Source organism: Eschscholzia californica, unplaced genomic scaffold (genome assembly GCF_041429995.1).
Source record: "Eschscholzia californica isolate CP2 unplaced genomic scaffold, dmEscCali1.0.p SCAF_5, whole genome shotgun sequence".
NCBI classification, from domain to species: domain Eukaryota; kingdom Viridiplantae; phylum Streptophyta; class Magnoliopsida; order Ranunculales; family Papaveraceae; genus Eschscholzia; species Eschscholzia californica.
In genome coordinates, this window is record NW_028238472.1 from 14,903,934 (window position 1) to 15,048,112 (window position 144,179).

The following is a 144,179-nucleotide window of genomic DNA, read 5'->3' on the forward strand; positions in this document are numbered from 1 at the left end:
TCGTGTTTGTGAATTTGGAGGTCGTATATGATGTAGCACAACAGATTATAAGAAATGATTAAGATTGACGACTAATAAAACTAGAATAACTAAGATCAAAGATGCAAACAAGACGATTTTCGTATTGATAATAACTGAATGAATGAAAATCAAACATAGTAGACTCGCGTTGTAGGGTTTTTAGACAAACCTAAAATAGACTTGAACTTGGAAAGAAATAAAGTCCAAAATTACTTTCTTGTTTGCTAAGCTACCTAATCTGATAACCCATGGAAATAAAGAAATAACTTCTAAAATAGATAAAATATGTGACCTAAAATAGACTCCTTTTTATAGGGTTACAGGACAAACCTAAAATAAACTCGAACTTGAAAAGAAATAAACCTAAATACTAATTTCTTGTTTGCTAAACAACCTAATCTGATAAAAATGAAAATAAAGAAATAAATACTCTAAAATAGATAAAATACATAATCTATAGAGCTAGCCGAGTGGGCTTCTCTCTCGTGTCGTTAAGTCCACTTAGTAGCTATTTTGGGCTACATTAGTATATATATTACAAAATCACTAAGTAATTCGATAACTTATGGTGGTTTTGAAAAAGTGTATATCTATATATATGTACGACATACAAATTCCTAGACTCGACCCTGATGCTCTCTATATATATATCTATATAACAAAGCACAAAGGTTGTGACTAAGACAAGCTAACTAAGACAAAAAAAAAAGTTGCCAACTGGATTGGAAGATGACACTTTGTATTTAATCCTCAAACTTCACCATAAGTGTTCCCATTTAAACCATGTCTATTCCTCCAACAACCAATTCATTTAGTAAAATAATTTGCGTTAGTAATAAATTCTCAATTAACTCCTTTATTATCACATATAAGTCAGAATCAATGAATTATTTAATTCTTTTCTAATGGGAGCCCTAATGTCGAATTGACTACTCACAAGTACCCAAACCATTCACAATCCACACTCAGATGACTGTTCATAATCCCTTTTACTTACTTTCCTTCATTCACATATCATTGAGAACTAATCAAGTATTTAATTTTCTTTTAATACTAGCCCTTATGTTAAATTGACAACTCATGGTACCCGAAACCATTCACAATCCCCACTCCATGGTTGTTCATCCTCCCTCTTAGTTACTCTCCCTCATTCACTGTACCATTCAAATTCCACCATGGATGATTGTTCATCATCCATTTCAGTTATTCTTTAATTATCAAACTTCTTTCTCCATAAACCTTTATGTCTACCACCAAGATTTTTCATTCACCCTCCTTTCAATATAATGCTCATCAATGGATTGGTTTTGAACTTTAGACTGCTCTACTTCTCTATAAAACCCTTATTCATTATCCACTAAAGCACACCAACTTAGTTCATTTTATTGTGTTCCAGTCATCCAAAATTAACCTCGAAAAATTTTGCTCCTCCACCTTTAGCCAGTTTTATGATTCTTAATACATGTAACATGTTTGTTATAAATGTGTATTATGGTTGATAGGTGTAAAAATAGACTCAAAGACACAGTGCTATATAATATGTTCATTTAAGGTGAACTCTTCTATTATATATGCCTCATAATGCATATAAACATTCAATCTCACTGTAGTCCGACACAGAAAAGTTTGAGTGAATGTCATTTTTTGGGTCATAGGTATTCAAGATTTCGCTGATTATGTAAACTAAACATTACAATCTTTTCATAATTCGAATGCACAACAATTTAGTTACTAGATTCTTCTATGTAATTCAATTAGATTAGTTTGCGTATATTAATCAATTTTACTTAAATCTTCGACTATTTTTGAATCTGATATTTCTTTTCTGATTACTCTCCATTCTGCGAACTCTTTTGTTGTCTTTTAGAGTGGATGTATTTCACTTGGTGAATTCATTGTATTATTCTTTCTTTTTATGGATATTATGTTATTTGAGTCTAAAATTGTTGTTACAAGAATAATGTTTGTAATTGGTCATCTGTAATTGAATCGAAGCTTACCAATTCTTCATCCAAAAGTTCTGAAGGTTGAATGGTTTTGACAACTTCAAGAGACAAGCCATCAACTAGCTTCTATGTAGTGAGTATCCTAAAATTTGTAGTTTATTCTTACAATTCTAAATTTTATAATGTGTAGTTTGAAAACAACAGAGGGTATTTTGAAGGACAGAGTTGATGTTAATAACTTAATGGAATACAAGAAAAAAAACTTATGACTCAAAAGTCAAAAACTAGCTCTGGCATTATGGCTACTAGTGCACCAATAAGGTCAAAGGAAAACTTAAGGACTTGTGATGATTTCCATACTAATATGAAGTTTGCTTGGCAGAAATATTAATCGATTTCAGATGGTTTGTGTTCTTGGTCGTGGAGGAAATTTACGCGAGGCTGAAGGTCTTGTGCTATCAATTCCTATTTCTCCGGACGGAGGTGTATGGGGGTGTATGGGGATCTCTACTTGGTTCTTATAAAATCCATAACGATGTTGAAATGGGTGAACGGGCAGCCAGAAGGGTTGTAGAATTAGAACCTGAAAATGATGGGTATTATATTGTGATGTCTAATATGTATAGTTCAAATGGAATGTAGAGGAAGTCAGAGATGATCAGAGAAGCCATGAGAGAGAAAGGAGTGAGAAAGAGCTGGTTGGAGTTCTCTTTAACTTAGAACAACCAAGTTTATGTATTGTTATATTGGAAATACTTTAAAAACTTTTTTTGTTAATAACTTTCATTAAATAAAACTTAAAAGAGTACACTATTACAATACAAATTAATTAAAAAGGAAGGAACAACAGTCCAGGACTTCGACTTTTTCTGCTTTCTCGCCCATTTTGCCAGTTTGTCGGCTTTATCGTTCAGAAGTCTATTTGTGTAGCTGAATTGCACATTGTCCATTCTACTCTTTGCTTCTCTGATCTTCTTTATATGAATGTTGGAGAACCAATGAATGGCCTTTCTTCGATCTTTGAGATGATTGATGAGGTTAATATTGTCGCTCTCTATTATGATCTTACTGAAATTATTCTTTTCAGCCCAGATGAGACCCTGTAAAATGGCTATAGCTTCTCCTTCTTCACTATTCTTTACTCTATCCAGGGTCACGGAAGCTCCTATAAACTTTGAATCCGCGTTATGAACTATAATACCAATACCAGCGTTTTCCACCACAGAGGTGAAAGATGCATCAACGTTGATCTTGATGTAGGGGGCAGATGGCGGTTTCCATTTAGTAGCTTTGGGAAGGTTTATTTTGATCTTATCTCTCGATTTTTCAGGGAAACTTTTGATATTGTTTATGACAGTTTTTGGGTCCGAAATCGTATTTTGGAAGCAGTTATCACATCTCATTTTCCATATATTCCAAAGAATCGTAGCAAAATGATTACTAGTAGCAGTAGAGCTGCTCTGGGTCGAGTTTTGCCAAGTGAAGATCCAATCTATGATTGATCTGATATTTTCCGAGATGACATTAAAGTAGAACCAGATGTTCTTTGCCATGGGGCAGTGTAAAAGAGCGTGCTCCATAGTTTCAGGTACTTCACATTTAGGGCACAGCAGGTCGTTTCCAATATACTTTCCAATCCTATTTTTAACCGGTAAAGCTTTGGTGCAAATTTTCCATATGAAGAGTTGGATACGAGGAATAGAGGGGGATCTCCCAAATGAAATTCCAATTATGATTGTTGGTGGGGTTGTCGGAATTATGGTTTCTAAGATGGTAATACATAGACTTGATAGTGAAGTTTCCAGAATTTGTTAATTTCCATTTGCGTTGATCTTTCCCGTTGCTATCTATGGGAATAGCTTTAATCATGTTTCTAGTATTTTCATCGAAGTTTTCTCTTAAAATCTGCTCATTCCAAGTATCATTCGTAATGAGTTGGGAAACCTAAATAAGGTTAGAGTTTTGACTATTTTGAGGCGGGGAGATAAACGTTGGAATCCAATTGTCCGTCCAGATATTGATGTCATTCCCCGAATGCGTTTCCCAGCATGATAGTTCATTCACTTGATCATTATATTTGTTAATATTTTTCCATATCCAAGAGTTGTGAGATTTACTTCGCCCTGGGCTGTCAGATTTCGGATAATATTTAGCTTTTAGCAGTTGCACCCAAGCTGAATTAGGTTCCGTGCGTAATCGCCATGCCAGCTTACTAAGAAAAGCTTTATTATCTAACTCCGGGAGATGTAACCCCAGACCTCCATCTTTTTTAGGCAAGCAGATAGAGTTCCAAGCTTTAGTGCAAATTCCTTTAGACTTACCCCACCAGAAAGACTTTTGAATAGTCATAATGCGTTTACTTACACTCTTTGGGAGTGCAAAGCATTGCATCTGGTATCGAGGTACGGCTGCCGCGACTGCAGAGATCACCACAGTACGGCCTGCCTGAGAAAGAAAAGAGTGATTCCATTTATTTAGCTTTTTATTGATCTGTTCAATCAAATCATTAAAGACTTTTGTTTTGGTAGCCCCAATAAAAAGCTGAGCACCTAAGTATTTCTCCGAAGCCGACGCATATTTGACTTTCAGAGCCTTGGTAATCATCCTTTTGAATTTGGGGTGATAGTTCTTGGAGAAGAAAATATTAGATTTACTATAATTGATCATTTGCCCCGACGATTCACAAAAAATTCGTAGAAGATTCTTTAGATTGGCTATGTTATCTAAGGAGTTTCTGCCGAAAATGATACAGTCGTCCGCGAATAAGAGATGAGTCAGAACTAACTCAGGATTACTAGTCGGGAAGCCCAGGAAAGATGAGTTACCTGTGTTTGTGGAGATGAGCCTGCTAAGACCTTCCATAGCCAAAGTGAAAAGAAAAGGGGAAAGAGGGTCTCCTTGTCTAATACCTCTGGAAGGATAGAATTTGAGACCTGGTCTGCCATTAATAAGAACCGCCATGGAAGAAGTTGAGATGCAAGAGTTGATCATATTTATCCAATGTTCCGCATAGCCCAATTTCCTCATGATATCTACTAGGAAATTCCATTCGATCCGATCGAACGCTTTGGACATATCCAATTTGAGGCCGAAGTAACCCTTGCTTCCTTTCATCTTTTTAAAAGAGTGTATGATTTCCTGCGCCATGATGATGTTGTCTGATATTTGCCTACCTGGAACAAAAGCAGATTGAAAAGGCGAAATAATATCGGGTAAGGTTTCTTTGAATCTATCGGCCAGGATTTTGGTGATGATCTTATAGGTAGTGTTAAGGAGACTGATAGGTCGATAGTCTGCCGGAGTCTGAGGAGCAGTGGTTTTGGGTATAAGACAAATATTTGTGTGATTGGTGTCTTCGGGAAGATGAGCAGTACTAAAGAAATTGGTGACCATTATGCAAATATCCTGGTTAATCGTATCCCAATTGGACTGATAAAAGAATGGTGGGTAACCATCAGGCCCCGGAGCAGCGTCTTTCTTTAAGCATTTAATGGCTTCATCAATTTCCGTTCTATCCGGGATTCTCGTTAACTCACGATTCTGAGAGTCCGAGATAGAGGTATGGAAAAGGTCACTAATCTGATGATTCATACTAGTATTGTCAGTTGTACTAATATTTAGAAGGTGAGAAGAGACGGTGTTTTGAATATCATTAATATTATCCTGCCAATTTCCCATGTTATCTTTAATAGCCAGGATACGATTGCTTCGGTTTCTATGAATCGCTTGAGAGTGAAAATATTTAGTGTTTTTGTCACCTAGCGTAACGAAATTGTTTCGTGATTTTTCCTTCCACATACTTTCTTGCAGATTGTAAAGCTCCTCAAGCCTTTTACTAAGGCCGAGATATTCGTCATGACAGTTACAACGCTGCATCGAGGCCACAATGTGGTTAATGTTGTTTTCAATATTTCCAAAAATTTTCTTATTCCACTGAGAGAGATGTTTGCTCAAGTGAGTAAGATTAGCTTGAATATCAGTCTGAGGGAAAATTTTAGAATTCCATCTGTCAGAAATGAATTCCTGACAATCCGGGTGGGACATCCACGTACGGATGAACTTGAACGGTTTTGGTTGCTTATTATTTGGCTCGAAACTCGAGAGCAGGATCGGGAGATGGTCCGAACCAATACCTTCTAGATGGGTGATGCCCGAATTGTTGAATTTTTGGAGCCAAGGTTGGTTGACCAGAGCTCTGTCTAACCGTTCCTGAATCAGATTATGACCAAACTGTTTATTAGTCCAAGTGTAAGGGTTTCCCTGGAAGCCCATATCCGTCATTTCCAGTTTTGAAATAATATCGTTTACTTTAGGAGTGTAAGAGTTGGAGTTGGAATTACCCCCGCTCTTATCCTGAGGGTCCAGAATGATGTTAAGGTCCCCGATAATCATCCACGGCATATCTGAACCCGGGTTGATATTGATAAGTTGTTTCCAAGGTTTCATCTTGTTTTTTTTATATGGGCTACCGTAGAAGCCAGTAATAAACGATCGACTATTATTATGGTTATCTTTCATCTCCAAGTGAATCATATTTTGGTCCGAGAAAAGAATAGAGACCTGGAGGTTATGTTTCCAGAACATCGCCAGGCCTCCAGCCTTATTTTCTGGATCTATGAAATGGCTAGCATATTCTTTACCTATCCGAATATGTTTCATGATGTTAAAGGATTTGTTCTTGGTTTCCATAAGGAAAATGAAATCCGGATTTTTACGAGCGATAATATTGAGGAGGTGTTTTTTCGTTAAAAACGACGAGATTCCCCTAACATTCCAGCTTAAAAGAGTTGGGCTGATGTCTGGAGGGGCCCGGTTTCCCATAATATAACGGCGCTCACTTCCCCTTCTCTGGGCCGAGCCTGACACTATCTTCTCAGAGTGAACCAGCAGCCCTAGGTAAGCGAAAACAAACCAAAAACCCAAACAACAAAACGCAAGAAAAAACAGAACCAGAATCTAAAAATAACAAAGAAGAAGAAAACAAGAGAAAGAACAACGTATAAGCTTAAACAGTCCTTCAACATATACTAATTAATAACAGTCCCTGGCACTACAAAGATAACTAAAAACATAGGACTAGAAAAGAGAAACTATGCCTGGCAAGCCCTAAAAGGAGTAAGACCCTGGACTGAGCACTAGCAGCCCCCAAAATACAAAACACAGAAATAAACCACCCAAGAGCAAGAAAATATAAACACAGGCACACAAAATAAAGACTAACAACCAGGGACAAAGACACTAAACAACTAATCAACTAAACTAGGCTGTTCATCGATCCCCCCATCCCTAGCATCCGAAACATCATCAGGAGAAACCAATAAGGAATCTGCAAAGAGATGTCTTCTCTTCTCTTCCTGGCTATCCACTGGTTCAGGCGGAGGGAAGTACCAATTGGGAAGGTGTGAGTGTGCAAGATCATAATCAACCAAAGCTTAAAACCTGTTACCTCCTCTACTGCTCCCTTCACCAAAAACACCTATACCTCTGTCTCTGACTTTCTTGGACCCTGCTCTGTGAACCTCCCCTTCCTCTATCTTAACTTCCATCAGATGGTCAGTCCCCTTCCTCTTACTGCTTTTAGAGTTTAGTTCCAAGGAAGGAACTTTTCCTTTGTTCTGAGAATTTGGGGGCACTATTGAAAGAGCCCAATTCTGAACAGTGGGGATAGGAGAGGGGGAGATGTCCATCTTAGCATTGGAAGCTCTAACATTCGGCTTGATACATGGGACAGGGGAGTGCTCAATGATACGACAACGATGGCAAATGGCTTTGGGAAAACGTAAATAGCTGAAATTGACCGGCTTACCTCCATCTGTAAAGATTGAGTTCAAAGTTGCTAAAAGAGGAGTCCTCACGTCGTACATGAACTGGATACGGATCACTGTGTTGGTCACCATACTAAAATTCTTTGGTTGGACTTGCATTATATAACCCATGCAAGAAAAGATGATATCGAGATCTTGGCGATTCTGAATAGCTGATGGGAGATTTGCAAAGCTACACCACATAGGCTCACACATAAGTTCAGGAGCTTCTTTTCCCAAAGGGAAATCTACTTCTTGCATTACCACTAACAGCCCCCTGATAATCCAAGGTCTTCCTTGGTCAATTTCGTTCATGACTACTGAACTTCTTGGTTTGATAATAAAGTGATTAGGACCATAGGTAGATTTGGAAATCTCACACTCTCTGAAGAACCTTGATTGAGCCGAGAGATTTCTCCTGATGAAACCTATTCCATAGTCATAAGAACAACACAAACGCGCTACAAACCCAGCCTCAATCTCTTGTAAATCTTTGTTAACCGATGGCTTCTGATAAGCTATGGTTAAATTTCCATATTCTGTAATATTCATCTGGAGAGCCATCTTTTCCGAGAGTTCGTCGATTCTGAGTTTAGAGAAAGTATTCGACATTAACAGATGAGGAGGAAGATGAAAGGGGTGTAGTTCGGTTGAAGACTCAAATAGGAGAAGTAAGACAACCAGAATGAAACTCTCTCTCAAGGTATAAGAGCAATAAAAGCTCTTTGCATGCATGATCTAGGAGAAAGTAAACATTAAACACCAGAAGCCAAGCCCTGTGATACGTCAAAGAATCCTTGGGAAGGAGCGAAAAGTCTCTATACGGTTACCACTTGTAAACCAAGAACCAACTGACCAATCCCCCTCAACCAAACGTTAGAGAAGACGAAGAGTCCGGCGCATGCGTGATGGGGGTAATGAACAGCCTAGTTTAGACTAATTACTCTTGACACATGTAAGTAATGCACAAATATAAGTATTAAAGTCACTTACCTCAGTATCCGAGGAGAATCCTTCGTGATTATACCTTTGGATTTTCGCCAGTTCCCTAGGGCTTTGGAAGGTGATCCTTCTTTATGCTTCTAATTCCCCTTGATGTTCTTTACTCAGCTTTTTATGGTTTTTGATGTTAGGTGATGATCCGATGCCTTGTTGTTTGCGAAAGATTCAATCTGAACGGTTACTATGGAGGATCTATAAGGGTCTCGACTTGCATGTGGGTAAAAAGATGTTTAAGGGAGGCAGTATGCACTTATTAATGGAGTTTTTAGGGTTTTTCAGAGGGGAAAGGAGAGGGAAGAAAAAACGCCTGGCGACGTCAGGTGGGAGCTTGATGGGCCTAGAAAGTTTCCTAAATAGGTCACCACCCGCAAGTATACGGGCGTCAAGTTATAGTTCCGGTAAGACCGGTTCGTTCCTCAGAGACTAGTTAAACCTATTCTAAAATTAGGAAGTAATAAGATTGTAAAATGATTTGGTTTTGGTTTTTAAAATAAAATAAATAAAATATTAAAATAAAATTACGGGAATGAAAATGAACTCAAATGGGGAGAGGAGTCTAGGGATTAGGATTCCACCACATAAAATCACTTTTAGAAACAAATACTTAAAATGGTTGATTCTCTTTTTTATAACTCAGAATTTCGGATAATGAACTATCCTAATTCCGGGAGATGTTTTCGTTAAAACCGAATAAAACATAACAATGTAATCATTTTATTTTAAGTAAATAAATTTCTAAACTACTATTTATCAATTAATAAGTATGAACCGTCAAATGATTTAACATAAGCACGATGCATCAAATCGAAAAGTATAAATAGTGAAAAGAAAATCTATTTATCAAACTAAAACGAATTAAGCATGAAGCATTAATCAAGAGTTAAAAATTATATCTCTAAAAGATCAAAAATGGGTTTCATCGTAAAACCCTAGATTAAGAGTCTTAGCTAATCATGATCAAAGATTAAAATCAATATGAAGAATAAGAGAAAATGGAAGGAAAACAGAACTTTTCTCACTGATTTTCCCACGGTAGCCAAACGCTCCTCTGGAGAAAATTATTTTCCAGCGTCAATGGAAAATTATTTTCCAGCAGCAACTACGAACCAAACACGGTCTTCTTCTCCAACTAAATTCTCCTCTTTCTACTGTTTCTCTTTTCTTTTTTTTTCTTTTCAATCTCTCTCTTTCTCAACAATTAGATCAATGAAGATAATAAAATCAGTCCTAATGGATAAAAAAAAGGAGAAGAAGATTGAAACTATTTTTCTTTTCTCTCTCTGTAATTTCTTCTTTCTCTCTCTACAATCTCTCTGTAATCTCTCTCTCTCTCACAAAGAAGGACAATACAAAAATCAGAAAAAGAAAATGATGGATAACTCTCTGTGATTGATAACTTTATCTCTCTGTAATTTCTATTGTTGCTGTGAGATGATTTTTTCTTTCAAAGCAAAGCTTCCTTCTCTCTCTAATGTTTCTATTTAGTTGAGCTTGGAGAAGATGATCCCCCAAACCGAGATGATGTATTGCTCTCTGTTTCTCCTCCTTTATAGCCGAGTTCTATCTTCCTCCATCAAAATATTCAGCCCTCTCTCGTTATTCCTATCTTTAGAGAAATATCCTTCACTTTCATAGCTTTTCTTTCCATCTCTATCAATAAAACTTGCCTTCTCTTCCTCTTTCTAATTTCCTTCATTCCTTTCATCTCACTGTTGCTTTCTCACTAAAGCATTAGAGAAGAGAAAGTTTCCTTCTCTCTCTAGATTTTATTTCTAAAATAACCTGAGAAGAGAAAGAAGATCTCTCACTTTCCTTCTCTAAAAAGATCTCTTTATCTCTCTACTGTGTATGATGAGAGGATAGAGACGAGAGGATGGGACTTCCCATTAATTTTGGGAATCACCCAATCGGTTTAAAGCTGGCAATAAAGAGGACTTCGATATGGTGCTTCGCGGATTATGAGATGCAATAAGACCACTGACCAACACAGTTGATCTACACGGTTCCTCTTTTGGTCCGTTAGATCCACGCGGGAGTACTTAAGCAAAGATGTGTTGATGTACCTGATCTCAACCAGAAAGTAACCAGATTCCATCCCGTTGTGGTCACCACAAGTATCCCGAAATAATTCACCAGTCGTTCTGAAGTGCGCCACGTGTTATAGGAGATCTAAGTTGACCTTTAGTCAACATATTTTTGTATCCCACTTCGACCCCTTCTAGATTTTACATCCGGACTCCGATTTCACTTCCGCTTTCGCCATTGGGATCGTCTTGGAGTCTAGTTTCATCCGAGCAACAACATTGATCAATTCATCAAATATCCAAATGACCAAAGTGCCCCGATGTTTGTCTTTCTCTCGATTTTATCTATTTTTCGCGCTCAACTGCTTAGAAGACACCTGGACAAGAGAAACAAACAATTCATGAGAGTGACGGCTCGAAATGAACTAACTAGCCCAAGTTAAGAGATCCAGATGGGACATTTTCATGTCTCATCAGAGCTTCTCTCTCCTCAGGAAATACTTTAAAAACTTAATTATTGTGTTGACTCCATCTTAGATTGTGTAGTATTGGTTCTTGATCTGAAGTCAATGATTAAAGATTTGTTTCATTACTCCATAGAGTTTAATTTCTAATCGAAAGAAAGATATATATATAGACGACATAGAATTCTTTTTCTCTGTCTTTTTATTTTTATTTTTTCTCTCTTTTCAAGTTGTTTCCCTCTTTTCTCCCCACCTCCCATACATTCCAATTCATTTCAATGTCAAAATGGTGTCATTTTGTTTTGGACGATATTTTGTAACTCGTTAACATTTTTGTTGAAAACAATGTTAATATTGAAAGACTTTTATAGTAAACTAGCTAAACAAAATATAACAAAACAAACAAATTGTCTGATAACTAGAAGGGATGCAACATGAGGAGCTAAGAGCATCTTCGATAAAATAATGCTCCGCTAAATACATAGAAGGCGTCATCACAAACTAAGAGCATCTGTGGTAAATTTTACAGCATAAAGTATTAAATTTTTTTCATAAGCAATAGGATTTTGAACTTTGGTATCTCCAGTATAAAGACATATATGTTACCACTTAATTATAGTGAGCAAATATGCACTTAAAGGTGCTAATCGTTTTGCTCATGAACTTCTACCTCAGATTTCACATTATAATTGTAGCCACAGGTGATGTTTACTGAAATTTTGTATTTTCGAGGGTTGTAAAAGTGAATAATTTGAATTAAGGGTTTTTTTTCGATGTTTGTGTTGTTATTAGGTATACAAGGATTCAATGCTTGATCCATTTAGTAGCTAAAGATTCTTGAGCTTCATTTACAAGTAAACCTTCCATTTTTCTAGCTTGCCTTGTGTGATTCCAACAATGTGAAAATGACGAAAGAGTGGCTGCACGGAGCTTCTAAGTACATCAAGATTACGATTTTTCTCAAACGTATGATAATCACACTATAAATTTGAAATTGGAATTTCACCGTAACGGAGGCAAGGGCTATGTCTAGTATGTACATATATAAATGTGTATATATATTACATATGTATATATACACACTTTTTCAAAACTACCAGAAGTTATCAAATTTCTTTTTTTGAAAAAAATAACAAATAATCAAAATTGAAATTTCCCATATTATGCAGATTTTGTATCATTGGGTCTACCTTTAATCTGGTCATAAAAATCGTAAAATATTTTATCTAAAACATTGAAAACTTAGAACTAAAAGTATGAACTTTGTTAATTTAAAGTTACTTTTTATAAGACAAATAATTGAGTTTAAGGTGTTGTTTGGCAACACTAAAATAAGTTATTTTTTTGCTTATTTAAGTAAAGAAGCAAAAACGTTAGTTTGGTAACGTGAAAAATTTCCGACTTCACTTAAGTTAAAATTTGACTTTCTTTTGAAGTTTAGATTTTAGCTTTTACTTTAAAGTAAAGTAACTTTTGTTAAACACATGCATAAATATTACTTTATCAAATATTTTTATTTGTTTATCTCTGCTCCACCACCACCCCGACTAAACTTCCACCACACCGTTGTACCACCACTAGCATATCTAAACCACCACCACTGTAGCTCAACCACCGCCATCACCACCATACATCGACCACCACCGTACCTTCACCACCACTATACATCCATCACCACCACACCTCTACCACCACCACCATACCTCCACCACCACTATTACCCCATACCTCGGTCTTACATCCTCCACCAACACCATACTTCCACACCACCATCATACCTCCACCAACACCACCCTCATACATCCACCACCATCCACATACCTTCACCACCACAACCACTGCCGCCACCACACCTCTGGCACCGAACTCCACCACTACCACATCACAACCACCACCGCGCTTCCACCACCATACCTCCAAGGCTCCACCACCACCACCACAACTACCACCAATATTGTCGCCACCTCTTCCAAAAGAGTAATCATGAAAATTCTAAATAAAATCAATTAAAATCAAGTATCTTTATGAGAAAAATAAAAATAAAATAGAAAAGTAAATTACATTGCCAAACTAACTTTTTTACTTATAAGTAACATTATTGTCAAATATGCGTTTGATAATTTTTTACTTTTTTGAAACAAAATAACTTCTACTAAAAGTAAAAATATTTATGCTTTTGGTTGTCAAACGACACCTAACTTTGTAGAGGAGAGGCCAAAACCCCATTGTTTGGATTTTTGTTTTCATACTAGTCAAAATTGTGTCTCAAGATTAAGGTAAACCTAATGTTCTTAGGCCATGTTTGGCGCGCAGGAATGGCGTGGGAATGGAATTTGATTCCCGGAAATCACATTTCAGATCATTCCTGTTTGACTTGCGGGAATGGTGTGGGTCTGAGAATGTGATTCCCTATAAAATGGGTAATAGCAAACCCAGGGGGAGGTGGGTTTGTGATTCTCATTCCCCCGGAATCACATATATTAACATTTATTGACAAATATATCCTTAACAAAATATTGAATTACCAATTTTATTTTTTGTAGGATCTGGTATTAATAAGTACTATTTATGTTTATGAACAAAATTTAATATTAGATAAATTTCTGTTTAGGTTTACGAACAAAATTTTATTTTAGATAAATTTTTATTAAGACATTTATTTATTATCCTTAAATTCAAACCCTTTGATGTATCGTGTTATTATTTCATATCTACGAATTTGAAAAAATAATACTTATTTTAATATATAACAAAGATGATGTGTATATTTTATGCAAAAAAAAATTGATATGTATTTGAAAAAAAAATATTTACATTCCTATTTCTATACGAACCAAACACCCAATTAGGAATATGTCAGGAATCAAATTCTCCTTTCTGGTCAAACTAAACATCAAACTACGGGAATGTGATTCCCAGGGATCACGTTACGGGAATGTGATTCCCGAGAATCACATTCTATTCCCGCGCGTCAAACATGGCCTTAGGGTTTGAAGTACTTCCAGTTCTTCTGGAAGTCGTTGGAAATGACCTTCAACTACACCAATTAGAATCTGGTTCATAAGAGAAAGATCAGCCACAAAATGATGTTCAAACCTAGATTGGCATGAAGTTTTGTTTGTTACATGAGAAAGTTATATGGGAAAATCGCTTCTCGAAAGAAAAAGATCAACTACAAAATGATGTCCATACCAAGATTGACATTAAGGTCCGTTTGTTATGTGGGAAGGTTATGTGGGAAAATCGCTTTTCACAGGAAAATCGCTTTTCGTAAGAAAATCGATTTCCGTTGTTTGGTAAAGTCAAAAAGGTGAGAACATCATTTTCGGTTGGGAGAAAAAGTTAGAAAATAAGTTTAAATTTTGTCAATAAATAGATGCAAAAATGGATTTCCATCCCTCAAATAAACGCGATCTCTCTCCTCCCTCATGTAGTTATCTTTCTCTACCTCATTTATTTTCCCTCTCTAACAGTCAACTTTTCTCAATTTCAGTCCCCCCTTTCTCTCAAACTCTAACCTCATTTAATAGACGATTCAAGTAATAATGATCTTGGGTTATGAAGTTGAAAAAACGTTGATTCAGTTAATCCCTAAATTGTTCCTTCAACTTGCTCAATCAATTTATGGTTTCCCTTCTTTAGCCAAGAGACAAAGAGAGAATACAAGATTTCTTCAGCTCGATTTGGGAATTTAAGGTTTCCTAAGAGTAACTCCAATGTAGGGGCTCAGGCTCCTAATTTTGAGAGCCCCTAATTTTTTTCAACTCCAATGTCAGACTCCCAACAGGGCTCCCAAATTCAAATTATGTATATGTGTGAGATTTGTGTTTCAATTTCCAACCATGAAATTATTGGCTCTAAAAATAAAAATTTCAAATTTTACCAAAACTTTTTTCAAATTTTACGAATTTTTTGGGGGGAGTTTGGAATTCGATTTTTTTTTTGTTTTTTGTTCATCTATAAATACAACCACTCATCCATTAAGTTTTTTACATCTTCTTTCTATATTCTCTACATCTTCTCTTTATTTTATTTTCATCTTCTCTTTACATCCTGTGCATGTATTATATTATGAATTCATGTATTATAATGCACAACATGATAATTGAAAATGAAGGACCTAAGGCAACTACCAGTTTGATGGAAGTGTTCCAGAACTAGTGTTTCTTGAGGGAGATATTGTCGAAGAAATGTTTGCTTGTCTTGGCCGAGTTAGAGACATAGAAGTTCATACACAATTAAAGGCAGATCGTATAAAGCATTTGTGGAATACCGAAGATCGCAACGACTGCCGGATCTTTTACTGTTAATTTACTTGTTTTCTGTATTTCATTTATATGCATTTGAGTTTAAATATGTATTTAGTTTTTCAATCAATGAAATATCTATTAATTTTTTTTTTAAACATATTTGACTTAAATAAAAAAATATAAAAAAAAAAGAAAGTAACATGAGATGTTGGGGACTCTCCAACTAGCCGTTGGGAACTCCAAACAGTTGGAAAGTGAGTTGAGAGCCCGGGAGGGTGGGGCTCCCCGATTGAAGTTGAATGGGTTGCGGCTCCCAAATTTGAATTTGGGAGCCTCATCACATTTAACTTGCTCTAAGGGCTACCATCGATCGATTCAGGGCTGAAAGATGGGTGAAAGAAATTAGTTTGAGTAGGGAGAGAGAACACCAAATATCAAAACCCAATCACGAGGAAACTACCCTGAATAAAACACTAAAGATCTAATTACGATAAGTCACTCCATACATATCCGTACGGAGTTCAACTTTAAGGAAAATCATGACTACATCTTTGGAAAAAAGTTTCATTATTATCATCACTTAAACCACCAAACTGATTATTACTACCACTTGTTGTACTTGATAAACTCTCACCTCCCCTTGATGCTTCGTGATCTTCTTCTTGTATAATCATCCCCTCCTGATGATCAGGCCAACCCAGGGCCGGCCCTAGTATATCGGGGGTCCCAAGTGAAACTAAAAATTGGGGGCCCCATACAATGAATATTAGAAAAAAAATTAAGTAAAATTTAAACAATGCAAATGGTAGGAATACCCTTGACCTTTCATTTAAGATCTAAACCCTTTACCACCAAGTTACAACTTAAATTGTGTTTGAAATTGATTTAAAATATAATTAGTTTTTCGAAAATTACATACGAAATATGAAACATGAGGCTCTTGATTATTTGGGACCCAAAGCGACCGCTTTGGTGGCTTTGGTCACGGGCCGCTCCTGGTCCAACCAGAACTTTGAAACCCCAGTCTATATCCTCCTAATGAGAATACTACTTGATTATCATTATTGTCCTCTTCACTTGGAAATCTTGATTAATTCATTGAAACTTTTTCATTAAACGAGGAAGAGGAGACCTAGTCTAGATAATTATTATTGTCCTCTTTACTTGTAAATCTTGATTTTTTCTTTGAAACTTTTTTTATTAGATGATGAGAAAGAGCCTTGGTCTTTCCAAAGGCACCTGAGAGTCAGGGTCGGCCCAAACAATTTTGGAGCCAAAACTATGTTAGGAATAGGTGGTTTTTTAAGTATAAGCAAAAAAGTAAATATAAAATACTTATTTCCCAAATAGCTCCTAACTTTGTGACCAGCTTCCTGCCTAGCTCCTAACTTTATCAAAAATTCTCAGATGACCCTTTTTTTCAGTTACCGTTAGAACACCGTTAACCAGTCATTATTCTCTCTCCTACATCTCATCACCTATCTCTGCCACCTCATCTTCTCGTCACCTCATCGTCTTCTCCAGCAAGGGTCGCCGGCCGACCAATTTTTCGACCGACGACCTTCAAACATTAAAAAAAATAATAATATTTCTCTCTCCCCTCTCTAATTTTTTTTTTTTAAATTTGGCTCTATTCTCTCTCTAAATACTCCGGCAAGGGGAAACCCTTCGCCGGAGTAGGTCGAAGTGACCTTGAACATCTGAATAACTCTGTTCAAGTTCTCGACATACCTTGAACAGAGTTGTTCAAGGTCTCGAACATATCTTGAACAGAGCTGTTCAAAGTCACCAACTGACCTTGAACAGCTCTGTTCAAGGTCAGTTCGACCTACTCTGAAACCCTTCGCCGGAGTATTGAGAGAGAGAGAGAGAGTGAGAGACAGGAGAGAGCCAAATAAAAAAAATTCAGAGAGTGAGAGAGGAGAGAGAATTTTTTTTTAATGTTTGAAGGTCGTCAGTCGGAAAATTGATCGTACGACGACCTTCGCCGGAGAAGACGATGAGGTGGCGAGAAGATGAGGTGGCAGAGAGAGGTGATGAGATGTAGGAGAGAAAATTGATGACTGGTTAACAGTATTCTAACGGTAACTGAAAAAAGGAGTCATCTGAATTTTTCATAAAGTTAAGGGCTAGGCAGGAAGCTGGTCACAAAGTTATGGGTTATTTGAAAAATAACCCAATACTTTAATGTTGGTAGAGGTTGGATTTGAACTTTTGACCATCCTAATACAAACCAAGATCTTCCCTAAGGTATAATGGGGCCCAAAGCAAGCCGATTTGGTTACTTTAGGCTCGCCCGCCGCCCCAGCTAAGAGTTCATTGCCTCTCTCACTCTCTCTCTCTCTCTCATAGGTTTTTCAGAGGCAGCTGGGTCTTGCGAGAGGTCCAACAATATGTTGCTTTTTCAAAACACCCCTAGAAGCCCAATAAGTATATTTTATTTTAAAGGCACCTCGCAATTTCCAAAAGTTTTAACCAGCACTCAAATCTGTATTTCTAATGTAAAAATGATCGTTTTCTTCCCATCAGAAAATGATGATTTTCAAACGTATCAAAGGGACCCTAAGAGAAAATATTACATGTAATCCCTAATTATCCAGATATCCAAGTATCCACTGACAATTCATTTTTCCTTTTATTGAAAATAATTACTGTTAATCATTTTCATTAACACTTATGAAATCTTAAATGGACAATGAACCTCTTACCCGACTACCTGAGTGGACAAAGATTGGACAAACCTTTCGTGAAGTTTGATCTCTGGATTAATCTTTCTGGGCAATCACCGACTTTCCTTTCATCTCCATAAGTTTTAGAGAAGCCTTAGCGTTGTAAATGGTTCTTATAGTAGACATGTTTCCTTTGCTTTTCTCCTTAAGTGCATTTAGCATTTGTCGAGGTCGAGCACCACTTTTGATCAGATCGATAATTAGTTGTTTCTCTTCGTCATTCAACCTAGCTACATGGGAATGACCAGCTAAAGATTTTGGTAATGCGTGATTATGTTCGCCACAATGAACTTGAACCTTCCATTTATCTCCTGGCATCCAAATTCCTTTCAGCATAAATGGGCATCCACATTTTCGCGTCCCTGTTTCTCTTTTTCTCGCATGAGGTTGTTCCGACTTTTTCTTATGGTCTCTATAATAACCACTTCTCTCACATCCTAATAACAATCTTGCACTTCTTCCACGAGTTGGTTTTCTTGATTTGGAAATCACTATCACAAACATATTATTCCTTCCTACCTCTTGACACCACTCGATAAGAGCTTCACGTGAATTGAACACCTATATTTAAATAAGAATTTCAAACTGAGATATTCATGTGTCCGTAGTACCAAAAAAGAACTTCTAAGAAATGTGTATGCATGAGATTTACCTGATCAGTGATGAAACAATCAGTCAAGTCTATTTTAACAGGTTCCGTCATGTGATCGGTGGTGCCCACATTTTCTCGTTGAACGATTCCTTTTTCTTTAATATCGTCCTGTTTAAGTATAAAAACAAGATAAGAGAATCACTACACCAATGAGTATTCAATCAAATGTGCAAGGAAAATAACATCGACTTAACCCAAAGGATCACGAGTATCATTGAGAGAAAAGACTCGGGCTTGGTTTGGTATTCTTGTGAGATATTTTTACTGAAGTATCAGTAACTCTGCCGTTTTCTACAATCAGCTTTGAAACAAAGCAACTTTCAAAAGCTCTTCAGTTGTTTCCTGAAATCTGCTTCCTTAACGCAGTTGCTTAATGGAGAAACACCGAAGTCCTCTAGCAAACAAATTTGACATGAAATATTGTTCTTTCTAAACGTGACTTTATAAAATTGTTTCTGCAACATCTGAAGTTTACTATATAAATTTGATATATATATATATATATGTAATATATATAAACCCATTACCTTATTAATAGGGAAGTCCAATTCACTGGACATGGTCTGGTCATCAGACACTCCGTATTCTAGATCACCAGCTATTTGAGGAGAATCCCTTCCTGAAGAAGCATAACCATCAGTACTCTGAAACGTTTCATCATATGGCTGTGGAGGTTTTGCTTCCGTGAGATTTCCTTCAGAAAACTGAGCCGCATTTTCAAGTGTCACAACATAATCTAAAATGATAACAAAATCAAACTGTTAGAATCATTCGAGATGGTGAATTATATTAACCAAAGTAAAAATGCAACAGGTATATCCAACATTTTCAATACCATTTAAGCCTTGAGGCTGTCAAAAAAACAAGCAGGAACAGATACGAAATAGAGAAAAGAACAATCAAAATGCAAATCACCAAGAAGATATCGCTATATCTTCACTGTGCTAGGTCACAAATAGTACCGATGCAAGCTTCGATGCAAAAATCTCCTCTTTAAACATTATGCATATCTAAGAAGTCTCAAAGATTTTAGCTTAAAAAGTTAGAAATCAACATATTATCAGCAATGCTTCCAGATTGGGCAAAATATTTTATTGATGAAATCAGTACTTCGGATTACTGGAACTGGGATCAAGTAAACACATTCTCACATTAACCCTAATATAAATTTTCATCAATGCATGTAAATTTATGTATAATGTATTCGATAAACCTTAATATAAATTTGTCTATTGAGCCAGATAAACAACAACGTTGCAGGCTAAAATAATGTCTATTTGACCTAGATAAACAAGTATAGAGATAGAGATAGAGATAGAGAGAGAGAGAGAGAGAGAGAGAGAGAGAGAAGTACTTGAATCATTGGGAACATCGTCCAGATGGAGTCTTTTCTCATCAGAGATAGGGCTATGAACCTCAATCGAGAGGGAGTTCCAGTCCACGGGTTCTCCTGTAACTGTTTCTATTTCATCATTCTGACGCTCCGAAGCTCCATGATCAGTTTGAACAGGGATTGTATTTTCTGATTGAGAAACAGATTCTAATTGAAGATCAAAAGCTTCTGATGGAATATCATCAAGACAGGATCTTTTTTCATCAGGTATAGTCCTTTGACCCTCAACCGAGAGGGCATTCCAGTCCACGGGTTCTCTTAGAACTGCTTCTTCTTCCTTTTCATCATCATGAAGCTCCAAACTTTCCAGCTTCCTCTTGCGATCAGATTGAACAGGGTTCGCATCTTCGGGTAGAACAACAGTTTCTTCTAACACTGCACTTTGAGCCTGAAAAATAAAACATGTATCCATTATAGCATTGATCATTGAAAACAGTATTAATAGATTCTTACAGACATTAAGGTAATCTAAACTTTGATTTCAAATTTCAATGTAAAGATACTCGAACATTATTAGTCATGAAGCACGGATTTTGCATGTACTTAACTATAAGACACCTTCTTTGAGCTACAACGCAAGGACTGAGATATTCTAAGAAAAACTAACACTATGCATACCCCAAATCCAACTCCCCATGTTACCAAATAATTTCTTCATGAAACCCGTAATTGCAAGTAAACAAATCAAAATATTTCTTGAGCTGAAGCCCAATGGGTGTCTCGCAAACTCACACAGCTTCCAGAATTGTACAACTCAGTTCAAACTTATGGAGATACTCGTATGTTATAGACTCCGGGGTTCATTTAGGAATATGCCTTTCCCAAGAACACAGATAAACCCTGTCATTTGTGCGCCAAAGCTGTCAAAAATTCTACATGCACCTTCAATAGCAATCCTAGATCTTACGAGATATGCTCCAACATAGCGTGTCATATTAGATCACAACACAAGAACATACTCAAAACAGATCTTACTTTAGAAAACATCTTTAGCAGTACACTCCTATGCAAGTTCTGGAACATGCAGGATATTTTTGAATTTTTTAATGATATCTGATATGTTTTGACATATCAAGTAAAGGAAGGGACTTGTTCGGGATAGATAATCTAAAACAGTTCATAAGTGAACCCACCATTTGACACCCATCTCTCACTGATCATGCGTTGAACGTGTGGCACTAGCATAATTACTGGAGATCTATGCATAAGGAGTTGTAATTCAAGACTTGAAGCATTTTACCAACTACTAACATTTTGCAATCGTGACGTCTGATACCTCTCCCCGGAGGATGAGGGTGGAGAACGGTTGCCTAGTTCTACACCATGGAACCAATGTTGACCTCATAAAGGCAAAAGCCCAATCTGCATTATGAAAGCCAACCAATTCTAAATTGGCACCTTAATCCAAAAAAAACCATGACAACTGATATCTTAAACTGGAGGTTTGATCTCTCGCGTTATATGAATCACCTTCAAATGGATCATATAACATGCCAAGTCCTCATTAAGTGTAATTCAAGAAAATAAGCTCTAATTCCCATTGACAATCTAAGCAATCTTGCCACTTCATAAGATATGCAAGATCAAGCAACAGTCAATTTGATGTCTCACAAACCGTACTTTCTCACATAGTCACATGGAAGCAAGTTTTCTTTTTCATGTGTTAGGCCATTAATAAAATTAAGACTGATGAAATCCGAACACTGTAACTATTCCAAGGAAGGTGAAATGGTACAAACACTCTAAACAGGACAAGACTAGAACTTTCAAACTGAGCACATCAGCATCCCACATCCCACCAAAATATACAATGATACAAGCATATGAATGAGGATGTTTGGAAGGTAAAAAAAATGAAGATGCTGATAAAGGTCAACAAGCATCTATAAGAACAATATGGTGCCAAATGAGCCAATTTCATGATCCAGACCGATGGCAGAGCGTCCTGATAAACGTAACATAATTTCAATCATGCCACTCTATGTTCGCAATAAATTCATAACGACAATTAACATCTGAACATGCTTAGTGGTTATAGCAAACTTAAGAGATATAAAGCCTATGCAGCATAATTTTTTTATCTGACTTGGAATCATAATTTTTCATGCATTCTTAACCTGATCGTCTCCCTCGGCCTGCTCCTTCTGATTCTCCACTGGCGTTTCGTCTAACTTTTCCTCTGTTGTCCCCTCTAACACCTCCTCTGGTTTCTCATTCAACTTTTCCGCTTGATGACCATTCTCTACAGATTCAGTAACAAAACGTTTCAGTAATTTAATCTTCACCATGGGCATATTTGCTAGTAACATGAACTATTGCTGAACATTAAAAACTTAGCTGATTACCAAAAGCAATTCATAAAATCAAGGGTTTCACTAAACATCCACACACATACTATATCAATGATCCCTATCATGCAGAATCAAATTCAAACCCTATAAACCACGACCTAGTACCAGCAAATAGAGAAGAGAATAGGGTACCAGTAACATCAGGGTCTTCATCGAGACGGGGTCTTTTGGCATCCGGAAGAGTGCTACCAACATCTTTGATCAATTTCTCGGCCGATGAATATGGATCCGCTTCTTCTTCCTTTTCATCATCACGAAGCTCCAAACTTTCAAGTTTCCTCTTGCGATCAGATTGAACAGGGTTCACATCTTCTGGTTGAGGAAAAGTTTGAAGCTTGGAATCTTCGAGCTTGCTCTTATCGGGATTTGATTGAACAGGGCTTACAGGATTTGCTGCTACAGATGGTGATAATTCCTTTTCTTCAGCCATTGAAGCCCTAACCCTAGAATTGGTTTTTCCGTCAAGTGTGTGTATGATTTAGAGAAGGTGCTTTTAAAACGAAAGGCCCCTAAGAATTGTCGGACGACTCGTACACCTCCTCTTATAACGTGTTACTAAAAGCCTCCACATCAACAAAGAGAAATTATGTTTTGGGTTATTTCCAATTTGACCCCCTACTTTGTAACCAGCTTCTCGTCAAACACCTAATTTATGTTAAATACCTAAATGGCCTCTCTTTTGTATATTTTGTACGTCGACAAGAAATTCAATATTTCACTTTCCTAATCTATTTTCACTTGACCTCCTAGTTTGTAACCAATCGTCGACTGGTGAAATTTTAGTAGTTTTAACCTGAATCCTTAAATCTCTTTCACCATCAAATCCCCCTTCAGTATCAAAAAGTTTTGGAGGTTCAGCTTCAATGAAATGAGGATGGGCGGAAGTGGAATGTCAGAAGGATTCCATTCAGTTTGTATTTATTTTTTGATTCCATTAAGCATTCCCTGCGTATCTGGAATATAAGCTGTAATTAAGAAGATAAAATCAAAAACATTGAATTGAAAGCATTCTAGTATGTCTAAAATACGATAACTGAGAGCATTCCAGTATATCTAAAATGTAGAATCAAGAGCTGTCTAGTGTATTTGGATTCTAGACTCAAAATTATTTGATCGAATTTAGAATTTGGAGTCTAGAGCATCCGATTGCGCCGAGAAGAAAAAACGAAGTCTTGAGTTGTCTCAAAACCAAGTCAGAAGTTTATCTGGAAACCAAGTCAGAAGCCATGAGTTGTCAAGAAATCAAGTCAGGAGTCTAGAAGGTCAAGTCAAAGCATTCATATTGCTTACGAAGGTTGGCTCGCTTTCAAAACGGTGAAGTACCATCGCGACCCTGAAAGGAAGTTGTTTTGATTCCTGGGAGCCATACCTAATTGATGGTATTGCTACAGGGGTGTAAAATGTCTTTAAGAAAGATGATTTATTATCGCCTCGACGTAATCCACTTTATGTCTATCTAGGCTTTTTCTAAATGAACTTTTACTGTTAGGCAGTAACGGTGTTAACCTCTATAATATTTGGAGAATGGGATATATATAGGTCTATGTGCAACCAAAAAAACTGTGATGAAATAGATATAGTGTAAACTCGAAATATAATCGGACTATTTTGTTTCAACTACAAATAGAAATTCGGTTTTAATGATAAAAACATAGTGTCTCCTCGAATAGAACCACAAAAACAATAGGACGAAGGGAGTAGTAAACCGGTATATATTAACAAAATTTTTTACTCTACTTTGATTAACATATTCAGTAGTAGTAGTGTGTTATAGTGAGAAAAGAGAAAGAGAGAGATAAGGCAACATAAAAGAGAGGAAGAGAGGGAAGAGATGAGGAGAAGAAGAGGAGAAGAGAGAAGAAAGATAAATGAAGGTAGTGGTGATGAAAGGAGAGGAAGAAAAAGAGGACAAAATGGTGGTGGTGGTAGCCGGAGTTGCCGGTCGAAGATGAGGAGAAAGAAGAAAATGTTCTATTTTCCTTTAAAAAATTTGTACCTCAGGAAATTTGACGAACTTCATACTTTCTCTCCCAAATCTTTTTCTTATTTTCCTAAAACGCCGAGTATACGCTCACATCTAAGTATTTTTGTTAAAGTCGAAGGAGATGTGAGTACACTCACATCTAAGTATTTTTGTTAAGGTCTATATGGTAGTTGTTCGCTTCCCATTAAATTTCAATAGCAAATGAACTTCGATAAATGTTGTTTTTTTATGAAGAACATAAACAATAACAAGAAAATCCAATCTTAGCACTACTAATGAATCATTTTGGTATAACTTTCATAAATTGCTTCTCACAAAAATGACTAATGATTGACAAACTATACAGAGAGATTCAACAAAAGAAGCAGAGCAAGAACTACAAAATTGTATACTAATTGAACTGGAACAAAACTTGTGCACTGAACTATCCTTCATCCTTCTAATTCCATCAATCAACAAAAATATTCCAAGTGGTGAAGAAGATGCTCAGATGATCATATAACAAAACCCTCAACTTCAACTTCCTAAATGCCCTGTAAATGAGAAAATTTGAATCAAATCAAAACCTAAATTCAGAATTGCAAAATTTAATAAACACAAGAATGTTGAATTACAAGTTCAGATATTCAAATAAAACTACTAACCCATGAAATCAAAATCAGCAAGAACATCAGATATCCAAATGATGATTATTAAAGATCTTGAACTTCCTAAAAACTGAATTCCTTATAGATTTAGGAAGAACAAGAAGTAATTAAAATACCCAAGTTAAGAATTACTCAACTGATAATGGAATCTTGCATTGTTCAAATTCATGTAGTAATTCACCATCACTAAACCCAACAAAAAATTGAGCAAGCCCTTCGAGATAAAGAGCTGCCTGATAGATATCGGTGGCACCGATAATCTCTGTTAAAACACTTCTTCTTAATCTATTAGCATCAAGAAAAACACCAACAAGTTCTTCAATCTCAACCATTAAATCTTTTTCTACTGTCTTCAAAATCTCTTGTTTACTTTCACAATTAATCCAATTCAAACCACATTTATCAAGAAATTTTGAATGTGATTTCCTATAACGAGTAACAAGGGTAGGAACCATTGATCTTAACCCACATTCAATCTGTTCAATTTTGTTCATCAAATTCTTTGATGGGTATTTCCAAACAAGAGGGAAATTTGATGATTTTTCAATATGGGTATTATCAATTTCTTCATCTGAACTATTATTATTGAGAAATGATCTAAGGAGATTAGTGAAGAGATTAGGGTGAAAATCACCAACCCAAAGAAAGGGTTTTTCAAGGGGATTACGCCAAATTGGGAAAAGAAGTTGTGAAACATCTTCAGAAGCTGCAAGATCTAGGGTTAGGTAATAGTTTTGAAAATGGTGTTGAATCATTTGGACATGGGTAGAAAGTTGGTTTGAAGAAGAAACCAAAATTGAACGACGTAGTAATGGGAGTAAATTGGTTTTTAGGGTTTCAATCCATTCTAAGTAGAAATCTTTGAAAAGTCGAGTGCTTTTCTTGCGACCAAATCGAGCTGTTAAGTAAAAGGAATTAACCATTAGAGATGATTAAAATTTGAATCTATCTTGAAGAATGTAGAGAGAGAAAGTAATGAGAGAGAGAGAGAGATGTACCTGCAGCTTTGATCATCTTGAAGGGAGAAAATGTTCTTGTTCTTGATCAGGATTTCTAGAGAGAGAGAGAGAGCTCTGTGAAGAGTTTGGATAGTTATAGAAGAAAGATGCTTTTGATATTGCTGTTGAAGGAGTTCTACCGAGGATCAATCTAGGGTTTTTGTCAAGCAAGCATGGAAGTTTTAAGATAAAATTGAATTTCTGTTACTTTTATAAGGGCTGCCATCCGGACTGGCTGGTCTGAATGGTCTCCTACATTGGTGTGATAGTCCCACATTACTCCCAGAAATTGTCCCCATGGTGGGTTATACCTGCACGCTCAAGCTTAATAACCATTGCGGTTTTTTGGTATGCTAGTGGAGCCTCCCTCAAGAACAAAATCTCGTACTTGTTGGTTTCGGACTGAGGTGTCTAAAGCGATGATGATATCGATGTTCTTTTTGGGATACTAGATCTGGTCTGTCACGAAGAAGAAGAAGATCGCTAGTGTCTTAACATCAACGAAGCCTTGATAATGTGAGATAATGAACGTGAGATAAGAAGTCCAATTTGCTAGAAGTTTATCGTTTTATTGCAATATTTTCAGATCAAATGGCGACCCTCACCCAATGGATATGCTCGTGGAAACACTTAGACAACGATAACGCGTCTATTAATCTCATCTTGTTGGCCATGATTGTTTGGTATATGTAGAAAGCCTCGTCTTCGGATCTATCTGCAACATAACCAGCTAAATTCGAAGGACAATATGAAGACAATTAACTCTTTTAATTTTACACATGAAGCGCAAGACGACTAAATCTCTCAAGATTAGCTACAATAATACTTGAAAGCGGGAAAGACGGACCCCCACGTCCGCTCCGCTATAAGATTAATGTCGAGGCATCTTTCTCTTTCTCTTAACAGAAGATAGGAAATGGACTGGTTATGCTTGATCACAATTCAAAATTCATCAAAGCCAAGACATTAGTTGCAAAAGCATGTTCAGTGAAGAAAGCGAAACGAAAGCAATGCAAATGAGAATGCGATGGCGGAAACAATCAAGTTGTCATGGGAAGTCCACAACAAAAGAAAGCTACAGGACACTAGCATTTTCGGGCTAAAGAAAGAAAAAATAACTCAACTTCCCTCCTTTAATTCCATCCCTTTTTCTTATGTATCAAGGACTTGTAATATCAAAATGTTGTGAGAATAAAATGTTATCTTGGCGCAGAGTTGCCCAAAACTGAGCAATATATAAGCAAGAAATAACACGAGAAACTAGCACGAATGTAAAGTCAAAGTATCCGCGACTACACCTGAAGAAATGGTGGTGGCAGTTGGAGTTAGTGAGAGGGGGTGGTGATAGTGGTAGTGATCTTGATCTCAGCCATTGATTTGAACGTCGTAGAGCTATTTAAAGTTCTACCAGAAGTTTATAGAATTTCAAAGTTCTAATGAGAATGTTCTTGAACTCTAAATATCTAGAGCTTTAAAGTTTCATAAGTTGGAATTTCTAAACATAGAAGCTTGTAAAAAAATTTCCGAAGTTCTGACAACTTTGAAGTTAAAATTCTTAACCAATAACAGACCCACTTGTGAAACTCAAATCAGATGGGACCGTTTCAAACTGATTCAACCCAAAAAAAAATGAAAAAAAACACCGTCCCATCTTTTTCATTTGAATTCCCATCATACCTGCAGTTCTTGATCAGTTCACAATCTTACTAATCAAGCCAGAAATCTAGTATGAAAATGGAGAAGAAAACAAAAGAATTAAATTATTTGCAGAGTCTAAGAGACTTGTCACTGTTTCACAAAATCCATAATAAAAGGTAGATGGAAATCCGATCATAATCAAACTAGGTCGACTATCTCCTGAAACATAAATGGAAATCGACAATTTGGGTTTGCAAATCCTCCGTTTTCTTTCCTTTCTTTTCATCCCCATCGAATAATTGTCGAACCCCACGTAAGACCAGCACCAAAACCAGCAGCGGCGATAATGTTTCCTGGTTTTACCTTCCCACTTCTAACAGCTTCGTCTAATGCCAATGGAATCGATGCAGCACTTGTATTTCCGTAATTTGCCAGATTCGAAATAACCCTTTCTGGTGGGATTTGTAAACGCGTTGAAACTGCGTCAATTATCCTTTGGTTTGCCTGCATCAACCAATTACTATTATTAACGTCTTTCGCGGGAAATACTTCAACAGAATGGGGGCAGTTCATAGCTGCCACTACTTGGAGACTCTGTGTGTTGTTGGGGTTGTGGTTGGGGGTGTGCAGGATCGGGAGAAAGGCTCGATCCTGATCAGCACCAATCCAAGAGGAATACCTAGATTGAGTTTCAACCAAATTTTCACCCACATATGTATATATATACCACATAAAGTAAGTATATGTTTATATATGGGTTATAAATTCTGCTCTAACAACTCAAACTGAACTCCAGATATTCAAAGTTTCAAATGTAACAACTCAGTGGTTTGGAGTGGAAACGGTGGAATCGACCAACGGTAACCCCATAGACCACCTAAGGGTAAACCCATGTACCAAGTCAAATTCCCGAATTACTCAGGTGCTAGGCCGATCTAACCTGCTCAGGTTCCTCTGGTTCTCGACCATGGGCGTAGTCCCAGTACCTAGCTAAGTGGGCTAACTTGACTATGAGATAAACTACATAATAAATTTGTGCTAAGAATGACGTATCAGATTGTTTTTCTTTTTATATTACACACTATACCTGGTGAAGAAGTAACCAGTCAATGTTGGAACTTGTGAGACCAGATTTTTCCAGGGCAGATTCGATGGTCTGTGGCACAGACTTAACAGCAAAACGGAAAACCTCTTTGCCATTCATTTGGATGCACGAATAAGCAGAACGTTTAGGGGGGAAATCTACCGCTGAACCATTAGAGCCCAACTCATCTGTTTTATCTTCTCTCATTGTCGCATTCAAGTGCCTGCACGAGTATGCATGTCAGTGCTTGATCTCACTGTCTATTGCAGAAATTAGATACGACATAGTCATAGAGGTAGTTATCATACTTTTGCCCATCACCGTCACTGTGGAAGTCAAATCCAAACAACCCGTCTTCGCTGCCATCACAAGCCTGCACGAATTATGGCATCAAAAGATAAATCAAGTTTTGATGCAGTCTTAGGTAGCGAAGCCCGAGCCTCGTGCCAGTCTAGTGACTCAGAAGTCAGTCAACCCGACGAGTGTGCATTATATATATATATATATATATATACAGCTTCTTGTCAATATTAGATATGTTGGTTCCAGAAAATGAAAGAAAAATTAGTAACGATAAAAAGAAGAGACCCTCGAAATCGAACATAAGAACTAAGAGGCAGCAGAAGGCAAGAAACTAATAATCTCGAAACAAGATATACAAAAGGCTAAAGAAGAAAACGGGACCAAGAATGATGCACCTGTACTAATACAGCACCAGCAGCATCACCAAAGAGAATACAACTTCCTCTATCAGTCCAATCCACGTATCGGGAAAGAGCATCAGCACCAATTACTAGAACATTTTTAAACCCGCCTCCTGTAATTTGGACAGCCAAAGGTTTAATCACATAAACTGCGAGTTAAATGAAATTATAAACTAATTTGCTGCCATATTTTCTGATGTTTAGTACCTCTTATATGACAAGCAGCTGAGAGTAAACCAAGGACGAACCCACTACATGCAGCTGTAATATCATATGACAATGGGTTCCTCTTGCACCCCAATGCTTTTTGGATCTGACATTATGAGATTCGTCGAATTGGAGTTACTATAATCAGTATCAGTGTAGAACTCAATATACGAAACTACTTTTACGTTTATAAACATAAGTTAAAAGTCAAAGTGAGTGTATTTATGATTCTAGGGTCTGATAAGATTTAATTGTTTCCTCTCATTCAGCTGATTAAGGCAGTCAGCCACATTATGTGGTAAGTGGTACGGTAGGCGCATACCTTTTTGTAAGCTATCCTAGACTGGGTCACTCTGAGAACCCTAGAGGCCTAGACATAAAATGCCATCCCCATATGCATATACATCAAGTATTTTAACTAGTTAATCAGAAGATTACCTAGAATAGAGAATCAGGGAGTACTGGTATGAACATTTATTCGAACGTTACACACAAGTGTATGATGGTCAAACAAGTACTACAAATTAACTAATTTTACAATACTTACAAAATTAAGTTGTTCCGAACTTCCGATATTGATTTAAACAAGTACATCAGACATACTTCAGTTAGCTAACAGATAGCAGAACATCTCAGCTTCTTCTTGATAAAGGAATATGATAGCCATTTGGATGAAGGAACTAAGTATATTTTCCATGGTTGTTTTGTCTCAAGTACTTTCCATCTATTTTTGGAAAGTTTTTGTATAGGGACATCACTTTCTCCTGTGATCATTTTGATCGCTCGTGTCTCTAACTAGAAGTAACACTAATAGAATAACTAGAAAAACAAAACATAAATCTACGTCCAACTAATGCAACCACATGACGAAATGGAACTATCATCCTATTAATGCTCCAAAAGCTTACTTCAAGTGGAATGTTTCCCGTTTTATGACGTGTAGTACTACATAATCTACATATAGTAAATTTTCAAAAAGATCACAAAGTATTTATCTGAGTCATACCTGAGGAGCACTACCGAAAAGATCCTCTGGTGTAGATGTACACATAAGGATGAGATCTACGTCATCAGGTTCAACTTGCGCCATCTGAAGAGCTCTCCTTGCTGCTTCTTCAGCCAATCCTGTCAAACTATCTTTCCCTAATAAAACATAAGAAGAACAAAGACAACAAGAATCCTAATATGATTAGTCATCTATAGGATACAAGTATATGTTGGTAATATTTTTCTATGCTATGTTCCCTATTTAACGGGACAAGGAAATTAACGTTATCGAAGAAAAACTCGATTAGAAGATGACCAGTGAGCAGTGAACCATGGCAAATATTTTTTAGTAACCTTTTCTTTGCCATTTTTTTTTTGAATTTTTTTTTTTTTTGCCATATCATATACTTCAATACTCATGCTGGGTACTCGTTGTCACTTCAACGAATACAATGTGATTTTTCTTATGTACAAATTGCTTGTACTTGGACATAATCACGTTACAGTAAAAAGGATATCACTTTAGGTTAGTGTTCTATATGTATAACGTTATAATGGTCAATTAAAAAGTAATAAAATTGTATTAAAACATAGGGTCTGATCTAATGATTCTAACCTAATCAACAATGCAATAATACACAGATACAGACACACGACTGTACGTGTTTTGCCTTTTCCACTCACGTTATCTGATACCTCGTATCGGTGCTGATAACTGTATGGCTATCCATCTTACATAGCTAGAGAATAGAGATGCAACCTTAATATTTTTAAGGATCATCTTTTGGACAATGAAATGAATATGACCTAGGATGTATATTGATCAAAATCCATAAGATATAAACATCCTCCTGACAACATTGAGGGGAGATGGGAGAAATAAGCATGGGGAATGAACTTACCTGAAAGAACTCGTCGATTACGAATCCCAGTACGGACAGATATCCATTCATCATTAGTGTCAACAATACTTGATAGGTCATCGTTTGAAATCATAAGACTTGGCACTGCAGACCCACACCCAACCAGCTTGCAACCTTGAGCAACATATCTGCAGAAACCTCTTGTCAAACAAAAGAACAGGAAATGAACTTCAGGTCCCAGGACCTTCATGTATCTGACTCAGATAAGGAAAATATTGTCCGACAATAAAATTGAGGTAGAAATTTAAAGGCAGCAAGGTTGATAAATAACTATAATTCGTGGAAGTTGGAAACAATTCCAACTTTTCATTTCAAAACGTTCAAATTTCGAAAATAATTTGAAAGATAACTTGGAACACATAAATGATGATTTTGCAAATTTGAAGAAAAATTCTTTAAATGAGTAGGTCGTGAAATAGAAAGGAAGCCTGTTATTTTCTTATTCATGGAGTTACCAGAATGTTGAGAAAATGCACAACCACATTAGCTGTAAACTAGTAGGCTGAATGAACTGAAGTGTGCTGAGGAATTAGCCGAAAATGTATGAGTTTAAGTGCATAAATGTAGTTATCCGAATCCTGTATTTATTCTTCAGCAACAAAGTACGTCGCAGGAAAGGATAACGATTTTGTTAGTGTCTTTAGTTAACATTTGCACATTCTTCAAGTACCGCGTGTGCTTTTCCAATCCCAAACCTTAACATGTGGTCAAATTATACTAATTTATCAGTCCAAGATCTGCAAATTATTGGAACACTTTCTTCAAGTTTGAAAGTTGCATGGGAGTTATACAGAGCTCTGTCCGTCTAGAACCTACTTGAACGAAGAGCATGGGTGAAAACCGACTAGGTCAAATTCGACACAAGTTCTTTATTAATATAAACTATACTGTTTGAAAGTACTGAATTAGGTCAAAATGGCAGATTGAGCAGATACGAGTAAAACGTTAAGCCACAGTCAGCCAGCAAAAGAGTAACTGTCACACTCGGTTGAATACACGTTTAATTATCAAATATGCTAGTCATGCCTAGGTCTCCCAGACCAGAATGGATTACAAAAACCCAAACAGAGAACAGACAATAAGATTGAATGCAAAGCTTGGATTTGCTTTAGATTAAAATGTTGGGTATAGGACTCCTTGATATCATTACCATAGTTCAAGTTACATTCTAACATTTCAAGGGCCTTACATTGCCCTAATTAAGAGTGTTCTTCGTGCTCAATGTCCTCCTCAACTCTTTCTATCAATTAGCATATACGAGAAACACTCCATTGCTAAATGACCTGAAGTTCTTAATTGCTATTGAGATTGAGGATAAGGTAAAAACCGAAGCTTTCTTTTAGAAAACGGAAGCACGATAACAGTCTAAGTTCGTCCTAAGAATCAAACTAACACCTTGATCCGGAAACAGTTCTAATGCATCCCATAGATCATCATGGGCATACTGAAAATTCAATTACTCATACAAGTAAACTTTTTCATATATGTACTTTAGACTTAAATCACTGCATGTTCATCTATTGCACATACAAATCATACCAACCAACTACTTTGAGTTCAAAATATTTTCTTAGAATCAGATTACTAATTTGAATCAAATTTGGGTCATAATGAGTCTTGAGAATTTGAAATGGGGAAGAAACCATACATTTGAACTGAATCAAACTTGAAATTAGCAAATCAGTAAATCTGAAATCGATCTAAGATAAAAAGAAAAGAATACCAAGAACAAATCTAACCCATGAAAGAAAATGAAAAATACAGATTAACAATCAAACAGAATATCAATTTGAGAACCAAAATAAGTTGATAAAATGAGGAATTAAGAAAGGGTAGAAGAAAAACTGACCTGGGTATAGGAGATTCAGAAGGGGAATGTTTTTCAACACCTTGAACAGCGCTACAACGAAATATATTGTTAGAAATTCTCTTAAAGGAGTAAAACCCAGATCGAGAAAGGCTTAAAGGAGATAGATTTGTTTGTTTAAGAGTGGGAAATGAAGGAGAAATAAACCCAGATGCAGTTGTCATTTCTAATACATGCAGAGTGAGAAGAAGAAGAAGAAGAAGAAATATGAAGTTGAAGGATTTCTAGCTGGAAGAGAGAAATAGAATGTGAAGATGGAGAGAACCCATAAATTTAGAGAGAGAAAGAGAGATGGGGAAGAGAGAGAGAGGAGAAATGAGGAGTTACAGAAGGAGGGAGAGTAGTGAATGTGTTCGGAGAGCCCGAAGCGAGACGGAAGATCCAAAGTTCCTAACCTGACCAAGCATACACAGAAGGGACAGGGAGAAAGAGTGCCCCGAGTGCCCCGAGTGCCCAAAATCTCTTGCTAAAACTATTCTCTAAACTCTCAATCAATTCTATTGGGTTGTTCCAACCTGAGTCACCGTTGATTGCCGACCATTGTGGACGAGCAGCGAGCCACAACCAAATCAATTAATTTTCGTTTGGTTTGGTTAAATATAAGTCAATGTTGATTGTCGAACCAATCAAAGTGTCAACCAACTTCATCAATGTGATTTGATTAAGCTCGGTTAAACAATCCAACCAAACTGAACATGAAAAAAAAGCTAAAAAAAAGATTATTTTGTTATACCAAATTAGAAAGTGGCAGAGAAATGACAGAAACTATAATATAAATATAGTTGTTACACTCTTCATTAAATACTCACTCAAGGCTCACAATAAGGATGGAAATTACACGTTAAAAGTATGAGGGGAAAAAGATACCATCCAAAAGTATATCAATACTAATGGAGAGTATGGGTATATATAGTGGACGTAAGAGAGGATGTAAGTGAGCTTTAGTCGGTCCGTCTTTCCTAAACCCACAATCGAAAACCGCCTCTTTGATGCTTCGGGCCAAAGCCATGAATCACATTGGACCTCTTATTCTCAATTTCTAATGGGTGGTTTTTAAGGGGCGATAGTAACCCTTTAGGCACCCATAGCATATAGATTTTGGGCAGCCACAACTTATAACTTATATATACTTTTGGCAGCCACATCCAAAAATATGCAAATGAGATATGTTTGATTGTTGGCCTTAGACATATCGCAAAGATGAGCCTTGGTTATTTAATAAAGAGCGTGACCTAATCAAGGTTGCAACACGGAAGAATGTAGGTCGTCCCTATGCAGTAACAGGTAATTTATAACATATGTTTCGCAATCAGTTGGATATGCTTAATGGGTAATTCAGCTAGACCATTATAAGTATGAACATGAGCTACGAGATGTTCAACAATTATTCCAACAGAGACAAGATGAATCAACAGTACTTGATATAAACTACCATGTTTCATCCAAACGAGTCGGCTTAATTGAAGGAAAGTGGGTTCGTAAACGAATTAACTGAGCCAGTAACTTCGCAAATGCTTGATTCCGAGTCGGAAGCAGATTAACATGAGACCATCTAGTTGATGAATCAATTAATACTATAAAATATTTAAGTTTTCCATACTACTGGTGTAACAGGCACATATATCACCTTGAATCCTTTTCACAATTTGGGAGATTCGGTATGAACTTTTATCAGGGATGGACGAGTAATCAACTATCCCAATGAGCGAGCAATGCAAGTAAATTTTTTGTCATATCAGAAGCTTCTGATTCCGGAGAGGATGTCCATGAGAGTTTTTTTTTTTATTATTCCACTCACCATGGTAGATCTTGGGTGTCTTAGTCGTTCATGACAAATCTTAAAAGTATGTAGATCGTGCAACTTCTGGTTGACAACGACATACTATTCAACTGTTTTAATTTGTGTAAAATGTAAGCCAAAATAAAGAGTTTCTAGTCTTTCTAGAACACACAATTTCGGCGTGATATCTATTTTGACGTATGCCCTTAAAACTTAACAGGTTCTTCAGGGATCTAGTTGAATATAGAGCATCGTCATTAATTAGTTTTGTCCCACGGGACAATATTATAGTAGCTCTTTCGAAGTCTTTTATAAGACTTAATGAGTCGGCGATAGTATTCGTATTTGCCTCAAATAGTTTTAAGGTCAAGAAATATTTTGTATTTCGAAGTATCAAATTTGCGATCCCATTATCTGATACACAAATTTCTCTCATCATGTTTAGATATGTTTTTCCTAGAACCCATACATTTTCATAAAAATAAAGATTATAATGTAAGATTCATACCAGAATATTTATATTGATAATATAAACAAAACTATCACAAACATACAAGCTAAGGTCTAATACCTTACAAACAAAAGTTATTTTATGTATTATAGTATAACAGTTAGAAAAGTTAATACACTAGTCAGTAATATTAAACATATCATCTGATTGATTGACTCCTTCAGGGAAATAATCTCCAATACAAAATGGTAGATCAAGCTCCATGAGATTAATCCCTAGTGCACCTTTAAATTTTAGAGAAGCTTGACATAGGTCAACCAAGTGTTTTGTCGTGCCACAGGCACAAGATCAGTGACCTTCCATAGCATAAAGATACACATGCGCCTTTATGAGCTTTGGGAGAGACAATTTTCTCCCTTTTCCCACTTCTGGTGGTGAGGGTTTTGCCAGTTATTTCTTTCTCATTTGTTCGTGCGGGATGCATGTTGGTGATTTCTCCAGGACCACGTATTTCTTTGTATTTTTGTTTCCTTTCATGATCATTTGACAATATTGCATGTGCTTCAGGCACAAGTGCGGACCCTGTGGGTTGAGATTCATGGTTGTGTAACAACAACTGGTTGTTTTGTTCATTGAGCAGAAGACAGATTTAGTAACTGACAGAATTTAGAGAAAAGACGTCCCGGTAATGTGACTGTAGGACTATATCTGAGGCATGAAACACACTCAATGTTTTAACAATCATTTATTCATCACTAATTATATCTCCTACTTTTAGTCATGAAACAATTTTACAAAGACTATAATTATATGATAGAGCTAAAATCTTGTAGTCGGAGATTTATAAAATCATTATGAACTTTCAGAAGGATGACTATCTTCAGGTGATGATATCTATCTTTTAGGATATTCTATAAGGCCAACGACTCTTCCACATACAAATATTCTGATTTTAGGTCATCATGTATGTGATGTCACAAAAAAATTAAAGCATGAGTCTGCAATCCTGCATTATATCCTTCAACAATGGTATTCAGAAGATTTTCATATTTCAATTAGAATCAATCTTGCTTCGACATCCCGCACCATGTAATTTTTCCCCGTTATGTCTAGAGTTGTAAATTCAAGTTTAGCGAGGTTAGACATCTTGAAATAGAAAAAAAATATACCTTTCACCGGACAGAGTGACGACTTAGTTTAGTTGATTTTTCGTCGATATTTACGTCGACAAACGACACGGTTACGACCTAATTTGTTCAACATTGATAAACGGATAAAATAACTTCTTTAGCTGGCTAGAGATTCATGATGTTAACGTGTAACAATAAAATATGAAGTGATATGAGATTAGATAAAAACTATAATATTACTATTGCTGATGTCAAAAAACGTCAGTCCCGTTAAATAGGAAGAACCGGGCCTGAAAATGAGCCCGAACCAAAAGGAGAATGGGTTGGCCATGTTATGGCTGACCATACGAAGTGGGCGGGCCCAACCCACTAAAGGGGCTGCCTGGCCGACCACAATAAGGAGTCCAGACGGGACAAATATCCCATCTGGAGTCCTGCTCAGAAAAAGTTTTTGAGTCTTATCTTTTCTGTGGTCCTTATTGAACAGAAAATTGGTGGAATTTTTTCTAAAGAAAATCAATCTCTACAACATCAAGTGGAGATGGAGATTTTAGAGAGAAGACTCCCAACTATCTATATAGTCAAAGAAGAAAGAAGTTCTTCTTCTCAAACTTCAATAAGGTCTTAGCTGACATTAAATAAGGGAGATCAAGTAAACTTGCTCGGGTGTCTCAAGTAGAGGAGCTACAATTTAAGCTCTCATTTTCGGGGTAAAGGCATCGAATTTAGTTCGAGGAAAATCGATTAAGGTAATCTACTATATTATTCTAGTTCATCTTTAATTCTTGCATGTGATCCTTGTAACTAGTATTTGACAGATTAGATGTCTGAGATTCCGCTTAGAATACTAGGTGGCACCAAAACCCACCACCTATTATTCTCAATTTCTAATAGGTGGTTTTAAGGGGCAATATTAACCCTTTAGGCACCAATTTCATATACACTTAGGGCATCCACAACTTATAACTCATATAGGCTTTGGGTAGCCACAACGTATAACATATTTTAATTTGTTTTGACAACTTTATTTTGATAGTTCAATTCTAATCTTAATTAACCTGACTTAAGATAAAGAAAAATATTAGAATGTAGAGCATAAACACATTCTAGTCTTGAATTATTTAAAGTATTTTTCTTATCTTTCATGGTCATTTCTCGATTGGCCCCCTAAAATGTCACCAGCTTTCCGCATGGCCCCTTAAGTTTGCATAAACACCGAGATGGTCCTCTTTTGCGTTTTGTTACATTGACTAAAAAGTCAAATTTTGAAATTTCTAATTCTACCCTTTTGTCTTTTTTTTAGGGTTATTTCCCTAATGGCCCCCTACTTTGTGACCAGCTTCCCGCCTGGCCCCCTACTTTACAAGAAATACCCATATGGCCCCCTTCCGTTATAACACCGTCACTCTCTCTCTTCCCTTTCTTTTCTCTCTCCTCCAGCATGTTTTCTCTCTCTGCCACCTCGTTAACACCAGCCAACTCATCATCTTCTCCGGGAAGGTCGCCGGCCGACCAATTTTCCGGCCGGCGACCTTCAAACCTAAAAAAAAAAAATTTATTTTTTATTTTATCTCTCCTCTCTCTCTCTCTAAAAAAAAAAAAAAAAAAATTTTTTTTTTTGAAAATCTCTCACCTCTCTCTCTCTCTAAACTCCGGCGAAGGAAAACTTCGCCGGAGTTAGGTCTGTTCATCACGAACAGACCAGATCTGGTCTGTTCGTGATGAACAAACCTGGGTCTGTTCATCACGGACAGACCCAGATCTGGGTCTGTTCATCACGAACAGACCCTGATCTGGTCTGTTCGTGATGAACAGACCTAACTCCGGCGAAGTTTTCCTTCGCCGGAGTTTAGAGAGAGAGAGGTGAGAGATTTTCAAAAAAAAAAAAAATTTTTTTTTTTTTTTAGAGAGAGAGAGGAGAGATGAAATAAAAAATATATTTTTTTTTTTTTAGGTTTGAAGGTCGCCGGCCGGAAAATTGGTCGGCCGGCGACCTTCCCGGAGAAGATGATGAGTTGGCTGGTGTTAACGAGGTGGCAGAGAGAAAAAACATGCTGGAGGAGAGAGAAAAGAAATGGAAGAGAGAGAGTGACGGTGTTATAACGGAAGGGGGCCATATGGGTATTTCTTGTAAAGTAGGGGGCCAGGCGGGAAGCTGGTCACAAAGTAGGGGGCCATTAGGGAAATAACCCTTTTTTTTATTTTGCTTTACTCCCTTGTATTTATCTCTTTTAACTTTTTTATCTTCATCTTCTTTTATTTCTCTTTTTATTAGAACGCTTTCATTAATAGAGGTCCTCAAAAGTTATTTTTTCAAATTTAAATTTAGAACACTCATTCTCCTCCTCTTCTCTTAATTTCTTCTCCTAAAATTTTTTCTTCTCCAAATTTTTTCTTTTATGTTCTTGATGAACAAACAAGAACAAACCCAAATCTTGGTCTGCTCATGAAGAATATGGATCTGTTCCATAATATATCTTTTGGACTACTTTGTAAGGAAGTTATTCAATCTCCTTCGTCCAAGATCTAAGATAATGTATCAGGATAAGAAACTATACAAGAAGAAGATCTATCAATAAGAAAAGAAAATATTGTTTGACCACTTAATAAAAGCCCGGAGTTTCAGTAAAATCAAATGCAATGTTTTTGGTTGAACATGATCTTCCACATTATAATATGCCCTTTTGAATTTCGTTTAGATGGATTTGGTTGAACACGATCTATCTTTCTCTCTAGGTTTTTTTAGATTCTCATTAGCGTTTTAAATAATTGATTTGGAGTAACTGATGTGATATTTTGTTGATCTAAGTAGTTGTATCCTAATTAGCTCAATATTCTTTGATTTCTCTTACTGAGTCTCATATCCGATTATACATTTTTAGATTGTGGGAACATTAATTTTTTTTTATGTTATACACTGTCGTCCTTGGTTTATTAGCTCGATTGACTTAATCGACACCTAAATAATCCGATTCAAACAAAATAATGGTTCTGGATCTACTAAAGATCATGCATTTCTATATGGTGAAGTATAAAAAAGAAATTAGAAAAGAGAGAGAAAATTAAGAGAATGAGTGTTTTTAAATTTGAATTTCTAATTTTCTTTTTTTTTAGATCTCCATTAAAGGATGTCCTCTTATGGAGGAGAAAGAGAAGAAGAAGATAAAATGCTAAAAGAGAGAAGTTTAAAAGAAAAAGACAAAAAAGTAGAATTGGAAAATTCAAATTTGACTTTTTACTAATGCATCAAAAATACGACAGAGACAATCTCAACATTTATGAAAACTTAAGGGGCCACTTAGGAAACTGGTCACACTATAGGGGGCTAATCAGGGAAAAACCCAAGAATAATCTCTATAATATTATATTTAAGGGTCCACGGATTTTGCCCAAAATAATATTCAAAAAGGGATCAGGGTCCAATCTTCCCAGAAAGTAGGATTTTAGTCCTTTTCTCTTTTGGAAGAAACATTGTTGATACATAATGTGTTAGTATGACACATATAAAAAAAATGAAATAAAGTATAAACTTTAACAGTAAATAAAAGTTATTTATGAAACAAAACAATAATATATGAACAGAAAAACACTGTAACTTTGACATCTAGACATACTTTAATTATACTACATGTGTTTTGTTGTAGAAATATACGTAATTGATACTAAATAACGTATATATTACGAAACAGATAGTAAGTTTGAAATCAATCGAAAAAATTTGATAAAAAAAAGAAAGAGAATTTTGGAGATTGATTTTCAAAAGTGGGTTTTTCTTATATAAAAGGTTATAATGAGTATTATGATTAAATAGAAATGATAGAGATCTGTTTTTTCTATAGAGATGGGTCAATTTGGACTAAATATTCATTATAATTAGTCTTTTTGAGTTGAAGGACCAAATATTAGTGGGTTAATAAGGTTCTCCTCCACCATAGATGAAATATGAGGTGCAGGTCCAAATTTCAGCTTTTGTGGTATCCCAAGTAAAAAGGTGTTTTGGAAGTTGTGTTTTTTTTTTTTCTCTTTTTACCCTTTCCAAATCTCTCTCTCTAATTAACGCATTTTCTTTCTCTTTCACATTTCTCATTCTCAGTTTCTCTCTCAACTTAATGGGAGATTTACTTTCTCTCTCTAAAATATCTCCACTTAAAACCTATTGCTCATCATCTTCTAACCTGATTCAACTTAGAGTTACAAATTGTTGGCAAAAGTATATAATTGTAAAACACTAAATAAATTTCTAATCCAAATCATGAAGTAAAACAAAACCTCATCTTTTTTTTTCTCTTAATGTTTTTTCCATCGATTTACTCAGTTTTAAAAGAGTTCAGACCTTAGTTTCTTCTTTCTTGATTGAAGACTGATTAATCAATTTCAAGATCAATTGATAACACCAGAAACTTGTACGAAACTAAACTCAACTTCAAAGTTGAACCACATCTTCTTCTTCTTCTCTTCAAAGCCTTAGATTTACTTTCTCTCTCTAAAATAACTTAATATGAAAAAGAAATAAAACTTTAAAGATAGCGAAAATAGGAAAAATCTGGAGAGAAATTCCAAACTGGAAAAGAATTTTCGGTACAGAAAAAGAATAAAAATAGGAAATATGGAGAGAGAAAATTCCCAGGCTAGTACATAAAATAATTCCAGGTACACAAGAAAATTCCCAGTACATAACTAAATGACCAGTACATAAAACAATTCCCGGTACACAAGAAAATTCTCAGTACAAAAAGTATCTAGTACATAACCAAATGACTGGTACATAAAACATTTCTCGGTACACAAGAAAATTCCCAGTACAAAAGTGTCTTGTACATAACCAAATGCCTAGTACATAGAACAGTTCCCGGTACACAAGAAAATTTCCAGTACAGAAGTGTCTACTACATAACCAAATGGTCAGTACATAAAACAATTCTCAGTATACAAAAAAATACCCAGTACAAAAGTGTCTAGTACATAACCAAATGGCTAGTACATAAAATAATTCCCGGTACACAAGATAATTTCCAGTACAAAAGTGTCCAGTAAATAAAAAACAGTACAAAGAAAAATGTCTTACGGATTTTTACAAAAATATTTTTACGGATTTTTACGGATTTTTTGTACACATTGAAATTTATTGTGTACAAAAATATTTAGTATACATTGATAAGTTCCCTGTATCATTTTTCACTACTCATCTTTTGTGTTGGAATATTGAAATGTAGGATGCATAGAATGTCACACCTAACATCTTAAATTTACTTCGAAAATTTTACTAGTGTCTAGTACATAACCAAATGGTCGGTGCATAAAACAATTCCCGGTACACAAGAAAATTCGCAATGCAAAAATTGTCTAGTACATAACCAAATGACTGGTACATAAAACAATTCCCAGCACACAAAAAAATTTCTAGTACAAAAGTGTCTAGTACATAACCAAATGACCAGTACATAAAATAATTCTTGGTACACAAGAAAATTCCCAGTAAGAAAGTGTCTAGTACATAACCAAATGGCTAGTACATAAAATAATTCCCGGTACAGAAGATAATTCCCAGTACAAAAGTGACCACTAAATAAAAAAAATGTACAGTACAAAGAAAAATGTCCTATAGATTTTCCTTGAAAATAATTTACTTTTTGAAAGGAATGTCCTATAATTGTCTATCATATAAGGAGAGAATGTTTGAGAGAAGGAAAGAAGTTCAAATTGGAAAGAGAAAATATGTTTAAAAAGAAGAAAAAATATAGAGATAATCAAATCAATGGGAAACCACCAAAAAATACATGGAAACAAATCAATGAAAAACTACCAAAAATGAGGAAAATTTCTCTTTGTACAGTTTGTTATCAAAACATAATTGCTACCAAAACCCGAAAAAAAAAATTAGAAGGAATATCTATTACATTTTTCAGTAAAATAGTTTACGTTTCGAGCCGTCTGTTTTGGGATTTGTTTTGTTTGCCTCTGTAATTTTTGATATTGTTGATCTTAGTTCTTCAATGGTAGCATTTGGAGAGAAGAAAAAGCATAAAACTAACTTGAGAGAAGAAAAATAATAATAGAGAGATAAATAGTTAAATTTAGATATATATAAAGTAGTTATAGAGAGAGAGAATTTTCTTGAGATAATTAATGGGAGAGAGAAACTCAATTAAAATCTGGGAAGAGATAAAGATGAAAAAGACACGTGTCACGCTAGAAATGGAAGAACGTGAGTTTGCACGGGTTTTGTGGGATGGTATCTTTTGTAATTTTTCAAAGAACGAAGCCCAAAACAGTAATTCCGCCCCTCCTTTTAACCTGTTGGACCTGCCCCTAATTGAGTTTTCTGACATGGACTGTCCTCACATTTTCCTCTTCTTTTTGGGCGTTTGGCCCAATCCCTCTTATAATTATTATTTTGGCTTAAAATCCTATATTAATATTAGGGTGGACTAATGTGTGTTTAGGTGTAGATTTTTGGACTACGAACCCAAAAATTATATATTTAATTCTAACTTGGCCCCCAATTTGTGACGAAACTGAAAAATTTGGCCATTGATATGTTCAATGTTTTAAAATCGCCTAAAATACTCAATTTTTATCTCTCATTTTTTTTTCTTAATTTATGAGTTGACCCATTTCTTTAAAATTTATTCCATCATGTTTTTTCTTATTCCTTATTGACGGAAACTGGTCGCCTGCGGATGGTTAATCGGCCACCTACGACGATGTTCATAAAAAAAGTGTTTTTAAAATAAGTTTGTCTCTTATTCTTTTCTACCATTACCATCACCATCACCATTTATCTCTTTCTCTCTATGTCCCTAAGAAGCAAGAGACCCTAATGTACTTTCTTCTTGAAACCCCATATTAGCGCTTCGCAAAGAAACCCTAACAGGGCTTGAGGAAGAAATACCATTAAGATTTCATAGAGAGAAAAGTAGAAAGAGATAGGGAAGTAGACAGAGAAAAAAAGGAAAAAAAGAAATGGTGGTGATTGTATTGGTGAGACAAAAACATAAAGAGATTTAAAAAATTGATGACGATCGTGGACAGGTGGCTGGTCGACCCTCTGATGGTGATCACTTTCAGTTAAGAAGGAAGACGAAAAGGATATGATAAAATTAGTTTTGAAAGAAATAGGGAAAGACATACAAAAAAAATGTAACTATTAATGTTGACTAACAAAAATCTGGTTTTGGTAGTCATTTTGGAATACTGGACAAATTTACGGTTGGTGATCGCAAAATGGGGGCCCAAATTTGAAACCTTATATAACATACACTAGTTTTTTCGGCTTAAGCGATTTAATTTCATAAATTTTTTAAGCAATTGATTTTGCTCACCGTCCAAGCCTCTTATATAGTTGAGAGTTTCCGAGGAATTTGAAGTCGCTTTCGATCACGAGTATGATAGATATATATATTGCGCAGTCCTTATCGTCCATCTTCATCAACCATCTCCCAGGGTTCCATCTTTCTTTCGTCTCAGAATGAAGTCAAACAAAACCAGTTTGGGTTGATTGATTTCCCAACCGATCCGAACAACGTTTCATATAACCAAAAAATTAGTCAATTCGATTTGCTTGGGGTTGGTTTAGTCATTTAGACCGCGTTTTGCTCATCCTTATTTTATCTTCTTTGAGGTGTTTACATAGCTTAAAAACTTTGTATTGTTGTACTTGATGTGTAAATACCAAATTAATATTTGAAAATCTGTTTAAAAAGTAAATAAAAAAATTTGAGAGCTAAGAAGAAAACTCTAAATCTCTCTCACATTTTTTATAGTCGGAAACCTATCGACGACATCGAAAAAATAAATTCTTTTTTTTTCCTTTCTCCTTTGTATCTCTATGCCTTTCACCCTCATCCTCTCTCTCTCATTCCCTGTCCTCCGTTCCCCCTCATCTCGATGTAGAAATAAAACCAACCGTTTCTTTATAGGAAACCTAGACAAAGGAACTCTTTGTCTTGTTTCCAGAGAGAACGACAAAAGGAAAAAGAATAAGAGAAGAGGATAGAGAGAGTGGGTTGTTGTAAAAGGTGATTCAAGATGATGGTCCTCGTTGGAACTTTAGGTTTTGGGACTTCTTGTTATATCTATATAATAGCTGAGGAGGGTATTTTTTTAGAGTATACCTTCCTCTTCAATGGCTAAGATTACACCTCCCAAACTTATCTCCAAAAGTTGAGATTACATCTCCCAAACTTATCCGCGATGGTAGAAATTATGCCTCTCAAACTTATCTGCGAAAGTTTGCTAATGTAGAGTTTGCATCATGACAAGTGGCTTATTGAAGTGTGATCATAATTTCCCAAACGATAAATGGAAGATGTTGCTATCTATATTAAATCGTCTGAATCGTTCTCTGACTATTTGCCTAACTTGTCGCCCTACTCTTTGTTGACGGGTGCATTGTCCGACTTGTTTGACTCGTCATCCGACAAGTCAAGTCAATTAGATTACAACGACTGTCCCTCAACATTGGCTTTGGAGCGTAACTCCACGCGTTTAGACATGATAGAGATTTTCTCTTAGCGGTTGTACCACATCACCAAAGGGGGATAGTTGAGTCGGTGAATCCACTTCTACATCAAACACCACACCACTCACCAACTAAGCTAGCAATTTGTATGGTTTAAACTAGATTTCTGTCCATTATAACTATAAACATCTCTAAGAAATACATAGTGGGCCCTTTGTGTTTGGGGGCCCAGTGCGGGCGCCCTGCCCACACTCCCCCAAACACGGCCCTGAGTAGAGATACAACTTAAAGAAGAAGATGAAGTAGAGCGAGTTGATGGAGTAGAGAGACTACTTGAGGAAGATGATGAAGCAAGTTCTAGAGGAGAATTTGAGATAATTATAGAATTTTAAATATTTTGGAAGAAATAAATGTAGAAGACGAGAGAGGGAAAATGAAAGATGGAAGAAGAAAGAGACAAAAGACTAAATTTATGTTTTCAAATTGACATAGTTTTTACCTGTTGCTTCCAAGAATTTGTTAAAACTCACAAATCCATAGTACGACCTTAATTTTGATATTTTTAAGTGCCATTTTTGTGTAATTAATATTTGTCTTTAAGTTATGATTCCATGTATGAAAAGTATAGGGTTTTAAATGTTGGACCATTGAAATGAAAGATGAAGATTGAAGTACAAAGAGCAACATAAATCATAATTGATCTCATAAAAAGAAACATAAATCATGATTGCAGTAGTTTTTTTTGTTGTTGAAAATAATTGCAATAGTTGTCTAGTCATTTTTTAGAAGATTCTGTATCAAATCTTTCATAACAAGGAGTATAGAGTATAGAGTATAGAGTATAGAGTATAGAGTATAGAGTATAGAGTATAGAGTAATGAAAAGTGCTTAATTTGATTTTCATCTCAAAATTGATTATTCATATGATGTGTTAAGCAGACTTTATCTTTTGGGCCCACTCATCCATTACTACCCTATGTTTGTTGACCAACATTGGGAAATCTGTTGGACTGGCCACTGTTTTGTTTTGACCATTATGTATTCTTTCTAGTCTTTCTTGTGGATTTCCTACCATCTCCTAGCCTTTATGTTTTTTTGAGATACTTTTCCTGTTTTTGGTGCAGAAGTTAAATAAAGGGTTTCACTAGACCTATAGAAGTCACATAGCAGATAAAGAAGTAGTTTAAGAAGTCAGGAAGTAGATAATGAAAATAAGTTGAGTTGTACAATCGTCTAATTTCAAATTAATCTCTTTTGTAGTTTTTAGGTTCTTTTTCCTGTTTTTGGTGCATAAGTTAAACTAAGGGTATCTCTAGAGTTATAGAAGTCACACAGTAGATAATAAAATATTTTTTTTTTGGTGAAACAGATAATAAAATAGATTGAGAAGTCACAGAGTAAGTTGACTTTGGTTAAAGTATGTTGAGTTGTACAATAGTCTAAGAAGGGTAGTCAATGATGATTTTGGTTGATATTTCAAAGCCGCGAATGTCTACGACATTCAATCACAGACATTTTAAAGTCCGCAAATGTCTACAATATTCAATCGCGGACATTTTAAAATTCGCAATTGTAAGTGGCATTCAAACATGGACATTTCAAAGTCCGCGAATGTCAGTGCCATTCACAAATCCATAAACTTTGGTAGACTTCAGCTTTCATTGACATTTTGGTGGATTCTAGTGTAGAAGAAGAGTCAAATTTGTCAACAAAAAAATGTGAGACTTTCATTGACATTTTGGTGGCTTCTACTTTAGTATTATTATTATTATTACTTGAAATGATATATTTTACTGATATTTCAAAAGTATTTTGATATTTCAAATATATCAAATGCACGTTCTAACCTGTCTTTTTTATGCTGGCGGAATCCAGTTGACCCAAAATGCATCATCACTAGGCCCGAGGGGTCATGGCCCCCCTCGATCTAGCCGTAGCGATCACATTATAACAATAATTCGTCAGAATCACACTATTATTCTAAATAATACGTACATCGTAGTAATACAGTGTTAAAGACTTTCTGATTGTGTCGTGTGATTATGATCTAAATGACTTTGGTTTGATCTATTGAGACAGCATAAATTGTAATTTATAATCTTAGTATTATGACTTCTTTAGAGGTGCTTCAAATACCATCTACTTTCTCTATTTAAATGAAGAGCATTACTTACTTTTGTTAAATATAGGTAGTATAAAACTTAGAATTTAAAAACTTAAACATTATCGTGAAGTTTTAGTTTTCTTTTTGAGTTTGAGAAATAGACGAACCATTCACATGGATTAGACAATAAAAGCAAATTGTGACTTATTTAGCAAATATTGAGTCTCAAGACCTCTATTTAGAAGACGTTCATAGCAGACGAAAGTAAAATGAGGTTAACTAAAATCATAGTTTTAAACGATAAAACTACTCTTATTTCAAATTACATATACAAAGACAATTTCTTATAAGCGAGGTATAAATAAAAACTGTAAATAAATTGTCAAATAAAACTATTTAGTTCGTATTACAATGGTCCCCCTTGGAGTTTAGTCCTGGTTCTGTCCCTGATCATCACGGTAACGGGAATATGTGTTATTACATTGTTATATAATAACATATTGTTGATTGAAAATTTATCTAAAACTCTTTGATAAACTCTGTAATTTTATTAATTCTCTTTTTCAATCATTTCATTACAAAGAAGATGATCTCAATTTATATCATCTAGAGTGAGAAAGACATAATTTGTTACAGAGAGAAAGAGATTAACTGACTTTCTTAATAGTTAGTTAAGTTGTTAACCATAACAACTTTCTCTAACGACTACTTTAACTATAACTAACCTTCTCTAACTTCTTATTTAATCAAACTAACTATTGAGTTAACTCTCTTATTGAATCAGCTGAGTCGTGGCAGCTCAGTCAGACCTCTAATTCTCTTATATAACCTCTAATTCTCTTATATAACCTCTAATTCTCTTATATCCCCCCTCAAGCTATGCTTCTTCAAAGTGCATCAGCTTGTTCTTAAGAGTGGTGAAGCTTGGGAAAGGCAAACCTTTGGTGAAAATACCAGCCAACTGAAGATGAGTAGGGATATATTTGATCTGAAGTGAACCATTAGCAACTAGATCTCTGATGAAATGATAATCCACTTCTATATGCTTGGTGCGAGCATGAAATATAGGATTAGAGGCAATATGCTTTGCTCCTTGATTATCACAGTAGATGAGAAAAGGTTTAGATAATGGCATATGAAGTTCATCCAAGAGATAGCTAATCCATAAGATTTCAGTAGTAGCAACACTTAGAGACTTGTACTCAGCCTCTGTGGAAGACCTGGCCACAGTTGGCTGCTTCTTTGAAGACCAGGATAAGAGGGTAGAACCAAGAAAAATACAGAAGCCAGTTGTTGATCTTCTAGTATCAGGGCATCCTGCCCAATCTGAATCAGAATAGGATTGAAGAGTAGTCAAGTTCCCTGGATTAATGGTGATCCCAGAGCCAAGAGACCCTTTCAAATACCTCAAAATCTTTTTGACAATAATGTAGTGAGATGATCTTGGTTCCTGCATGAATTGAGCAGTGTAGTTAACTGCATATGAGATATTTGGTCTTGTGAGAGAGAGATATTGTAAAGCTCCCACTATGCTCCTATAGGAAGATGGATCAGATAAAATATCACCATCTAGCTTTGAAACTCTTGACCCACTAGCAACAGGTGTTTTGTTGATTTTACAATCCAACATTGAAGCCTTCTCAAGTATTTGAAGAGTGTACTTCTGAGTGAGTAGAATAGATCCAATACCATTTCTTCTTATCACCTCAATCCCCAAGAAATAATGTAATTGACCAAGGTCTTTCATAGCAAATTCTAAACTTAAGGTCTTGATGAGAGATTCAATCAAAATTGAAGATGACCCAGTAAGTATAATGTCATCCACATAGAGTAAGAGTACCAATACCTCATTTTGCTGAAGAAAAGAACATAGAATGATCTGTAGTACTCTTAGCAAATCCATACTTGAGAAGAAAATTTGCAAATCTAGTAAACCAGGCTCTAGGTGCCTGCTTTAACCCATATAATGATTTGTGTAACAGGCACACATGATTCCTATTAACTTTATCAACAAATCCTTGTGGCTGAACCATATAAACCCTTTCATCTAAAACCCCATGTAAGAAAACATTTGATACATCAAGTTGTTTGATAATCCAAGACTTTGTAACAGCTATAGTTAGAATGAGTCTCACTGTTGTAGATTTGACCACATGGCTGAAAGTTTCATTGAAGTCAACCCCATCTTGTTGGTGATAGCCCTTAGCAACCAAACGAGCTTTGTATCTTTCTAAAGACCCATCAACCCTCTGTTTCACTTTGTAAACCCATTTACATCCTAGAACATTCATAGATGAGTCTCTAGGAACTAAAGATCAAGTATCATTCTTTTGTAAATCTAAGAATTCATCTTTCATAACATTACACCCATTCCACAGATTTAGATGCTTCTTTGAATGAAGTTGGTTCATGAAATTTTTGAAGAACAACCACAAAAGCAGATGAAAGAGGATGATAAATGGAATAATGAGCAACATAATCAGGAATGGACTTTGGTTTTTGAATACCACTATTTGACCTTGTGGTCATAGGGTGAAGTGATTGAGATGAAGATGTTGAAGTTTCAATATTAAGAGGAGACACAACTATCTGAGTAGGTTGTACAAACCCATTTCTAGAAGTGGAAATAGTTGGTAGTTGTAAAGACTGTGTTTGATTTTGGTTGTGAGTAGTGAACATAGGAATAGAAAGTGTAATTTCCTTGGATAGTGGAACAGAGACTGATGTAGACTTATCAAGACAATGGTCTTTAAAATAGAAGGATGATTCATCAAATATCACATGTCTAGAGATGTGCATCCTATCTGAGTTAATATCATAGCATTTGTAACCCTTATGTATAGAGCTATAACCCAAGAAGATGCACTGTGCTGATTTAGGACTGAGTTTATCTTTTCTAGAATGAGCTAGATAAGGATAACATGTGGAACCAAAAACCTTCATGAATTTATTGTCTGGTGCTTTATGAAAAAGACATTCATAAGGAGATATGTTTTCTAGTATAGGGGTGGGTAACCTATTAATGATGTATGCTGAAGTAGAAAATGCATCAAACCAGAAAAGTTTAGGTAAACAAGAGTGAATAAGTAAAGTATTACCCATTTCAGTGACATGTCTGTTCTTCCTCTCTGCTTTACCATTCTGTTGGGGAGTGTATGGACAAGAACACCTGAATAAAATCCCATTATCATCTAGAAATCTCTTGAATTCACCCTTTGCCAACTCAGAAGCACCATTACTTTGAAACTTCTTAATTTTAGAAGAGAAAAGATTCTCATTTGAAGCTTTAAAATGTTTAAAGCAATTCAGACTTTCTGATCTAACTGTTAATGGATATATCCATGAAATCCTACTATAATCATCAATGAAGAGTATATAATATCTTATGCCAGAGGAGGTTGGAATTGGTGCTGGACCCCATATATTACAGTGAATCAATTCAAGAGGAAGTGATGATTTTGAAGATGAAGAAGTAAAAAGAAGACATTTACTTTTACCTAGTTGACATGAATGGTAGACATTCTCAAATTGTTGAGAATTAAATTTGATCTTGTCTTCATGTTTCAATTGGAGCAATATAGCTTTTGATGGATGACCCAACCTTGAATGCCACAGATGAGGTTCCAAGCATTGAATAGCACTATGAGCCTCCAGAGGAGTACTGTGTTTTGTAAAATTTATAGGATATAGATCATTAACCATAGGACCCTCAACTAGAATTGAACCAGACAGAAGGTCTTTGATATTATATCCTCATGGAAGGAACTCCACTGAACAAAAATTCTCATTTGTAAACTTGGAGACAGAAAACAAATTCTTCTTTATATTGGGCACATGAAGAACATTCTCTAGTTTAAAAGGATGAGAAGAAATAGATAGAGTAGTATTACCAGTTTCCATTATAGGCAAATACTTTCCATCTCCAACCATGACTCTTTCTTTGCCTTTATAGCCTTTTGGTTCACATAGGATAGACTTATTGTTTACATATGATAGACTTATTGTTTGTCATATGGCTGGAAGCCCCAGTGTCAGCCAACCAAGGAGTTGATACTGCCAAATGACACTCTTGAATTGAATCATCTTCATCAAATGTAGAAGAACCAGATAAGATAGCCATATTACATTCAGCAATGACTATGTCCTCATCATTATCATCTGAAAAACTTTCTTCAAATTTTTTTGTATCATTATCATCTTCCTCTTCCTCAATATGAAGACCAGCAAATTAGGTTGATAGGGTTTGTTTGCTTTGGGTTGAGCATATCCAAAGAAACAATTTGCAGCCATATGACCCCATCTTTTACAGATTCCACAAGGAACTATAGTAAAATTGAAATTTTCAGCTTTTGGACCTAACTTAGGACCTTCTGTGATGTTCTTACCTTTATTAGAGTTGGAATAGCTCAATTTGACCTGATCTTGATGAAGATCATGTGTGGTCTTACTATGATTTGAATGATTTTGATAGGATTTACCCTGAGGTTTCTGCCTATGATCATTCTTCTGTCTATATTGTGATTGTCGAACAAAAAAGGCATTTTCATGTTCCTCTTGTGATTCATTGAGTAACCATTGCTCATGGTGTAGTAATTTTGACCTAAGTTCAGGAAATGTAATTCGTCCTTCTCTAATGTTCATAGAAATAACAAATTGTCTATAATCTTTCCCTTAACCTAGAAGAGTAATTCTACAAAGTTCTTTGTCTGTTACCTTATCATTGACTGCAATTAGAGCATCAGCAAGAGATTTGATCTTCCTGATATACTCACCAATAATTGAAGAATTACTCTTCTAGGTTTAAGGGAAAGATTATAGACAATTTGTTATTTCTATGAACATTAGAGAAGGACGAATTACATTTCCTGAACTTAGGTCAAAATTACTACACCATGAGCAATGGTTACTCAATGAATCACAAGAGGAACATGAAAATGCCTTTTTTGTTCGACAATCACAATATAGACAGAAGAATGATCATAGGCAGAAACCTCAGGGTAAATCCTATCAAAATCATTCAAATCATAGTAAGACCACACATGATCTTCATCAAGATCAGGTCAAATTGAGCTATTCCAACTCTAATAAAGGTAAGAACATCACAGAAGGTCCTAAGTTAGGTCCAAAAGCTGAAAATTTCAATTTTACTATAGTTCCTTGTGGAATCTGTAAAAGATGGGGTCATATGGCTGCAAATTGTTTCTTTAGATATGCTCAACCCAAAGCAAACAAACCCTATCAACCTAATTTGCTGGTCTTCATATTGAGGAAGAGGAAGATGATAATGATACAAAAGACTTTGAAGAAAGTTTTTCAGATGATAATGATGAGGACATAGTCATTGCTGAATGTAATATGTCTGTTACCTTATCATTGACTGCAATTAGAGCATCAGCAAGAGATTTGATCTTCCTGATATACTCACCAATAATTGAATTTCCTTTCTTTATAGATTGAATCTGTGAACGAAGTAAATCTTTCTTAGCTTCGAACTCTTCTGTGTATATGAGATCAAGATAAGACCAGATTTCATTGGTTGATTTTAAACCAAGAACATCTGATTTGATCTCAGGTGAAAAAGTTGCTTTTAAGCAAGATTGGACAAAACTATCTTGCTTCTTCCATTTCTTATACTCGGGATTCAGAATTTCTCTATCATCTTCAACAATCTTCATAGCTGGTATTTCAATGGAGCCATCAACATAATCTATTAGATCAGCACCATATAAGATCGATTCAACTTGATCCTTCCAAATTAGATAATTCGATCCATCAAGTTTATCAGATACGAAATTAGCTATATTGGAGATCGAGTGATGGTGATTTGAAGAAGAAGAAGCATCAGAATTGGTTGTGGGATTCATTTGGTTAGAAATCTGATACCATGAAAACTTATCTAAAACTCTTTGATAAACTCTGTAATTTTATTAATTCTCTTTTTCAATCATTTCATTACAAAGAAGATGATCTCAATTTATATCATATAGAGTGAGAAAGAAATAGTTTGTTACAGAGAGAGAGAGAGAGAGATTAACTGACTTTCTTAATAGTTAGTTAAGTTGTTAATCATAACAACTTTCTCTAACTACTACTTTAACTATGACTAACCTTCTCTAACTTCTTATTTAATCAAACTACTATTGAGTTAGCTGAGTCTTGGCAGCTCAGTCAGACCTCTAATTCTCTTATATAACCTCTAATTCTCTTATATCGAACTGAACAATGATATTATAGTCCATGTAAAAAATGATATTATAGTAATATTTTTGTATGATAATATATATATATATATATATACTAGGGTTATAGCAGGGCACAGAGTTTTCTATAAGCATGTTACCCGAATTATGGAGTCGACTTGTAGACACATACTTTGGTTATTTAGAAATCTTCAAATAGAAAAAAATAAAAATGATAACTCTAATCATAGTGGAGATTTTATTAGGTTGTTTGAAGAGAGAAGAGAAAGATAGACAGAGGATCTTATGTATTTAAAGAGAGAGAAGATAGACGAGAGAGATGATAGTGTGAAATTTTATGTGAAGTGGGAAGTAATTTTCACTTTTACACTTGTAAATTCTAAAGACTCTTTGAAAAAGAAGGGTCATGATTCAAAAATAAGAAATGAACGTCCGAGATTTATAGATGCAAGTTATGACATGGCTAAAAAGCTATGTCATTTGTTTTTTTTTTTTTTTTTTTGTTAAAGAGTGCTATTTCATTAAGTAATAAGAGTGTCATTACAATACAGTTTCGAAATAAAATAAGGAATTCTACTCCAAGTTTCTGATTTGTGTTTTTTCCGTGCCCTCTTAGCTAGCTTGTCCGCTGCGGCATTAGAAGACCTGCAAGAGAAAGTGAAAGAGACTCTATCCAGCTTGCTTTTAATTTCATGGATTTTTTGGATGTGGATGCAGGATTGCCATTGAATTCCATTTTTACTGTTTTTGATGTTCTGGATGATATTAAGATTATCACTTTCTATGTTTATAAGGTTATAGTTATGTTCGACCGCCCAGAGCAGGCCTTTTAGAATTGCTATAGCCTCACCTTCTTCGCTGTTTCTACTTCTCACAATGGAGGTGTGAGCTTCTATAAATTTAGCGTCCGAGTCATGAATAATCAGACTCGTACCCGTTATTTCGTGAATATTCATGTAAGATGCATCAACATTCATTTTCAATCATCCACGTTTAGGTGGTGTCCATTTAGATTCCTCTGGTTTGTTCTTATTCAACTTAATGTTATCATTTCTAGGGAAATTTTGTATCATTTTGATTATATGTGTAAGATCATTAATTTCATGTTGAAAACAGTGGTCACATCTGATTTTCCATATGATCCAAAGGATCGTAGCTAAAAGGTTCTGGATCTCATGATCGTTCAGCGGGGTAGTGTTCTCCCAAGAAAAGATCCAATCCGCCACATTCGAAATATTCTCAGAGATAATATTGAAGTAGAACCAAATATTTTTAGCTAAAGGACAGTGAAGGAGAGCGTGCTCAATAGATTCGATTTCCGCGCAGTTGGGACAGTTCGTGTTGCCATCAATGAATTTGCCTATTCTTTTCCTAACTGGGAGGGTTTGCGTGCAAATCTTCCATATAAAGGTTTGGATTCTCGGAATAGTGGGAAGCTTCCAGATGAATTTCCAATTTGGGTTATGAAGAGGGGGGAATTCATGCTGGTTGAAAGGTATTTATACATAGAGTTGACTGTAAACCTTCCTGATTTGTTGAGAGTCCATTTTCTTTGATCTTCTCCTTCTGAGTCGATAGGAATCGCTTTGATTAAATTTTGAGCCTGGGGGTCGAAGATTCTGGAGAGAACCTCCTCATTCCATTCGTTATTCTGGATAAGTTGAGCAACTTTCGTAATATTAGTTTCATTTTGAAGATTCAGGGGGTATTAATATCTGGAATCCAGTTGTCTTTCCATATATTGATTTTATTACCATTGTGAACTTCCCACGTAAGAAAGTCCTCTATAAGATCCATGTGTTTCCTGATGGTGTTCCAGGTCCAGGAGTAATTGGGTTTGACTGGGCCTGGGCTCTCTTTGTGAGGAAAATACTTGGCTTTTAAGAACCTGACCCACAGAGCATTAGGCTCAGCTTTAACCCGCCAGGCTAGTTTACAAAGCATAGCTTTGTTGTCCAGCTCTGGCAGATGAATACCCAGCCCTCCCAGAGCCTTGGGGAGGCAGATGGACGACCATGCCTTCGTGCAAATGCCGCGAGACTTACCCCACCAGAATGACTTTTGCAAAGTCATAATGCGTTTACTTACACCTTTAGGTATGGCGAAGCATTGCATTTGGTATCGGGGTACGGCCGCCACTATCGTTGCAGCAACGATAGTGCGCCCAGCTTGAGATAGGAAGGAGTGATTCCAACTCTCAAGTTTCTTCTGTATCTGTTGAAGAATATCTTTAAACGCATTGGTTTTATTAGCACCAATGAAAAGCTGAGCCCCGAGATATTTTTCCGACGTGGAGGCATTCCTGACTTTTAACAAGCGCATGATGAGGCGCTTGAATTTGGGATGCGAGTTCTTTGAGTAGAAGATGTTAGACTTCGTGTAATTAATCATCTGACCTGTGGACTCACAGAAGATCCTAAGAATGTTCTTAAGTATGTGAATGTTATCGATGGAGTTCCGTCCAAATATGATGCAGTCATCCGCAAATAGGAGATGTGCGATGGATAGGTCTGAGTGGTTAGAAGGGAATCCTATGAAGGTATCAGAGTCCCTGTCTGCTATTAACATTCTGCTTAAGCCTTCCATAACCAAAGTGAAGAGAAAAGGCGAGAGAGGATCTCCTTGTCTAATTCCTCGGGATGGATGGAATAAAGGTCCCGGACGACCATTAATTAGGACAGCCATAGAAGAAGTAGATAGACAGCTGTCTATCATCTTGATCCAATGCTCTGAGTATCCTAAGTTCCTCATGATGCCCGTGATAAAATTCCATTCTATCCTGTCAAAAGCCTTAGACATATCCAGCTTCAACCCAAAGTATCCTGTTGCCCCTTTCATCTTTTTCATGGAGTGGATGATCTCCTGTCCTATGATTATGTTGTCCGAGATCTGTCTGCAAAAAGAGATCTTTTGTTATCAAAATTGTTTGATCCCATCTTAACAGAAATAAATCAAACTAAATGTTTGAGAAAGTAAATCTCTAAAAGCAAACTATAGAATAAAAACACATTAAAATTTAATGAAAACTTCTAGGTTTCAACTATTTTACGATTTCAAAAACAATTTCTACCAAATCAATATCACCTATTCGAACATAAAGCAAATAAGAAACATGTGTACTTCGAAAAATAAGTATGGATTAATTGAGGATTTTTCTTCGACCTCAAACAACATGAAGTTATTGAAATGCACAACAAAATCGCTAACATTAGAAGAAATTTAGTTTAAGCTAACTTAGAGTCACCATAGATTCTATAAAAACAAAAGTAATTGGACCAACGTGAATATCAAGCATAGGGGACAAATTAGACAAAAATGAAAAAATTGAATAAGTTCAATATGAAAAATGAAACAAAAATGAAGGAAACCCGGACTCATCAACAGTAAATTAAAGTGAAATAACTTTGGATAAACAGATTACTAAGCTCAGTAAATCTGTTGTTATTATACTTATTAGATATTTTTTTTGACATAAACTAACCAAACCACCTCAACAAAAAAAAAAAAATATTTGTGAATGCAAATCTTGAAAAATATTTGTACACTACAATTCTATAACTACAACGAACCTAGATCATACAAAACCAATTTCGTTATCAAATTCACGGAGAAACAAATATGACAACAATGAAACGAACCACTTTATCATAAGATCACTCAAACTAACCACATTATTAAACTCAAAATTATTAAAATAAATTTACAATTCAAATCTATTACATTGAAGAGAGGTGAAAGCTTGTCCCCTTAAGGATACATAACCATCCGAACATCAAGATTGAACATTTGTTTCTCCCTGCACAACAACATTAAGAGGTTATTAAGCAAATAAAATGACAATTCTATAGTCGATTAGGTTGATTTCTAGAGAGATAAAATGAATCTAATCGAGCATCATTCACAATAATTTCAATCCCCACTTGATGAATAAAAGATCATTAAAACGAAAAAGATAATTGAAATCATAACGATGCCTTACCGCTTTCATACACTTTCGAGAAGATCAAAACACTTATTTTTCTTTAATCAAAAGCACATACTCTCAAAACCAAAACCAAAATCAAAACCACAAACCATAATAAGAACAATTTCATTGCCATTGACCTACAGAAAAGAGAAATACAAAATGAAACGAAACAAATATTTTTATAACAATAAATGAAAATCCATTTAAACCAAGCGTATAGATACCATTTGCTTTGTAACTGTTGCAAGAATTTGATTTATTGTATCGTAGAAATGGGGTATTAATTTTATAATGACAAAAATTACGCAGAATAAATTTTAATTTGAGGGATTTTCTTTTAATCATAGACATGTTAGACCCAAAGGTCTTTGAAATCAAGCATATAGAATCCATTTGCTTTGTAATTGTTGCATGAATTCGATTTATTCTAACATAGAGATGCGTTATTAATTCTGCAAAAATTAACTAGAATAAATTCAATTTGTGAGGTGCAATGAAATTAAAATTGTAATCATGTAGAATAAGTCCAATGCCTATGTTTTCATTTATATAAGTGAATGAAGCGTATGTGTTCATTTGAAACAGGGAAATAACGGAGGGATCCGTTCCCTATTAACAAGTGGCTTATTGATGTCAGGTTTAGGGTTATAGTCATTAAAATTGGAGAATGCTCTGTTTTAGTTGATCACTTGGGATGGTAGGGTAATCGTTATCATATCTAACTTTCCAATTGTGTCATAGAATAGTCGCATATTTTGCCTCTTAGGTCGAATTGTCACGTTTAATGTTTTCTTTACATGATTATATATATATATAACGATGTGATATTTGTGCTTTTAATATTTAAGTATAATCATTTATTCTGGGAAGTGTAATAATGCATGTTCAATGGATACGGTGATGTTGAAATATGGACATGTAAGTATGTTTCCCTTGTATTTCCTTATACATTGACGAATCGGAAGGGCACCCGTACAACATTTCCAAAGAAACAGTTGAAGTGGGGTGGTCTTTAGTTTCCAAATAGCATCCCATTTTATTGTCTCCATTCGTTGAGGATAGTGTGTTGTCATGAGGTGATTATACATGGAAGAGACAGTAACAGACCGAATTCATAAGTGACCATCTAATGGTGTCTTTCTCATTACCCTGTAGTTGAATTGCTCTAATCAGAGTACATGTGTGAGTGTCGAAAGTTTATGAAGGATTGGAGAGTCTCATTCGTTATTGTGAATAAGTTGGGAAACAATAGGGAAATTAAAAAGTTTTTGTATCAAGAAGTGGAGGCGCGGTATCGAGGCAGGGTATCGAGAATCAAATGGCCATTTTAAATGTTAATATTGGATTTTTTATATACTTCCCACAGAATGAGTGGGGAAATGATATCTATTTGTTTGCTAATACTCTTCCATTTTCAAGAGTGAGCTTGACTAGCATGACTAGAAATGGTTGATCTACGCAAATATTTGCCTTTACGGAGGCTATCCCACATGGCATCTGGTTCTGTTTTGAGATGTGGATTCTTATGCCCAAAACTTTTTTGTTTTTGGATTTACATATATGTAGGACCACGATTTGATACACATGTAATTTAGTCTAATCTTATAATGTGTAGTAAAGATTTGTGAGGTACAAATGTTGCTGAAATTTGAATAAAAAGATTTTGTGAAGGTGGAGAGAGAAAGATGTGATATTTGGGGTGTTTGTGGTTGGGAACTCTTAAATATGAGTAGGTGAAAGTATAAGTTCTCATTTATGACATATCTGGTCAATAATGTTCTTTTATATGTTCTTTGATTGCCATTCAATGTATATATGAATGGGTGTGAAATGGGGTCACATCCTTGTTCCAGGTAGGTAAGTTTATTCTCATACCCGTGTCCTATATCTTCTCGATATTGTGATGATCTCGTACCAAAATATGTTGAGAAATGTTATATATAGGGGTGTACACGAGCCGAGCTCTTAACGAGCTGCTCGAGCTCGAGCTCGGCTCGACTATTGCTCGTGCTCGACTCGAATATTAACGAGCACGAGCTTAACACGAGCCCAAAATCATGCTCGTTTATGTATCACGAGCTACTCGTGAACAACTCATTTAACATACTCTTATAATATTGTATGTAGTACATAATTACGTATTAGTATTGAAACTTGTACATGAAATATCAACCATTAAAAAATTATCGGAACATGAATCATTATTCATTATTCATTATTATTGTATGTGATAAATGATCATTGAAGTATTTTGATAATTTAGGAAGTTTTAATTTGAAGTATTTTGATAAACGAGTTTAAAAGAATGCGAGCTCGAGCTCGAACTTATACGAACCGAGCTTGAACAAGTAGACAATTACTCGAACGAGCTCGAGCTCGAACTCAAGCTCGAACTCGAGCTCGACAGTCAAATACACGAACCGAACTTGAACAATTTACTACTCGGCTCGGCTCGACTCGAGTACACCCCTAGTTATATACACTTACCATTTCTACTAGTCACACTCGCATCTCCTCTGACTTCAACAGTCAACACAAATTACCTTAGATATGAGTGTATGTAAGAAAAATGGTGAGTGCATTTAAAATTTCCGAACAGTGTTCATCTTTCGGTCTTAACTGCCCTTAATTTTTAAGGGGCTCCCAAGCCTAGTTAGTAAGTATTCACTCTAATTAAGAACGTCCTTAGTATAAACCCTAGGCCCATTTCCTGATCCACATGTTGCAGGGTATATAACCGCTAGGGCCTAGGGGCACCGTGTTGTCAGCAAAAGATGGATAGAGAGAATGAAAGAGAGGAAAATACGAGAAAAGTTAGAGTGAAAGGAGAAAGAAGACGACCCAGGAATAGTTGAAGAAGTTTCCTATTGATTTGTAGTCTTATTATTCTTCCACTTTCATGTCTCAGTGATATGTAATTTCTTACTTGTCTCATTTTTTATAGGGTTCCTTCGATTTCTTCTCTCATTTTATAGATAGTTCGCTCGATCTTTAGGTGATTGATACCTGGCTGATGAAACAAGAAATACACATATAGGCATATAGCTACTCTCCTCATGACTCAATCACATTCCACGAAATGGGCACCCATGATTTAGAAAGGTCGACCCATTAGGCACCTCAAGAATACTATGACGAAGAGACGGGAAGTGGTAAACTCACTTCATCAAATGGGTTTACGGTATCAAATTTCTCAAATCGGTCAAATGATTCTAAAGGGCCAGCATCTAAGCAGCTTCATACGAACCGAGCTCGCCCAAGCCCATAGTGTTTACGATTTCCTAGATAGGATCATTTAGAAGACCAAAATCAAGACACTCAAGAAGAACAAAGAATAAAGATGAACAACGTTATAAACACATTAATCTCGGCATATATATAGAAAGAATCGAACTTCAAATCCATGATAAAGTAGACTAAAACAATAGAGGAAAATAATCAAAGAAAAAAAGGTTTAAGAGCATAACACATAATATTTGAGCGATTATTAATCATATTAAGTTACAAGCATACCTCAGGAAAGTACGGCCATTCTATTAATCTTGGTTGAGCATTTGCAGTATCTCGGCCACACCTACTTCAATTTCCTTTTGAAAACTGCCTTCTGGTAGATTAAACCTTCTCCTCCTCTTCATTGATCCTGACATTCCGGGATGTTGAGGGTCAACCACATCTAGCATCGACTCTAATTCATTCACCATTGACCTCTTTGCTGCTCGGACCATAATGTCAGTTCCCTATTATAACAAAAGGCAGCAACATATGGTAAGCACAAAAAGTTTCTTTTCGGGTTGTCGTCTGAATACCAGAGAACATGCATCAGAGGACAAGTTTAACCTTTCTAATATATTCAGTACAACCTGAAAAAGGATTCCTAGCAATAATTGATACCGAGAATTTTAATAAAAGTGGGTTCATTTATATAAGTTGTCTGAGTAGACGGTTAAACTGGATTTACAAGTACCATAAATAGGAATTTTCTGAACCTATTACGCCAGGAACCATTAGTAGGCTAGCCAGGGTTTACTAAACGGGTTTATAGCCTAGTAATGAGTCTAATACCACATGTTGACATTTAAATTTACTAATATTGATTTTATTTGGTAGCTAATCGAATAATATTGCAGCTTCTACAGCATCTCTTGTTCTTATGAAGAAACGTTAAAACGAAGCTTCTAATAAAGCAATTATACCCCTAATTAGAAATTGATTTCGAGTTCAAAAAATTGCTTCTGAGCCCCCGACCTGATCCCCCGAGTCACATTGAAGTTGAACAACTTAGCATCGACTGAGCAGAGTATGTCTAAAACATCACAGCACAACCCACATCAAGATTTAGTATTAAACTCATTATTGACCCTTCTATACATATCCCATTTCGTGTGACTTGTGACTTGCTAGCTTGTGATTGCAAATTCAAGAGTGGATTTGTAATAATTGCTTAAACTTCCTATAACTTTGAAATGTCTTTGGTGCTCACACATTTCTTATTGTACATGATCTACCCTAATTTATGCAACTAGAGTTTTCTTGGAAATCTAGACCAAGAAAAATCTTAGAATCAAGTCAGAAGTACCTGAAATTTCTGCAATTTTTGGTTCTGTATAGTGCCCATTACAAACAACCACAGCATCAAACACCTCATCCACATTCTTGCACAATGAAAAATAATCATCAGCTCCACCAGATTTTCTTCTTCTAGATGATGATTTGACTACCCATTTTTCATTACCATTATCCCCAATCAATCCAACATGAACAACCTCAGTCTCAAATCGAATCAACTCATAAAGATTGAATTGATCTGCAAAATCTTCCAAATAATTCAAAACCTCCCCATGACTTGGATACCTTCGAGGGTCCCTCTGGGTATCGTTATTGACAGCAACAAAAGGAAAATCACGAACACCCATGATTTCTCTGGGAAGATTAGTTCGAAGAGATTCGTATAGACTAGTATGAACTATGGTTCGAGATGGGTTGAGCCCTAATGGATCGGACTCGATATTTGGATCGTAAACCCATAAGCCACCCACTCTGTTACTGCGTTCGAAGACTACTACATCATGACCTTCTCTCCGCAATTCCCGAGATGCGATCAGACCGGCGGCACCAGCACCGATTACAGCTACCCTTCTTGAGGTAAGGTCTGAAGAGGGAAGTTTCAGGGAATCCATGGAGAAAACTTGCAGGAGATATGCAGCCCCATGGCGATTACAAGGAAAAGTAGAGAGAGGGACAGAAACCAAAAAAAAAAAAAAAAAAGTTATTACTTCTTACACGATTGGGAGAATGCAAGAGCATCTCCGACACTTACACCATCTCCAATGCAAAACTCAAAAACATCTCTATTTGTCCTGTGTGTCAAATTCAATTGAGATTCTCACTCCTATGTGACGAAAATAGAACTCTTCAACTTTTCATGTCTCCAATGCAAATCTCAATCTTAGAGCATCTCCAATGGGACACTCAATCTCTAACACTTAGAGTGCCACATAGATTTTTTGGAGTTTTTGATAAAAAATCATCTCCAATGGAACACTTTATTAGACACTCTAATATGAGGTGGACACATTTATTATAGAGTGTCTAGAGAGAGAAACTCTAAAATGAGAGTGTCTACTTGAGACTCTCTAAGTGTTACTTTTAAATTTCAACCAATAGAAAATCTTGCTTTTCAACTACTTTTTATCTATTGAATTGAAAAAGGACATGTGTATTAAGTGTAGACACTTTAGAGATCTCCATTGGAGACCAACAAAAATTAGAGTGTCTCTATATTGACATTTAGGAAAGAGAATCTCTATTGGCCCTTGACAACTAGGACTTTTAGAGTGTTTGTTAGAGTGTCCCATTGGAGATGCTCTTAGAAACTCGGAGTGCCACGTAAGACTTTTAAAATTTTTAGAGTATCTCCCATGCAAGACTCAATCTTAAAATCTTAAGCGCCACCTAGGACTTTAGAGTTTTTGTTTGAGAAAAAACCTCTCCAACACAAAACTCAATTGAGATCTTAAGATGATGTGGAGCATTAAGTTTTAAGAGGTCTCAACTAGAAACTCTATTTTTGAAATCTCTTTTGAGTCTTAAGTGTCATAGTCATCAAAATTAATTTTTAGACCAATAGAAAGTCTTTTTTCTCAACCACTTTTTCCTATTAAATGAATGTGTGACATGTGTATCTATTAGAGTTTTTTAGAGTGTTGCATTGGAGAATGACTTGAATTAGAGACACTCAAGTTAGCCACATGGGAAAGAGAATTGATGTAGATTGTTGCGGAAGCGTAAAAGTAATGAAATCCACCATTGTTAATAAACTAAACTAACGAAATAAAACTGATAAAATAACGATAAACAATAAAGTTGATTAATAACTTGAATAATAATAAACTTGTTTGATAATATTCTCTGATCTGAATAACAAGGACAGACCTGACTTCCTTTTATAGGAACTTAGAAACTTCTAGATAGACTCAAATTAGGATTCCTAAATATCAAAGATACTCAAACAAAGAAACTTCTAAACCTAGACTTAGTAGGAAATACTAAAACATGGAAACTCCTAAACTCTAACCCTAATGGGCTCGGCCATGAGGCCCTCTAACTAGTTCGGCCGTGAGGCCCATCTTGATGGTCTCCATCATACTCCCCGACCGAGAACGAACTTGCCCTCAAGTGAGACTCAATAATGCAATCCTTAATTCCCACTTCGAGCGAACAGTGCATTGGGGTTGAAGGACACCCACTTGGACGAAGTCACAAGCTTCAATCTCATAGTGCAAAGAATATTGCAAAAATAAATGTAGGACAAAAACTTCCAACAAATTGCAACATCTCCCGTCATCTTTTAATTTGATGAAGAAGACTACAAACACCACATAATACTTTATGGAAAAATTAATCTTGAATTTCTTCATCCACTTTATAACTTTCTCTGTTTCTTCTCTCTTAATAACAACTTGAGTTATCTTTCCACGTTCATCTTCGTGAATTTTATAAACTAAAACTCCATCAATATTTGTCAATGTAGGAAGTTCTCTAGCCACATACACCTGAATCAAAGACATATCGACCACATTGAACGCACAATGCACAAGCCCACATGCAAAGTACACTTCTATGAGAGTAGTGATCGTAAAGATATTCGGTCCGGACCCCACCTATGGATAAAATCATGACGTTGTGTCCCTAAGATACCAAAAAAAATTACTGACTTGGGGTGAAACCCAAAATTCAATATTTCCCTGAACAACTTAAAAGCTTTATGACTTTGGTGGTTTCGAGCAAAACCAGTAATCATCGGGTTCCAAGTAAACATAGTTGGTTCAAATCCATGAAACTTCTTTTGCTCAAGAGTTTGTAATGAATGTTGGAGATCATCTCTATATGGCTACCCACAAATCCTACATATCGAAGTAGCAACATCCCTCACAGACAACTCAACGAACACCTTCCAATCGGATTCTCTCATGTTTGGTTCCGCAACAAATTTAAATCCTTCATTAAAGTCAGATGCACCTAAACAAGAATATGGATTGATCGAATCCAAACCAGAATGAACTGACTTATTCAGGCTAAAAGAAGTTAACCCAGGTTGTTCTTCTTCTTCTTCTCCGTGGTCATCATTATCTTCCTCCATGAGACCAAGAGCATCAACATTAAGGTCCAGAATATCTTCTCGTCCAAGTGAAGCTACTCCATCATTATTACCACTATATATACCTCGTACATCCGTACCGATGTAATAGTTGAATAATCTAACACCACCATCGAGTGGATCATGTTCATCACGCATGAAAGTGTACACACCAATAATACATGAACATTGAGTGCATCCTAAGTCTGCCCATTCCACATCTTTTGAAAGTTTGGAGGTCCTACCCATGAAGCCCTTTCTAATATAAACACTGAGGACCGAGTTTTTGTTTCCAGGGAGTTTGATTTCATGATTCTTTGAATATGTAATGGTGTGATCATGTGAGAAACCCTCATGCTCATGGTGATAATTTGCCAAAAATACATGCCCATTGGCTATATATCGAGCGACACTAGAAGTTGAAAGACCCTTTACCTCGCTATGCGAAGAAGTATCAATAAGAACTTTTCTTTTTGTGATTTCAGCTTCAAAGTTTGCATTGACAGCATCCTCCTTTCGGGGAATGCATCTCAATATATCATAACCATCAGATGTTGTATTAGGTTTAGTATAAGTTTCTGAATCAACTACACTAAATGCATGGATATGGTTCTGATTTCTATCATTGGAGTCCAGAAACACGTATGCGGGAATGTCAACCGAGGATCCTGGAGGTCTTTTTGTTAACTTAATTGAGCAACTTTTGCAATAATAATTAACTCCTTTCTTGGAGAAAGTTAACAAGCTCTTTATATCAGAATCAATTGAGGGAGACTGAATTGTTTTCAAACACTCAATGCCCCCACACTCATCACTTTTCACCTCTTCTACACCAATGGTTCTTTTTGGTTTATGAACAGGTATGATTTCTTGTTTAGGAACTACGGTTTCCTCCGCCATTGTAATTAATTTAGTTAGTGTCTCCACCGGACAAACAAAACCATGATGAGTATTTTTATCCTTCTCCAGTAGGGTTAAGGGACGATGAACAATACTTGAATAATTAGGGGTTGTATGATTCTTTGAAGTTGAAAGCCATGAAGAAATCAATGGAGGAGAAAGTATTTTATGATTCGACACAACTAATTCGTCTCCTGGGAGTATATATGGATGAAGGAAATCGCCTGGTCTCGTGTTTTTCAATTCTTCTTTATTTGTCTTAACAAACTTTTCTTTCTCCGTCGTTGAAAAACTAGTATTCACTGTATCAGGAACCCCTCCTTCAACAATATTAATCACAGTTGTCGACGGAATTTTGGATAAAATTTTGTTCGATTCGATTCGAGATTCTTCATAAAATAAGTATTCATTCGAGGGAAGAAAAACATACCTGAAAATACTTTTCAATTGATCCCAATCGTCTATGAACTTTCTTCCTTGATCAACGAGTCTCCATTGCATCTCGTTGAATTTTGCATAGACTCTCTCAGTCATGTGTTGTTCTACGACAAAAACTTTATCTTCAACATGTATATCTTGATTTACGAACCAATCCTCCATCTGTTGAATCCAAAAATCTATATGATATTGACAATCAAACATAGGGATTTTGGAAACGACATTAACGTTTTGATCTTTACGATCAACATAGAGTTGTTGTGCATCCCTAAAAGGATCCCAACCTAAACGCGGAAGATTTTTCCAACATTCAAGATGAGAAGTATCTAAAAAAAATTTATCTGTTCCCAGATTCTTGAAGCTCTGAATACCAGCTGATGTAGATTGTTGCGGAAGCGTAAAAGTAATGGAATCCACCATTGTTAATAAACTAAACTAACGAAATAAAAATGATAAAATAACGATAAACAATAAAGTTGATTAATAACTTGAATAATAATAAACTTGTTTGATAATATTCTCTGATCTGAATAACAAGGACAGACCTGACTTCCTTTTATAGGAACTTGGAAACTTCTAGATAGACTCAAATTAGGATTCCTAAATATCAAAGATAATCAAACAAAGAAACTTCTAAACCTAGACTTAGTAGGAAATACTAAAACATGGAAACTCCTAAACTCTAACCCTAATGGGCTCGGCCATGAGGCCCTCTAACTAGTTCGGCCGTGAGGCCCATCTTGATGGTCTCCATCAAGAATCTCAATTGAGACTCGACACATAAGTCAATTAGAGTTTTTTTTGAGTTTTGCATTGGAGATGCTCTTATCTCAAAGTTCATCTCCAATGCAAAATTCAATTCAAATCTCCAAGATGACGTGTCGAGGGTGGAATGGAGATATCTCAAGAGGACACTCTAGAAATGGAGCGTCCTCTTGAGATATCTCTAAATGCCAACTCAACAGTTTCATATATTTTAATGAAAATAAATGTCACATAAGCAATTTTTGGAGTTTTAAAGTGTTGCATCGGAGAAGTCCTTCAAATAGAGGATCTCAATTTTGACAAATAGGAAAGAGAAAAATTAGAGATTGACATTTGAATCTCGACACATGCGATATTTAGAGTTTCTTTTGAGTTTTGCATTGGAGATGCTCCTAATCTTAGAAACTCTAAGTATAACATATGATTTTCAGAGTTTTTTCTTAAAAACTCTCTCCAATGCAACACTCTATTTTGATCTCTAGGATGACGTGTCGAGGGACGTGGAATAGAGATATCTCAAGATGACACTCTAGAAACAGAGGTACCGTGGGCAGTTGTCCTAGAGATCAACGCCGAAAGCGCGTGATCAGAGGATCAAGTCTATGACGTCATAAAATCACGCATGAAAGTAGAAATTTATCTCCTGGGACACGAAATCGAAACGTGTCACGCGAGAGACGATACGTGGGTACATCTCTCAGAAACCACCACCTAGCTTGCTCTAGCTAAACAACCCTGACCATCAGAACTGCACCAGCACAGTTACGAGAAACAAGGCTTCGAAAATGGCTCAGCTAAAATCAGCCCCGGAACACGGAGCTTGCAACATAAAAAAGAACGATCGAGCTTCACGAAACAGCTCTAGTCCAGGTATACCCATTGTCTTCAAGGTTATTTAAGATATTTAACGCCCAAACTCGAGAGTGACTTCTACTTCTTAGTTTTTCTACTTTCGACTAAGGAGTGGCGGGACTCATGATGATGCATAAATTGTCCAGACGTTGACTAAGGTCAAGAAGTCAATAATAAACCAAAAGTCCAACGGGTCAACCCAGCTTAAGGCAGCAGGACCGCTGAACCCACAAAGCTCCGCCACTTACACCCTAGACTGGGAGGTCGACCAGGATCAGTTAAGAGGTATTAGCCCTGTTTTGTCTACAGTACGATCAGATCAACCCTGAAATCTCTAAAGAAATGAGGGGTGCCCACAAAGCTAGGCTGACACCTCACACCCTAAACTGGGGAGGCAGAAGCACGCCACAAGCTTACCGACTCAATCTCGGAATCTCCCTAAAAGATCCCAGTCAGTTAAAGATCTTAAGTCCCTATTTCATGCAACAAGTCTCTATTTCATGCAACAAGTCCCTATTTCATGACTGATTAACGGGAAACTATTTTTCGACATCAACAGGTGGTACTACTGCTGCCAGCGAGACTACGCCAACAATTGATGAAGATATTCAAGATGACCTTTTCGATCGTATTCCAGTATTTTTTTAGGCTAAAATAGATCCGATAACAGGCAATGTAGTGGGGTTAGATGATATTTGTGTAAATGAGGAAGATGAAGATAGTTTTTGGGCTCAAAATGGATTTGTAGTTGAGGAAGATGAACCAGAACCTGATGGATGTTAGTTTTTTCGAATGGATGTTAGTTTTTTGTCGAATCAGACCATTACATGGCGAGGTGTGAGGAACAACAACATAACAATTAACTTTTAGTTTTTTGTTAAATGGATGTTAGTTTTTTGTCGAATGGATGTTACTTTTTTGTCGAATAAATGTTAGTCTTTGTCGAATTGATGTAGTTATTGTTGAATTGATGTAGAGTCAAAAAACTACCTCTTGTTGTGGTCTTGCATTTGAAGAAGCCATAAAATAAATATCAAGTTATGGTTGTTGATGGTAGTGGTGAAGATAAAGTAGAAGTGGAGTTTTTAGGGTGGTTTCATGGGTTTAAATAGGAAAATGTATGGCTCAAAAGGAGTAAAAAATGGTTAAAAAACGTCTATAGTTTGGTTTCATCTTGTCCGTTCATTTTGAAAACCTGGTGTAATATGTAAACGAGTTATTGAAAGGTGGTGTAAAATGTAAAGAGGTAAGAAAGTAATATTAAAAGTTTTAAAGCCAAATCTAATATAAGTTGGTGCAAAATGTAATTATAAATGGAACATGGGGATTTATGTAAAGAGCTTTTCAAAACATGAGGATTTTAGTAATTCTCTGTACACGATTTTTGTGACTCTGTCTGGTTTTGGTTTTTCTTGTTCTTTACTGTTACTCTTTCCAGTAACAGAGCGACCCCTATGGATGAGCTGACATAGTGACCCATGTGGCTCTATCTAGGGGTGGGATATCCACCCGACAACCGCTACGGGCGCCTGGGGCCCAAATTGACCCTTGGGAGCACATGACTGAGACGGTCTTATCCCACCCGACCCGGGGGAATATTGAAGGATTTATCCGTTCGGTCTGAAGGAGATGTCCTTCCGAAGGAGTGTCCTTCGACCAAGGTGGCAATGCGATCAATTTGTCAGTTAGGATAACGATGACCACACGTAAAGATCATCCAGTCCGGTCCAATTAGGGGTCGTAATGCTTTGCTAGAAGCCAACTACGATCATCGGATCAAGGAGTTGATTCGAGGCTAACATAGACCGGATCCTACAACGGGTTACACATAAGAGTGGTAACTTGATCGGAGAGATTTGACTAGACGGGAACTGGCTAAAGTTGGATGGGATTCAACTGGAAAGGCCGAAAGGGTCCGAATGGAGATTCGGGACAAGATAGAAAGGAGGCTCTTTGGGCCGGCCATGAGATGGCCGACCAGAGTAAGTGGGCCGGCCACATAAGGCCCATGGTGGGCTGCCCTGGCCGGCCACACTTAAGGGGATTATCAAAATACCCCAAAAAGGGTATTTTGGTAATTATCTTTTCTGTGACCCAGAAAATAGAAAACCTAATCTGAATGAGATTCTAATTAGGGTTTGTATATATATTGGGTCAGTTGAGAACAGAAAAGGTGTGGATTTTTCTCTAAGGAAAAATTATACAGCTCTCTGTCTCTCTGAATATACAGCTATTGGAGAGAGAGGAATATAGAGAGAAAGTTCCCATTCTATCAATCTAGTCAAGAAGAAGAGTTCTTCTCAACCTTCTACTAAGTCCTAGCAGTCTGAAAGGAAGGGAGATCAAGTCTATTCACTCGGTGTCTCAAGTAGAGGAGCTACAGTTGGAGCTCTCGATCTTTGCATGCGATTGGAATGGTTCGAGGGAAAAACGCGTTAAGGTATTTATCCCTCTCTAGTTCATTGATTAGTTTATGCATATAGGTCCTGGGCAATCTAGTGTTAAACATGAGATGTTTGAGATTCCGCTTACAACACTAGGTAGTGTATAGGATACACCAAAACCCTACAAATATAGTGGGCGGGCTCGGGTGAAAAGGCTCACCCATGCTCCCGCCCACACCCGAGCCCGCAAGATACCACCCGACAGGCGCCCACAACAACGACATAAAAATTTCTAAGAATTGTGTATTAATAGACCCATTTTTTTCTCCGTAGACCTATTCACATATAAAGAAATAATATACCTTCCACTAAGGTTGTCTGAACTGAGCCTTGTACATAGTCACAAGAGAGTTGTTGGACGTCCACCACCCTTTGGTGTAACGGTTGGACACCCCTCTTAAGACCATGAGGTCGTGGGATCGAGTCTCGGTGGAAGCAGTTACCATCAAGATTTATCCTATGTAATGTAGGCTATGAATAATGTAATAATTTGTCGGGCTTTAGGCCTCTTCGTTGTCGGGCTTTAGGCCTCTTTCAGTCTCAGTTTAAAGTAGGCGGTTATCGTGCTCATTACATCTCTATGATGCATCAATGCCTTGTAACGACTAACGTAAACCGTAGTCGAATTCTCAAAAAAAAAAAAAAAAAGAGAGTTGTTGGACTTGTAACTACAATCTATGGAGGTTTTACTACTTATCTGGGACGCGGGACTGTGATGATCTACCACTCAAAATAAAGAACTAAATCTGTACATAATCCCACATTATGCACTTACACGTGAGAAAATTATTACAAGCAATCATAAAGCTTTTGTCCCACATCATTTGGTTTGAAGAATGGAGGCTTGGCTACGCTTATAGAATGGTTGAAGACACATCTCCTTTATAGTGTTTAGTTCCACATCGCCTATCTACAATGAAGAGAAGAGTTTGGAAATTAATAAAAAATACTCGGCTCTAGACCCGAACGCCCTAATAGCCACTTACCCTCATCGCTAAACGGGCATGGGAGGGTAATGGGCAGTGAGAATTTCAAATTTACCCGTCCTCTAAACCCGAACGCCCTAATAGCCACTTACAAAATATGCCCGACCCACCCGAGGTTGCACTACCCATGGGCGCCCATACCCGCCCGATTCCCTCCCCTAGACGCCTATAAATGTTTCCAACTTGCTAAATAGTCTGGGTACAAGAGATCTCGACTTAATATGTGACATGATGACTTTTTTTTGGTTAAGAGAATGTGACAGGATGACTCACATACAAAATTATCCACATCGTTGTTAGATTTTAATTTTTTATGCTTTTAGTGAAGGTGAGTCATCAAGTCACAAACTAAGTCAAAATATTTTGTACACATATTACTCCTTTTGGAACTTTGGATCAAAAATGGAAAATCGGGTCTGATGACGCTCGTCGCGGAAGTTCTGGTCAGTTGACCCCTAATTGTTAAAAACTGCTCAAATGAACTTCTCTCAATTCTTTTTCCGACGATACTTCATATATAATGGAGTCTAGACTATCTACACCCGCTATACCCATTTGAGCACTAATTCAAATAAGAAGAACAAAAACCCTTGATAACAAAAAATATAAACATCAAATTATCTTTCACAAATTCTAGTGTAAAACTTACTTCGATTTGGAATGAAAAATCGTCTTAAAATTTTGAAGAATATGTCACACACATTTTTATACCTCTTTGATTTGAAAGTAACATGTTTTACAAAAGAGTTTGTGAAGTTGGTTTTTAAATCTTGAGTAATTTATTTTGATCAATGGTGTAGATTTCACTGAGAATAACTAAAAATGGATTTTAATTCCTTGTTTACTTTTTCCCACAATATTATGCGATAATAAGCCATGAATAAAGTAGTTACCCTTTGCCTCAGATTTCTTATAAGGGACTGAGGAAGCTCCTTGTTTCATTTTCCTTATGTATCTTTATCTAGTCGAGCTCTTTTTGCATCCTAATGAAGGTAACGAGAAACATAGCCAAGGTGTCATGTGAAGAGGTAAATCACCTCTTGAATAATTGAGATAACAGTTAACTGAACACAGAGAGAGAGGGAGAGAAATCGTGAGAGAGAGAGAGAGATGTGAGAAAGAATTCTCTGTGTGTTGTATTCATTGGTTTACATGGGTATTTATAGGTTTACAAGTGATTTACATATAGAAGTAATCTAGGAATATTGGAAACTTACTTATACATAAAATATTACATAATATAGCAACTTCCTATAATATTAACCCTAGTCGGTTTGCCCCTTGCTTATGGTCGGTCGGGCTTGTCGAGTGGGCCTGGTGCTATACTCTAACATGTCAGCGTCTTTTTTCTTCTCTTCTTTCAAATGGGCTACCTCTTCTATCAAGTCCTCGTTTTCTGTCATGGTAATGGCAGATTCGAGGGCTCAAACACGTTGGGAGTTGTGGGATTCGTGGATACAAGTGTTGCATTTGTTGAACTGACTCCCCCCTTCCTCTAGTGCCAAAGTGATGATATCCAAAAGTGGCTTCTAGAAGATTGTCTTAATTTTCGAGTCACTATTTTTCTGTAGGCCGCGACTTTGGGGAGTAAAGAAAATCGCCATGGAATAAAATTTTGTTACAAAATTAGTTAATTGAGATTGACTTTTTTATTTCTATTTGTTGCTATAGGACTTCCAATTTTGGGACCTAAAAAATTCAATTTTTAGAAGATCGCATAAAAAAATTTAGAAGAAGCTTTTATAAACTTAAACAAAAAATTTCTAAGGATTCAACCCCTAAACTTCTTCCAAGTGTTTCTTTTTTTTGATTTTTTTTCTCCAAAGCTTTGTTTTCTTCTAATCAGTAGTACTAAACCCTAAAACACATGGATCACAAACCTATTATGTTTAGAAGTGATCAAAAATATATTTTAGGACTCAAAATAACTCATTTCTAGGGTTTAGAATGTGTTTACCTCTCTTGAGGAGGATAAATAGATGAAGAAACTTGCTTTGGACGTCCGATTAAAAGGGAGGCCACCGTGGTGTTATGTGCCGACGGGTTTCCCATAAAACCGTGGGCATTAGTGCACCTATGACGACGGTTTGTCAGAAAACCGTCGGCAGTATGCTTAGCCCCGACGGTTATGGGTAAAACCGTCGGCAAACCCCGTCGGCAATAGAACGTGTTTTTGTAGTGTTCAAGAGATGTTGTTTGATGATTTCTAGGGTTTAGAATGTTTTTTCCTTATTTATCGCTCTAACTTTCTTTCTGAGTTTAGAGAAGTTAGAGTAGTAGGGGTTGAAGATTTAGGGAAGATAAGTAAGAGAAGTAATGGAGAAGGAAGAACAAAAAATTTGGCTAAAAGTTATGGAGGACATGAGATGGATGAGTTTTTCTCTAGAGAATAATAAAGAGGAGGGGAATAAGAAAGAGGGAAAATGACTTGAGATAAAAAAATTACTTAAAGTTAATTTTGTAAATTTTTTCTATATTCTTCATAGGAAAATACGCCTTGGAGAGTTTACAAAGAAACATGGATTCCCTAGAGAATTTATTCCCCAGAAATTTTTCCTTATTCCCCAAAGTCGCGTCTTTTCTGTAATGCTACTGAGGAGATGGGGGGTACCCGTTGTTGGAAAAGAATTTACTATATAAATAATTTTTTTGTTTGAGTGAAATTACATCCAATTGGTACTTGTGACAAGACCCAAGTTATGAGCCACAACCTATATGGAGAGCCATCTTGTGGATTTGTAGAGTCACGACTAACTCTATATATACACAACTTAATTTCTCTTTTAGATAAATTTTTTGGACTGCTTTTAATAAAGTATTATAGGACAAAAATTGAGTCGTCTAGAGTCGTGTATGAGAACATAGTAACTTGAGAGTTCGTTGGAGCGTATAGAATTGTAGTGCTTCTTTCTGTACGACGTGATCATTGTATCTTGGGAGACAAATGTACATAGAATCGTTAGCACTACTGCGGGGACATGATTGTCTTAAGAAAAGAGTGACCACTTGCCTCGATCAAATAAGATAAGTTTTTTTGTTATCATATTTGTATTATTGTATATTTGTATAGTGCGATATTATTCAATTGTCAACAACAGAACCCATAACCATGAGTAACAACACCTGTAAGAAAATTCAACGCTCAAAGTCAGTTCAGTGGTACAGGTTGAAAGTCAAACTAATCGAAGGGAAAGGATCAGATCCCTTATCAGAGTAAACCTATGTTTTTATAAAGGCTTGCATGGCGGTGGTGTCTCACCGGCTTAAAAGAGGCCACGTGGTAGGGTCGTTAATAAAATCTTTCTTATCACAACGGGTAATAACGTGTCACATGATAAGGCAAGCGGATACTTGGAGTTAACTAGCCTCCTGTGTAACCGAAATTTCTCTCAAGTAGAGCAGAGCTCAAGGTGTCGATCATACCTCTCCAGACCCCCCATTTCAAGGCTTCATGTTGCAGAGCTTCACTCCGGACCATCCTTCTGTCGCCTTTTAAGTCTTGACACGACTCAAGGGGCCTATAGGACTTGTGCAGTTCTCCCATGTCAGGGCTCTGGTGATAGAGTTCTTCGTTCTACCTCTCTATTGGTTTAGTCAAGGTCACGTTCATGCTTATTAAGGTATCCCACACGGGCAGGGCCACCCAAGTCAATCAATTGATTTCAATGACTGGTCAAGGCTGACCAATTTTGGCTCAGCGAAAGGTAGTCGTGGTACAAAGCTCCCTTGAGACGATGTGTTGCTCTTCTCAACCACAGAAGGACGCTGAAAAGGAGCTTTGAGAGCGCTACAACTTCACATATATTTTCTTCAAGCTTTTTTCAGACGATATTAATTTTTTGGCGCACTCTTAGCTGCACTTTTACACATACGTTGTGTTATTAATAAATGTAAATAGACCAAAAACTTTGGTGCACTTTCCGCAGCAGTTTGATATGTTCTCCACTTTTAAAATGTATGTTACACTTTGCTTAATTGACATCATTCTTTTTTATTTTATCCAAATTAATAAAACATACTTTGAAATGTACAACCTGTATTCATACTGTAGCAGTTTAGACTTGTAATGCATCAATGTAGACTCGTAATGCATCAACGTAGACTCGTACTGCAGCAATCTAGAATTGTGATGCATCAATCTAGACTCGCAATGTAGTAGTTTGTACTCTAATTACAACAGTCTAGTCTTGTACTGAAACCGTCTATACTAATAGGACAACATTTTTCTAAAAGGACGAAGTTCCAAATCACTTCAAGCAAGATAATTGACCATGTTGTAGTAAACAATTGAATTACAAATTACTTAATAAGAAATGAATAACAATACATAATACATAAATTCAAAATACTTAGATCCATAATAAAAGAACAACTAAATAGAACTATTATCATCAACACTTGGTTGCCCAAGTGGTTGATAGTGTTGACATAAACTCCAAAACTCTGGAAGTTCCAGGTTCGATTTCCAGAGGAGGAGGGATCCACGGTTATTACTAACGTAGATTGTAGTCAATTTCTCAAAAAAAGAAAAAAGATAAAAAGAAATATAACTACTATCAGTTTCTCCCGCTAAGACAGAAACATAATTTGATGATAAATTATTCGTTCAGAACTTTAGTGGGGGTTATTTGTTCAGAACTTTATTCCTGGGGCGTTGTAGCATGAAATTAACGAAAACAACCAAAACATCACTCTCATTCCCTTTAAGTTTGAGAGCAATTAGGAAATTCATAAATTTCCTAGTAGTAATTTTTAAGTCATGTTTTGTGTATAGGTGATTACAAATTTTAGTCCCAATACCCAAAACTTTAGAAATTTATTTGATCTCTAACATTTAAAAGAACTTTACACATTTCTAAGAATACTCTTTTATTTTTATAGAACTGTTTCTCTGATATCAAACACAACCTTGGTTGTGGAGGAATAAGGATTGGAGATAAAGGCACAATGGAACTTCTACCTGCCACTCACATAGAACCTTTTGTATAGTTGGAGAAAGCAATTATTTTTCTCTCTTCAATAACAAAGTGACAAAAAAAAAAATCGAAATGATAGGATTCCCTCCTTCTATGCTTCCTCCTTTCCCGCATCGCCTATATTTATAATATGACAAAAGGGTGAAGACGAGATCGCCCTTGAAACCATACTTTCCCTTTATGTAATGTTCAAATGCGATAAGATAAGTGGCAAGGTGGGAAGTACTATTATCATAGTTGGAAATCGAAAGTAGCGATGGTTGGGCGAACTTGGAAGAGACTAAAAAGTTTAGATGGAAACTTATGAGAAAAACACTATGTGAGCCAAAAAAGTGACTCGATCCCAAGTTAGGGGTGAAATAGGAACTATCTCATTTTCTTATTGTGATTGACGATGTGACGCCCCGTACCCCATAAATAGGCACGAGCACTCCCCGACAATTCACAAACGAGCCGAAAATTCGGCAGCATCTCCTCTGTAAATCGAACCGGTCGCACCTGTAAAACCTGTCATGCAAACCATACATTCGCATACCTAAACACAACGGAAGCTAAAATGAAACATAATTACTCAAACAAACTCTGGTTCAAACCGAACCACCAGAACTCACTTAACTCATCCTGCATAAATCCATACATCTTTATATGACCTATGTGATACATATATATGTTATATGGTTCTCCGTGAATAAAAGTATAACTTGAAGCTAAGGAAAACCAAAGTGAAAAGAGATAACACCAAAGTGGCACCCCGCCACAACCACTCCCGCCACAACCACTGCAATCCATCTGCTAATTACCCTGCCACTGCAGATGATTCTAACCAGACTACTAAAGAAGTACCTGCACACTAAGAACTGGTAGGGGGTCAATAACTCACCGACACGAGTTAAACTGGTAGAGGAGTCCCAAAACAAAACTACGATAAAATATTTTTCGCAAGTAAACATGCACACATATAAATATATATCAGTCATACTCTAACATACAATAGCAGACTTAACTGCCCACCCATGGTATGCCTCTCAATTAACAAGGAGTTACCCAGAGAATTCTATAGTACTTTGGCTAGTACCGTCCCATACCGGCACTAACCAAGGTACTCAAATTCTCTCGAGAAACTGGCTTACCCCTAGGTAGGTAAGCCCCTCTCCCACTAGGCGACTCCACAGTCATTGAAAATTCGTGATAAATATATACACCTAGCTTAACTAGATACGTTTTAGCTTCACCGAAGTCGAATAGTCAAGTCGTCCCTCCAGTATTCGTGTTGGGACGAAAAGCATGTTCTCATCGGTACCCTAGAATGCAACTATTTCTTCTGGTTTAGGAAAAACATTTATTGTGTCAACCGCCGAAATAATACTTCTTTCTTGTGAAAACATCCTTCACCTACAATCTCAGCAGATTCGAAACTCGCCCGTTACGCCCTCGACTGAGATAGGCTTTTTGAAACATTACTTATCTTATCACACACAGAAGTGGCACAACCAAGAGTCATATCATAACGTGCAGAGGGATCCCAATCACCCAACCAGTCGGGCGGTCAGAGGTGTACAACCCCTGATCCCCGAGGGTAAGAACAAACAGGCTTACAGTCCAATCGAGCGGGCAAGGGTAGCAAATCCCTGAGCCCCGAGAGTCCAACCTAAACGAGATACAACATACAAAATTGTTACGTTTTCAAAACATCGATTTACAATCCGTTTAGAAAACCATTTCTCTAAAAATCATTCGTAAGATATTTTCCATATATAAACCATCACATCAATAAGGAAAGTTCACGATAATCGTTCCATTGAAATCAGAGTCTAAATCCTCAAAACTGGCAATCGATAAGCACTATCAACGAATCAAACTTTATCGTAAAACCATTAACGAAATAGACACAGTCAACGTCGTAAGCATCGTTGAAAACAACGGTATAAATCATGCAACATGATCATCTATCCATCTAAACATAGTGATGCATGCATATCTTCTACTCCTAGCATGAATCTAGATCATAATATAAAAGAAAACAAGAGAGCACCCCTACCTAGCGACTTAGGACTCCGTCGTCCTCCGCTTTGGCTCGAGCAACTCGCTCTACACTCGTTTCGGCTTCCCCTCTGACAAAAACAAATAAAGTAAACATAAATGTTGGATATTCCAACAAGGAACTTGCCATAAAACAAGAGTCAAAAGAACGCAAAGCATAAAACACTTAAAACCCAAATCCAACTCGCTTAACATCGGAAGAACCCACGTGTGACTCTTTTCTATCTTAGATCCAAAACAACCACAATTTAGATTCGTTTCGATCGTACCATACATCGTTGGAAAGTTAATTCAATTTCAAACATTTTGTTACTTAAGGTCTCGGCCAAATTCCAAGTGTATAACCTCGAAACGAACAAAATAGACGCAGCAGTGCATCAGTCTCCTCGAATGCTCGTTGTTCCCTCTAATGGCCATAACTCCCTCATCCGAACTCGAAACGACTATTACCATACCATTCTGGAATCTTCTCGAGACGAGCTACAAGTTAGCAGAAGACTCTAAAAGCTTCTGAGCTCTCTAGGTCGAGCTACGGACCCAAACAGTACACTGTTACAACCTGAAGTCCGTGCAAATCGATATTTCGGACTCATTTTCATCTTTAGGTTCAACCATTACTCCTAAATCAAGCATCAAACTAATACTACATGAATTCTCACTCATGCAAACCCTAAAATCAGAAAACACCCAAATTTAACCATTTAACCCTAAAATTAAGAACAAGCCAATAAAATCATCAAAACAACAATTGCTAACTTGATTTAGTTGTTCTTAATTTACTTCTTCATAATGTCTTCCCAAAGTAATACAAATTCGAAGCAAATATATCCATTAAAACCAAATTACGGAGAAATTAGATTTGAGAGAGAGAAAGAAAACTTTTACCTTCAACCTCCATTGTTGACAACCCTATAGCTTCAATAACCACATAGTAGTCAACCCTCTTCAATTCTTTATCATCCTTCATCAATTTAGCAAAGTAATTTCTCCCAAAAGCAAACCCTAGACTTGAACACGAGTTTGATAGAGAAGAAGGTCGAATCTGATTTCTTCACTTAAACAGCCCAACTTTCAGTTTAGTCCCTGGGTTTGACCGGATTCCAAAATACCCCCTCCCCCAACTTTGCACAGTTTGCAAATTTAACCCCTGTTTTGACTTAGCCTACCTTCAAAATGTCCCTTATCTAACTTGAAATCTTGGGATGTTACAGACGACGGCGACGTGAACTTCAATTTTCAGAACTTTTTAGGTTCTCTTCGGGTTATTTAGACACAAACTTCCAACTATTAGCAACATTAGGAATACACCTCTACAAATAAAAATACAAAGGTGATAGCGGGACTCCCTAAACCCTACTCCCAAGTGTACTCCCTCTCACATGGAGAAGGCCATTTTGGTCTTTTCACAATTTTTGTCAGATTGAAAAGACCAAAACACCCTCCCATGTGAGGGGGAGTACACTTGGGAGTATGGTTAGGGAGTCCCCAAATCATTTTGATAAAAATATGTATCGCTTTGAATCCCATTTTTGATTTTTTCGTAAACTTTTTTTTTGAATAAAAAAATATATTTAACGAAAAAATCGAGAATGGGAGTCAAAGCGATTCAGATTTTTTCGTTAAATATGAGTTAAGTGGTTCATGTGCCAACCACATGCGTAGCATATGACAAAAATACCCTTCATAAAATATTTAGGTTATTTAGACATTGACCCAACTATCAACTGACATTAGGACTACACTCCAAAACAAAAATATGTTTAGGGTTGACTCCCATTCTCGGTTTTTCGTCAAATACCACTAAAGCAGTTCGCGTGCGATTTCATATTCCTCTTATTTTATAGGTTTTCAGAGATAGTTTTATGAGGGAAAACTCATGTTAATCTGACATCATAAGATCTCAAATTGCATAATCTACAAAAAGTGATTGGTTTATGAACTCAAAGTTAGTCCGATAGCCTGATCCAAATAAGCCACAAATACTAACGAAAATAGGCTACCCGGAGTCCGAAACGGATTCGACCCCTTTGGTTAGATATATTAGATAGGCTACCGATGGAAACATATAAAAAATGCTTACTCCAGTATCTGGCCATCCAATAAGTCTGGTTGATAAGAGAGATTAAAAAAGGTATGAGATATATAATTGTTGGCTACAAAGTCTAATCTTTAGTTCGTTTTAGACTTGGTACTTATACTATAAAAAGTTCGTGCATGTGGTTGGCACACAACCCGCTGTACAAATGTTTGATGAAAAAAAATCGAGTATGAGAGTCAATGTAGACATATTTTCATTTTTGAGGTGTAGTCATAAAAGTGTTAAATAATTTAGGGTGAATATCTAAATAAACCTAAATATTTTGTGAAGGGTATTTTTGTCATAAGTCACGCATGTGGTTGGGCTGTGAACCACTTAATTGATACGGAAATATCGAGAATTAGAGTCAATGCCATAAATATTTTCATTTTGGGAGTGTTTTTTTTGTTAAGGATAAATATATTAGACAACTAAGCATTCAGAGTGGCATTACAATACATTGTAAAAGAAAATAGGGAATACAACTCCACACTTTAGATCTCTCCTTCCTTCGAGCCCATTTAGCTAGTTTGTCCGCTTGAGTATTAGCATTTCTTTTGATGTGACTAACTTTCACCTGCAGAAGATCACGCTTGATGTTTCTTATATTGCGAATATGAACCATCGGTTGCCATTGCACTTGATGCCTCGGGTTATTAAGATGATTGATCAAGTTGATGTTGTCGTTTTCAATTATGATCTGCATGTGATTATTTTCTTTCGCCCAAATTAAATTGTTGAGAATGACTATTGCCTCGCTTTCCTCACTATTTCTGGCTTTAGCAGTATTCACAATAGCAAAGACAAATTTGGATTGAGAGTCATGTACAATGAAACTAGTACCAATGATATGTTCAACATTCACAAAAGATGCATCAACTTTGATTTTAATGAAAGGGTGGGGTGGAGGTTGTCATTTGGCTAAAGTCGCAGGGGGAGCTTTCAACTGAGCAGTACTAATCCTGGGAAACGTTTTAATAAGATCTAAAATAGTGCCAACATTGTATAATGTTTGCTGAAAGCAATGATCACATCTGGTTTTCCATATATGCCATAAAATTGTAACAAAATGAATATTCTCCGCAGTACAACTGAGTTGATCTGGGTTTTGCCACGACAGAGTCCATTCAGATAAAGAGGGGATATTAGTCGAGATAATATTAAAGTGAAACCAAATGTTTTTCGCTAGGGGGCAATGTAAAAGAGCGTGTTCAATAGTTTCTATATCTGTACAGTTTAGACAATTAAATATATCTCCAATATACTTACCTATACGTTGACGAACTGGAAGCGCATTAGTGCAAATTTTCTAAATGAAGAGCTGAATGCGTGGGATGGTAGGAATAGACCAAATGAAATCCCAGTTCACTTCCACAGGTGGATTAGACTGGTTAATTGAACTCAGGTACTGATACATGGATCGAACAAAATGGTTTTCTGATTGTGTTAAATTCCATTTCATTTTATCGGATCCTTCTAGTTGAATAGGAATAGCTTTGATGAGGTTACTGATGGTGTCAGTGAAGTTTTGTCTAAGAATACTATCGTCCCACCTGTTATTACTTATAAGTTGAGATACACTAGTCAAGGTTGAGTAGTTTGTATTTTGAATTTGCTGGTTAACTCCAGGGATCCAATTGTCTTTCCAAATGTTTATTTTTTTCCCCCGTGTGCACCTCCCATGTGATATGACTATCAATAAGATCATAGTGCTTTCGAATTACCTTCCAATTCCATGAGTGATGGGATTTGGCCGAACCCGGGGAGTCGGTCTGAGGAAAGTAATTGGCTTTCAAAATTTTTACCCAAATGGCATCTGGGTCAGACTTTAGCCTCAAGGCCAGCTTGCTTAGGAGGGTAGTGTTGTCTAGATGAGGATGATGAATACCTAGCCCTCTTAATTTTTCGGAAGACAGATTTACGACCAAGCTTTTGTACAAATGCCTTTGAATTTTCTTCACCAGAATGACTTTTGCAAAGTTGCTATGCGTTTGCTTATGCCTTTAGGAATGACAAAGCATTGCATCTGATATCGAGGAACGGTTGCCGCTACAGCAGACATAACTACTGTACGACCGGCCTGAGAGAGGAAATAGTGGTTCTATTTGGATAGTTTATTCTTAATCTGTTCTAGAATATTATTAAATATTTTAGTTTTCTGGGCTCCAATGAAAAGCTGGGTTCCAAGATTTTTTTCCAATGTAGAAGCATATTTAACTTTTAGAGTTCTCATGATTATGCGTTTAAATTTTGGATGTGAATTTTTGGAGTAAAATATATTAGATTTGTTGTAGTTTATAGTTTCTCCAGAAGTCGAACAGAAAAGGCTAAGGATGGTTTTCAGATTATGCACATTCTCGAGAGAATTTTTTTCGAAAATGGTGCAATCATCATCAAAGAGAAGATGGGGTGATGGTGAGATTAGGGTTGTTAATGGCAAATCCTAAAAATTTATCATTTTCAGGATTGGAAACTAGAATTCGACTTAATCCTTCCATGGCTAGAGCAAGCAGGAAAGGAGACAGAGGGTCCCCTTGCCTAATGCCTGAAGGATGAAATTTTGGTCCAGGGTGACCATTAATAAGGACAGACATAGAGGAGGTTGAGATGCAGTTGGAAATTATTTTGATCCAATGATCAGAAAAACATAGCTTTTGCATAATGTCAATAAAAAATGACCATTATATTCTATCATAGGCTTTAGACATGTCTAGCTTGAGGCCGAAATAGTCCTTTGCTCCTTTCATTTTTTTTGAAAGAGTGAATTATCTCTTGACCCATTATGATGTTATCAGATATTTGTCTACCTAGGACATTGGCCGCTTAGAATGGTGATATGATCATATTCCGATATTCTATCCTAATATGTGAATTTGAGGCAATGTCTACACATAACCCATCCTCTTCGGCTATTTGGTAGATCAGTTCAGACTATATTTACTGTGTACAGACGGCCAAAACTTTAAAACACCAAAACCCTTTATCTTCTTCACCAATTTGTAAAACCCTAGAAATTTTGAGTATTATAATCACCAACGGCAGATTGTTTGACGTCTCCTTTATTTCTCACTTGCTAATAGTACACGGTGAGCACTTCTCTCTTCCCGTTACGGGAATCTCGTTTCTTTATATTCAATTGAAATCTCACTTTGCTTGTTTCTCACTCTTAATTGTTACTCATTTTTATTTCCCCTAACATGTTTGAGATTCCATTGTTTTGATCAATATTGAATGTTATTGTAGTTGGTTAGGTTTTTTTTTTTGTTTTGTTTCATGAAGAAGTTATTGAAAGCTAGCTCATAGTTGTTTTTTCATGTATCTATTTATGTCAATTTATCGAAATCCGATATCAATTTGTTCAAGGGGGACTCTAACAACAAAATTTTGTATCTTAGGAAGACATTTCCGGAATAATGGTTTTGAAAAAGCAGAAGCTAATCGATGGAGATATCGATATTAATGATCAACTATGTAACAATGGTAATGATAGAATTAGTTACTTACCCGAAAAAGCCATTAATCGTATCTTCTATTTCCTTGGAACGAAACATTCTGCGCGTACTTGCATTTTATCTAAAAGATGGATGCACTTGTGGACCTCTATCCCAATTCTTGATATCGGTTCTTGGTTTGATCGCCCTCTTACTCTAACAGAAGAAGAACAACTTTTATACGTTAATAGATTGATGGATTTTGTTGACAGAACGTTGCTTCATCATGTTTCAAATATTCAGAAGTTCTATCTGAATTGTAAGGAACTTACTAATGATTCTAAGATAAATGCTTGGATCTCTTTTTTGGTAAGGAGCAAAGTTAAAAAACTCATTATTCAAAACGCACAAAAAGTTTTATTACCATCTTGTCTTTTTACTTCTGAGTGGCTAACTAGGTTAGAGTTAGACGGAATCCTACATTTCAATCTTCCTAAATCTGTTCATTTTCCTAAGCTCAAGATCCTTAAGCTTGTTAGAGTTCATTCTTTGGGTACGGACACAAGTGAGCGACTCTTTTCTAGTACCCCAGTACTAGAAGAGTTGCTTATACATGAGTGCAAATGGAACAATGTGAATATGATATGCATCTCCACTCCGACACTCACATATTTGAAGTTTACGAATATGCTTCAGCCAGTCAAGATTTCAGCTCCAAATCTAGTGTCTCTCTCGTACAAGGGTTCTCTTGAAAATATATTTCTATCACATAGCTTTTCACTTGTTGATGCAACTATCACAGTTTGGTTAGATAAAAAAGATAATTATTGGGAAATGAGTATGGGAGAAAGAGTAGGTGCAACTAGACTTCTCGGAGAAGTTTGTAATGTGAAGAAACTACAGTTTTGTGGCTATATCCCTAAGGTACGATATCTTGAACTGTGTATCATGTATTATAGCTTTGTCGCTATATGTTATATTATGTTTGTTTTGTCTAATTCCTTACTCGCTTTTTTATTTTTTGGTAGGACTTCTGCCATTCAAGGGTCTCAACCAATCTACCTACATTTCACAATTTGACCGATTTAGAGTTATATTCAGATTTTCTCTGTTACACTGATAAGGCCCTACTGACGTTGCTCAAAAACTCGCCGAACCTAGAATCACTTTTCTTTGAGGCAAGTCATTGATCAAACATTTTGTTTCCCTAGCAATAACAATCTTCTTTTGTCTTAATGTGATGTTCTGTTTTTATTCAGACCCTTGGCCCATATTTATCTGGTGACGATGGAGAAGAATCAACACTAGATACGGAGCCTCAACCTCTACTGTTAAACCTAAAATCAATCGAGTTCTTTAATTTTGAAGGGCACAGAAGAGAAATGTGTACTGTAAAATTTTTTCTAAAAAATTCAATAGCTCTACAGACTATGACCATTTGTAAAGTCGACTCATCGACTTATTTTAGCCCAAGTAACATGTCAAGAAATAGGTCGGAAATACAAGTAATTGAAGACAAATTGAAAGCATTGGAATTCGAGATGAAAATGAAGGATGAAGAAGTGAAGGTAATGAAAGAAGTACTTGGGCTTCCAAGAGCCTCATCAAGTTGTGTAATTCTGTTTGACCCTTACTAGAGTTTTTTATTTATAAACTTGGGGTTTGAGAAGTCCATGAGGGTATTTTTTTTTTTTTGATGAAATGTCCATGAGGGTATATGATGTCTCCTCTCTCAATTCTCTTTTTTTTTCATCTTGAACTCCTTATCTAATTTGTCTGTCTCCGTACTTTCCATCTCTTATAAAAAAAACAAATTATCTTTTCATATAAATAAAGGTCCGTGGGTATATAGACCAAAATAATATTCAAAAAAGGTTTATGATCCAATCTTCCCAAAACATGGATATTTAGTCCTTTTACATTATGGACATAATAACCCATTCTTTATGAGAGAACTACCGTCCATGTCCCTCCTACAAAAATCACGGGATTTTTAATTTTTCAGGGTGAATTTAGAATGTTTCTAATGTGGGCGTGATTTAGGGGATTTAAAGCAACTAACGTATAAATCCGAAACTGATTTTTCTCTATCTTCTAACCGTTTTGGAAAGCAATCTATTTCCAAATCAATTCAAAACAAAAATCGTAACCAAATCAATTTTCTCTCTCTTTACAGATTAGGAAACCAAATCAATTTTCTCTCTCTTACTATGTAAATTTTTTTCGATTCAAATCAATTTTCTCTCACTTAACTTTCAGATTTGGAAATAGTATATTTTGTAGGATCAATTTTAGCGTGATTTGGGGGTTAATATACAAAACATATATATCACTTTCTCTCACTTAACTTTCAGTTTCGGAAATAGTATATTTTTCTGGGAACATTGAAGCAACATATGTTTTCGTTTTTACTCATACATAAATACACATAGAATACAAATTATGAAACAAATACGTAAATTATGTATTATTTATGACGAGGAAACCATCATTTGTCAAGTATACAACATAATTTATCAAATGTATGTGGGTCTTGTTCAATAAATTAAACATAATTTCTTTTACATTACACATCCTTTACATTCTGTTACAAAAAAAAAGTACAAAATCTTCTTTGGTTCAAAAATGGTGCCCATTCATGTACTCTCCATTAGTTTCGTTGACTCACTTTGATTTGATGATTCTCTTTGAAATTTCATCTGGTATATCAAATCTACACACATAAATACATATACATTAAAGAAAAAAAAATCATATATTGTATTATAAACTACATGTACAGTTTCGTAAATATATAATGTTTGTCAAATTTTGACAACATTTGAAGGTTTTGAGTAGTTTGGTAAACTTATCAAGGCTACTGTTTTGGGTGAAAAGTACACGTAATGGTAAGTAAATAAATAATACACAATTTATGTGCACTTATACGTAAATTATATACATAATGGTAAGAACATGAAGATATACGTAAATTATATATACTTTATTGCAAAGTACACGAGATTTGATAGTAAAGCGAAGTATTTCTACTAATGAAATGAGTGTTGTTTTGGTGTTAAAGCACGGGTAATGTTCTATAAATTACCCATAATTTACTATAAATTGTGGTAATTTACGATAAAGTACATGTACTGTAAATTCTGTTATGAGTAACCGTACGAAAGAACAAATGTTTCATAAATCCGTACGGATTGAAAACCAGATTTGAAGAAAAAAAATGAGAATATCATTAAGCTTAAACTACAAATTTAAAGATATCTGCTATGATGATTGATTGCAATAATGTCAAACTCGAGTTGAAGGATTAAACATCAAGATCAAAAACATAAATGAAATTTTAAGAGAGAGAAAGAAAATAAACATCAAACATTCGATTGAAAGGTTAGATTAGGGATTATGAAATAATATTTATTCTACAGATTTGTGTTTTCTCTCTAGATGAGACCAAATGGACTAGATATCCATTTATATTATTTTTTTTGTTTTAAAACCCTTTATAGGATTAGAGAGGATTATATCTATTATTAAGACCCGTTTATTGGGCTATAAGCCCAAAAATTCTATAAATAATTGACATTTTTTGTTTTAATTCTTTTTACATGAGTCAAAGAAGTCTATGTGTTTAGTATTTATGTCGGGAATCTACCTTTTTACTGTCTTCTTAAATTCTAAAATAATACTTCGTATGTAAAAATAAAAGCTTACTAAGCAAAAAAAATTTAATTTGTTGGAAAATGAAATGTCAATCATATAGGAACGTCTTGAGCTTTCATTCAATTAATATTTTCTACGTAGAAATAAAAACCTTCTTAAATTTTCATTCTTTTTATCGTCTCGTATTTACGTAAGAGTAAAATAAAAAGAGAGACAATAAGTGCGTGAAAGAGAATGGCGGTGCTTAGTGAAGATAAAGAGAAGATGAAGAAGAGAAGTAAAAAACTAATATGAAGTTTAACTCTTAAAATAGTACAACTATTGTTTTAATCTCAACCATTAGTTTTTGGACGTCTTAGATTTAAAACAGACCTTTTAAAGTTCCAACAAAGAATTTAGATCTTCAAAGTTTTAATAAAAAGTTCCAGAACTTAATGATTTTTTTAATGTCCTAGACCTTTAAAAGCTTCAAAACTTTAAATTTTCCGAACTTTTAAAGCTTTTAACGACCTCACAATATCAACACAAATTGCATTTCATCTTGCACTTCGCGGTCTTGATCCCAACTCCTTGGTAGAGGGAAGTGAACCCTCACTGATTTGACATGAGAATATACGAACGATTCAACCAAAATAAATTAAAATGCTATCCTAATAGAATAAACCTAACACAACACGAAGAATTAAAGTGAGTGAAACATGTCCAACACATACTAGCTAATACGCATTATAATTATGTCACGGATGTCATCATGTGGTGAATATTTTTTGTCCTAGCATTCTATTTCTTTGAATTGATACAAGTTCGATCAAACAAACCATATTTTTGTGTTGCAAATCTAATTTTAAAATCATCCCTTCAAAAATAGTTTTAGTATCAATAAACAGTGGAAGATATGAATGAATCATACCAAAGAAGAGTTTTTCAACTCAATTAAAAAATGAAGATTCTTTACCATTATTCACACGCATGTTTGGCAATTCACATTTTGTTACTATTTTATGGTTTATATGGAAAATGAGATGTGACCACTGCTTCCAACAAACGGCTTATGATGTAAACAAGGTAATAGAATCGATAAATTCATTTCCAAAAATTAGCGAAAGTAAAGTGAATCCAGATAAAAATGTCATCTCTAAATGGCAACCTCCAACTCAACCATACGTGAAAATTAACGTCGATGCATCTTTTGTTAATGTGGCTCAAATGATAGGAACTAGTCTGATTGTTCATGATTACAGGTATAAGTTTATCGGCGCAAGCGTGAATATTGGTAGAGCAAGAAACAGTGAAGAAGGAGAGGCATTAGCTATTCTGAACGACATTTCTTGGGCTAAAGAAAACAATTACATGCAGATAATCATCGAAACCGACAATATAAATCTTATCAAACATTTGAACAACCCAAAGCATCAGGTCCAATGGCAATCACTCGCTCACATTCGGCAAATCAGAAATGTAAAGAAGGAAATGCATCAGGTTAAGTTCCATTACATCAAGAGGGATCTAAATACTCAAGCAGACAAGTTAGCAAAATGGGCGCGTCGAAAGGAAAGAGTCAAAAAGTGGACCTGTATCCCGTATTTTCTTCTTAATATGTATTGTAATGAGACTCTGAATTAGTTTAATAATATATATCCCTTTAACAAAAAAAAAAACATCAAAATACAAATCTAACATAAAACAAAATATGGTTATGCAATTTCCTATCAATTTGATACAAGTTATATCCATTAAATTTGATAAAACCTAAGTCACACGTTTTACCCAAAATTCTGTTGGTGTTCTTAAGATTCTTATCAACTTTTTTCAAAAAAAAAAAAAGATTCTTATTAACTTTTGGTACATGTTCACATATGCAATACCTCAATTTCATGCATGTGATTAAAAGTGTACAAATACTTTTAGGGTTAATTTGACATTGACCCCCAATTATTTAACTATATTAGGACTTCACCCCCAAAATGAAAACTGTTCTGGCGTTAACCCCCAATCGGCTTTTTTCTGTTATTTTCCCGTTAAATGTTCTCGTGCGAAACACACGCGTAGAATATGACAAAACTACCCTTCATCTAATCCTGCGGTGAGTATTCTTTCTCATGATCAACGGTGGATGATGAGAATGAATGCTGATCATCAGAATGAATGCCCCATTACCAATCTCACTTTCTCCCTCTTAAATACCCTCTTTTTCTCTCTCTAGAAATTTCATCTTCTTACCTGTTCTTCCCTTATCTCTAATGGTTGTCTCGAATTGATTTCCCTCTTTTCTACCGATATCTTCTAATCCAACACCCACTTTTGTAAAATCCAGTTTTCTTTCTCTACAACCCTTTTCTTGTTCTTTGTCCTCAGTTGAAGAAATTGCTTCAGGTTTTGAGAGAGACGAGGGAAACTGAAGATGGGTCTTCTTCTAATGGAGGAAGTAATAGAGGACCAGGTAATGTTTTCTGAGTTGAAGAAATTTGGGTTTCTGAACTTGAAGAGTGATTGTTTGTGAACTTGTGTTTCTGAAATTTGGGTTTCTGAACTTGGGTTTCTGAACTTGAAGATATTTTAATGGACTATCAATCTCTACAACCCTCTTCTTGTTCTTTGTCCTGAGTTGAAGAAATATGGGTTTCTGAACTTGAAGAGTGATTATTTGTTTGTGGGGTTTGAATCATATTAGCACTAGTTGGAAAAAGGGGTTGTCTTCTAAATGAGATTGATTGTTCTTGTTCGATATTCGATAACCATTTTAGCTCAGCTAAATCCTCATACTGTAAATTAGAATCAAACAAACTAGAGTAAGAATTCTGTAATCAAAATTGAAATTGGGAATAAACTAGACCTAATTTTGATATTGTCATATTGATTAAGTTAGTGAAATTGGGTATGGCCTACGATTTCATCATCTTCATTTGAGAAATCAACGAGGTCTTCGACGGTGCGGTAGTAACCCTCGTGGAAATAGTTTGCTGCTAGTTTGCTGCTCCCATTTGATTTTTTCTCTCTATGGAGTAGAATTGATGGAAGAAGTATATTCACGTGTTAGGAAAAGTGTTGAGAGATAACTTAGATGAGAGATAGTTTTAGATAGAGAGAGAGAAGAGTTAATGTGTACTTGAAGATGATAGGTGAGAAGCTAATGGATGATTTTCATGATAAGTTAAATATGAAAACAATAAAAGATGAAAGAACAAAGCATGTGTTATGGTTGATCATAGGAAAGAATTTTGGTCGTAGGATTAGATGGAGGGCAGTTTTGTCACAACCCAAGCGTGTGCTTCGCACACTGACCATTTGACGGGTTTTTAACGGAAAAAAACCAATTGGGGGTTAACGCCAGAACAGTTTTCATTTTGGGGGTGAAGTCTTAATATAGCTAAATAATTGGGGGTCAATGTCTAATTAACCCATACTTTTACAATAAAACCACCTTACAAAGAAAAATATTGAGGATTATTAGTAAACAATAGAGGAATGTGAGTAAGGCCATTACACTAGGGTTTTAATCATCATATTAAAAAGGAAAAACCAAATTGGGTTTAAGAAATATCTAGACCTAGATTAAACTCCTCACTATTCAACCGTGCATATATGAGATGCTAGTATGTTAATCATTTGCGTTTTAATATGCTTTGAGCTATTTGGTGAACAAATAAGATGTTCAGAAAGATGAAACACTTCTATAAAAGTCTACACTCAATCTGAAGCAGTCTCATGTTCAAAAAGCTTTAAATCACAACTCTTATTTTGCAGATATTCAAGATAAAAAGAAAAGAAAAAAAATCTAAACCCTGGGTCATCTTTAGTTTGCAAGACCACAAACCCTTGACCAATAAAACCCTAAATTAAAATCCAAATCTATAAAACCCAAAAATCTATAAAATCCAAAACTAAAATTATTAACAATGAAACCCTAAAATATTATAAAAATGATCAACCATACCTCTATTAGCTAGCAAAAACTTCACAAAACTTAGCAAGGTAAAAATCTTAACAAAAAATATCGTCTATGAAAATGATTATGGAGATGATAACTTAGCGAAAAAAGAGAAAAGAAGAGGAAACAAAGAAAATCGTCGAAAAGAAATTTGTACTCTGAGGCAGAAAAGAAGAGAGAGTTACTCAGGGTTGGAGAAATAGTAGAATCTAGAGTTTCCTTATACATGAATTATTTTTAGAAGAGAAATTAGAAGAAGGTTATTTGAGCAATTGAGCAGTATCTAGCAATTGGGGTTGGGGGTCAACCACGAATACTTTGGTGAATAGTGTTATTTGACCCAATTTCCCCTCCTTAATCCAAAGTTTCAAACTACTCACGGGTCAATGTCCAAAATAGTTGTTAGGAGGAAATACCACCAACAGACCAACTTCCTCAATTTTTTATTGCTTTCTCTCTCTCTCTCTCCTTTCCCTAGTAATCGCCATGGCCGGCCATATCTCCTCTGTAGATTTTCTCCATGGATTCCCTGAAACTTCCCTCTTCAGACCTTACCTCAAGAAGGGTAGCTGTAATCGGTGCTGGTGCCGCGGGTCTGGTCGCATCTAGAGAATTGCGGAGAGAAGGTCATGATGTAGTAGTCTTCGAACGCAGTAACAGAGTGGGAGGATTATGGGTTTACGATCCAAATATCGAGTCCGATCCATTAGGGCTCGACCCATCTCGAACCATAGTTCATACTAGTCTATACGAATCTCTTCGAACTAATCTTCCCAGAGAAGTCATGGGTGTTCGTGATTTCCCATTTGTTGCTGTCAATAATGATTTGGGGGATCATCAGAAAAAGAGAGACCCTAGAAGGTATCCAAATCACTGGGAGGTTTTGAATTATTTGGAAGATTTTGCAGATCAATTCAATCTTTATGAGTTGATTCGATTTGAGACTGAAGTTGTTCATGTTGGATTGATTGAGGAAGATGAAAATGAAAAATGGGTAGTCAAATCATCAAGTAGAAGGAGAAAATCTGGTGGAGCTGATGATAATGATAACTGTTCTTCATCCTGGAATAATGCCCATGAGGTGTTTGATGCTGTGGTTGTTTGTAGTGGGCGTTCCACAACTCCACGGATTGCAGAAATTCCAGGTACTTATAATACACTCAGATTTTCGTTGAAAAAAAAGTAGTTCTTGATTTTTCTTGTTCTTTTTTTGCAAATAGCAAGAAAATCTCATAGTTTTAGAAAGTGTAAGCACAAGTAACAATCCCCCACAATTTCACTTCCAACAAGTGGAGATTTTACAAAAGACAGTCATATGAATTTTAAATCGAAATGATAGTTTGGGTTGTTATTATCAGAAGTGTTCAAAATATTCGGCTTTCGGAATGTGAGAATAGTCCTACATGGACGAAGGAGTTCTTGTGATCAAGTAAATAATATTTAGGGTCTCTTTGCTTATTTCCAATTGGTGTTGAGTTGGATGTAAGTCTAATGTAACTCAGAGGCCGGGTCGGGCTCAAAAGTAAACCAAGCCAATGAGGACATTACGTGTTAACCTCAATTTGCAATTAGATTTTTCTTCTTGTGCCTAATTATTATCCATGTTGTTGTGTGGCCGATTGTTTTCCATATCTTATGCTAATCATCAGATGATGATTCATTTGTAAACCTTGTTGAGCTGAAGTAATATTTATTATGGAAGTCATCTAGTTTAGAAACCACAACAAGATCAAAAATATAAATTGATATATTCGTCATTTTCAGAATCTTGAAAACTAATTATGCATATGCTTATTTAATTATTACTCTCGTATATTGTCAGTGTTATATATGTTTTTTTCCTAGGTATTAATGCTTGGCCTGGGAAGCAAATTCATAGTCACAATTACCGTGTTCCTGAACCCTTTCGCAATCAAGTACGTGTGTACAAATTTATTTTGTTTCCTAACACTTTTATTTTGTTGCATGATATTTTATGTTTTAGGCCCTTGTGAATGATGTATTATGCAAAAAGAGAAATATTATTCTTAAATTATTTTCAGGGTAACTATAGGTTTTATCTGTATTACTTCGAAAATATTTACCAGATATACGCCTTGCTCCTAGGGCTTTGAAATTCGAACTAGTTTGATGCCTTCATTTGCTATACATCCCTTCACCTTTTTTTGATATTCTGAAGGCATTAAAAGAAATATAAAATAGATAATCGAAGAAACTCTTGTACTGACCTTGTTATTATTCTTGTCAAGTACTTACCATCTTTTTTCTCTCCGCTCCGAATCTCCTCCTACTCTTCTATTTACAGGTTGTTCTTGTGATAGGGAATGGTCCTAGTGCTTGGGACATATCCAAGGAAATCATGACAGTCGCAAAAGAAGTTCATGTAACATCAAAATCTCTGACAAACGAAATACTTAGAGAGCAATTTGACAGTGACAACATGCAGCTTCATTCTATGGTAAGACCACCATCTTATGGCATTCTAGAATGACTTATCGAAAAATGTCTGTTAACAATGTACTCTCCAAATTAATTTCTACAATTAGATAGGCTAAGTTTTGTTAAAAAAATGCAGATCGAGAGTGCACATGATGATGGCACTATGACTTTCCAAGATGGAAGAGTAGTTTCAGTTGATATCATTCTACACTGTACTGGGTATGTGCCACTAAATTCCTTGAAAATTGATGTCATAGGTAGAACAAAGAATTTCTATCGGGGGTTGGGTTATGTAGTGATGTGAAACGAGCATGCCTTAGGGGCATTCGCCTAGCGGTCGATCAACCCACGAGTCTTAGATTGAGTGGACTTCTTTTCCCTTGATTCTTTTGGTTGATTGGTCGGGTTTCTCTTTTTAGGTAGAAACTACTTTACTTTTCTAGGGATCTATTGGATTTGTTTAGGTTACTTGCTCAACGAGTATTAGAATTAGATTAGAATCAGGAAACTTCTCCTTGTATGAACACATACATATATAAGAGCAGCCGAACCCTAGAGGGCAGCCTAGAACGAGTTGAAGATTAGAATTGGAGTTGAAGATTTTTTTTTTGTGTTCGTTTTATATGTTATTCGTTTCTTATGCCAATCAATTAATAAGAGTGAAAGATTTGTTATAAAATAAGTTCTTAGAAATTCCTTCTGAACACCTTCCTTTCAGGTACAACTACTATTTCCCTTTCCTAGAGACCAACAATATTATGATTGTGGATGACAATCGTGTCGGGCCTCTATATAAGCAAATTTTCCCTCCATTATTGGCTCCCGGGCTTGCTTTTATTGGTGTACCTGTTTCGGTCAGTTCCTTTTGACATTACTTTATTTTTTTCATTTTGTTGGGGATGTGATACAGATATTTTGATTTTATAATTGCTATCAGCTACTTTCTTTCTTCTTATTTGAGTTGGAAAGCAAGTGGGTAGCTGGTGTTTTATCAGGTCGAATTTCGCTTAAATCTCAAGGAAAAATGATGGAGGATGTCGAAGCCTTCTATTTGAAACTTGAAGCCGAAGGCGTGCCTAAATACAAAACTCATAGATTGTTGGACTTTAAGGTATACTTAGGTCATCAAAATTTTCATAGATAGAAATAGGTCAGTTTATGCATCTTGACATCTATAAATCATCAAGGCATTGATACATCATGAAGATGTGATAAGCACGATAGCTGCCTAAGTTAAACCATTAATGAAAGAGGCCTAAAGCCCAATAACATGAAAGAGGCCTAGAGCCTGACAAATTTATTACATTATTTATACCTTTAATAACCCAAGTTCAATAAAACCATGGATTCCACCTCCTCTGGGAATCGAACCTGAGACCTCCAGGGTTTTGGAATTTATGTCAACACTTTCAACCACTTGGGCAAGCAAGCGTTGACAAGATTAAATATATGTAGTCAACAATTGGTAGCCCAAGTGGTTCCAAGGTGTTGACATAAACTTCAGAAAGCCCTGGAGGTCGCAGGTTCGAATCCCAGAGAAGGTGGAATCTGTGGTTATTTCAATTGGGATTATTAGGGTATAAATAATGTCGTTGGGCTTCAGGCCATTGTCTTGTTGGGCTATAGGCCCGGTCTTGTTAGTGTTTGAGTGGGCGGTTATCGTGCTTATCACATCTATGATGTATCATATGCCAAATATCACGACTTACGTAGATCGTAGTCGTCTTCCAAAAAAAAATATTAGATATATGTACAGTATCAATGTTACCTGGAACGCCGAGTGTTCCGTTTATAAGTATTTATATCACTTAGATACCTATATCAAAACATTTTCCACCTACCTGTAACTTGAAATCTTATAAATATATTTATTAGTTAACTACAAAACTTTGTATGAAACAACTGGACACTTCCGCTTCCAGTTTAGTTTTCTATTTCTCCAAGAAAATTTGGGAATTTAGATAATAGAATTCGGGTTCAGTTTTGGAGTATTTGATCACTAGAGCACCCACAAAAGCGGTAAATGGTGTCCATTATGTATTAAGCAGAAAAGGGTATATTGTCCGGGGGGATTAATCAGAGCACCAAGCCACCAAGTATTTTAGGAAGTGCATTTTAGTTATATGGAGGAAAATGAGTTGGTATATTGACTGCAATCTTAAATTGATGGAGACTTCAGAAAGACTATATCGCTATACTAGTTACGTGATTTTATATGAACTAAATTTGAATATACTGATTCTTGGAGAATAGTATGAATGTTAAAAAATAGTTTGATTGTCTGTTCAGTGTGAGTACAGTGATTGGCTTGCTGCTGAGTGTGGAGTTCTTCCTTGTGAAGAATGGAGAAAGAAGATGACTGAGGAAAATATTAGAAGAGCAAGAACTCAGCCGAAAACTTTTAGGGATGAATGGGAAGATGAACATTTCATCAAACAAGCACAAGATGACTTTCGTCTGTACTTACCAGTAGAGGTGCTCCATTGACATAAGTGATATTTGTTTCTTTTGAAATTCAAATATGAAACCGGACTCAGAGACCTAAATTGACAGGAAACAGAATTCAAAAATATTTGTTTTTTTTATTTGCCTCGTGTGTTTGACTCGTCTAAGTGACTGAGTCTGAACGATTTTGGATTCATTTGAGTTGGATATGAAATAAGTCTTAATTAAGAGCCCATTGTCCGAAACAACTTAAAATGACTGCGCCCTTGACCAAACACAAGTCAAACTCAAGCGAGCCAGATTCAAACAATAAAGAAACACACACTTTACGTAGTATTTTTTATTTTTCTATATTGATGTGGATCTCATTTTTACTTAGTAGATTTATGTGTATTTTAAAATGTAGACTTGTTTAGAGACCTAACTCCAGTCGATAGATGAAAGAATACAAAAACTCATGTTTAATAGAAAAATTATGTAAACTAGTTCGGAATCAGATTGCAGAGTTAGAAAGAGATATACTACCTTAATTGGTCTGAATCAAAATCTAAAATATATTATTTTCTTTAGTATAAATTCTTGAATACTTTTTAGCCGTACACATACAGTTGAGGTGAAGGCCTGGTCTGAAAATCTAACTCCATTAAATGAGATGAAAGCATACAAAACTCATATTCGACTAGTTCATACTTTGTTTCTGATTTCAAGTGCGTGATTGTGACAATAGGACAATGGTTTTGTAATGAACAATACTATGCTATGATTGGTTTTCAGATTACTCTTTGTTAAAATTAAGACTCTTTTTAATGGTTCTTTCTGGAAGACCAGACAATATCCATATATGAACATTAGAGCATAGTAAACTGTTTTGGTATTCTATGAGTTCTTGTAATATCTACAGATCACAGTTCCCTCTAGGATTCAATGTTCGCTTTGAAAGTGAATATATAAACTCATTATGTCGATAAAATACAACAAGAAGCTTGGTTCGACCCAATTCCCTGTTGGTCTTTACACTTAAATATTCAGTTTGGTTTCGGGCTGCTTATGCGAACCTGTACATACTATGCGCACTTGTGCAAACCATACGGTGTTGGTGCAGGGAGTTTTGGGCATCTTCCCCATTTAATAATTTTTTTAACTGATTTTTTAGTTTATTTTTTGGGTTAATTCCATTTTGGCCCCCTAAAGATGACCAAGTCACCAAAATGGCCCACAAAAGATGACCAGCTTCCAATTTGGCCCCCTTTTTCATCTTTCCGTCATTTTTTCCGTCAGTCGTTAATGAGTTGGACTTTCTTACCTAAATACCCCTGCCCATATCTTTTTGTTAGTTGCAAATCTTTGTGGTCCCAAGAGTACTTATGATTTGTCAATTTAATGTTTTCTATTTTCAAGAGTTGCTTTTTTCTCTCTCTCCCTTCACATTAACTTAACATTATCTTCATTTTGAAAATCTTTGTGGACTGTGGTGCAAGAGTAATTATGATTTTTTTTTCTTAACATTTTGTAATATCACATTTCAAACAAAAAGAAAAACTTGATACCCCAAACCCTAATCTTGGACAAAAGATGAGGAAGATCAATAAAAATAAGGAGTGACAAGATTATATGTGGTTAAACCATCCAAATACAACAAAGCACAAAACTGAAAAAAACGATCAAAGAAAAATAGACCAAGATAAAAAATAGACCAAGATAAGGCTACTCGTAAACGAACTAATCAACGACAGATAACCCACTATCAACAGCTCTCCAAGCAGATCCAATAGCATGTAAGAAGGGCCAAGTGCTAATAACCAAAGGGAAATTAGTTGAATTTCCTAATGCTAAGTTAATGCGAAGGGAGAGAGAGAAAAAAACAACTCTTAAAAATAGATAACATTAAATTGACAAATCATAATTACTCTTGGGACCACAAAGATTTTGAACTAACAAAAAGATATGGGCAGGGGTATCTTAGGTAAGAAAGTCCAGCTTGTTAACGACTGACGGAAAGAATGACGGAAAGATGAAAAAGGGAGTCAAATTGGAAGCTGGTCATCTTTAGGGGGCTATTTTGTTGACTTGGTCATCTTTAGGGGGCCAAAATAGAATTAACCATTATTTTTTCGGCTTTGCCTACATGTTTCTTTGATTTTTTTTTACAAATTTATGTTCTTTTTGTCCCCCTTCACTATTTCTGTTCTTTCTCTGCCCCTCCCTTTAAAACCTTAATTTTTCTTTTTTGACAAGCAAGGCCTCGGGGTTTTTGAGGAGAGAGAGACTCCGTGCTGACGTCAGCCATTTTGTAGTCATCTTTTTTGTTTTCCGCTTCGCATCTGCTCCCACTCTTCTATTTACAGGTTGTTCTTATGATAGGGAATGGTCCTAGTGCTTGGGACATATCCAAGGAAATCATGACAGTTGCAAAAGAAGTTCATGTTACATCAAAATCTCTGACAAACGATATACTTACACAGCAATTTGACAGCGAGAACATGCATCTTCATTCTATGGTAAGAGCACCGTCTTATGGCATTGTAGAGTGACTCTTCGAAAATGTCTGTTAACAATCTACTCTCCAACTTACATTCTACACTTATATATGCTAAGTATTGTTTAAACAATGCAGATCGAGAGTGCACATGATGATGGCACTGTGGCTTTCCAAGATGGGAGAGTAGTTTCAGTTGATATCATTCTACACTGTACTGGGTATGTGCCACTAGATTCCTTTTGTTAATTTCATTCTTACTCAACCCTTAGTGCCATATTAATTGTATATGTTATTCTTGAAAATTGATGTCAGAGTTAGAACCAAGTATTTCTATCAGGGGCTGGTTTATGTAATGTGAATCGAGTCCTAGATTGATTGAACTTCTTTCCTTGGTTCTTTTGGTTGCTTCCTAATTAGGTCGGATTTCTATATTTAGATTGAAGTTACTTTACTTTTTTAGGGTTTTATTGGTTTTGTCTCTTTTGTTTAGATTACTTGTTCTACAAATATTACAATTAGATTCGATTTAGGAAACTTCTTGTGTGTAATTGTGTATGCATACTTATATAGGAGCATCCGAACCCTAGAGGGGATCACAGAGTGAGTGTTATAAGTTTCATAGAAAAGTGAGTATTATTAGTATGTTTCAGCAATAATGAGTTTATATCAATACTAATTAAAAGGTATTTTTAGTCGTAAACCTCCATTGAAGCTTCCAACAATGAGTTTTCATCATGTAGGCTACTCTAATGAATAGATTGACTGTCTAATTAGCATAAAACCCTAAAAGATAAATTGTAAAGGGAACCATTAGTAGTCTAACGTTCTAGTGGTTATGCCCCTGATTGAAGAGAAATACATATAGATGGCAATCAAAGATTATGAGTACATGATTTGCCATAAAATAACTTCATTTAAATTCCTTCTAAATATCCCCTCATTTCAGGTACAACTACTATTTCCCTTTCCTAGAGACCAATAATATTATGATTGTGGATGACAAGCGTGTCGGACCTGTTGGAGATTAGAGGTATAGATACTTCAATACACTCAAATAAACTCAAAAGATTCACATCAACATACTTTCATATAATAAAGCTTCTTTAGATCTACACAATCTCATAAAACAAGAGACACAAAGTTTTGTCACAATATTAAACTAGATATTGAAGTTAGTTCTTACCTTAAACACAATATTCATACTAGATCTATGTCTTCTTCTTCAAGTTTCTTGTATACTATTCTCCTTTTACTTTCTCTCTCTAGATTGTTCTTGAACTTGACTAAAAAAAGAACTCTCTACACCCTTTTAATTAATTTCATGAGGCTTTTACTTTTTTTACCCCTTCTAGTTTGGTAAACCATTTACTCAAACCCACACTTTTATATTAGGCCCAAACCCAAATTTGGTTTAAAAGCCCCCTTTTCAACATCCCCCCTTAAACCAAATTTCCATAGCTTCTCATACCTAACATCCACTTCAATCTCTCAAAGACATCATGCTTCAAGGGCTTCGTAAATATATCCGCTATTTGATCTTGAGACTTGCAATACATCACTTCAATATCACCTTCCTTAACATGTTCACGAATAAAATGGTAGCGTGTATCAATGTGCTTGCTTCTTTCATGACAAACGGGATTCTTGGCTAAAGCAATAGCCGATTTGTTATCAAGGAACACTTCGGTTGGACCAACTTGAGGGCATTGAAGATGCTTCAACATATTTCTTAACCAAATTGCATGACAAACCATAGAGCTAGCGGCTACATATTCCGCCTCACAAGTAGATAAAGTCACAATGGGTTGTTTTTTAGAAGACCAAGTAAATGCCGTGTAACCCATAAAAAATACAAACCCCGATGTACTCTTTCTTTCATCTAAGTCTCTACCCCAATCACTATCGGAATAACCGATAAGCTTAAAATCTTGTTCACAAGAGAAAAATAAACCATCATTGAGCGTACCTTTAATATATCGAAGGAGCCTCTTTGCAACATTAAGATGAGATTCATCCGGTGTCTCCATGTACCTACTCACTAGCCCAACTCCATAAAGAATATCCGGTCTTGTACATGTAAGATAACGTAGACTTCCTATCAAACTTTTGAAATATGTAGGATCAACATCACTTCTTCTTGAGCATTTTCTCAACTCCACTCCACTTTCAAGAGGGGTGTTTACCGGATTACATGACTCCATTTTAAACCTTCTAAGAACTTCCTTAGCATATCCATTTTGAGAAATAAATATGCCATTTTCCATTTGCTTCACTTCAATACCAAGGAAATGACCCATCAACCCAATATCGGTCATATCAAATTCCTTAATCATGCTCTTCTTGAACTCATCAAATAGTCTTGAATCATTACCGGTGAATATCAAATCATCAACATAGAGACAAACAAATAACATACCTCCACCTTCTTTCACTTTCATATATAAAGTGTGCTCATGAGGACACTTTTCAAATCCATTTTCTTGAAAATACTTATCAATTCTTGCATTCCATGCACGTGGAGCTTGCTTTAACCCATAAAGGACCTTCTTCAACTTATAAACTTTATCTTCTTTGCCCTTTCTAATATACCCTAAAGGTTGTTCAACATATATCTCCTCCTCAAGGATACCATTCAAGAATGCCGACTTGACATCAAGTTGATAAATTTTCCATGAATATTGAGCCGCTATAGAGATTAACAATCTAATTGTTTCCATACGAGCAACGGGAGCAAATACCTCACTATAATCAATGCCGGCTCTTTGCTTGTAACCTTTAGCTACAAGTCTTGCTTTGTATCTTTGGACTTCTCCACTTGCATTCTTCTTTGTCTTATACACCCACTTCACACCAATAGGTTTGTATCCTTTTGGCAAATTTGTCAACTCCCAAGTATCATTTTTTTCAATTGCATTAATTTCTTCATTCATAGCATTTTCCTATTTTTCTTCTTGGATGGCTTCTTCATAACTAATAGGATCACAATCCATGAGAAAACAACACAAGTTTAATTCTTCTTCATTATCCACAACTTCATATATCTCTCTCAAACTTCTTGTTTTCATTGGCCCTTCATTAGAACTTCCCCCCGATGATGAGGATGATGGAGATGAGGACGATGGTGTTTGTGGGTCTCTTTGAAATTCTCTTGGTGGCACATCTTCTTCTTCTTCTCCTTCAAGTCTAAGTTCAACTTGAACAATTTCTTTTCCTTTCCATTCCCATGCCAAATCTTCTTCAAATACCACATCCCTACTAAATAGAACTTTATTGACAATTGGATTAAACAACTTGTAACATTTCATTTGCTCATTATACCCAAGAAAGATACATTTCTCACCTTTGTCATCAAGTTTTGTTCTTCTTGCTTCCGGTATCTTTGCATAAGCAATACATCCAAATATCTTTAAATGAGATACACTAGGCTTGTAATAACCCCATGCCTCTTGTGGGGTCTTCATATAGACACTTTTAGTGGGACATCTATTTAACAAGTATACGGCACATGCAACGGCTTCACCCCAAAATTCTCTAGGCAAACTTTTTTCTTTTAACATGCTTCTTGCCATGTCTAATATGGTGCGATTTTTCCTTTCGGCAACTCCATTTAGTTGTGGTGTGTATGACGGAGTAAGTTCATGAACAATCCCATTTCTCTACAAAACATATCAAATGCTCTTGAGGTGTATTCTCCACCTCTATCGGACCTTAGTTTCTTTATCATAAAACCACTTTGTTTCTCAACCATGTTCTTGAACTCTTTGAATGCCTCAAATACTTCGGATTTATTTTTTAAGAAATAAACCCATGTTTTTCTACTAAAATCATCAATAAAAGTGAGAAAGTAATTGTTACCTCCATTTGTCATTGGCTTCAATGGACCACAAACATCGGTATGCACAAGCTCCAATATATTAGATGCTCTCCACCTCCCTTCTTTAGAAAAACTTGTGCGATGATGCTTGCCAAAGATACACCCTTCACACACTTTGTTTGGGTGATCAATACATGGTAAACCCCTTACCATATTCTTGCTTGCCAAGGTCTTCATCCCATCAAAGTTTAGATGCCCAAGTCTCAAGTGCCACAACCAAGATTCATCTTTCACAATAGAGTTTAAGCATTTTGCATCACCATGTTGAATGTTCAAGGGAAATAATCTATTCTTTGCCATCTTTACCTTAGCAATTAGAGTTCCACTTCTATCTCTTAATGTGAGATGAAGATCCTTCAATCTTATATCATAACCTTTTTCTAAAAGTTGTCCCAAACTCAAAATATTATTTTTCATTGCGGGAACATAATAGACATCGGAAATATAGTTATGTTTTCCATTTTTTAGTTGAATGAGGATATTACCTTTCCCTAGCACCGGTATCTTTGAGGAGTCACCGAACTTTACACACCCTTTCACACTTTCATTCACTTCAACAAACAATTCTCTTTTTCCACAAATATGATTACTTGCACCGGTGTCGAAATACCAAGTGTTTGTTTGTGATTCGTCAAAACCATCACAAGAAAATAACAATGTAGGATCAACATTAATTTCTACTTCATCTTCAACAAGGTTTGATTCTTCCTTAACTTGATTTTTATACCAACATTCATTACTATAATGCCCGAGCTTGTGACAATTATAACATTCAATATCCCTTTTGTCTCTACCTTGGCTATTATAAGCTCTAGTAAAGTTTCCTCTACCTCTTCCTCTTGGTTCATTTGTTTTTCCTCTATTAAAAAAATTTCTCCCTCTTTGGTTTCCAAAGCCTCTTCTACCATTATCATAACCTCTACCATAACTCTCATAGCCTCTTTCTTTTTGGGGTGTATATTGTTTTTCTTCTAAGGTGAGTTTTGCTTGAAGTACTTGATCAACCGAACAATTTGAAGAGGTTGCGACATTTCTATTCACCCTTTGCTCATGGATTTGCAATGTTCCCATCAATTCATCTATCGTCATGGATTCCAAATCTTTTGATTCTTCAACGACAATAACCACATTATCAAATTTAGGTGTCAAAGACCGTAAAATCTTCTCCATCACCCGAACATCATCACATTTTTCACCACACCTTTTCATTTCGTTAACATTAGACAATACTCTTGAAACATAATCGGAGACAAGTTCTCCTTCATTCATACTCAATCTTTCAAATTCACCACGCAAAATTTGGAGACGAACCTTTACCACTTTATCAACTCCTCTAAATGAATTCTTGAGAATATTCCAAGCCTCTTTTGATGATTTTGCTTCGGACACTTTTTCAAATGTAGGACTATCAATTCCTTGATAGATAAGAAATAAGGCTTTTTTATCCATCTTTCTTGAGTCTTTAAGAACACACTTTTGTACATCATTCATAAAACTCTCTTCTTCTTGAGTTGGTTCTACATAACCATTTTGAACAATATCCCACAAATCTTGAGATCCCAATAATACACTCATTTGAATACACCAATGTTCATAGTTCTCTTTAGTTAACCTAGGTATTTGAGGTTGTATCATATTTGACATTTTCTTAAAAGATCCCCAAAAATTTCACAAACCCTAGATCTCAAAAAAGTTGAAAAAGCTTGAATTGATAAACTAATATGGCTCTGATACCAATTTGTTGGAGATTAGAGGTATAGATACTTCAATACACTCAAATAAACTCAAAAGATTCACATCAACATACTTTCATATAATAAAGCTTCTTTAGATCTACACAATCTCATAAAACAAGAGACACAAAGTTTTGTCACAATATTAAACTAGATATTGAAGTTAGTTCTTACCTTAAACACAATATTCATACTAGATCTATGTCTTCTTCTTCAAGTTTCTTGTATACTATTCTCCTTTTACTTTCTCTCTCTAGATTGTTCTTGAACTTGACTAAGAAAAGAACTCTCTACACCCTTTTAATTAATTTCATGAGGCTTTTACTTTTTTTACCCCTTCTAGTTTGGTAAACCATTTACTCAAACCCACACTTTTATATTAGGCCCAAACCCAAATTTGGTTTAAAAGCCCCCTTTTCAACAGGACCTCTATATAAGCAAATTTTCCCTCCATTATTAGCTCCTGGGCTTGCTTTCATTGGCATACCTGTTTCGGTCAGTCCCTCTTGGCATTACTTTATTTTCTCATTTTGTTGGGAATTTGATACATATATTTTGATGTTATAATTGCTATCAGCTACTTTCGTTCTTCTTAATTGAGTTGGAAAGCAAGTGGGTAGCTGGTGTTTTATCGGGTCGAATTTCGCTTCCATCTCAAGGAAAAATGACGGAGGATGTTGAAGCCTTCTATTTGAAACTTGAAGCCGAAGGCGTGCCTAAACACAAAACTCATAAATTGTTTGACTTTAAGGTATGAATGTGATTTAATAAGAACTAAATATGAAATATATTGATTCTTGGAGAATAGTATGAATGTTAAAAAATAGTTTGGTTGTCTGTTCAGTGTGAATACAGTGATTGGCTTGCTGCTGAGTGTGGAGTTCTTCCTTGTGAAGAATGGAGAAAGCAAATGACTGAGGAAAATCTTAGAAGAGCAAGAGCTCAGCCGAAAACTTTTAGGGATGAATGGGAAGATGAGCATTTCATTAAACAAGCACAAGATGACTTTCGTCTGTACTTACCAATAGAGGTGATTCACTTGACACAGGTGATGTTTGTTTCTTTTCAAACTCAAATATGATATCGGAATCGGAGACCTGACTCGACTAGAGTCAAATTTTAAAATGTTTGTTTTTCATTTGCCTCGTGTGTTTAGCTCGTCTGAGTGGCTGACTCAGACTGATTTTAGATTCATTTGAGTTAGATATAAATAGGTTTGAATTACGAGCCTATTGTCCGAAATAACTTAAAATGAATCTTGCGCCCTTGACCAAAACAAGTCAGACTCAAGCGAGCCAGATTCAAACAATAAAGAAACAAACACCTTACGTAGTGTTTTTCTATATTGATGTGGATCTCAAGTTTACTTAGTAGATTTATGTGTATTTTATGCATTTAATACGAGTTGATGCTTGTTTTTTTTTTCTCAGTAATGGATGTTTAAACAAGTGTTCTTAAACTCAGGCATTTTGTTGCTGAGTGCTGCCTGCTCGTGCTCGTGCATTTAGGATGTAGACTTGTTCTGAGATCCAACCCCATTAGATAGATAAAAGAATACAAAAACTCATGGTTAATAGAAAAATTACATAAACTAGAATTAAGATCTGGGATTGATTTGATCTGATTTCTTTTAGTTCATACCTTTTTCATTATTTCAGGTGCGTGATTCTAACAATAGGAGGAAGGTATTGTAATGACTAATGAACAATACTATGCTATAATGGTAAAGGTACCAACATTATTGGTTTTCGGATGACTCTTGAAATTAAGACTCCTTTTAATGGTTCTTTCTAGAAGACCAGAAATGTGACGCCCCGTGTCCCAAAATAGACACGATCACGTCCCTACAATTCACAGACGAGACAAAAATCCGACAAAGTCTCCTCTATAAATCGAACTGGTCGGACCTGTAAAACCTGTCATGCAAATCATACATTCGCATATACAGAAATATACTATCGAGCGGAAGCTAAACAAACTCAACATTAATTCGGGTTGAAACACGAACCACAAGAGAATTACAAAAGCCTCATAAACATCAATACAACTTATAAACAAGTCTAAGTGTTAAGTATATATATATATTTATATGTCTTGTTCCGTGACCTTAACCTTGAAATAGGGAAAAGCCAATACACAAAAACCAAAGTAAACAACGTAACGCTACTAGCCTCATCAGACAAGACTGGAATACACACTCCGCCTCGAGGCTACGACGAAGCACCTGCACTCTAGCAACTAGTAGGGGGTCAGATAACTAACGAGTTATTTTGGTAGAAGACTAATTCAAAACCCATCACGTTTTCAAAAGTTCATTTAATAAGTTCTAAACATCATGACAAAACGATTTCTCAAACTAGTTACTATATATATTTTTTACAAAACATTTTCCTTATATCTGGCAAGCAATAGCAATGATTAGCTGCCCACCCATGGTGCGCTCCCAATTAAGAGAAAGTTCCTCCGGAGAATCTATATTGCGTTAGATAGTAACGTCTCATTTTGGCACTAGCTAATGCACTAGCATCTTCTCGAGAAACAGACTTACCCCTAGCCGGTAAGTCCCTCTCCCACCAAAGGACTCACCAATCATTGAAGAGTTTACCTCGTGATACATGTATACCTTAAGTACCTAAATATGTTTTTGGTCACCGAGTTCGAATAAGAGAGTCGTCCCCCAATACTCATGGAAGGATCGGAACCTTATCCTCTTGTCATGCATCTAATTTGATCTTTCAAAATCAGTTACATTCATATATTAAAACTAGTATTTTTATTCACGTCATTCTCTTATCAAACACGGGAATGGAACAACCAAGCGTCATATCGCACACAAAGCAGAGAGATCCCAATCAGTGTCACCTCTCAGGCGAGCGGTCAGGGTGTATGGTCGTGAGCCTCGAGCTGGAAGCACGAGCACCAATGGCGAACGAGTGGAGCACTTCACACCCATGGGTCTCATGACTAGTGTCGCCCACCTCACCGGTCTCACACAGGTTACACCCATGTTCATATGTCATCCTAACCTCAATGGCTACGTGCCCGTAGGTTGACATAATCCGCAGTCGGGTACATACAAGAAAATCTTAAGTAGTTCACGATCATAGTAAAATAGTTCGAAAGCATTTCTTGTATCGCAGTAAAATCATTTAAACATATTCTAGTTCATCATTAAAACTCAATTTCTATGATGCTTAAACTCTAGACATAATGGCGAATAAGACTATAAGACGTAGCATATTTCACCTATTATAATAAAACAGGTCAGTCTGTTACATGAAGGATAAGTCTGACCGTCCATTTTTATCGGGAGTTTTATACAGATCACATTCGACGGTTCGTATAAGTCTCTCTTTATGTAAATCAACTCAAAAGAGAAGGGGAATAGTGTCATTAATTAAATTTTTAAAAATACCAACGTGTATCCCTAAAATAACTTCTACCCCACTTTCTACTCATTCTACTTTTCTCTGTCACGGTTTTCCAACAAATCTTCCCACTAAATTAGTTGGTTACAATCTCTCCACTAAATCAGTTACAATATCCCTAAGATACATAAATCACTTGCCTTCAACCACAAATATACAGACATACACTTATATTTCTATTTCTCTCTCTATCCTATCTGTTCTCTGCAACTCTATCTTTTCTAAATTATTGAAGAGAATGTTACAGCATTAGCCAAGAGGGATCTGTCGCGTCCGTAGGATTCAGAACCTCTACCTCAGTCCTTCCATAACCACAGACCTCCCGCCTACGCACTAGACGAGCTTATTCCTCCTCATTCGCGTACTCTAGGATAAGGAAGAATGCCCAAATATATCGAATAGAAACATTAGGTTCTTATACTAGAAACCTTCTTAGAACAAACACAATAATTACAAACAACGAAAACTCAAACCGTATGTCAAGTCTGGAAGACTTCGAAGATATACTCGAATTTCAATCGATCTCTAACTTTCATAGCCATGTCCAAATAATATCAATACTACACCTTTCCAAAGGTACTTGTTTCCTTAGCATTCGGTTATTGAAAGTCTTCGCCAAATTCAGCTTGAATCATCCTCAAACATTACAAAACACACACAACAGTACATCGGATTTTTCTAAAGCACGATTTGCACTGTAATAATCATAACTCTTTCATCTGAACTTCAAATGACATGTACCATACCATTTCGGAAAACCAACATCTTAAGCTACAACTTTCATGTTTTGGGAAAACCCGTTCGGGTACTCTACAAGACCCAGATTGGCCGACAACAGACGACACTGTACAGTCCTTCGAAATTGTCATTCGGTCGATAAACTATGTCAAATAACTTCTCCAACGTTGCTTATATCTCATAATTACCTAATTCCCAGCTATATACAGCTTGGAGTTGTATCAATTATAAAAAGAGTTAATTCCTATTTGGCCCTCTACTTTATGACCAGCTTCCTTTATGGCCCCCTATTTTTTATAAATTCAAATATGACCCCCTTTTTTATATAAATGTCATAAGTAACCTTCCTATATATATACTTTTTCAAAATAAAATTATTTCTCAAAAAAGAAATTACACCTCACTTACACCTCATATATCTCTCCACCTCACATATCTCTTCACCTCACCTCTTTCTCTCCAACTCACCCCTCTCTCTCTCTCTCGCTTTCTCTCTCTCCAGCTCACTCCTCTTTCTCTCTCCAACTCACTCCCCTCTCTCTCCAACTCACTTTTATCTTCTTCGACGAAGGACGTCGGTCGAAAAGTTTTCCGTCCGACGACCTAAACACTTAAAAAAAAAGCTCTCGTCTTTCTCTAAACACTCCGGCGAATGGGTTTCCCTTCGCCGGAGTCGTGAACAGGTCGCGGGAGTCGGTCTGTTCACGACTCTGGCGAAGGGAAGCCCCTTAGCCGGAGTGTTTAGAGAGAGAGAGTTGAGAGGTTTTTTTTTATGTTTAGGTCGTCGGCCGAAAAAAATTTCGACGACCTTCGTCGGAGAAGATAAAGGTGAGTTGGAGAGAGAGAGAGAGGTGAGTTGGAGAGAGAGAGAGAGGTGAGGTGGAGAGATATGTGAGGTGTAAGTGAGCTGGAATTTCTTTTTTAGAAATAATTTTATTTTGAAAAAACATATATAGGAAGGGTACTTATGACATTTACACCAAAAAAAAGGGGCCATATTTGAATTTATGAAAAATAGGGGGCCATAAAAGAAGCTGGTCACAAAGTTTGGGGCCAAATAGGAATTAACTCTTATAAAGATCACCAAGTTCATAAACCTAGAACTCTAGAAACCATAATAGATTCAATAATCGTCAAAGTTGTTGAGTTTCTTACCTTGATTTAGTTGTTTAGCTTCTCCTTTGATGAAACCCATTCCAATTACTATAAATTAGAAACTAAAGAATCAATTAAAACTCGCAATACAGAAATATAGAGTTTTAGAGAGAGAGAAGCAGTAAATCTCTTACCAAAATCAACAAAACCTATCTTGAATCACTCCTTCAAGCTTGAATACGATAAAAACATCAATTCTCATTCAAATTTCTACCCAAAATATTCGTGATTAATTTTTTCGTCAAAAACCCTAACCTAAAGGGACGATAGTGGTTCAGGACGTTAGGGAACATTTTCATGTCCCCTAATGTCCGTGTTATTGGTTGGGGACATTTTTAAATGTCCCCAAATGTTCATGTTATCGATTTGAACATTTCAAATGTCTCCAAATGTTTGTGTTATTCGTTTAGAACATTTTAAATATCCTGAAATTTATGGACATTTCAGGACAAATGGGTTATATGGACATATGGTGACATTTTAGTGTAAATTTAAGGAGCTTTTGAAGAGAGAATGTTTCTAAAAATATGGAAGACACGTGAGAACACTTAAAGACATTTCAGTAAGGAATATAATAAAAATAATAATAATTATCAAATTAGATTAATAATTTGTAATAAATGATATATAACAATATTATAGGGGTGGTAGTGGTTTATGACATTGGGGGGCACTCAGAGACAAAATGTTCCGTAGACATTTTAAGACATTTCGAGACATTTATCCATAAACAAAATATCTTTATAGACATTTCAAGACATTTGGTTTATAGACAAAATGTCTTGAGACATTTCAAGTCATTTGGTCCATAAACAAAATGTTGGGGGCATTTCAAAATATTCAATCCATAGACAAAATGTGTGGTGGATATCATCATTATGAAGGACATTCGTAGACATTTACTATTTTAATATTATTAGTATTGTCTAATCATATGAAATAATATATTTGTACTAATATTTTCAAAAATATATTTTTCAATGTTTGTAGACATTTTTGGATATCTAAGGACATTGATGGACATTTATTATTTTAATATTATCATTATTGTCTAATCATATGAAATAATGTATTTGTAGTAATATTCCAAAAATATATTTTTCAATGTTTGTAGACATTCGTGGATATCTGTGGACATTGATAGATTATTAGTGGACATCTATTATTTTAATATTATCAGTATTGTCTAATCATATGAAATAATATATTTGTACCAATATTTCAAAAACGTATTTTTAATATTTATAGACATTCTTAGATGTTTGTGGACATTGATGGATAATTAGTGGACGCCTATTATTTAATATAGTATAACAATAATAATAATATAATATAAGTCAAATTATTAGGAATACCAAAATAAACTCACAACAATATATACCAAAATAACCAAGTATAAGGAAATTTTGGGGATTCTAATGACTCCTCTTTGGTGATAAATACTTGAGAAAGTCTTGTTGTGCTTGTAAAATCAAATGATCATCTTCCCATTCATCTCTATACGTTTCTGGGTTAGTAAATGGTCTTGTAAAAGCTTCTACTTCCATTTGCTTTCTCCATTCTTCCCAAGGCAAACATTTGCACTCCTTACTGAGCCAGTCAATGCTCTCAGCTTGAAATAACTGTAAGATAACCATTCAGTGAAAACCACATGTAATCAACTAAAGTAATACTATAAAAATTAGTGTGGAAAAAGGGATATAAGTGTGGTTAAGTTCGTGGTCATCCAACTCAAAATCGGTTGACAATGAGTGGAGAGGATTTGTACAACATATTCTTGGTTGCTAGATAGTCTTTCTCTCATGTTGGACTATTCTAACAAGCCTCTTCACGTGTGGCGTGTTTAGTCAAAAACATATTTTTTTTTCAGGTGACGTGGAGTACGTGTGAATTTTAAGCTTATCACATGTGACCCTAACTTTAATACCATGTTAAGTTTAACTCAAAATGAATTGACAATGAGTGGAGAGAACCTATGCATCATATTCTTAGTTGCCAGATAGTCTTTCTTTCATGTGAGACTATTCTCACAATTGTATTTACTACAACTAGGATATCAATATCAATATCAAAATCAGTCATTTTTATAGTTCTTGGAGGGTAAAAGTTGGCCTTGCTATAAACTTTTGTAAAAGTCATGATTGACATAGAGTTTTTTCTAAGTTGATCTGTATCAAATTCTAAACTATTTAATCTTTTTTGTCCTAATTAGGTTTCATATATGAGACCAAAAAACGCCCTATGAGAATTTTTAGCTAGCTAATTGTACCTTAATATTCATCATTTTATGACTGTGATGCTTAGGTACACTTTCAGCTTCAAGTTTCAAATAAAAAGCTTCAACATCCATCACCATCTCTTCTTTAGATGGAAGTGAAATTTGACCAGATAAAACACCAGCTACCCACTTGGCTGTCAGCTCGAATAAGGGAAAATGAGCAACCTAAAATAAAAAAAATGTTGATTTGATCTTAGATAGTAAACCTCAATGGTTTTTTTAAAGTAGTAAACCTCAATGGTTGATCATAAATGTGTTAGCTACAGATTTTAACTGATACGGCCGAATATATATATAAATATATATGTGGGAGGCGGTTTAACATGGTCATTGGCGGTTTATAATTGGAGGCATGGCTGTAGGCGGTTTGGAAATCAAGATGAGGGGGTTTTGGAAATTCAAATTAAGAAGGGCGGTTTTTCAATTTTGCAAGTTTCAAATTGGTTGGTTTTTAAATTGGTTGGTTTAGGTCGGCTTATAATAATATATAAATAGGGGAGCCAATCAACACATAAACACATCAACAACAATTCTTCTTTAGAGAAAGTTAAAGAGAGAGCAAGTGAGAGAGAAATTTTATTCATAGTTTTGAGCGGTGTTTAATTTCTCGGTCGTCGAAGATCTAGTATAGAAGCTTAAATTCTATACGGTACCATCTTGGGACGAACTTACGGGTTGTGTGAGTCGTCTTCATCTATCTTTCAATAAAGTTTTCTTGTTCGCCCGAGGACGTAGGTTTTAAAGCCGAACTTCGTTAATTTTGTTCGCATATTTAGATTTTGGCTTAGCTTTTCGACAATTTTCATAATCGGATCAATTTCTAGGATAGGTTCGATAGCTTCCGCAAACTTTTAGTACTAACAGTTGGTGTCAGAGCCTTGTTGAGATTGAACGAAGAAGAAGATGGGATCGTGAAGTGGTACGGTCAAATCAGGGAAATATGATAGAGAAGTTCAATGGGAAAAACGATTTTTCTTATTGGCGGATGCAGATGAAGAATCTGCTAATCTTGCAGAAATTACACAAGACGTTGACGGGAAAGAAACTAGAAGATATGTCAGATGAGGATTGGGAAGAGTTAGATCTCGAAGCACGGGCAACCGTTATGTTGTGTCTTGAGAGGGACGTGGCGTTCCTAGTAGATGGAGAAACAACGACGGCGAGTGTGTGGTTAAAGCTAGAAAGCAATTTCATGATGAAAACTTTAACGAATCGGGTCTACTTAAGATCCAAATTATTCACATGTAGAATGGAGGTTCTTCTATTCAGGAATATGTGAACAGGTTAGACAAGATTATCTCAGATTTGAAGGATATTGATGTTAAGGTTGAGGATGAGGACCAAGCCATCATATTGTTACTTTCATTACCTAAATCCTATGAGAACCTTGTTCAAACTTTGAATGCTTGTTGGTGATAGTCTAAGCTTGGAAGAGACGAGAAATTCGTTATTAGCGGATAACCTTCGTAAGGTTGCTACTAGCAGTATGACGTCGGGTGGAGTAGACAAGGATCAAGCACAAGGGTTGTTTGCAACGAGGGGGAGGAGTAATGAAAGAGGAAAGGGAGGGAAATCTAGATCCAAATCTAGAGGCTCTTTCAAGAAAACGTGTTTTAGTTGTGGTGAGCTTGGCCACTTTAAAGCGGTTTGTCCAAAAAAAAAGTTGAAGCAAAAGAACGAAGGCTACAAGGGGAAACAAGAGATGCAAGAGGCGGGATATGTGTCAGAAGACCCGAACGAATGTTTCTCGGTGACAGAGGTGTCTGAGAATATCTCCGATAAGTGGATGCTTGATTCAGGGGCGTCACACCACATGTGTCCAAATAGGAAGTGGTTTACTACCTATAGGAGTATAGATGGTGGTATAGTTATAATGGGTAATGATAATATATGTAAAACTGTGGGACTCGAAACAATACGTATCAAGATGCACGATGGAGTGGTGAGAACATTGACGGACGTAAGACACATACCCGATTTGCGAAAAAATCTAATTTCCCTCGGTGTGTTAGAGCGGAACGGCTGTAAGATAATTATAGAGAATGGCTCCATAAAAGTCGTTAAGGGTTCTTTGGTGGTAATGAGAGGTACTCGTTACGGTAATTTATACAAACTTTTGGGGACAACAATTAAGGGAGATGTAGCAGTAGGAATGAGTAGAAGGGATCCAACAACTTGTACGAAGCTTTGGCATATGCGCCTTGGGCATATGTCAGAAAAGGGTCTATCTTTGATGTGCGGGAAAGGCTTGTTGAAGGACATAAAGAAGCCTTGCATGGAGTTTTGTGAGCATTGTGTGTTCGGGAAGGCACACAAGGTGACGTTCTCTACAAGCAAGCACAAGAGCAAAGAGGTATTAGACTACGTACATACCGATGTCTGGGGACCGACAAAGTTAGCCTCTAAGGGTGGTTCGAGGTATTTTGTTACATTCGTTGATAATCATTCGAGATTTGTCTAGCTTTATTTTCTGAAGCATAAGAATGAGGTATTCAACACATTCCTGGTGTGGAAAGCAATGGTTGAGAACAAAACTGGTCGAAAGCTGAAGACGTTAAGATCGGATAATGGGACCGAGTACAAGGATGGGGCATTCAAGGAGTTTTGTAATCAGGAAGGCATTGTGAGGCACTGGACAGTAGTAAACACACCTCAGCAGAATGGAGTCGCAGAGAGATTGAACCGTACACTACTTGAAAAGGCGATATGTATTCGCTCCAGTTCCGGATTAGGCGTAGAATGGTGGGCAGAATCTGTTGCTACAACATGTTATATTGTGAACAGGTCTCCACATTCTTCTTTAGATGACGGCACACCTTACAAGGTGTGGTCAGGTGAACATGCAGATTACGATAGACTTAAGGTTTTCGATTGTACGGCCTATTACCATGTTAAAGGTAACAAACTTGATAATAGAGCAAAGAAGGCAATATTCTTAGGATATGCTACAGGAGTCAAGGGTTATCGGCTATGGTGTACGGAAGACAAGAAGTTTGTAATCAGCAGAGATGTGGTGTTTGACGAGTCATCTATTATAGCTATGACGAAAGCTACTGTGCCTAGTTGTGGTGATGTTAGGTCTACTAAAGCTCAAGTAGTGGAAGTAGAAGCCGAAGACCAACGGGTTTTTAGGAATCATGATCAGGTGGAGCATCATGATAATACTCAGGATGAGAAAATTGATGAACCCGATCATGAGGAGGGTCAGGGGGAAGATACACAAGTTTTACAACAATAGCAGCAGGATGTTTCGGTACAACGCCGAAACGGTTATATAAGCCGGTACAGAGGTTAGGGTCAGACAAACCTCTTAGGCATTATGGGCAGGCAAATGTGGTTGAATATGCACTATCGGTGGAAGACGACGAGCCGGTCACCTTCAAACAAGATATAACCGCGGAGGAAAGAGAGAGTTGGTTGGTTGCTATGCAAGAAGAGATGGTGTCTCTTCACAATAACAAGACATGGGAGGTTGTCCCATTGCCCAAAGGGAAGTCTGTTATTGGTTATAAATGGGTGTACAAGAAGAAAGAGGATTCTTCTGAGATCAAGGGTACACTATATAAGGCAAGACTACAGGCCAAGGGTTATGCACAGAAAGAAGGGTCGACTACAATGAGATTTTCTCTCCGGTCGTGAAACATACTTCTATTTCGGGTGCTATTGAGTATTGTTGCTCATGGTAATCTTGAGGTGGAACAACTCGATGTTAAAACCGTCTTCTTGCACAGAGATTTAGAAGAAGAAATTTATATGGCTCAACCTGAGGGATACAAGGTTGAGGGTAAAGAAAATCAAGTATGTCGTTTGAGGAAGTCTCTTTACGGATTGAAACAATCCCCTCGCCAATGGTACAAACGATTTGATTTTTTCATGCTAAAGTATGGTTTTCGCAGAAGCGACTATGATTGTTGTGTATACATCAAGAAGCTTCGCGAAGGTGACTTTATTTATCTCCTTTTGTATGTGGATGACATGCTTATTGCTTCTCGAAGCATGGTGGACATAGATAACTTGAAATCTCAACTCAGTCAAGAGTTTGAGATGAAAGACATGGGCGCTGCATTGAAGATACTGAGAATGGAGATTAAGAGAAAGCGGTCAAGTAGGAAACTTTACTTGAGTCAAAAAGGTCACATCGAACGAGTAGTTTTTCGATTCGGGATGCAGAATGCGAAGGCGGTGTCAACACCTTTGGCACCACACTTCAGGCTTTCGGGAAGACAATCTCCCACTACTACGGTGGAGAAGGATCATATGGATCGTGTACCTTATGCTAGTGCAGTTGGCAGTTTGATGTACTCTATGGTGTGTACTCGTCCGGATATTTCACAAACGGTCAGTGTGGTTAGTAGGTTTATGGCAAACCCGGGGAAGACACATTGGGAAGCTGTGAAGTGGGTCTTGAGGTACTTAAAGGGTACCGTTGATACGGGTTTGTGCTTTGGTGGAGACACATGTCAGCTAAGCGGTTATGTTGACTCGGATTATGCTGGCGATCTAGATAAAAGACCATCTACTACTGGTTATGTATTTAGGGTACATGGTGCTCCAGTTAGTTGGTGATTGATATTACAATCTACAGTTGCGCTATCTACTACGGAGGTCAAGTATATGGCTATGGTCGAGGGTGTGAAGGAAGCTTGTGTTTGTGGAGTCTTCTGGATGATCTAAGGATTAAGCAGGAGTGCGTCGATGTATGGTGTGATAGTCAAAGTGCGATCCACTTGGCGAAGAATCAGGTTCATCATGCTCGTACTAAGCATATCGATGTCAGATATCACTTTGTACAAGATGTCATAAAGGAAGGTGATGTTTCTCTCATGAAGGTACACATAGATGAGAATCCCGCGGACATGTTGACTAAAGTGGTGACGTGTAGCAAGTTTCAGCATTGCCTGGAATTGCTACAAATCGTTTCGTGTTAAGTTGCCCGAAAGGGCGTAATGGCGACAAGGTAAACTTTATGTGAAGGGTTGGTAGAACTACGGTAGGCTTGATCCTATAAAAGGGTACGCAGGCAATGATGGTCATATGGTGCAGTCGGATGAAGTTACAAGAAGCAGATATATCTTACAAAGAGTATCCTGGTGTTCGTCCAAAATTTAAAGTATATCAAATTGTGTACGAGATGGAGAATTGTGGGAGGCGGTTTAACATGGTCATTGGCGGTTTATTATTGGATGCATGGTTGTAGGCGGTTTGGAAATCAAGATGAGGCGGTTTTGGAAATTCAAATTGAGAAGGGCGGTTTTTCAGTTTGGCAAGTTTCAAATTGGTTGGTTTAGGTCGACTTATAATAATATATAAATAGGGGAGCCAATCAACACATAAACACATCAACAACAAACACAACAACTCTTCTTTAGAGAGAGCTAAAGAGAGAGCAAGTGACAGAGAAATTTTGTTCATAGTTTTTAGCGGTGTTTAATTTCTCGGTTGTCGAAGATCTAGTGTAGAAGGTTAAATTCTATACGGTATCATCTAGGGACGAACTTGCGGGTTGTGTGAGTCGTCTTCATCTATCCTTCAATAAAGTTTTCTTTTCGCCCGAGGACGTAGGCTTTAAAGTCGAACCTCGTTAATTCTGTTCGCATATTTAGATTTTGGCTTAGCTTTTCGATAATTTTCATAATCGGATCAATTTCTAGGATAGGTTCGATAGCTTCCGCAAATTTTTAGTACTAACAATATATATTATTTACGAAACAAGTGATTAAGTATACTGTGAATAAAGACGAACCCTTAAATGCATGCCGATAAACGAAAGACCCGGAGACAAAAACGGTTGAAAAACTTGTTTATACAGAGGTCCTACACGATTTTCATCCACGGTGACTAAGTTGTTGGCCTCTAGAAACGGGAAATGATACTTGTACCTGAAAATTAAACATATTAGTTATTAAGATATAATAGTTGAATGCGACGTAAAATTGTCCATCAAGAATATCACAAATGAGAAAAACTCAAAGAGCATCTCTAGCGCAACATTTAAACTCTAAATCTTAGAATGCCACATAGGATTTTTTAGAGTTTCTCTTTAATATCCATCTCTAATTCAAAACTCAACGAGAATCTTTAAAATGATGTGTCAAGATTTATTCCAGAAATCCTTAAAAGAACACTCTATCCAACATTCTCATGAAACATATTCCACGAAAATACAGATTGATTTATTTGGTTGTCATTAGTCATATCGTGGGATTGTATAAATTTGTTGTTTGGTTAAGAACTAATTTCAACAGAATTAATTATAATATACTCCGTATTCTTCAAAGAAATTTAAATTGCTCATATTTTATTTATCTATAATTTTGTTTTCATTAGTTTCATTGATCTTTAGACCAGTAGCTTAGTTGAGTTTTAGGTGTGTTTCTTTCACAATTTAAATTGCTCATATCTTATTTATGTATGAATACCTTTGCAATGTCATACGTTGGCAATTGCAAGTAGATGTTGTTGGGGTCCCTCCTTATATAAAAAAGACTCCTTGTTGAAATAGGATTTTCCCTATTCCTTTTTTTCGGGTGAAATAGGTTTCCTGTTTCAAGCCTAAAAGCGAATCCTGTTTCTAATAAAATACTTCCCTAATTATCATTATAAAAGGGAATGAATGGAAAAATATTATTCATACTTTCAAGTCAGAGAGTATCCTCTCAGATCATATATTATCAAGTTAGAGATAGATTAGAGAGATGAAACAGAGAGAGAGAGAGAGAATCCTCTCAGATCATATATTCTCATGTTAGAGAGAGAGATCAGAGTGATGAGACAAAGAAAGAAGGTGAGATTTCTGAAGTGATCATTTCAAGAGATGTTGAAAGAGAAGAACATTGGTTTGAAGAAAAGAAGATTATTAATCTTGTGAAGCAATTTAGTTTGTGTTAAACTTCATCATGTTTTGTGGTATTTTAGGATTTGTTCAAATCTCAAGGAGTAAGAAATCTTTGTATCCCCTTTCTTGTTTGGTTTATCCACCATAGGTTTGGTGAAGATTTGGTTAATGCTCTATTTGTTTAGGGAAGAGTTGTTATCCAAGAGTGTTTCCACACATCTTGAAGAGTTGGTTAATCTGGTTAATCCTCTATTTGTTTAGGGAATAGTTGTTATCCTAGAGTGTTTCCATACATCGTGAAGAATTGTTTAATCCTTTATTTGTTTAGGGAAGAGTTGTTATCCAAGAGTGTTTTCGCACATCTTGAATAGTTGGTTAATCCTCTATTTGTTTAGGGAAGAGTTGTTATCCAAGAGTGTTTCCACACATCTTGAAGAATTGTTTAATCCTCTATTTGTTTGGGGAAGAGTTGTTATCCAAGAGTGTTTCCGCACATCTTGAAGAGTTGGTTAATCCTCTATTTGTTTAGGGAAGAGTTGTTATCCAAGAGTGTTTCCACACATCTTGAAGAGTTGGTTTATCCACCATAGGTTTGGTGTTGTGTAACCCATTATTTAATCATAATGGAAGAATTCTGGTCTAGGTCTCGTGGTTATTTTACCTTCTATCTTGGAATGACTTTTTGCCACGTCAAATTATCTTGGCGTCTCTGCTTTCACTTTCACTTTCACATCTTTTATCTTCATATTCCTCAACAAGCTAATTAGGTCATTATTCCTAACAGATGTAACGGGATACATAAAAGGCACTGAGTTTTTCTTGATAAACACTAGCCTAATTATTAAATGTGTAATGAGTGAGACATACCCAGTACAATGTATAATGACATCAACCAGAATTGAGCTTCCATCTTCAAACACCACACTGCCATCTTTATGAGCACTCTCTATCTATAATCAATTTTAGTAATATTTAGTTAACCTCTCAAATTAATGAACACCACAATAATATATGGGTTAATATATTTATTGTGCATAGATACTTCAAAACTTGAGCAGATGAGCAGCCAAGGAGCTATTTATACTACTGCCACCCAAGTTGGATTTCAATCACACCTAATTTTGAACAAATTTGATTTTTCAAAACAGTTGAATGATTTTGAAATGAAACCTTCTAACTCGAAGATATTTTATTGTCCCAAGTCTTTTGGTCTACAAAAACTTGCATAAATCAGTAAACAAAGTGTAAGCTAATTGCAAAAATGAATTACTATTCCTTTTTAAGAAAGCGATGATAGGCGTACTACTTCCATTTCCTACTACACTCCCTATAACCATCTCAACCTTCCTTCATCGTCATGATATAAAGATACATATGTCGATTTTGAGAATTTCAAAATTAACATATAGGAAGTGTAGTAGGAAGCCATGTTATCATATTAGTAAAAAAAGAAAAAGCAAACAAAAGTCATTATCTTTTTCGGTGAGATCAATGTTGGTTATTACCATTGGATGAAGCCACATATTATCATAAACAAGATGCTTTGTAGGTGTTTCATTCTTTGTCAAAGATCTAATTGCAACATGAACTTCTTTTGCAACTCTTACTAATTCCCTAGATATGTCTTTAGCACTAGGAGCATTTCCTATCACAACCACTACCTGTATGTACACATATATCTGTATTAGAATTTATCAATGTTAAAGAAATAAAGTAAAATATGTTGTGATAGTCTTATATAATCTTCATTGATACACCGAAACAAAGTAAGCGTTACATCACTTTTTATATTTAGCAGGTCAAAACGTCAGCAACATGTATATATGAGAGTATAACCCGTGTCGGATAGGCACAGTTCTACAATCTCAAATTTTGAAGATAAATTTGAGAGTTGTATTCTTATGCATTGAAGATAAATTTAGGAGGTATAATCATAACCTTTGGAGATAAGTTTGAGAGATGTAATCTCAACCCTTTGAGACAATTTTGAGAAAGTGTAATCTTAGTCATTGAAGATGATCGTATATTTTAAAATAAATACTCTTCTCTTTTATTATATAGACAGATTCGTCTATTTAGTCTCTCTTTTTTGTTGAGAGATCTATTTAGTCTCTTGGAATATGTTTGGCATCTGGACACTCCTACAATTTATCACATCTTATTTTTACGTACCATAATGACTTTCATTCAAGTATTTGTAGATCTACTTCTGAAACTACAAATTTCACACTTTGACGTAACAAAATTGACTATAGTTCTCACCAACATATAAATAGGGTACAAAATTTTTCATAAGATCCACAAATGGAACCTTGACATTATTATTTTGTTCATAAATAAGCAATAATAATATGATATCAGAATCATACGGTTTAAAAAAATGTGAAATCTGTGTAATTAGAACCAAGAAATGATGAGTTAGTCGTTTTAATAATATGGTAACGCGATTGAGCCTTCCACTTTCAACTACCAATTTTTTAAATAAAAAATGATTTCGATCAAATCAACCTATATGACACGCAAAACAATTAAATAAATGAACAAGGAGGACTATCCGATTTAAGTGCAATTTCTACATACCACGAGGAGAGAAAGATAGATAGTTAAGAAAAATACTTGATTTCGGAAAGGTTCAGGAACACGATAACTGTGGCTATGAATTTGCTTTCCTGGCCATGTCTTAAAACCTAGAGAAAAATTTATGTACATGTGTGAGCGTCGAGAAATGATTATAAAGAACTATTAATATTACACAAATTGCAATTGGTGAGAGTGTTTTTGTCATTGTTCAATATATTAACTATTCCCTAACAAAGTGACCAATTTACTAGCTTTCAACAGAAAAAAAAAAAAAAGTGACCAACTTACTTACCTGGTGGCTATATCAGTGTCAAAGACGCCTGGAGGCAATTTTGAGGGAGAATTTTGTAGGGAAGGGAGCGCCTTTACATTTTACAACTTACAAGGATTGCCTCTAAAATAAATTTCTAATGAAGTATGAACTTTTTTCTTAGAACCAATTAGTATGAACTTTTGAGAGCTAATTAATATTTGGGCGAAATTAGGTACTAGATTAGAGGTGGGAATCGTTCTAGGTCGGGCTGGTCGGGCCAGTCGGGTTCATATCATTCATCGGGTCGGGCCGGTCGGGCTTTTAAACTCTCTGTCTATTCGGGATTTCAGGTTTAATCGGGCGGGCGGGTTATTTAAAAAATCCTCTTGTCCAGAACCCGTCCAAGTCCATCAAACTTTTCGGGTTTCTCGGGTATCGAGTTTTCACCAAAGTTTCAAATATCTCAGTCGAAGTGACCAAAATAATTCTATTTCGATGGAACAGAAATTTCTATCGAAACTAAAATTTAATTAAGTTTCTCTTAACAATGTTGTGTCAAGGGCACTCCTCACTTGGACAATAATATATGTATATATATCTATATTATACACTTCAAATATTTTAAAAATATGTCTATATATATATCTATATATATTATACATGCATAGGTAAATACATACAAGCAAGCATAAATATAATGCGCATAGGTATTATCGTATAAATGGATGACATTATTAAGCGGGTTATGTCGGGTAAAGATTATCGGGCGGGATGCCGGGTAGCACTTCAAAACCCGTACCCGACCTGTTGATTTCATCGGGTCAGTCGGGCTAAACCCGTCTTCGGATTTCGGGTACCTACGACCTCTAACGGACTTGGGTACCCATGACGAGTTTCGGATTTGCGGACTTTTTTCCCAGCCCTATACTAGATAAAGAGAATATTATTGTTTATGGTTAGAAAATTGGAAAGATGAAAAGATTAAAGACCTGGAAAATCTGCAATTCGTGGTTGAGTGTTGTGCCCACTACAAACAACCACAGCATCAAACACCTCCTCGAATAAATCTGATTTATTTTTCCACTTCAAAGCCCATTTTCTCGTATCGGCCCCTTTTTCTTCATCATAATCATCAATAAACCTAACATCAACTACCTCCGTTCCAAACCTAATCAACTCATTGAGTTGAAAATGTTTAGCAAACTCTTCTAAATAGTTCAAAACCTCCACATGAATGGGATACCTTCTTGAAGCATTTACAAATGGGTAATCCCTGAAACACATAATTTCAGAAGGGAGATTGGTTCGAAGAGAATCATATAGACTACTATGAACGATAGTTCGAAATGGGTTGGTTCCTAATGGATCGGATTCGACATTTGGGTCGTATACCCATACACCTCCCACCCGGTTACTCCGCTCGAAGACGACTACATTGTGACCTTCACTACATAGCTCTCGCGATGCAACCAAGCCGGCTGCACCAGCCCCGATCACAGCTACACTTCTGGAGATTTGTATTGAGGAACCCATGGCCTAGTGATAGTTGTGGTTCTATGTAGGGAACAGAAATATATATACACACACACGTTACATAGAAACCGAACAAATTAGGGTATAGTCTGTTCATAGCTCCCACAACAAACAATGAGAGTAGTTGGATAACAAAACAAATCAGATAATAAAGAAAGATCAAACGAAAGCTACTAAGCAACCAATACATTTGGCTTATATAAAATGTGTGTATATATATATATATATATATTAGAGGCCCAAAGCCTAGTAGCTTTATATTCATTTGAACTAATGGGCAAGTATTACGGATTTAAGACATAAGAGTTGCGGAGTATTAAGAAAACAAAGAATGACGTTTGAACCATGAGTAAAAGACAATTTTAAATGGGGAAATAATGACAAAACTTCAACAACTCTTGACTGGAGTTGTTACAAAGTTGATTTCCAACTCAAAGTCTCAGATGTAAGACATAAGAGTTTTTTGGAATTGTTCAGCGTGTGTCTCGAACCCGTGACCTCTAACTCTCTAAGGTGGAAGATTATACCTCTCGGATTTAAGACATAAGAGTTACCTCTCTCAAAGTATTGTGACATTTATAACATCTCTTATGCAATACTCAAAGAAAATCTCTATTTATCTTATGTGTCAAGTTCCAATTAAGATTCTCACTCTTAGAGCATCTCCAATGGGACACTCTAACAAACACTCTATAAATCTTAATTGTCAAGTGTCAATAAGGATACTCTTTCCTAAATGTCAATATAGAGACAGTCTAATTTTTGTTGGTCTCCAATGGAGATCTCTAAAGTCTCTATACTTAATACACATGTCCCTCTTCAATCCAACAGATAAAAAGTAGTTGAAAAGTAAGGTTTTTTATTGGTTGGAATTATAAAGTAACACTTAGAGAGTCTCAAGTAGACACTCTCATTTTAGAGATTCTCTCTCTAGACACTCTATAATAAATGTGTCCACCTCATATTAGAGTGTCTAACAAAGTGTTCCATTGGAGATGATTTTTTATCAAAAACTCCAAAAAGTCATATGTGGCACTCTGAGTGTTGGAGATTGAGTGTCCCATTGGAGATGCTCTTAGGTAGCGAAAATAGTGATCCTCAATTTTTTCGTGTCTCTAATGGAAAACTGTAAATTTGTCTTATTTACTTATGTAGCATAATTATTTTGTAAATAAATAAGGCCGCGGCTTTGGGGAATAAAGAAAATTCTCCGGGGAATAAAGACTTTTCTTAAAACTAGTCAAATAAGATTGACTTTTTATGTTTCTTTTTATTGCTAAGGGGCTTCTAATTTTAGAAGATGCTATGAAAAAAGGCTCCTCCATCTCATGACCTCTCTCTACCACTTCATCTTCTCGACACCTCATCATCTTCTCTGGCGAAAGTCGCCAGCCGGCCAATTTTCCTGCCGGCGACCTTCAAACAAAAAAAAAAAAAATTATTTTCTCTCTCTCTCTAAATTTTTTTTTCTCTCTCTCTAGATCTGTTCTAGAGAGAGAGAAAAGAAAAAAAAATAAAAAATTTAGAGAGAGAGGAGAAAGAAAATTTTAAAAAAAAAATTATGTTTGAAGGTCCCGGAAAATTGGCCGGCCGGCGACTTTCGCCGGAGAAGATGATGAGGTGTCGAGAAGATGAAGTGGCAGAGAGAACAGATGAGATGGAGACGAACTTTCAAAAAAATGTATTCTCTATTCCCCATAAAAATTTATTCCCCGGAGAATTTTCTTTATTCCCCAAAGTCGCGGCCATAAATAATTAGTTATTTACAAAAGGGCGCTTCTAAAGGCACCGGACCAAAATGTTGTTAGCATCCGGAAATATTATTGACTCGGGTCATTGGCTATTGACCCGAATTCTCTATAAGCACCGATTTTTCCCTACATTGATGAGTGGCTTTCCATAAAGTGACAGCTTCGGGTTGATCAGGAGGTACTCTTACCAATTTGTATTTGAAAACACTAACACCTACTTAGTTTTTCTCTGTCCACGACTCTTGTATTTTATATGACCCGTCATAGATATATACTTTCCCACTTGAGCTCAAAACATCTTTCACACCTCGAATAACTCTAACCTCGTTGCCAAGATGCAAACTTTTCTCTAACGCAAGATTTCCCCTTTCGAGCTTCTGATCAGGTGCTTCTTTGCCATTATCTTTCTTCTTAGATAGGTTACCACCTTGACCACTATAAATCAAAACATGCATCGTCTTCATACCCACCAAAAGAAACAATACTCACAGCCACAGGCTCACCAAGTAGGCTAAGTTCATAACCATATAATCAATTCCGGCCATTATCTGACAATGTAATCCAACCAAGCATAATTGAATCTTGAAAAAGAAAATATCTCCAACCTCAATCCCGGGAACATTCCCAATCCTCTTCCTCAATTTTCAGATTTTGTGACAGATGGATGGAGGGATTAGGGTTAACTTCCACTTTGACCGGTGCCTACATAGTTGGACGGTGCCAACAGAGAAAGGAGCAGTTGGGCCTGGTGCTAATAGAGTTGGATGCTAACAGCCTTTTGGCGCGGTGCCTTTAGAAGCACCCTTTACAAAATATAGAAGACTCAATTTCTATAAGTTTGAAAATCAAATATTGATAAGTTGGATCATTAATTATATCTCAAGAGGACATCCTAGAAATAGAGTGTCCTCTTAAGATACCTCTATCCCACACTCGACACGTCACCTTAGAGATCTAAACAGAGTTGCATTTTTAGAATGTTTAAGAAGAAACTCTAAAAATCATGTGGCACTAGAGTTTCTAAGATTGAGCGTTGCATTGGAGATGCTCTTAATACCCCGAGTTTGAGGATCATCATATTGAGAGAAGCTGATATTTACCAGCCTAGGACGTGTTAAAATCCTTAGGAAGTGCTGAACTGAACCGATAGAGAATGCTTGATATTTCCATCACTTTCAAGTGGTAAAATAATGGTTAAATGTAGAAAGTTTTTTCGGAGTCAGATCAGATATCATTTAGACCTCGAGCTACAGTCCAGCTTGCCGAGCCAAAATTTGCTTTTGGCGTAGGACATGTTAAAAGAGTACTCAGACGCGAGCTACAACATTCGTCCCAAGTATCTAACTAGCAATGACAATAATAAGGTTAAAAGGAAAACTATGTAAGATAGATACTTCATTTTATTAATTTTCGTCAATACTACACACTGATAGTTTGATAATAAAATACTCATGTTGCATGCAAACATTAGTGACTATAATGTGAGATTCGATACGTGCATTTCTTCTATGTACTTACAGACAATCGTATTAGGACTGTAAAATACGACTATAGGTTAAGGCCATTTTTTGGTATAATGTAAGGTTTCATTGGTCTGATCTAATAACACAATGTGAGGGTCTTATCACATTTTTCCTTTTTCCCCTCATTGTAGCCGATACTTTGTACTGGTTTCAGATAAATGATATTCGCACCTCTATGGTAAATACTGGCGAAAGTCTTCCTGTGCTTGTAAGATCAAATGTCCATCATCCCATTCATCACGATAAGTTTCAGGTTGATTTTTCCTGTTCTTTGAAGCTTCATCATACATTTGCTTTCTCCATTGTTCTGAAGGTGGGAAACCGCATTCAGCTGCAACCCAATCGTTATATTCAAACTGCATAGCAAATCATCATGTTTATTAAGCATCCGATCGATAATCAATTCTACAAGGGCCAGGGACGTGTGCCCATGGCTGATGCCCTCATGAAGAATCCCCGCGACCAGATTTCTATATCTTTTATTTTGTTTTTTTCATAATCATGCAAGTAAACTTCAGTATACGCTTCTAAATACATGCTTACATCAACTATAGAGAGTTAATCTTATATTAGAGAAGTAACTTATTGATGATTCAGTAAATATGCTTCATCCAAGATTTATACCTGGTTCTCTGACATGTTATGAGTGTAACGTTTTGGAAAGCCGGAAGCTTCAAGCTCCACATAGAAGGCTTCCACATCTTCCATCATGTTTTCTTGCGGAGGAAGTGAAATCCGACCGGATAAAACACCGGCTACCCATTTGCTTTGTAATTCACATAAGTAAAAAGGAATAACCTGACATGAAAGCCAACCGTATGTAAGCAAAGGAAAAAAATGCCTCTTTACTAGCCCAATCCTTCCCCTCTAATCGCCGATCCCCACAATGGGCCGGTGACCATCGAGGTTCACAAATAAACCGTACCGTCAAATGTCAAGTCATTAGATCAGGGTTGGACTAGTAAGTGGCATGGTATTAGTAGTAACACTTAAATTAGAGAACATCAATAAGGATAAACCTTCCAAGGTAACCCGATAAAAGAAAGCCCAGGAGCCAATGAAGGTGGGAAAACGTGCTTATATAGAGGTCCTACACGATTGTCATCCACAGTCACAATATTATTGGTCTCTAGAAACGGGAAATAATACTTATACCTGAAAAAACAGTGAAGAAAGAAAATACTCAAGCTATGAAATCATATATCAAAGAAAATCGGGGTCTAATGTTCTTTCCATTTCACAATAAATGCATCTATATATTGCTAGACATGGTAAAAGAACAAGTTTGACCTTAAAGGTCTACAAGACGGCATGTAACATCAGTTCAACCACCGTAAATGGGTATAAATAAAAAAGGTATATTACATTTAACCGTAAATGGTAACATGTGCATCTCCCCACTGCAAAGAGCAGCATTTAAATCTTTTTATTCAGAAAAAGTGATATCAAGCACTGAGCACATAAAGCAAGTGAATAGAAGGATAGAACTGAACTATAGTCTGAGTTGCCAAAACTTAGTAAACATACCCCGTGCAATGTAGAATAACATCAACCAAAATGGAGCTCCCATCTTGAAAAACCACTCTACCATCTTCATGGGCCCTCTTTATCTGCATTAGTTAGCGACAATTAGCATGTCTAAGTGACTCAAATAGTTTCGACATTTATGTTAAGAAGAGGTAACTTTTTCTTGTCATTGGAGAGTGTATTTTACCACAGAATGGAGCCAAAGGTTATCATGTCCAAGTTGCTTTATGGGGACTGCATTGGTGACAGATCTTGATGCAACATGAACTTCTTTTGCAACTGAAGCAATGTCCCGTGAAATGTCCTGACCACTAGCAGAACTCCCTATCAAAACCACAACCTATAATTGGCAAAAAGAGCAAGATAGACATTATGGAAGAGAATATGCAAAAAAGAAAACAGAAAATCAAGATCCAAGAACATCTCTACTGGAAAAGTAAATAAATAAATCCATCAGTAACATGTGTCACGTCTCAAATGAGATTCTCATTCCAAGGTGGGAAACTAGAGATCCTCCAATTTTTGTGTCTCCAATGCAAATCTCTGAAGTTGTTTTGTCTACTTATGTGGCATGATTATTTTTGTAAGGAATACTTAGTTATTTTGAGGACTTATGAGGACTTGATTTCTACGGGTCTAAATTTAAAAATGATGAGTTGGACAACTAGAAATATTTCAAGAGGACACTCTAGTGCCCTCTTGAAATATCTCTATTAAACTATTGCTACATCATCTTAGAGATCCAAGTTGAGTTTTGCACTAGAAAAAGTTTTTAAGAAAAACCTCTTAAAATCCTATGTTGCACTCGGAGTTTCTAAAATTGAGTGTTGCACTGGAGATGCTCTAAAATGTTGCATAATTAAAAGTTTCGTGACTTTATTTGCAATCCTGGTAAATCAGATGCGAAATATTCAGCCAAGTTCCTTAGACTGTTTGTACGGTTCAGATTTTAAAATGTCAGGTATCAAGATTCTCTTAAAATAATGACAAACCCAAGCAGTAGAAACAATATGTTAGTCCCCACACACCCTGACCCCTTACTAAATTTTGGATTAGTTTAATGTATTATATAATTTGTGTTGGTCAGATCAATCCCATCATCACTTTCGTCTGCAAGTTTACTTAAGATATTAGATCCAACTCTGGTTGCTCATGCCACCAATATATTCACAGATATCTGTTTTTCTTTCTCTTTTTTTGACAAGGAAGATATAATTCATTAATGAGTCTCTCTGTTTTTTCTTTCTCGAACATATGGATATCTTGTACTCTTGTATGATTTCAAGTTTGATGGAAATTTCAGCATACTCAAATTTCAGTGACTAACACTTGATATTCTATCCAAACTAATTGAAAATATACTAAAAAAATTAAGATAATGTCATGTAACAGAGGTCATGCTAATCCAAAACCATAAAGTAACTGCATTCAAAAAATAAAAGTACAAGAAAGATGCATACTTGATCACGAAAGGTCTCCGGTACACGATAGTTGTGACTATGAATTTGTTTCCCAGGCCACACATCAATACCTATAAAGAACATATGAAACAGTTACTAGTCATGAGAGCTAACTAGGAAATAGAAACTTTTAGACCATTTAGGACAACAAAATACTTATACATGCAACAACAAAACAAATGATGCTAAATTTCATGGGAACAACCAAAAATTTCTTTCAATGTTTGGTTTGGTTGTTTCATCCTATTAACTAATTCGATAAACTATTTATTTCAAATTGTGGCATTGATCTAAGTTTCTTTGGAGTTGTCTAACTTTGCTAGTTTTGGTGATCACGTTTGACATAAATAAAAATTGTAAAAGCATCTCTTCTCGTAGCATCCTGGAATCTTCCTTGAAAATTAGATGCTAATGAAAAAACATTTTTTTTGTTTCTTAAAGAAAAGCCTTACACGTTGATTCACTAATTTATGAAAGTGCCATTAATATCTTGTAGATTAAGAAACAATTCACCCCTTATTAAAGCAACACATTTTAAATAAACAGTATAGGAGATTAGGAGTAATCAAATACCCTTCATAGAAAATGACATTTCCAGCATTTGGTGGGCATAAATGTTATGTCCTATTACCCTGTACTTGAATTACACAAATATCACTTCTGCCTAGGGGTGAGCAAAGTGGGCCGAACCAGTCAAACCAAACCGTTCCCACCATAACCGAACACTTTCTAGGCCGCACCAATCTTTGATTTGACTTGACTTGAGCATTTTGGAACACAGCCAACCGATCAAATGAATACACTATAATAGAATAATATTTATACTAGTTTATGATACTTCTGCGTAACAAATGATTTTACTTTTCATCACAAAATTAAGTAGCGGACACATTTTACAATTACACATGTTACATTTGTGATTATAATTCATTTGAGATAGTAGTGTGAAATAAGCAAGATGGTGAATTCATGGATGCATCATACGAACTTTAAGAAAATTTTAATGTTTTCAAATTACTAATATTTTGAACCGGTTGGGCCGATCAACCGACCCCAAACCAAACTAGATAAAAAAATTCTTAGTTGGTTTGACTTTGGTTGAACAAGCCTAATCAACAACGGATGCTCACTCTAAATTCTGCCAATCAAACAATCCAATATGCAAATAGAGTAAATTAGGTAATACTGTCTTGACATAATGAAATCCTTCTTACTTGCCCTAAAACAGTTGCTTTTTTATATGCCCAATATGCAAATCTCTGAATTGTTTATTTACATTCTAGAACTCAAATCACAACAAATGAACAATAAAAGTACCAAATCGAAACAACACAAGATTACGAAATTACCTGGAATTTCTGCAATATTTGGCTCTGTATAGTGTCCATTACAAACAAGAACTCCATCAAATATCTCATCTGCATCTCCACCTCCATTTCTCATCCTTGATTTCACTACCCATTTCTTCCCTTCTTCTTCTTCTTGTCCTTTCTCCACTAACCCAACACGAATTACCTCAGTCTCAAATCGAATCAACTCACTGAGTTGAAAATCATTGACAAAATCTTCTAAATAATTCAATACTTCTTGATGACCAGGAAATCTTCTAGGGTCTCTCTGTTTCTTCTCCCCATCTTTTGCAACAAAAGGATAATCACGAAAACCCATTGATTCTCTGGGTAGATTTGTACGGAGAGACTCATAGAGACTTCCATGAACGATTGACCGAGATGGGTCAAGCCCTAATTGATCAGATTCAACTCTAGGATCATAAACCCATGTTCCTCCAATCTTGTTACTTCTTTCAAAGACTACCACATCATGACCTTCTCTGCGCAATTCCCGGGACGCCACCAGGCCGGCGGCACCAGCACCAATAACAGCAACCCTTTTTGATAGAAGATTGGAGGGTGGATTCATCGTGAAATGTGAGAGGATTTGAGAAGCCATTGCTAGGAAGATATAGTGGCATTGTGACGAAGACGGCAATAGACCCTGATTTTTCCATTTCGTTAATAATTGGAATATTTTTGACATGGGATTTCCTGTCAGCTGCCTTAAATAAGAAATAGTGAAAAGTTTACTTGTTAAGAGGTCACAGCAACAAGTGGAATGTAAGGTTCGCGTTCCCAATTTTAAGAATCCCTGATTTTTCTCCGACGACTTCTTACATGAGTTCTCAAATTCAAATTATGTACATGTGTGTTGTACGTGTGTAGGATTTGTGTTTTTAAATTAAGATTTGTGTGGTGTACGAATTTGTGTTTCAATTTTCAACCATAAAATTAAGATTTGTGTGGTGTACGTGTGCGAGATTAGTTTAAATATGTATTTGAGTTTTCAATCAATAAAATTACTATTAAAAAGAATTAATTACATTAAAAAAATTAGAACATATACATGTTTAAACCAAAAAAAATAATTAAAAAAAAAAGAATGAAAATGGGGTAGAGGTGACCCACCCACATGCCGTTGGGTTCCCAACTAGCTGTTGAGAACTCCCAACTGTTAGAATTAAAGGTTGGGAGCCCTCCAGTCGGAGCTCTTATTTGGGAGTCCAGATTGAGGGGCTTCCAGGTTGGAATGTCTAAAGTCTGGACTAGATCCATGCACGTTGGAGATGCTATCAGTGGATGCCACCAACAGCTTGAACAAGAAGACAAATGGAGTACAACCATGGATTACGTATATATATCACAGTCAAGTGTGTTGTATGCCCGTCAAGCAGATACAATGGCATATGTTCACAACCTATATATATCAAACAAATTCTCCAAAAAGGAGAGATGAACAACAATATTATTAGCATTTTTAGAACATTCATCACAAAAGTGTTCTAAGTAATCATTTAGTCCATCAGAAATTCGTATTATCTACTCAAACTTCGACAGACTTTCGAAAACCATACGCATCATCTAACTTCGAAAAGATACACTGTTTTATCTTAGGAGACGAACGTCAGATTTGTTTGTACAAGTGACAAAGTATAAATTGTCTTAAAGATAGAGATTACTTGACTTGACGATTTTTGGTTTCTTCTCTTTTTTAAGAAATAACCTTCATTAAATAAAGCAAGTGATTACATTGACTAAATGAAGGAGAGCAAATTTCAACAAAAAGAAAATGAAGGAGAGCAAACGATACCCTATCCAAGTAGGGGTACATCAGACCGAAAAGCTAAATTACAGTAGATAGGACACTTGCTACTTCAATATGGGCACGCGTGTTCCGGGTTCAGGGCATGGCCTTGAATCCGACCCATTCTAGGGTTTCTTCTTCTTCTTTTAATATTACTACTTAAAACGTAATAACCTACCTCTGAATTTTTGTAAAGAACTTTTATTAGTTTACCATTATTTTAGATAAACAATACACAAAGTTTTATAGTCTTGGTACACCAAGAGAAACAACAAACCATTTCAACCAAAAAAAACAACAAATCTATGGTCTGTAATGTTGTCACTAATTAAGATGTGATAATTGTTTCCAGTGGATCATTCAGTGCTGATGATATGCTGATTCATAAAGCCAGTTAAGTATATTTTCAAGAAGGGGACTGAAGAATTAGTACAGAGTGCATGAATCATGTTATTATTAGATAAGTTGGTATCTGAAGACATAATCCCACTTCAAGTAAAGAAAAAAAGAAGAGGCTAAATCTTCTGCTCCATATAGTAGGCCTGATAGTGAACATTTGGTAATATCTTGTAACTTCTAATAGTTATTTTAGCCTTTCAGATTAGTCTTAGTTTTCAAGTTTTTCTATGTGGTGCAAGAATCAAGAGCGCGACCTTGAAGGTTCAATGGACACTACGTCACCAGGAGCAAAGCCTGACTACGCTCATTCTAAACAGAGCAATTGTTAGAAGAAGGTAACAAGAACTTTGTGACTAAGTTACGCGAAGAAGAGCATTCCCCTTTGACCAGACAGTCCTTGTACTCGATCTCCTCGTTCGCCACACATGGAGAAGCAGAACTCAGTCGGATCAAGGGGCACAGGTCGACATTTGTAGATGTACCGCCTGAGGCAATCGTTAACTCTTTACATCTTGCGGAAGGCTTTCACTCCTTCAAGTGAAAGGAGTGACAGAAGCTATCTGGATATATAGGATGGAGTGGCATACATTTTCTAGTGATAAAGGGTTAGTAACTGAAATGCTAGGAGGTAAAGATAGACAACATCAGAAAAGAATGATCCATTATCCAGCATACTCTGCAAAGGGCCAGGAATATTTCTTATATCTGAATTTTAGGTCAAGCCCCACCCAAACGAAAAATGGAGGACATGAAATTAATGACTTCCTTATTCTGAATGAAGAACTTAAAAATGGAGAATAAGTGCTTATGTTTAAGCTCCATCCAAACGAAAAATAAATGGATAAATAAATTGATGTTTTCTTCCAGACTTCCAAAGAAGTTGGGATATCTGCTTTTAAACTTCATGTAATGTGCTTACACAGGGACAAATATTGCGTCTGAATATGCAAATTACTTCTTTTCTGTAGGCTTCTGCACCTAAAGTAAGAAATAGAACAGCTAATAAGCGAACAATAAATATAAGTGTTGTTTCATCAAAGGCACGATAGTGATTTCAAAATATTTTGGACACTTCTTAATTTAAACTTATTTCATGTCTAAATGAAATGGGGGAGAAATCAAAGTTAATCAACCATTAGACAAGTTAGGAATTCCGCTGACCTTCTGAAATTCTACTCAATACAATGCACATGACTCAAATCATATTTTAGATATGGATTCGACAAAAGATAAACATCACGTTAGTTTTAACTCCAAAAACGAGGTCAAGCAATGAAAAACACCATCTTAGTTTATTTCATTTTCGGAAAAAAGGCCATGGGATCACAGCTAACTGCTTTAGTCGACTACTTGCCCATTAAGTCATCAAAAAAAATTGTGTGAGTACAAATTCTAATAACACACTCGAGCGTTAATAAAAATATGACCAACTACTATTTAATTGTGGAAAATTATCCTCTTCTTTCTAACTTGGCAAGGTACTGTCAATGATTATTTTGTACGCTTTCTATCGGAAAAACTAAACTAAGACCCACCCTAGTACTTGTCTCTTTAAAAACGATTAAACAAGATTTTTTTATCGAAGAATAAAATTCAAACATATTTTGCAGAAGTTTGTTTATCGAAGAAAAGCAACTCACCTCGAGCGACAAATATTGGCGAAAGTATTCTTGTGCTTTAAAGATCAAATGCTCGTCTTCCCATTCATTACGATAAGTATCAGGCTGACTTCTCTTGTTCTTTGATGCTTCGATGTACATCTCCTTTCTCCATAGTTCAGAAGGAGAGCAACCACACTCAGCAGCAAGCCAGTCGTTGTACTCAAACTGAATAACGGTATTAACAAGGTAAAAACAGTCTATTCTTTTTAACTATTTTCGAACAATTATGAAGGACATGACGAGAAAACAGCAGTAAAGCTGTTATCATAACAATGTTACAGAAAATGTAATTTTTCGAATAAAGATAATAACAGTTAAGGGGGAGAAACGATATCAAAGAAACAGAGAGAACATCTGTTCTATAGGTCGATTTTTGACGATGGTTTTCGTCGATCAATTAGTAAAGTTATCCTATATATAATAGTAAAACAATTTATACCTGGAGGTGGTAGCCGGACATGTTATGAGTGAAACGTTTTGCCAAACCAGCAACTTCAAGTTTCAAATAAAAGGCTTCTACATCTGCCATCATTTTTTCTTCAGAAGGAAGTGAAATCCGACCCGATAAAACACCAGCTACCCACTTGCTTTGTAATTCACACAAAGGAAAAGGAATAACCTAGCAAGAAAAAGAAAAAAGTGAAGACCAGTATTAAATGCCTAGGAAGCAGATATATGTAAAATAAGAGGTAATTTATTTGGGAAATATTAAAGGCACTCTATAATTCCTATAGGCGCTCCCCAGGGCCAAAATTTGTGAAATTGTCCATGTTAAGTGGGGACGCCTTTAGCAATAATAGGAAACCCATAAAACTGCCCAACATATGTTGATAACCGCCTCACTGCCATCCCAATTCCGCCCGCTATAATTGTGAGCTCCAGGAGCTGGAACTGTGGGCCTTCAGATACATGAGAGGCGGGATTCGGCTACTGGAGGAGTATCGAATTAATAGCATCAGTTAGGTAGATAATGTCAATAGGTATAGACCTTCCAAGGTAACCCGATAAAAGAAAGCCCAGGAGCCAATAAAGGTGGGAAAACGTGTTTATATAGAGGTCCTACGCGATTGTCATCCACAGTCACAATATCATTGGTCTCTAAAAATGGAAAGTAATATTTGTACCTGAAAAACCAGTAGCGAAAGAAAATACTTATGTACAAAATAATATATCAAAATAAGTCAATAAATTACAGAAGCATATTGGGACCTAAAACATTCTTATCCTTCAATTCCTCGAGAAAATATTTACATTAAAAGTTCTTGGTAGGCATAATATGTCAAGTAACTGGATGCGAGTATAGGACCTACACACGAGTACTTATTTGTTAGATTAGGTTCAAAAACACAAGTTTGACCTAAAAACCTTCGAGATTGGTCTGTCAATTGAGGATTCCACCAACTCAAATGAGTATCCGGAAGTATGTATTTTACATGAAATTTTATGTGCTAGTAGAACGACTTGAAGAATAGGATTGGACAATGCAAAGTAGAGAATTCAAAGTGAAACATACCCTGTGCAATGTAGAATGACATCAACGAAGATGGAGCTTCCATCTTCAAAAACTACCCGACCATCTTCTTGGGCCTTCTTTATCTACATAATTTTAACAATAATTAGCATGTCTAAATAAAGCAAATATATAGATCAGGGAAATTGGAATTGTACACAAACTTCTTTTGACATACTACTTCGATACAAAATCATTTGACTATTCATTATCGACACTTTGTGAAGATGGACGTCTTCGAAGCTCCACAATGGCTGACAGTGGTGAGATTATAAGTTGATTTCTGTTTCAACAAAAACTGTGTCGCTGTAACAATATTGATAAATCAATGAATGAACTTGTATTCCTGTTTTGAGAAAAAAACGTGAAGTCTCCCATGCCTTGGGAGAGAGAGATTTTACCATAGAATGGAACCACAAATTTTGGTATCCAAGCTGCTTTGTTGGGACTCCATTAGTAACAGATCTCGATGCAACATGAACTTCTTTTGCAACAGCTGCGATGTCCCTGGAGATGTCCTGACCACTAGCAGAACTTCCTATCAAAACCACAACCTGTAAACAGAGAGAAAAGTTGGATAGGCGTTAAGTGAAACATGAAAAAAAAAATTGGCGAAAGAGGATCTACAAGAACAAAAATTGGTTGTTTTCAACACTTCTGTTGTTGCTTATTTGCCTTTTTTACTTTGTTCTACAGCAATAATATGCTTGATTCTGCAATGGTTAGAGATGACAAAGATTTCAACTTTCAAAGTATCAGTAGTTCTTTATATCCAGGACTTGACATGATTTTGTGCAAATACAAACAAGATGTACATAAAGAATCTCACATTATTCATACCCATTAAAGTGGCTGGGAGTATCTAAGGTTCTGGTATCAGATAAGATTTTCTTGTGTCATTCTGCTCCTTTTGTTGCTGTAAGGAAGATCCAGCTTACATGCTAGAGCTAGAGTATTGAAGGTGATCACCGAATCTATATGTCCGCTTCATTTTTTTTTTCTATTTTCCTTTGATTCATTTTTGTTAGGGAGTATTCGTTAAGTTGAAGAGAGTAATATTGGAATTTAGAACATATCCTAAGAAAGAGAGACCAAAATTATATCATGCAAAGTTGTAGCTGCTAGTTATCTGATTCTTACACGTGAGCTTAATGCTCGAGATCATAAGCACAAAAGCTCTAACCCGTTTATTACGATAAATACAACTAAAAAAGGACAATCTTTAAAGCACTCTTGGGCATTAAACAAATAGAAGTAGGAGGAAAATGCATACTTGATCACGAAAGGGCTCAGGAACACGATAATTGTGACTATGAATTTGCTTTCCAGGCCACACATCTATACCTATAGCACCCCAAAAGATGTAAGACTCATGCGGCATGAGAGAACAAAACTAAACATAAATAGTTTGACCATTTAAACTGCTTTTCACTGGATTAACCAAAAATCTTCTATCAATGATCTGGTTGGTGTGGATATTTGAGCCTAGTTATTAACTTGAGATTACTGTTCGTTTCAATTATGGCTTGATTTAGACACATTTCTATATTTGCTTAAGTTTAATATAAAGGTAAACATCAATATCGTATGTTCCTTTTAAGGGTCATTACAATCATATAACATAGATACATCACAACTCACAAGGATGGAATAAGCACATTAATTGATATGGAACTTACAGGACATATTGAAAACAAAACCCCGAAGGCCATGACAAACACCAATTACTGCTTTGAATTTGTGTTATTGATATGTTCTCTAAGATGGTTCGTTTCAATGTCATGACTCATGATAACTAGTTTCAATTTTTTTTACACCTAAGAATAAAAATGAAATAAACCACATCCCCCTTGTATCAAACTCACAACAAACTTACGATCTCCTGGATTTTGAAGGAGATGTACAATTGATAACTTGATATGCAACAGTCCGATGTGTATATCATGTAGATTTTATAGTACTTTGTTTCTATATGGCCTCCTAGAGTCATTACATTCAACATGGTATGGATAATACATTGAATAAGCCCGATAACTACCATCATTGAAGACCCTAATGGACATACAAAGACCCTTAAGGCCATCGTAGGGAATGAAAGCTTGTGCCTGCAGTGCCTTCATTTATACCCTTCTAACACAAGTCAATAAATGATGAATTCCACCTCCAGCATGAATCTAACCTGTGAGATCTGGGTTTTCTGAGTAGATGCACAACCAACTGGCCAAGCAATTGTTGGCTGTAGATTATATACTAAAGAAACACACTCCTAATAGATAGTTTCCATGTAATCAAATTCCCTTTGAGATATTAGACCACTTTCCACATTTGGTGGGCAGAAATGATAGATCCAATTACCAATTTATCATACAATTGAATTACATGGATATCAAATCTGCAAATCAAACAACCCCAAGTGCAGATAGGTACATTGGGTATGAAATTGTTCCAACTCGCCCTAAGAAAGTTGCAACATTTTGTACCAAATTCAAATATATGAACTTATCATTTGGGTCTGAGATATTCATAAAACAACAACAACAAATGCTTATTCAACAAAACAAGATTACACAATTACCTGGAATTTCTGCAATATTTGGCACTGTATAGTGTCCATTACAAACAAGAACTCCATCAAACATCTCAGCTGTCTCTTCACCACCATTTCTCATCCTTGATTTCACTACCTATTTCTTCCCTTCTTCTTCTTCTTCTTCCCCTTTCTCCATTAAACCAACACGAATTACCTCAGTCTCCAACCTAATCAACTCACTGAGTTGAAAATCATTGACAAAATCTTCCAAGTAATTCAACACTTCTCTGTGACCCGGATATCTTCGAGGGTCTCTCTGTTTCTTCTCCCCATCTTTTGCAACAAAAGGATAATCACGAAAACCCATTGATTCTCTGGGTAGATTTGTACGGAGAGACTCATAGAGACTACCATGAACGATCGATCGAGATGGGTCAAGCCCTAATTGATCAGATTCAACTCTAGGATCATAAGCCCATGTTCCTCCAATCTTGCTACTTCTTTCAAAGACTACCACATCATGACCTTCTCTGCGCAATTCTCGAGATGCAACCAGGCCGGCGGCACCAGCACCTATAACAGCTACTTTTTTTGACAGAAGAATCGAGGGTGGACTCATTGTGAGATGTGAAAGGATCTGAGAAGCCATAACTGTAAAAGCTACAGTGTCACTATATGAAGTATGAACATGACCACAGAAGATTCGTACTCCAATCCATTACATTGCACATGGTTTTGAATCTTTCGGCTGGTGGGAGTCAAACCTTACAATAACAAAATGAAAAGACGGTAGAAGTCATCAATTAAAAAGATCGAAAGAGTGTCTCTATTGCAACATTCAACAAAAATTCAATTAGTCTAATATGTAAAATAAGAATTGAAATTCTCTTTGCTGCGTGGTATTATTGAGATTTTCAATTCAAAATATTTCTCCAATGTAACACTTCAAAAACTCAATATTTAGGTGTCGTTTGGCAACCCTGAAATAAGTTATTTTTTTTACTTATTTAAGTAAAAACGTCAAAAAACTAGTTTGGTACGCAAAAATTTCCGACTTCATTAAAGTTAAAATTTGACTTTTATTTGAAGTTAAAAATTTAGCTTTTGACTCCAAATTCATTTAAAAAAATTAAAAGCACCCCATCTCTCCCTCTCCTCCATCTCGTCGCCTTTCTCCCCCACACCATTTGTCGGCACCTCATCATCTTTTCCGGCGAAAGCCGTCGGCCGACCAAATTTTATAGCGACCTTCAAACTTAAATTTTTTCCAAATTTCTTCTTATCTCTCTTCTTTTTCCTGCATATCTCTATCTAATTTCACTGCCTCTCTCTACTCTTTATGTTGCATCTCTCTCTTTCTACCCCCCCCCCCCCCCTTCTTTCTATACAGCTCAAAAGAAGGGGATGAGCCCCTTCGCCGGAGAAACCAGACCTTAAAGGTTTGGTTTGAAACTAGATTCGGTCTGGATTCAAACCAAAACGAGATCTGGATTCAAACCAGAACGAGATTTAGTTGTTGAAGCCAGATCTCGGCATGGTTCGCCGGAGAAGAGCGAGAGATGATGTGCAGGAGAGAAGCGATGAGATGAAGGAGAGAGAAACAGATAGATGAGGTGTTTTGAAATGAGTTCTATTTTGGCCCTAGTTTGTTCTAAAATAGTTATAATTTTTTGGGGATTAACCCAAATTTAAAAGGGGGTTAATTTTGAATTTTCAAAATCATTTTTATAAGAAGGACAAATATGAAAACAAAAAAAATTAAACATAAAACTTAGCTGACGGTATAAACAAAAGAGGATCAAATTTTATTTAACGAAAAACAGGAGGCCGAAAAGGAAATAACTCTTTTCATTTTTATATATAAAATGATTCTGTCAGCCAATTGGAATACAACAATAAATATTGAGATACTAAAAAGAAAACTCAAGTTGAGTGTTGCATTGGAGATTGTTTTTTGTTAAAAACTCAAATAATCTTAGGTGTTGTGTTGACCAAAACTACAGCAGGACCCTCAGCGATAAAATGTCCATTAAGACGTCAAGCCCAACGAGACACACTCGTACTTATTCGGGCCCAACCCAGAAGCCTCTTAATGGGCCCTTGTCGACTAGACCCTTAAAACTCATGTCGAAGCCCAAACACATGCAAGGAGTCTCCAAGTGCACAAAGCTTCACATGTTTAAATCTCTACACGTTTGGTGCTTGACACGTCTGGATCTCCACGCACCACGTGGAACAGATCACTTAATGAAGAGATCATCTACATGTCAAATATACCCATATTGACAAAGATCCTAAACTTAGTCAACGTAACTCTAAAGACAAATACCCCCCTCATTGATGACATTTATAACATGGTAAGGTCTCACACGTCAGTGAGATCATGTGCGCACATACTTGGTGCAGTTACCAGATGACATGCACAACCGTTGTGCATGTACAACCAGAGTACACGTCACCCCATCCCAGGTATCACGCTATGCATTTACTCCGTAACGGTCAGTCGTTACTCCTCCCAACGGATCACTCCTCATGCGTATATAAAGAGGAACACCTCAATTTCTCAGATGATCGAAAGCAGAGCAAAGCAACTCCCACTTCTTCCTCTCTACTCGATCTCTGTTCTTCGATTGTTCTTGAGACGTTTGCATACAAGTTCACCTGATTCTGGTCGTTGACACTACTAGACGCCTCAAGGGTATTAAAGCCTTCTCCTTGCTCGACGCTTCCAGATATCGTCAAGGAGATCAAAGCCTTCTCAGCGCTTCCAGGCAACATCAAGGAGGTCATAGTTTCCTTCTTGCTCGACTCTACTGGTAACATCTGAAGCTCACACTATCTCACTCCCGTAGACTCGAGCTCCGAACATTCTACGAGTCTAGCCATTCTCCGACTACACGTCAACGGTGACGTCTCCGACATTCCATTTATTATTTCTTATTACAGTTTGCTGACTTGACCGTCGGAGGCCCCTTGGCATGTACCATCCCGGTGTCCCCCAAGACTTCACGGATGTGTATGTGTATGTTCACCTTCTTTTGCAGGTTTCTTCTAGATGTTGTTGGTGCCCATCAATCAAGATCTCGACGTTTGGAATTCCAGAAGACGTTCACGCTTCTAACCTACTGTCTTCCGACCTGTTGACCTCCTACCGTCTACTGGTGCCAATTTGAGGTTTTCAAGTTGAGTGTCGCATTGGAAATGCCCTAAAGATCATAAATGAGAAGGTTGTCTACATTTGGTTGCCTAAGTGGTTAACAGTGTTGACATAAACTCTATAATCTCGGAGGTCTTATGTTTGATTCTAGAGGAGATGGAATTCATAGTTTTTGGACTTGGTTATTAAAGGTATAAATAAAGAAGATTAGTTGGTTTTAGACCATAGATTAGTTAGGCCGTAGGCCCGATCCTGTAATGGTTCAAAATTTGGTCGTTATCATGCTTACCACATACCTTGTAATGACTTTCTAATCAATTTCTAAAATAAAAAATGAGAAGACCATCAAGGTCATAAACTTTATTATACCTGGATACATTTAAAGGTCTAACTAAGAAATACTTGTGAATAAAGGGGTGGAGATCATTTTTCGAACTGAAATTGTTATGGTGAAGAGACTAATTACATTTCTTTTTCATTTGCACCTTCATGATGATGATCTTTTATTCTAGTTACAATCTTGTCTTAATCATTGTTTTAGTTAAGATCCTAGTTGCTCCACTAAATCTAGAATTTTCTTACGGTTGAGACATGTTTTAATGAAATAGATTATCGACCATATTCATTTACAAACTCTCTTATCAAACAATGACAACTAAGAGAAGTAATTTCACTGTATACCTTTTACCATCTTAACAATCAATCATAGATGGAAGATCAAAATCAGAGTAGATGTTTAGACCCTATGGTTAAAATTGATGGTACGTCCTATAAATGAGAATTCGAAATAAGCATAAATCTCCAATCGATCTTCAATTGACTGCAGATCGTTGTTGTTGATTTGTGTAGCGGACTAGTCAAAGATTGTTGGCAAGACAAAAAAGATAATCATAGAAGACATTAGTAACAATGATTATGATGAATTTAGTGATGGATCTTAGAGAAACGACGAATTCAGCTTCCTAGTATATTAGCGTCATTTTTCTTTTCTCTCTTATATACTCCAAAATACTTTGAATAGATAATGGAAACAATAAACCAGGTAACATCCCCTTCAAACGTGAGGAGATTTTGGCGGAGGGACCCCCCTCTCTCTACCGATGGAAACATAGATCTTTGTGGGTTTTTCACTAAAACCGGTTATGCGCGTAGAGCGAGATCTAGACTCAAAATTAAAACTTTAAAACTCTTTTTGACCTCTTTTTCGTTAGGAGTGAGCTTTTAGGATAAGGCTAACACAAACTAATTAATGATCGGTGTATGGACCAAAATATGTCACTAAGAGTTCCCATAGAAATCCACGATTAATGGGCCTACGGGATGACCTTTGCTTCTTTAATTTAGAACTCATCTAAAATCTCTTTATCGATAGATGTACGTCCCTCCCAAAAATATTTAAGAAAACCTTTCATGCTGCAACTTTTCATCTTCTCATAACAAAATACCTCAACTCCCTCAAAAACATTAGTTATCATCTCCAACCACGATAAGGGGATCTCAGAAGCAAAGGTAAGAATCTTGTTCTTTTTTACTCTTTATGGCTTTTTGTTAAAGTTTTCAAAGAAATCGATGTTTACGGTTTTTATAAATCATCAGGTTCTCTTCAATGTTAAAGATTTTTCCTCGATGTATTGAACCTATTGGAAGATTTGTTATGTGAGTATTGTAGTTACGAGTGGGAATCAGACGGGTACAGACGCCCACGAGTAGTATGTCTTCAGGCTCTAGCGGATCGGGTGTATTTTCTCAATGACTATTAGGGTAGCGGGGCAAATCAGGTGCAAATTTATCGATCCAACATTCCAACTGCTTAAAGCCTGCCCATATCTAGTTAAAAAGCAGGTAATCGGGTTTCAAG

General features: G+C 36.1%; 9 protein-coding genes, 1 long non-coding RNA gene and 1 pseudogene across 16 annotated transcripts; 3 read left to right on the top strand and 8 right to left on the bottom strand.

Moving 5' to 3' along the window:
* Positions 1–18,120: 18,120 nt before the first annotated feature.
* Positions 18,121–23,393, bottom strand: LOC147537357 (uncharacterized). The gene is made up of 6 exons (XM_086639397.1): positions 22,769–23,393; positions 22,403–22,527; positions 20,247–20,673; positions 19,420–19,628; positions 18,893–19,000; positions 18,121–18,801 (listed from the first exon to the last, which is right to left on the bottom strand). The coding sequence occupies exons 1-6, from the start codon at positions 23,064–23,066 to the stop codon at positions 18,277–18,279; spliced, it is 1,692 nt and encodes a 563-aa protein (XP_086495523.1). The 5' UTR covers positions 23,067–23,393; the 3' UTR covers positions 18,121–18,276.
* Positions 23,394–24,886: 1,493 nt separating this feature from the next.
* Positions 24,887–26,562, bottom strand: INP1 (transcription factor). 2 transcript variants are annotated; one of them, XR_015225552.1, is made up of 3 exons: positions 26,266–26,562; positions 25,265–26,165; positions 24,887–25,153 (listed from the first exon to the last, which is right to left on the bottom strand). XR_015225552.1 is itself a non-coding variant. In XM_086641555.1 (3 exons), exons 1-3 carry the CDS (start codon positions 26,279–26,281, stop codon positions 25,145–25,147), a joined length of 786 nt encoding a protein of 261 aa, XP_086497681.1. In that variant the 5' UTR covers positions 26,282–26,493; the 3' UTR covers positions 24,887–25,144. The 2 variants fall into 2 exon arrangements, 1 of the variants encoding a protein (XP_086497681.1); XM_086641555.1 differs by having other exon boundaries at positions 25,405–26,165; positions 26,266–26,493.
* A 1,438-nt stretch (positions 26,563–28,000) lies between these two features.
* LOC147537359 (3-ketoacyl-acyl carrier protein synthase III) lies at positions 28,001–34,444 on the bottom strand. Its single transcript, XM_086640668.1, has 8 exons — positions 33,658–34,444; positions 31,788–31,936; positions 30,905–31,041; positions 29,899–30,004; positions 29,686–29,804; positions 29,296–29,360; positions 28,991–29,210; positions 28,001–28,407 (listed from the first exon to the last, which is right to left on the bottom strand). The coding sequence occupies exons 1-8, from the start codon at positions 33,837–33,839 to the stop codon at positions 28,186–28,188; spliced, it is 1,200 nt and encodes a 399-aa protein (XP_086496794.1). The 5' UTR covers positions 33,840–34,444; the 3' UTR covers positions 28,001–28,185.
* Positions 34,445–61,118: 26,674 nt separating this feature from the next.
* LOC147537360 (flavin containing monooxygenase FMO GS-OX-like protein) lies at positions 61,119–63,023 on the bottom strand. 2 transcript variants are annotated; one of them, XM_086642167.1, is made up of 2 exons: positions 62,345–63,021; positions 61,119–61,505 (listed from the first exon to the last, which is right to left on the bottom strand). In XM_086642167.1, the coding sequence occupies exons 1-2, from the start codon at positions 62,943–62,945 to the stop codon at positions 61,498–61,500; spliced, it is 609 nt and encodes a 202-aa protein (XP_086498293.1). In that variant the 5' UTR covers positions 62,946–63,021; the 3' UTR covers positions 61,119–61,497. The 2 variants fall into 2 exon arrangements, with proteins under 2 accessions (XP_086498293.1, XP_086498292.1); XM_086642166.1 differs by lacking the exon at positions 61,119–61,505 and adding an exon at positions 61,940–62,071 and having other exon boundaries at positions 62,345–63,023.
* A 14,294-nt stretch (positions 63,024–77,317) lies between these two features.
* On the bottom strand, positions 77,318–79,945 carry LOC147537361 (uncharacterized). Its single transcript, XR_015225948.1, has 3 exons — positions 79,691–79,945; positions 78,804–78,876; positions 77,318–77,622 (listed from the first exon to the last, which is right to left on the bottom strand). It is a non-coding gene; the product is annotated as an uncharacterized LOC147537361 (long non-coding RNA).
* A 3,844-nt stretch (positions 79,946–83,789) lies between these two features.
* On the top strand, positions 83,790–86,061 carry LOC147537362 (F-box/LRR-repeat protein At4g14103-like). Of its 2 annotated transcripts, none has more exons than XM_086642426.1 (4): positions 83,790–83,968; positions 84,278–85,237; positions 85,342–85,491; positions 85,573–86,061. In XM_086642426.1, exons 2-4 carry the CDS (start codon positions 84,296–84,298, stop codon positions 85,948–85,950), a joined length of 1,470 nt encoding a protein of 489 aa, XP_086498552.1. In that variant the 5' UTR covers positions 83,790–83,968; positions 84,278–84,295; the 3' UTR covers positions 85,951–86,061. The 2 variants fall into 2 exon arrangements, with proteins under 2 accessions (XP_086498552.1, XP_086498553.1); XM_086642427.1 differs by having other exon boundaries at positions 83,807–83,968; positions 84,282–85,237.
* A 6,261-nt stretch (positions 86,062–92,322) lies between these two features.
* On the top strand, positions 92,323–97,007 carry LOC147537363 (flavin-containing monooxygenase FMO GS-OX-like 3). 2 transcript variants are annotated; one of them, XM_086642429.1, is made up of 7 exons: positions 92,323–93,040; positions 93,741–93,811; positions 94,201–94,353; positions 94,471–94,553; positions 95,053–95,188; positions 95,272–95,445; positions 96,624–97,007. In XM_086642429.1, exons 1-7 carry the CDS (start codon positions 92,416–92,418, stop codon positions 96,819–96,821), a joined length of 1,440 nt encoding a protein of 479 aa, XP_086498555.1. In that variant the 5' UTR covers positions 92,323–92,415; the 3' UTR covers positions 96,822–97,007. The 2 variants fall into 2 exon arrangements, with proteins under 2 accessions (XP_086498555.1, XP_086498556.1); XM_086642430.1 differs by lacking the exon at positions 95,272–95,445 and having other exon boundaries at positions 96,624–96,919.
* An 8,291-nt stretch (positions 97,008–105,298) lies between these two features.
* Positions 105,299–106,620, top strand: LOC147537364 (flavin-containing monooxygenase FMO GS-OX-like 5). Its single transcript, XM_086642431.1, has 4 exons — positions 105,299–105,360; positions 105,443–105,616; positions 105,710–105,895; positions 106,524–106,620. Exons 2-4 carry the CDS (start codon positions 105,530–105,532, stop codon positions 106,557–106,559), a joined length of 309 nt encoding a protein of 102 aa, XP_086498557.1. The 5' UTR covers positions 105,299–105,360; positions 105,443–105,529; the 3' UTR covers positions 106,560–106,620.
* A 4,865-nt stretch (positions 106,621–111,485) lies between these two features.
* Positions 111,486–123,688, bottom strand: LOC147537365 (flavin-containing monooxygenase FMO GS-OX-like 4). The gene is made up of 7 exons (XM_086644479.1): positions 123,122–123,688; positions 121,916–121,986; positions 120,805–120,960; positions 120,167–120,249; positions 118,208–118,343; positions 112,456–112,629; positions 111,486–111,808 (listed from the first exon to the last, which is right to left on the bottom strand). The coding sequence occupies exons 1-7, from the start codon at positions 123,663–123,665 to the stop codon at positions 111,602–111,604; spliced, it is 1,371 nt and encodes a 456-aa protein (XP_086500605.1). The 5' UTR covers positions 123,666–123,688; the 3' UTR covers positions 111,486–111,601.
* Positions 123,689–126,798: 3,110 nt separating this feature from the next.
* Positions 126,799–132,024, bottom strand: LOC147537366 (flavin-containing monooxygenase FMO GS-OX-like 4). Of its 2 annotated transcripts, XM_086640223.1 has the most exons (7): positions 131,276–132,024; positions 129,927–129,997; positions 128,654–128,806; positions 128,467–128,549; positions 127,959–128,094; positions 127,564–127,737; positions 126,799–127,295 (listed from the first exon to the last, which is right to left on the bottom strand). In XM_086640223.1, the coding sequence occupies exons 1-7, from the start codon at positions 131,961–131,963 to the stop codon at positions 127,113–127,115; spliced, it is 1,488 nt and encodes a 495-aa protein (XP_086496349.1). In that variant the 5' UTR covers positions 131,964–132,024; the 3' UTR covers positions 126,799–127,112. The 2 variants fall into 2 exon arrangements, with proteins under 2 accessions (XP_086496349.1, XP_086496350.1); XM_086640224.1 differs by lacking the exon at positions 126,799–127,295 and having other exon boundaries at positions 127,558–127,737.
* Positions 132,025–134,118: 2,094 nt separating this feature from the next.
* LOC147537367 (flavin-containing monooxygenase FMO GS-OX-like 4) lies at positions 134,119–139,994 on the bottom strand (annotated as a pseudogene). The gene is made up of 8 exons (XR_015225169.1): positions 139,210–139,994; positions 137,908–137,978; positions 137,036–137,188; positions 136,638–136,720; positions 136,113–136,248; positions 135,564–135,743; positions 135,104–135,289; positions 134,119–134,441 (listed from the first exon to the last, which is right to left on the bottom strand). The product of XR_015225169.1 is annotated as a flavin-containing monooxygenase FMO GS-OX-like 4 (transcript).
* Between the last annotated feature and the right edge of the window lie 4,185 nt (positions 139,995–144,179).

Coding starts and splice junctions, on each gene's coding strand:
- LOC147537364 (XM_086642431.1), top strand. CDS start 105,530: ATGACGGAGGATGTTGAAGCCTTCTATTTGAAACTTGAAGCCGAAGGC. Junction 105,617..105,709: donor ATAAATTGTTTGACTTTAAG/GTATGAATGTGA, acceptor TTGTCTGTTCAG/TGTGAATACAGTGATTGGCT. Junction 105,896..106,523: donor GTCTGTACTTACCAATAGAG/GTGATTCACTTG, acceptor TCATTATTTCAG/GTGCGTGATTCTAACAATAG.
- LOC147537365 (XM_086644479.1), bottom strand. CDS start 123,665: ATGGGTTCCTCAATACAAATCTCCAGAAGTGTAGCTGTGATCGGGGCT. Junction 120,961..121,915: donor CTGAACCTTTCCGAAATCAA/GTATTTTTCTTA, acceptor GTGTACATACAG/GTAGTGGTTGTGATAGGAAA. Junction 111,809..112,455: donor ATAAAATGATGAATATTAAG/GTACAATTAGCT, acceptor GTTATCTTACAG/TTATTTCAAGCTGAGAGCAT.
- LOC147537363 (XM_086642429.1), top strand. CDS start 92,416: ATGGATTCCCTGAAACTTCCCTCTTCAGACCTTACCTCAAGAAGGGTA. Junction 94,554..95,052: donor ATCATTCTACACTGTACTGG/GTATGTGCCACT, acceptor CCTTCCTTTCAG/GTACAACTACTATTTCCCTT. Junction 95,446..96,623: donor ATAGATTGTTGGACTTTAAG/GTATACTTAGGT, acceptor TTGTCTGTTCAG/TGTGAGTACAGTGATTGGCT.
- LOC147537366 (XM_086640223.1), bottom strand. CDS start 131,963: ATGTCAAAAATATTCCAATTATTAACGAAATGGAAAAATCAGGGTCTA. Junction 129,998..131,275: donor AAATATTGCAGAAATTCCAG/GTAATTTCGTAA, acceptor TGTTCTTTATAG/GTATTGATGTGTGGCCTGGG. Junction 128,807..129,926: donor CGGAGACCTTTCGTGATCAA/GTATGCATCTTT, acceptor TGCCAATTATAG/GTTGTGGTTTTGATAGGGAG.
- LOC147537357 (XM_086639397.1), bottom strand. CDS start 23,066: ATGGCTGAAGAAAAGGAATTATCACCATCTGTAGCAGCAAATCCTGTA. Junction 20,674..22,402: donor AGGCCGAGGGAGACGATCAG/GTTAAGAATGCA, acceptor TTTATTTTTCAG/GCTCAAAGTGCAGTGTTAGA. Junction 18,802..18,892: donor ATTGTTTCATCACTGATCAG/GTAAATCTCATG, acceptor ATTTAAATATAG/GTGTTCAATTCACGTGAAGC.
- LOC147537359 (XM_086640668.1), bottom strand. CDS start 33,839: ATGACAACTGCATCTGGGTTTATTTCTCCTTCATTTCCCACTCTTAAA. Junction 29,211..29,295: donor AGTGACGGTGATGGGCAAAA/GTATGATAACTA, acceptor ATACTCGTGCAG/GCACTTGAATGCGACAATGA. Junction 28,408..28,990: donor ACTGGTTACTTCTTCACCAG/GTATAGTGTGTA, acceptor TGGTTGATGCAG/GCAAACCAAAGGATAATTGA.
- LOC147537360 (XM_086642166.1), bottom strand. CDS start 62,945: ATGGATTCCCTGAAACTTCCCTCTTCAGACCTTACCTCAAGAAGGGTA. Junction 62,072..62,344: donor AAAAATTGCAGAAATTTCAG/GTACTTCTGACT, acceptor GTGATGTTTTAG/ACATACTCTGCTCAGTCGAT.
- LOC147537362 (XM_086642426.1), top strand. CDS start 84,296: ATGGTTTTGAAAAAGCAGAAGCTAATCGATGGAGATATCGATATTAAT. Junction 85,238..85,341: donor TTTGTGGCTATATCCCTAAG/GTACGATATCTT, acceptor ATTTTTTGGTAG/GACTTCTGCCATTCAAGGGT. Junction 85,492..85,572: donor TAGAATCACTTTTCTTTGAG/GCAAGTCATTGA, acceptor GTTTTTATTCAG/ACCCTTGGCCCATATTTATC.